The sequence below is a fragment of the Rousettus aegyptiacus genome, unplaced genomic scaffold, assembly GCF_014176215.1.
Source record: "Rousettus aegyptiacus isolate mRouAeg1 unplaced genomic scaffold, mRouAeg1.p scaffold_m13_p_7, whole genome shotgun sequence".
Classification (NCBI taxonomy): domain Eukaryota; kingdom Metazoa; phylum Chordata; class Mammalia; order Chiroptera; family Pteropodidae; genus Rousettus; species Rousettus aegyptiacus.
In genome coordinates this window covers 67,401,613-67,540,831 of record NW_023416310.1, presented here as the reverse complement: position 1 = coordinate 67,540,831, position 139,219 = coordinate 67,401,613, and the positions used below count along the sequence as shown (strand labels likewise).

Here is a 139,219-nt window from a genome sequence, read left to right as displayed (position 1 = left end):
TCCAACTCACTGTTCTTGATTGTCTGAAAAGCCAGATCAGATTCCTTAGTCTTACCTACCACTCAGGTGAAGCCATATTAACTTCAGACAAACTAGAATTTGAGGAAAAAGGGGTTATAGGGGATAAAGAGGGAATTCATATCTATGAGAGCAATAATCGGCTAAGAAGATACATAGTTTCAAATGTTTATGCATCCAACAAAGTATCTTTCTAAGAAAAAGCAAAAAGTGATGTGAATAAAAGGCAAAATTTGAAAAAGGCACAATAGCAGTGGGATATTCAACGCATCTGAGAAATGGAGAGATGAAAAAGACAAAAAGTAGTAAGATTATGAGTGATTTGAAAAATGCAGTTCATCTAGTAGATGTATACAATATTTCAATCCCAAACCAAAGGACATATATTCTTTTTCAAATATATCAAACATACATAAAAACATTCTATGTATTAGACCATAGATTTAAAAAATAAAAATAAAATCATGAGCTATATTCACTGAACACATAGAATACAGAATTAGAATTAATATATCAACAAAAAAGGGAATACATCAAACAACATAAAGATTTAACAAGAGAATATAATGTGCACCAATGAATTTACACTAATAATTTGAAAACCTAGATAAAATGGAAGATATGCTTGGAAAATATAAATTATCCAAATTGGCTCAAGAAGTAGAAAACTCTAATATTTCAATAACTCTAGAAGATATTACAAAAGTAGTCAATGTATTAAAAGCTTACAAGATTAACATCCAAATATTAATAGGTCGTGGTTAATAATAGTGATAACACGTAGCTCAAAATAGCCAGGAAGATTAAATCAGCAATGCCAATAAGCCTTGTTAAATATTTGGGAATAAATGTAATAAAATATTGAAGTTGCTGTAGAATATATTTTTAAAAGACCAAAAATAAAAGAGCTATATCATGTTCAAGAGTGAAAGTCTCAATATGGTGAAGCTATCACTTCTTTCTAAAACATCATAAATTTATGAATTCAGTGCAGCCTCAATCTTAAGACTCAGCGGGATTTTCCACGGACCTTGGGGAACTTTTTCCAAGATTAATACAGACATTTCGATGTACTCAAATAGCCCAGATGATTTTGAAACAAGAATAAGATGTCATAAAACAATAGTAATTTAAGAAATACTTTGATATTTTTGTGGATTTGTTCAAGAAAGCAAATCAACAGATTAGAATTATGTAGGGGAAAAAAGAGCTATCGATTTAGAATTCTGTGTCCAGAGAAGTGACCAGCCCAGGAATGAAGACACTAAGATCTTCTCACGTGGAGGCAAACTAAGAATCTGTTACCAGCAAACTTAAAAGAATGACTGAAGGAGTTTCTCCCAGCAGAAAAGCCATTGTAATAAAAAGAATCTGGGAACATCAGAAGGGAAAGGAGATGGATGTGATTTAGTCCCATAGGACAATGGTGTGCACAGCAAACGGGGATATGGGCTGTGGCCTGGCCACCATGCCTAGCTGCTCCTTTGGCATGGTGTCCTGGTGCCCATGATGTAGAACTCCTTGGATCCACAACTCATGGGTGTTTGGCAAGATTCACAGCGAGGATAGGTACAGCATTGTCGCTGGGAAGCAGCTGCCCAGCCTGAGACTTCATTCTAAACCTTCTCCGGGGCGATGAGGAGAAAGCATAGTTGCTATTTCTGGGCTGAGGCCCCACCCATTTCCCCTACCATCTACTTTCTGGCTTCAGAGGATCCTGAGATTCCAGGGGATGGTCAAAGCCTAAGCAAGAAGGTGATGCTGACCAGGAGGCAAGACACTGGACAATAATGTGGGTGAGAAATTAATGTCTGTTGTGATGCCACAGAAATGGTGGGTAATTTGTTACTGTAACTTGAGTTTCCTTTGAGTTGCTATCTTTGCATCATTATAGCACATGACTTTTCCATTTAACAACTAATATCTAACAAATAATTTATATGACTTTCTGAGCATTTAAATGTTTAATAGGGGTCTCTTGATCCAATCTATTTTATTTAACTGGATGCATGATTTTTTATGATTATGTTATGTACTTGTGCACAGGCACTGCATTTGATGTGTTCAACATATTTTGCAGTGCATATTGGAGGAACAGTCATATTTCTACAAAAAAAAATAGAGAACAGTATTGAATATTTGACCTCAGTGTAGAGATGGCATTTTAAAACAAGATACAACAACCAAGTGCCATGAAGGGGAGATGGACAAGTTGGATTACATACAAATTTTTTAAAAGCTTTTACATGCCAAAAAAAACATGAACAAAACTAAAAGGCAAGTTAATAGGCAGAAAATAGACTTTTTCAACATGTAGGACAGAGAATGAGTTGATGCCCAAACATAAAATAGTCACTCCTACAATCAATAACAAAAGCACAGATCGCTCCCCAGAAAGGTGGCTAAGATCACATTCAGGAGCATTATCCCACGTGGCCAATATACACCTGAATAGATGGTCTCCTTCACCAGGGTCTAAAAAATGCAAATCAAGGTAGCAATGAGATACCAAAAGAATAGAAATGGATTGAGCAAAAAAAATGGTAGACCTTCTCTATTAAAACGTAAAGTATTCCGACCCCATCGCCCCAGCAGTATCTACTCTGGAAGGTCGCTCGCACAGGTGGGATGGGAGGTTACTGGATTAAAACAAATGGAGGGAGTGTGTAAGTGAGCACGCACGCAAGGATGTTCCTGGCAGCGGTACTTGTCACAGAGGAAACCTTGGGAGCACAACTTATGTTCACTAGTAGGTAAATGGTTATATCAACCAGAGTTATCCATGTATTGAACACTGTGCCTTGGTTACAAAGAATAAGTTAGCGCTACATTTCTGGCATACAGATTGTGATATATAGTAAATCTCGTGTATGTAAAAACATATAAAATTGTGTGTGTGCAAATGCATAGCAAAGGGTGTGGAAGGGTAAGAGAGGTTACCTCGAGGAAAGGAATGAGATGGGGCAGATAGGATTGAGCAGAAATTTAAATTGCTCTTGAACTTTTGTTTTTACACGGACGGTGACTTTCTATATTGGTTAAAACAAAAACAGTCGCTTTGGAAGACAGTCTGGGTGTTCCTCAAAAATTTATACATAGAGTCACCACATGACCCAGCAATTCCACTGCTAGGTATGTACCCGAGACTTGAGAACATATGTCTACGTAAAAATTTGTACACGAATGTTCATAGCAGAATTATTTATAATAGCCCCCAAATGGGAAGCAACCCTATTGCCTATCGGCTGAAGAATGGGTGAACAAAATGTGGTCTGTCCACACAATGGGATATTATTCAATCATAAAAAAGGAATGAAGTACCAATTTATGCTACGATTTGTGTGAACCTTGAAACAGGCTGAAAGAAGCCAGTCACAAAGGGCCACATACTGTGTGATTCTATCCATATGACAGGCCCAGAATAGGCAAATCCATAAAGACAGACAGTAGGTGCATGGGTGCCAAGGTCTGGGCAGAGGGAGGAATGGGGAGTGACAGCTGAGGGGTATGGGGTTTCTTTTTTGGGGGGAGGGAATTATTCTAAAACCGAATGTTCTGAAAGAGAGTTGCACAACTTTGTGAATGTACTTAAAAACCACAGAACTGCATGCTTTAAAGGGATGGATACTGTGGCATGTAAATTATACCTTAATTTTAAGTTATGCAAAAAAAATGCCCCCAAATAGATGAATAAAGACGTGCTAGTGAGAGAAAAAGAGGAAGGCGGTATTAGCCATGGGGGCAGGAAGAGTGAAGAGGAAGTAAAATTAAACTGGTCTTACAGGGTGCAGGGCTATTTTGGGAGAGGAGGGAAACCAGGTACCCTGCACAGTGGGTGCAGCACATGCTACGAGGGATCCTGCAGGTCATGTTGGAATGATGAGGTCCCTGTGCCCAGCAGAAGGAGCAGGAGTTTACAGAGGAGGCCAGAGGGAAGGTGTCTGGGGCTGGCCCTGGCTCGGTATGGTTGCGGTTGCCGGTTGCCGGAGGGCTAATCTGTCAGGAGGCCGTAGGTCAATTGTCCTGTGCCTTCAGCTAGATGTTCTCTGCCTATAGGGCACCTCGGGACAATAGGCCCAGCTGGGTTTCAATTTCCTAGAAGTCCAAGGTTTACAGTCTGTGGAGATAAGAAGTCACTAGACCAAAGTAAAGGGAGAGAGTGTGTAATTAATTACTCATTATTGGGAGAAAGGAAAGTAAAAGTGTCACTGAGGACCAGCTGTGTTCGCTGAAGCAGGAAGCTGGCCTGGGCCGTGGGGCTTTCCTGGAGACTGCAGAAAAATCCCCTTGTCCAGGTGACTTTCAGATATGGCTTCCTGTTAGCCAGCTGCTTGTGGAGAATAACAAGTTCTCTTTTCAGGGTACCAGGTCCACCATGTACCCTGTCCACTCCCCACCCCCAGCCTGTGGTTCTAGATGCTGTCTCCAGAGGAACTCTACCAACATTATCTCCTATTAACCCATCCTCACCTCCCCAGCTCTGCACGCAGCAACTTCCCACTGGCTGATAAGTTGTGAAGGAAGTTACACTTAGAAGAAGTTCACAGCCAAGGCAGGGAGAATTGGGAAGGGCACAGTGGGGTGAAGAGAGTGAGGTGCTGTCCACGCTCCTCTGACCTGCATACCAGATCCTGGCCCATTTGCCAGCTGGCTTGCTCTCCCATCCCTTTCTTTGAAGGAGGAGGTGGGGTCCCCTCGTGAGCCTAGAGGTGATGACTCTGAGCCTCTGTACAGCAGCCTGTCCCTCTCCCACAGCTGTGCACGGAGTGGGTGGGCCAAGCAAGCAATGATAGTCCCATTTTACAGCCCAAAAAACTGAGGCCCAGGTTGTGTTTAACTCGCTCAAGGCCACTCAGCAGTCCATGGTGTTGCGAGGACTAGACCCCGACTGCCTGCATCCCAGCCTCAGGCTCTGCTGCCTTGGGCTGTGCTACTTACAGTTTGAGGCCACCTTTCCCCATCTCCCCCAGGTTCCCAGCAGAAAAGGGGTCAATTTGGACACACATAGTGATTGCGAGGGAAGGGCTAACAGCGAGAGCCCTTCCAAGCCTCCCTCTCTGGCCCTAGCCTTCTTTCTGGCTTCCTCCCAGTACTCCTCTGACCCCCCTCTGCTCCTCTTGGATCCTGCTGGCTAAAGAGAGGATCAAACATGTTTCACATTTGGGTTCCTCACACATCTCCTCAAAGTGAGTGTGGTCCTAGGGTTGACTTCCGGAAGAGCCCCAAGCTTCCTGAAAGGAAGAACCCACACATCTCATTGGAGAAAATAGATAGCTCCTATCCTTTCCACCAGTGCTAAGGGCTGGGATCAGACGGGCTCTGCCACCAGAGCTTTACAGAACAGAGCTAACGCTCAAACCTCAAAATTCTGCCTTTCCACCCCAAAAAGCATTCTACTCCAGGCATGGCGAAAGTGCTCCACTTAACACCTCCCCCCTTGAGTGGAGTCCTTTGTCATAAGCACACATGGAAGTTCTGACACAACTCTCAATGCACACTCTCAGTAAAATTTTTTGATAAAAACACTTTATTTTGTTTAAATTATAAAATGGTGCATAATTATTATAAACAAACAAACAAACAAAAAACTAAGACAATATGAGGGCATACAGTGAAAAGTAACGTCCCCTGCCCAACCTCTTCATTCACCTGTCAAGAAGTAAACGCTGTGAAACCTGCCCCTGCCGTAAGCAGTCAAAAAATTGGACAAAATGTATGAAACAACGGTTTGCAGACACTGGGCAACACGCGTTGTAGGGCAGAAAAGAAGCAAATCTACAATGTCCCAATTTTCTGTCTGGAGGCAATTTCCAGAATGTATTGTAGGTAGGGGCATCTTTCTGTCTCCTCACGTGGCCATCCCTCTGTGTGTGTCTGTGTCCTAATCTCCTCATGTATAAGGACCCAGTCATATTGGACAAGGGCCCACCCAAGTGACCTCATTTTACCTTACTACTGCTTTCGAGGCTCTAGCCTCAAATATAGTCACGCTCTGAAGTATGGGAGTGAGGAATTCAACATACAAATTTCGAGGAGACAGAATTTATCCTAGAACAGAAGGCAAGCAGGCAGCTGACCCTGTCAGGATACCTCAAACATCTCTCGTGCTGCACCGGGGCGGGGGCTTTGCGTGAGTGCTCAGAACAGGTACTCAGACCCACAGTACTTAGCAGCCAGGTGTGGGCCCAGGGCCGCATGATGAACCAGGTTCAGTTGGCTCCCTCCGGCTGGGCCTGGCAAGAGGTCAGTCCCTGTGGATGCAATCCGCCGAGGTCCAGCAGTGTGGTGGGGGCTGCTTCTAGGGGCTTCTGAGAAGGGTTCATGCTTATCTCTGGGCCTTCTGCATGCCGAGGCCTTTGCTCAGTGTTCCGATGTCACTGGCCGAGGCATGGGAAACAGAGAGAGGCAGAGTGGGGCAGAAAGGGATGGTACAGGGGCCATTCGAGACAATATGGTTGGACCTTGAGGGCATCATGCTAAGTGATATATGTCAGACAGAGAAAGACAAATACAGAATGATCTCACTTACATGTGGAATCTAAGAATGCCGAACTCACAGGAACAGAGAGTAGTGTGGTGGTTTCCCAAGGCTGGCAAGCGGGGACACGAGGAGCTGCCGGTCACAGGCTGTAAACTGTCAGATATAAGATGAGTAAGCTCCGAAATATCATGTACAGCATGGTGACAACAGCTAACGATACTGTACTGTGTGCTTGAAAGTTGCTTGGAGAGTAGAGCTTTAATATTGTTGTCATAACAACAACAAACAGTAATGATGTAAGGATGTGCTAACCACTCTTGGTCAACATCTCATAATACATACAGAATCAAATCATCACATTGTGTATCTTAACTTTACACAATGTAATTATATCTCAGTAAAGCTAGGGTGGTGGGGAGGTAGTGCATGCGTGTGAGAGAGATTATGTGAGTGTAAATGTGTGAGTGTATGTGTTCACTGTGTAAATGTGAGTGTGTGAGCACATGTGAGTGTGTGAGTGTGTATGAGGGCAGTGAGCAGGGGTGTATGCATGTGAGCGTGCGTGGGTTTTATTCCCGAGTGGCAGTCTAGTTTGCACACTTTGTTGACAGGGAGGAGGGTCTAGAAGTCAAGCCATGAGACTTGCAGGGCCTCCGAGGTCCCTCCGACAAGAGGTAGACTCAGAATGGAGGGCCAGCATCCAGCCCCTCCACCTGCTTTTCCTAGAATGGTGCTCCTTGAAGCAAGCCCCCTGGAAAGCCTGGCCCTGATGCAGGGAAGGGTCTGCAAGGGTATTTTCTGAAGCCTCCCAGGTAACTCTGATGTATAGCCACCTCCTTGGGGGATCCTCTCCAGGTGTGAGCATCCAGGGCTGTCAGGTGTGATACTGCCACCAGAGTGGATGAGGGACATAGCTTAGGTACACTTGGCTGGGAAGAGGGAGAAGAGTGAGGTCCCAGTGAAAGGGTCTCCCTACTGGGCTTCTGCAGAGATTTTATGTGATAGCATGATGCTCCATAACTGTCTGCTGAAAATTGGAATGAATGAATGCAAGGACGGCTGAATGAATGTATGGATGGCAGGAATAAATGCATGGGTGCCAGGAATTAGTGAATGAGCTCTAATGTCGCATACACCCTGGGTCATGCAGCTCCCCTGTGTTCCCTCGTGCACATGCACTCACCTCCTTTGCAGGCACATGCCTTGGAACCATCCTCCACACACTCCCGACCCACAAATCCATGCCCAGCGTGTGCCTAGCCTGTTAACACCACAGCATGAAGAACCTGTCACCCCTGCACATGAGGGTGGCAGGGTATCGGAAGGGGGCCAGTGAGGGGCCAGATTCCTCAAGGGATGCCAGTCCTTCCCCAGCTGCCCCGAGGCCCAAGCTCACTCCCCAACTCCTGTAGGACACTCCAGGCTTTTTACCCAGGTAGGTAGGTGGCCACATCCATGCTTCTGATCCCCTGAGGATCTCTGAGCCCAGAATGATTCTCCAGGACAAGATGTCAGCTGACCTCTTCTCGGTGTCCTCCCATTCCACACTCACCAAAGCTTGGGAACCTGGATCCCTGAAGGCTGGAAACAGGGCAGCTGTCCTCGGTCCCAGCCAGTCCTAGCACTAGGGGCCAGTCACTGACAGCTGAAGGTGGGCAGTGCCATCAGGTAGGTCCTACCCTGCACTATGAACCTGCACGTTGGAACCTGCCCCAGGTAAACTGGACAGCTAGCCAGGGCCATCAGTGTGAGGAGAGCTGGCAGGCAACAGAGAGCATAGCCTTCTCCTCACAGAGACCCTCCTTTCTGCAGCCACCAGCACTGCCCCATAGGCACCTTCAATGTGCGGTGCTTGTCCCAAGATGAGTGCCTTTCCCACCCAAAGGAATGGGTGGGGAGAGTGGGAAGAGAAACCTATCTCCTCCCAACCTTAGCGGCCTTTTGTGTCCATGCCGACGCTGCAGCTCCTGGGGGAGGTCGAGGCTGGGGCCAGAGGAGATCGGGGTAAGCGGCAGCCAAGTCATCATGTTTTCCTCTCTGAGGCTGTGTTCTCACATGCTGATAAAGGACTTATATCTTGGGGACGTTGGAGGGTCTGCGAGTTAGTCATATGGCTGAAAATTCTAAGAACAGGCATAGGATTGAGCCAAACCAGTGTCAGCTATTGTTAGCTATTACGCGGATCATTTCTAAACCTGCAACACTGATATCACCGAGACCTTAAAATTGAACTTCATGGAGTCAGTGGCTGCAGACTGAGCAAGAGGAGGCCTTCCTGGAGGCACAGGAGGCTCCCATGACCAACAGGACTATTTATTTGCACCTGGAATCACATCCTAGCAAGTCTAGTCAGCTTGGTTAAAATCGACCAATAGAGACTTATATGCTCCCAAGATGAAGTAATAGGGCCTAGACTACCCACCTGGTTGAAACAACTGGGAGAAAAAAAGAGACAAAATATATAAAACAATGTTTTTCAAGATGTTGAACAGCAGACAATGAAAGACAGTAACCCTTGGAAATGGAAAGAAAAGACGTGAGCCCTGTAGTGGTCAGCTTACTGCCTGGAGTTTCCAGGCCATTATGCAGGGAGGAGAATGCACACAGAGCCCAGGGGCCTCCAAAAATTGAGACATCAGAGCAGGAAATCCAGGTGGGCTAGAGTCTGAAAGATGCTCAACAACATCAGCCATTGGAGAATTGCAAGTTAAAACCACAATGAGATGCCACTACACACAGATTAGAATGTCTAAATTAAAAGACTTAATACACCCTGTGTGGGCAAGGATATGGGGAATCTAGAACACACATATGCTGCTGGTGGCAGTGGAAAATGGTGTGTCCACTTTGGAAAACAGTTTGGCAGTTTCTTAAAAAGTTAGACATGCACCTACCATAGGTCCAGCCATTCCAGTCCTAACTGTTTACTCAAGAGGAAGAAAGCAGATACCCACACCAAGACTTGTTCATGGATGTTCAGAGCAGCTCTATTTGTAAACTGAAAATGATTCAGATGCCATGGACAGCTGAACACGTGGACACATGGCGGTTTGTCCACACTCGGAATAGCCCTGGACAATAAATGGGAGTTATAAAAGCAACAACACAGATGAATCTCAAAATGATTATGGTGAGTGAAAGGAGATGGACAGAAATTTCCAGAAAATGCAGACAAGTCTGAGAGGGGCAGGGAGGAGCAGGAGCAGACTTCAGGGTGTAACTGTTGTGCTCCTGATCTTGCAGTGACAGTTTCATGGGCACATGGGTATATCAAAATTTGTCAAATTTTACAGTTTAAATGTGTGCAGTTAATTGTATGCCAATTATACCTCAAAGCTATTTTTAATAATCCAGCAAGGAGTCTTTCTCACCTGAGGGGAAGCTGCAGGCTGGGGGACAATGAGCCTGCCTAGGGCCATTCCAGCCAGGGGCAGAGGTGCACAGCCCGGCCTCCTGTGCTGCAGCCTATAATGCCATCCTCTACATTGCACTGCCACCCACTGGCCAAGCAAGGTCTCTGAGTGCAGGGCGCACTCTTCAAGGATCTTAGGTGCTGCTGCCCCAACCAGGGCCCTGGAGCAGGAGAAAACTCAGATACCATGAGGGCCAATGGGCAATGCAGCCGAGGGAGGGTGGCAGCACCCAGGTGGGTAGCCAGAGCTGATAGGGACTGTGCAGCATCTGGGAACAGCCACCGCCCAGCTCCAAACACTCGCCAGAACCAGGGCCCAATGTTGCCACATCTTTTCTTACTTCTCTTTGGTAGTCGGGAGAGGGAGGAGAGAGGGAGGGCAGGGAGGGAGGGAGGGAGGGAGGAGGAGGGAGGGCGGGAGGGAGGGAGGGAGGGAGGGAGGGAGGGAGGGAGGGAGGGAGGGAGGGAGGGAGGGAGGGGAGGGAGGGAGGGATGTGGAGGCGACGCAGCAGAAGAACTACGAAGAAGACGCACCTAATCAGCATACTAATAACGCTCTCCTCCTCGCTCTTCATTATTCTTACTTCTTCTTCTTATTCTTCTTCTTCTTCTTCTTCTTCTTCTTCTTCTTCTTTTTCTTCTTCTTTCTTCTTCTTCTTCTTCTTCTCTCTCTCTCTCCTTCTTTCAGAGCTTGGAATCTAGGTTTCTATGGGAAACCTAGTTTTTAATGGTAAACTTGGTCAGTGGTTGGGCTATATTAAACCCTGTCTGTGGGCAGGAATCAGAGTGGGGGTAGACAGTTCATAGCCTCTGTGCCAACACCTTGCATTCGCTTCCCAGGGGCCAGCCTAGGAGCACTAGGCCAGGCTTACTCTCCTTGCTAATACGAGGGGAAGAGCCAGGCTGGGAGCAAGATGTCCTGTGTCTGTCTGCAGAGGGAGAATAGCAGACTAAGAGGCCAGGTTTGCTCCTCAAGACTGTGCCATCATCTATTCCTCCAGCATTTGAAGTGAAGGGCCCTGGTGCCTGTCTCTGGGGAGGACTGAGGGAGGGAGTAATGAAGGGAAAGTTCAAGGCCACAGAGTATGTCCCCAGAGAGAACTGATGCCGGCTTCCCCCTTTGCCTTGAAGCCAGCAATGAGCTCACAGTGTCCCTGCCCACTTGTGTGTGTCTGTGGCAGGAACAGAATGCCTCAAACACCAAGACGCTCCCTGGAGAGGGTGCCAGCAAAGGGCCTGTCGCCGCGATGCCCAGTCCAACTCCCAGGGTGGGAAGGAGAGCCAGGGCTTCTGCAGGGTGTCTGTCACCTCACCTGACTCCAGGGCTCTGGGCTTGGCAGCCACGCTGGCAGACTGCAGCCAGAGGTCACCTCCACTGTGGACTGCCGGACTTCTATTTTCCAAAAGCAGATGACGTGTCTGTCTGCCCCCATCTGCCACTGTGAGCTAAGCTTCTCAGTGGCTACGAAGCCACAAGGATGTATTGAAGGGGTCCTCTGACATCTGGAGGCTGGGGGTCAGCAGGTCAATGCCAGCCAACCACGTAGTATGAGGAAGGCCATATGTGCAAGCTTCCAGCTCCTGCCCCCAGCCTGGCCAGACTTCTGAGCAGTGCCAGCCCTATTCCCATTCCTGGGCCACTTGTCCACAGGGGCAAAGAGCAAGAGATGTGAAGGGAGACGCCCTTCACCTGCCCCAGGGAGCCCACCGTCCTACCTGCCTGCCCTTGTTCCTGCAGGCAGACAGTAGGACCAGCCACATGAACACACGGCCCTGGAGGGCTTCTCCCTTCGCTGCTACTCCTCTTCCCTCCAGAAACATGGCTCGCCCCAGCACTCCTGTCTCAGGGCACACAGGAAAAGCCCATCAGGTGCCTGGGAACACCAAAGCAGTGACCTGGACCCAGCAGTCAGCTCTAATCTTCCCTGAGGGACTTGAGGGTCATGAGATGAGGATGTGCTGGGTGTGTGGACGGACATCTGTGGGGCCAGACCAGCACCTCTGAGCCCCCGGCCCCAGCATGCCTGGTCCTGGCAGGCAGAGGCTCAGCCAGTGCTGGGCAGCAGCCTCTGGCAGGACAAGGGGCTGTATGTGGGGATGGTAGGCTAAGGGCAACAGTGGCTGAAGAAACATGACCAGGACAGAGAGGGACACAATATCATGGGGAGAAGGCCTGAGCATGGGTGTGTCTCTAGCTTGAGACCCACTCTGGGGGTCAGATGGCAGACGGGGTACCCTGAGCTGGGGGAGGGCCAGAAGCCATCTTCCTCAGGCGGGGACACCTGGGTCTGTCCAGAGATAAGGAGACATATCATATGTGTTAAAGAGAAACTTATTTGAAAGAATGGTAAGGCAGACTTCATTTGAGGGGCCAGTGACGGGTATCCGGGCCACTGCAATGGGGTCTTGCAGGGGAATCAGGTTAGACTTTTAAATACTCGTGAGGCTGGGAAGTTAAGCAGGATTTCCCAGATCTTCCTGCAGTACCGACAGATTTGGATGAACTTCTCTCTTCTCGAGGTCCGCAAGACATCCTGAGGTTCCTCCTAGACCTGCCAAGAAGTGACCTTCTTTACTCACCTGTAGGCTGGGAACACTGTAAGCCAAGTACCAGAAAGATTTTTCCAAGAAAGCTCCATAAAGTTAACTTAGCTGCTTAGAACTGTCTGGATGTACCTGATTCCATGGGTTGTTCTGAAATTTGACATTCCACTCTAAGCCCTGGTTATTTAACCAATGTTTCCCATTGTGTCCCGTTACAAGAACAGATTCTTGTTGAATACCTGCAAATGATTAATTATATTGCCATGGAAATAAGAATATTTAAAAAGAGTTTCCGAATTCTGAAGGGATTGGGTAGGGAGAAAAGATAAATGTTTTATTTCTGTTTACAAAAGTATAATCTATTAAACTCCTATAAGTTGTAGCTTAAGTGAAAGGGGTTCCTTACATCTGAAAAAGAGAACATCAAAGAACTAGCAGTGTTCCAAAACCAAGACCACAATCATCTAGTATCAGTTTATTCAGTCCCATGTAATCAATTCTTGTTCTGCTTGACCCTGGATTAGCAGTTACATAAACCCATACGCTTCTAAAGATTTGATGAGAGTTCATTTGACAAGAAGATCGGTTATTTCTGTGACACACATAAAGATAATAACCAGAATCCTGACTGAGAGTGTTATACCAAGACATGCCATAGACAGTTTTCTATAAACTTTATACACTGTGAAATATTTATGTTAATAATAATTACCCACACAAATACAACCTAGGAAAGGTTAAAGCCTCTCTTTAACAACGCATTCTCACACAATTTAGCAAATCAAATAACTATGCTTAAGGCAACATCTCTCTTTTTTACAAGGTGAAAGAACAGACTTGGAGACTTTCCGGGGCGCCCTGGGAAATCCCAAAGTTAGTTTAAGGTCAAAAAAAAAAAAAAAAAAACTACATTAAAAAAAAACTGCATTTAGGATTTGATTTTGGGAATTTAAAAAAAAATGTAAAAAACCTTTGCTCTTTTAAAAGTGAGGAGTCTTGTTTCTCTTAAATAAGCAAAGGCATGATACAGGTTAGCAAAAGTCATGGGAAATAGTGCTGTTAAGACACAGGCCTTGGTGTCCTCTGCAGGTGACTTGCAAGGTAACCAAAAATACCTTTAACGGTCTCTTAAGATCAGACCAACAATCCAAAACAACACTGCTGTTCTGACAGATCAAATTTCTAGTTTTGTTTCATTGTACTTTGATATTAAGCCTCATTAAAAAAAAATACTTTATAAAGAAACCCATTTGAATCTGATTGGGCTTGACTACATGAGGAAAGATCTTTTTTTGCAAAACTTTTGCAACTTTCTTACATTCATTCAGGTATTTATTTTCCTATGTTTTCCTCTTCTCATTCTGGAACAACTCATTCATTCTATTTTAGAATAAAATGACTTTGTTTTGACTTAACAAAGAAACATCCTGCGTACTTTATACCTTTCCTTATCAAAAAACACATCCTTACATTTCTCGCATACTTTTCATGCACAGTTGCTTCCTTTCACCCGTATTATTTCTAGTAGTTTAAAAATTTTTTTAAATTATAGTTGACAGACATATATCTAGTAGTTTTAATTAGATATATTGATTATAATTTTTAAACATTTGTAGCCTTTCTTTTGCAGAGAAATCTAGGAAATAGATAAGAGTAAATTCTCACATGCCGGCATTCTCTATGAGCAGACTAGCAAATTGTATGAACATATACCATCTCAGTTTTTAGAAACATGTTTCTTTATAGTACAGTTCATGTTTATTAACAGACTCAAATTTATTTTTCTTTTCTAAACCATAAAAATCAAATTGTGGAGATCTGTTGAGCTAACGCCATTGAAGGTGTCCAGAACATGCCACCTGTAAATATGCCACTTTGGCATAAGGATTATTATGACCTGCAGGCAATTGAAAAACAGCAGACATGGGAGGGGCTCTCTGCCCTAACCCTGTCTGTTGAAAAACAGAACAAATTTCTATTTGTCAAGGTGTTCCCTCTACCATGAGACAAATCTGTAAGACAAATCTCACTAAACAACCCTTATTTACCATACATTTTCAGTCGCTTTCCCACAATTTACAGCCCCTAGGAGCTCAGACTCTTTTCTGTTTCTAGTCAGTTCTCCACAATTTGTTGCCCTCTATTAAAACAGTATATAAACATCAGATTCTAACAGTTTCTTTGGGTTCATCACTTCTTTTACATGAAGCCACCATCATGCACATAAAATAAATGATGTATACTTTTTCTCCTGCTAATTTGTCTTTCATTTAATTTGCAAGACTCAGGTACAGAGGCTAAGAGGGTAGGAGATAAAGTTTATCCTTCCCTATAAAGTGCTAATTCTACCCAAAAGGAACTGTTTTAGTCAAAATTAATAAAGAGCCCCACCTTACCCTTTCATCCACTCAAGTTGCCCATGGTAAGACCTTCCTAACACAACAGTCTTTCCCAGTACTTGATGGCAGGAGAGCAGGCACCCCAACACTGGCACCCTCGTTTGTGTTTTAATTCAGTGCTTTATGCAAAGTCAGCAAACTGGATTTGGCTCTTTCCAGGGCCCCAGGCTCTCGTGGTCACCAGCCAACCTAGAGCTAAGCTGACATTTTTACTAGCATCCACAGCAGCTCCGTTTGCACTCTGTGGGGCCTGGAGGCAGATAGAGCCAAGCTGGGGTCAGGCATACACTCACCCTCACACAGGCTGGCCTGGGAGTGGGGCCTTGCCCGGTTCTGCCCCTTGGACTCACACACCCACACTTGGGAAATAGGGAGAGCAGGGCTCTGAAAGGTGGGGCTGATCTTGAGAGTGAGAGGAGAGGACACAGCAGGGGGGTCAGTGACAGCCCAGCTGGGAGCCCCCAGAGTCTCAGGGCCTGGCAGAAGGATCCAGTCTGGGTCAGCGGAGCAGAGGAATGCATGTGCCCTGGGAAGCAGTCAGGCAGAACCCCGAGGGCAGGGCCCGCTCGGTGGGTGCCAGGCACAAGGTTGGCTATGTAGGGTGGAGAAGCAGGAAAAGGGCCCTCATTCCAGCCTCATGTGTCCTTTCAGATCACCATTTAGTTATAACTTGAAGGACTGGGGGCCATGGGTCCTTTCAGCCACCATTTGGGTGCTGACGTCAGATGTTTGACATCAGCCCCTGGCCCACTCTGGGGGAGCTGGTCCCCACGGTTACTAAGGCTGAATGAGTCTGAGACATGAAAGGCATTCTTGGCTGAAACAATGGGGCCCCTGTTTTCAGTGGGTGGAAACCGTGGTTGCTGGAAGAGGCTCATTCAACCCATGTTTACACATGAGGAGCCCAGGGCCAGAGCGAAAGGAAGTGAGTGACCTGCCCCCATCACAGAATGATCATAGAACGAGCTGGTGGCAGAGCCAGGGCTTGCTGGTGGCTCTCAGCCCACAGATGAAGCCACTCCCTCCACTCTGGGTCAAGATGATTTCCAGTGTGGCTGTCCCAAATGGACATTTGGGCCACCTCCACCTTTTGGAGGCTGTGTTTGATGTTACAGTGGACATGGGGGTACAGATATCTGAGTTCCTGCTTTCAATTCTTGTGGGTGCATACCCCGAAGTGGGGCTGCTGGGTCCCATGGTAGTTCTATTTTTAATTGTTTGAGGAACTTCTGTACTCTTTCCCATGGTGGCTGCAGTTTTATATTCCCACCACAGTGTACAAGGATTCCAGTTTCTCCACATCCTCACCAACACTTTTTTTTTTTTTTTTTTATTCTTACAGCACCTGGTCTTCCTTGGTGGTCTCATCCGAGTGCTAACCAGGCCTGACCCTGCTTAGCTTCCGAGATCAGACGGGACTGAGCTTATTCAGGGTGGCATGGCTGTAGACAACACACACATATATATAGTAGTAGCCCTAATGGGTGTGAGGTGAATCCCTTTTTATAAAGACACCAGTCATATTGGATTAGACCTCATCTTAACTTAATCATCTACGAAGACTCTATTTCCAAATAAGGCTACAGTCACAGGTGCTGGGGGTTAGAACTTCAACAGATTTAGGAACATGATCCAACCCAGAACATATATATTCACACATACACAAATAGTTTGTTTTGGTTCCTTATATGGTATGTGTGTATAGACAGACAGACAGACACACACACACACACACACACACACACACACACACACACAGTGTGTCTTGGAGCTGTTTCCACCCCAGGAGAATCTTCTTAGCTGCTGCATGTTAGTACATGGTCTGGCTCTCTATTTAACAATCTCACTTTTGTAGGTATTTAGCTATTTTGGAGACTTCAAATGATATGGATAAATTCCAGTCATCTTCACTCAGGGAGGACTCTGTATAGAAAAGACCTGTCAGGAAAGGGTGCTATGGGCCTGGACTCAGACACTGAGCACCTGCCCAAAGCCTGTAGACAAGCAGGGACACTGGGACTTGGTTTCCTTCCTGCGAAACAAAACAGGCTTGTTTAGCAGGGTTGCCAAAGCAAGCTTGCCAGCCAACCATTCCCACAGAACAAAGGAAGTTTATCTTCATTGGAATTGCCACCGCCACCGCCCACTGCAGCTCCACACACAGTCTGAATTGTCATCGGGAAGATAGGGTAGGGACACTGTAAGCAAGAGGAATGAGTCTAGAATGAACAGCGTTGAGATATCAACCTACTGAGGGGGCGCCGCAGGCTTGCAGCGGACACAACGCAGTACCGTCCCGTGTATTTGACAAGACTTTCCTTTCTCCTCAATCTGAGGATCTGCTCTTGTGAGCATCTTAGAGGCTTACAAATGAGATCACAACCCTCAATTTCATGGATTTTTATTGAGAAGGGTGAAATGTGATGAATTCAGGTGAAGTTTGGTGATGGAGAGATGGGAAGAGGAGTGCTTTGCCCCTCCTGTCAGGTGGGGGCAGTATAACAGAGCCTCCCACAGACGGTGAGCAAACAGGCTCCTCTCTATGTCTCTGAGAACCAAGACCCGGCCCAGAGGCCAGGACCCTGGAGCCTTTGCTTGCACAGTAGCAAATGACTGCCGACTCCAGCAGGAAGCAATAATCTTCCCATTTGCCTCATAGGGGATGAAGGCTGATGTCATGCCTGGAAACTTACTGGGGATGCTCCTGTGGTGCACCCCACTTTATGCTTGAACTTCAACTTCACCAAACAGCTTCCACACATTAGGCCTGTGAAGTAGGGACAGAAGGCTGACTCTGCCAGACTGGTGAGGACACCAAGGCACAGGAAGACTAGGGGTCTGGTCCCACATTCCACACTAGTTCTTTAGAGCTACGGCCCCCGACACACACATCCGTCCTGTGACCTATGGTTGTTCACTGATTGCCGCATTTTGTTTTCTGTTCTACAAAGGTATCATCTAGTCCAGCAGTTCCCAACCTTTTTGGCACCAGGGACTGGTGCTCCTATGAGAATCTAATGCCTGGTGATCTGAGGTGGAGTGGAGGCGGTGATGCTAGTGCTGGGGAGTGGCTGCAAATACACATGAAGCTTTGCTCACTGTGCGGCCTGATTCCTAACAGGCCATGGACTGGTACCAGTCCATGGCCCAAGGGTTGGGGAACCCTGATTTAGCCACTCATATGTACTTACTGAGCCCCTGCTATGCACTGTCTCAGGAGCTGGGGGGGCAGCTGGGGCAAAGGCACGATCCTTGCCCTATGCAGCTGGGACAGTGAACGACTGAGAGAACCGCAGGCAGCAATAAGGATGCTGTAAACAATGAGAGTGGGAGGTGCTCACAGGACTGGAGGACTACTTCAGGAGCTCAGGAAAGGCCACTCTGAGGAAGTGACATTAAAACTGTCTCAAAAATGCCACTTCTCAGAGCGACCTTGTCTGACCTCCATGAGCAGCGAAATGAAGATGTAGAACACAGCATTCCACAGGAAGAACAGCGAGTGGAAATCAGCTTGGTTTGTTCCAGGGACATAAAAAAATGTCAGTGTGCGTGAGGGGAGATGGTGGATAAGAGGGAGGTCAGGGTGGGAGCAGGTGGGGTCAGCCTGGAGCAGGAGATGGAGGGCAGCAGGTATCTGGATTCTGTACCAAAGGAAATGTGCACAATCACACAGATGAGAAAGGGGGGCGGGGGATGACCTCTGGTAGTGGCAGAGTAGTGAACTAAGCATGTAAACCCAAGATGACAATGGTAAATACCAAACTAAAAAATATTTAAAAACACTGGGAAGCAGAGAGAAACTAGAATTCTAACTAATAACAAAACCAACAGAAACCAGCTGCCCTGGGAGGAGAAACACTGGCCCAGGGTGCTGCCCACCCTCAGCTCTGGCTGTGCAAACAGGCAGGACAAGTCAAAGCTCCTCTGGCTAATGGTGCCGACCTGAGCTGGGGAAGCAGTGGGAATTTCGGGGGGCCCTGCAGCATGAGCCCTTTAGAAAGAACAAGATATCCGCCCCAGAGGACAGGTCAGCTAGGTGTGCAGGGAAAACCTGAAGAAGACACATTTACTCCAGAGCGCAGTGCAGAGTGAGGGTTGTGAGCGATGCATCTCTGCCCTGAGTGCTCCCAACCTCATGCTCCCCAGTGACCAAACTCTGAAGCCTGATGGGCTCAGACAGAGCCAAGGGAAGACAGAGCAGCTGGAAGCTGGCAGAACCCTGTCCTAGAGAGAAGTCACAGAGACAGGGAGCCCCCTGGGGATCCCCCCTCTGCCCATATCCTGGGCCTGGTCCCATAGGCATAGGGTGGACCTGTGTAATTGGCCAAAAAGCTGCAGTGGGCAGCTCTAGGAACAGGCGGCAGTGACAGTAAACCAGAGAGGACAGGTCTGCAATTTGGATGGGGCATGTGAATTGCTCACCAGAACAAAAAGCTGAGCCTCTTCAGAGGGACATGACAGACCCCAAGGTCACCATAACACTATATACACAATATCCAATTTTCAGCCCCAAATTACTAAAATGTAAAGAAACAAATATAAATCTATATCCAGAAAAAAGACCAGTCTATAAAAACTGATGCTAAATGGGCCCAGATGTTGGATTCAGCAGATTTTAAAGTACCTATTTAAATATGTTGAAAAAATTAAGAAATTGAAGGAAATTATACAATCGATGAAGAAATATGGAATCTCAAAAGAGAAATACAAACTACTATATAATGCGAATCCTAGAGCTGAAACTATAACTAAAAGTTTTGCTATAATGGCTCAGGATCAGATTGGAGATGGCAAAGAACCAGTGAACGTGAAGAGAAAGCAGTAATAATGACATGATCTAAACAACAGAGAAAAAAAGACTGAAAAATCAACACACATCATTAGCCTTCAGGAAAATGCAAATCAAAACCATGATAAGATACCACTTCACACCCAGTAGGACATCTGAAATCGAAAAGACGTGACAACAACTGGTGACAAAGACGTGGAGAAAATGGGTTGCTTATTTGGACACTGCTAGTGAAAATGCAAGATGATGCAGTTGCTTTGCAAAATAACCTGGATGTTCCTCAGAGTGTTAACTGAGGTATCATGCGAGCCAGCAGTCCACTCACAGGTACATATTCAAATGCACAAAGACTTGTGCATGTATATTTTAACAGCATTATTCACAACAGCCAAAAAGTGGAAATAACATAAATGCCCATCAACTGATGAATGGATAAACAAAATGTGGCAAAATAAAACAATATATTTTGGCTATAAGAAGGAATGATATACTGACACATACAACATGCATGAACCTTGAAAACCCTGCTCAGTGACAGAAGCTAGCCATAAAAGGCCACATATTGCATGATTCCATTTACATGAAATGTCCAGGGAAGGCAGATCTGTAAAGTCAGAGTAGGTTGATGGTTGCCTTCTCCCCCACACCCCCCAACCCCTCAACCTGCTGCCTCGAATATGGATGTGATGGCTGGCTCCCAGCAGCCACACTGAAACATAAGGACAAGTTAAACCTTGGAGACAGCATAGAGGAGAGCTGGCATGATCCTTGGTCTCCTATGATTTCAGGGAACTGCCACAGTAGACTGCTGATTTAGATTTTCTATTATACACAGCAAATTCTGACATGACGAGCACGTGAATGAGGGGGGAGAAGCAAGAAGGGAAGGGAAAGGAGCTTGCTAGGGAAGCTGGCAGTATCCTTGCCACTCAGCCACGGCCTGGCCCCCAACGTGGAGGGCTGTGTGGGACTGAACGTGGACCCTCATTGTCTAGCTCCAGGACTGAGGACCCCCAGGACAGCAAGACAGGGTGGGGGTCCAACCATCTTAGCAGAGCAGCACTGGAGGGGCAATGGGGTAGGTTAGGAAGGCGTGTTCATTGGGGCAGGGTGGGGCTTTTTATTTTGTGTGGTTTTTGGCTTAGGAGTTCTCTGTTATCAGGACTCATTGCCAATTACAGATGTCACTGCATCTGACCCGACATCCAAAATGAATGGGGACAGGATGCTCTGGCAGGGACCCAGGACCTGCCATGGCCAGAACTCTCTGGACCAGAACTGACAAGCACTGAGAATGCGGTCTCAGCAGCATGTAGCACGGCAGCTACTAGCAGACTCCAGAAGTGGGTGTCCTGGTTCGGGGCCAGCCCCTGACGTGTGCTCCCCACGGTGGTGCCAAGAACCTGAAGTATGCCACACTAGGTTCTTTGGAGCCACTGAATATGCCAGCGGTTTTTACTGCCACCACCCCCCAGCAAAATTCACAGGTCCCAGGGACTTGTGGGTCTTCAGCCAGCGACTCTTCTCCCTTCCGCTCTGCTACGAGACATGTCACCTCAGCGTTTCCTGAAGTGCGACCACAATGACACGTGGTTATTTTGTCTGGATGCCAAGATGTGTCCCCCTTGAGTGCAGGAACCAGGTCTATTATTTACCTAGTGAGCACTCAAGTATTTTGCCAAGCATGTTATTCAGAACGATTTTATTCTTAAGCATTGTATATACATTTATAGGTGCATGTGATGTATTTCATGTACATGGATTAGGTAGCTGTTAGAAGACCGCAAACACCAACTGGAAACTCATTTTCTACACGAGTAAAGTATGGAGAGCAACACATCAGTTAGGAGACCAACACTGTAAACAGACAGAGATGGATGCAGGTTTTCATCATCAGGAACAACCCTCCCCCCTCTCACCTAGGGTGTCACAAAAGGGTAGAAAACTAGTCAAGGGCACAGCTTCTAGGTGCTGGTTTCAGACTATGAGGGGTAGAAGGGAAGAGCGACAAACAGGAACCTGGGAAGCTGGCTACAGCCCTGCCATGAGCCCCGCACCGCAGTGGCCATAGTGACATCCTGGTCACTGGGCAGTGATGAGCCGCTCCTGCTGACTTCTCCTGGCGAACTCAGTCCCCTTGCCTCACGAAGACATCAGAAAGATCCCGGGTTCCTTCCAGCTTTAGATTCTGAAAGAGGATCAAACAAACATGGACCCACCACATCAAGAATGCAAGAATCACAAACAAATTCTACTTGTGGTAGTGAGGCAGTGATGGCAAAGAAAGAGGTCTATCCCATGGTTATAAGTAAAATTATGCCACACCAAACACAATTTGCACAATAGAGCTGGTTCCAAACATCTGCCAGTTGCAGGGAAAAAGCAGAAAGTGAGCTCTCTGCTCTGGTCCCTGCCACCACCTCTTTGTGTGCAGGGCCCAGGGCTCAGCTGTCCGCTCTGAAGGAACAAAGGGAAGATGAGTGGAAAGGCTGCCAGAGGCCAAGCATGTTTCCTCACCTGTCTAGACACCCTCGTCTCTGAGTAGGCTTCTGCCCACCCTCCCGCCCCATGAATTCTCCACCAGTCCCAGGCAACTGTCCCCTTAGGACTGAGCCACTGTCAGAGCCCGTCCTGCCTAACTCACACACCACCCCTTACTTGGCACCAGGGGGAGGTGTGATGTACTACATCCGGAACCATCCTTTCTTGTGCCCCCTCCTGAACTGCTGGTGATGAAAAGCCCAGACAACATCTCCCAAGTGTGACCTCTGCAGTTCAGGGTCGGGAAGTTGCTTAGGTACGGCTGACCAGTCACATGGAGCTGGCACTCAAGGCCATAGAGGCAGGGGGCCTAGCACCCATTGGTGCATGCCAAGCCCCTCACATAGCATATGAAGGGGACTCATGCCTGGGAGGCTCGTGACCTAGGGGGAAGGAAGGAACAGGAGAAGGAGGCCAGAGAAGGGTCGCGTTCTGGTGGTGAGTGGAAGACTCCTCCCACATCTAATGTGTTCCGTGTGGGTCTTCCTCATTAGTTTCACTGATGGACTTTCTCTAAGTTATGTCTCAGTACGTGGCCAGTCCTCTGGGTTGAAGTACTACATAAGTCACTGTATGTAAGGCCCCTATGAGGTCGCCCACAAAAAACTGAACAAAAAGCTCAAACAGGAAGACATAAGCAGAGGACACTGCCATGCTTACCAGAGTTACCTACCTTTTCATTGGCTAAATGCAGGAGACAGGCAAAGGCCAGGGGCACAGACAGGTTCTGAGCCATGAGCGGGGGCAGGCTGTGAAACAAAGGGCAGTATTTAGCTGGGTGACTGCAGCACTAAGGACAAAGGCTCTTTCACTAACATGAGCACACATGTCTAATGAGAAACAAAGAAGTATTTTAGATGCATTTTATAAGCAGGCTTTTCCAGTTTCTTATCTGGAAATAAAATATCTCCTGTTCCATTCCAACTACTGGCACAGAAAAAAAAACCGCCTTTTAAAACTGGTCTATGTTAACTCATCCATCAATGCAGAGAAGACACAGAAGACCTGCTAAGTGTGTGACAAGAGCAGGTCGTGTGCAGCAGGCCCATCACATCAATGGCTCAGGCGGAAGTGCCCTCAGCAGTGCTCGGAGACACCAGCCCCAAGTCTGCTGGCACGCACCTCTTCTGCAGGTCCCTTGTGAGTCCACTGAGCATCTTCTTGTTAGTCACCTCCACCGGGTCCCCTTCCTTTCCAGTCTCGCTGTGGTTTGCCTAACAAAAGAAGGATATTCACAGACATCTTAGGGTCAGTTCAGTTTTGAGAGAGCAACATAAATTCACAAAGTTTTATCTCTAAAAAAAAAAAAAAAGTCCATCTGAATGAAACCAAAATAGTTTCTTAGACACAGTTTCAAGAAAAAGGGTCCATGAAGGAACCAGTGCCTCTGCTCTGGACCATGACACTGATGTTTACCAAGGTTTGATAAACACAGTGTCCATAGTCAGCGTGATCCTGATAAAGGAAAAACTGCAAAATAAGAAAAAATAAAAGATAAAACAATAACAAAAGGCATGATCACTTCTAGCTTCAACTGGACCACACAGTCAGAGTAGCACAGAATCCATATTTAAAAGCAAATTGGAGCTTTCCACTTAAAACACACACACGCACACACCCCACCCCACGGGGCTGCCTCCTTGCTAGAAGGCAAGGAGCTATGAAAGAATATTCTGCCTTAAAATAACTCAGAAGGTACATGATGGGGAGGAGGAACAGGACGGAGCCGGGTGACAGCATAGGTAAAACATTGATCATTACGGGAAGCAGACATTCACTATACTATTCTATTTTTTATTTTTAAATACATTTGAATATTTTCATAATAAAAGTTTGTTTGGTTTTTTTAAAATAAACTTTAACCGGAATCCCTGGAGGACAGGGTATTATAAGTCATTTAAATTCAAAAGTTAAGCAGAAACCCCTTTCTACTCTTTAAAAAGCACATTTTTCTTACATTTGTACCCCATTCCATTTTAGTTGCTAAAACCTTATAATATGACTGAAGCATTATGAGATATCTGAGACTACACAGCGCGGGTCCTCAATCAGACCAAGAATTCTTACTTCCAAGCCAGCAGGAAAAGGCACAGTACAGGCTGAGCCTGGAAGCTCAGAACACTGCCTGAGAAAAGAGGCCAGGAGGGGGTGGGTTCTTGTGAGCAGAACACTCTCACAAGGTTTCACCTTGCTCTGAAGAATAGACAAGATGACGGGAGAGTACTTGTTTTTTTAACTTTGATACTTAGAATACATTTTCCAAATTAGAATTATTAGATCAAAAGGCCTGAACACTATATGGCACCTGAAGTGTCAGAATTTGTTGTATAAAAGGGCTATTAACTTAAATGGCACCAGCCGTGAATCTGTCCTCCCATCTTTCCTCACCTCTGCAGAGAAACACTGCTGAGTTCCAACTTGGAAGCAGCACAAATGCCCTCTCATGGTGTTCCCACCAGCAGCAAAGTGTGTCCCACGTTCACCCTCTACCACCTGGTGTGTGACCTGCTGTTCACACCCTCAGATCACCTCTTTCAGGTGTGATGGCCCCCATTTCTGAGTGCCGCCTTCTGTGTTAGCTCTGGGTCTTGCATCTGTAAGCACTGCTGGCTCCCCTCCCCTCCCCCACATGGAGCACCCAGAGGACAAGTGGAGCCTGTCACCTCTGTATCAGCTTGTGTGGAGAACTCTGTCAGCAGGTGCCACATGCTCTGCTTCAGCTTCTTCATGTCCATCTTTTTGGCAGTTTTGGCATAATGAATTTCCATTTTATTTACCTGAAATAGGTGGCAGAGGAAAACTAAGCAGAAGAAACATTTATCATCAACACACTGTAAAACAAGTCTGGTGTTCAAGTAAAGAAAGAACTGAGCTCAAACTATGGAATTAAAAGAGCTCTTTTTGGACACACTAGAGGCCCTTGTTCTAATTTCTTCTTGGTCAAGTGCTATCTATAGCAAGGCTACCCTAGAACTTCAGGGCGAGAGAGAGAAGTGAGTCAAATACGTATGAGAGCCTGTCACTGCCATGGGGTGGACAGATGCTTAACGAGGACAATTTAATACAAACTGAATTTGGCCGGGATTTCCAGAGCCTGCCAGCCTCACCCAATTGGCAAAAACCCACCCTTTGCTTGCAGCCCCCTTCACATACTTTGTGTGCCCATGTTATCATGCCTTTCAGAGACATGGCTTTTCCACACGAACCTAATGAGCATCAATCAGTTCATCCCCTAAAGTGCTATTTAAGAATCAGCCACTGGGAGAGGAACCGGTTAAAATCGAGAAGAAAAACTCAAGCTCAGACAAGGTGACTCTCACTCATAGGGCAAATGACAGTGAGCTTCAGAGAACACTACAGAATGGAATTCTCGCTCTCTTTTTACCTTCTGAGGCTCAGCTACCAGGTTTGACTCCCCGTAACTGGTGATGTCGGACCCTTGGACATCAGGTGTGTCATCGTCCTCTTGTGTTGTCTTGGGTGGATGGCAAGGATAAGCTGAGAGGTCAGAGGTCCCAATGGCTCCCACAAATAAGTTACCTGACTCTTCATCGTCACTGTCAGCATCCTGGGCATGGAAACAACTCTTCAACTTTGGCAGAAGCTGTGGTGGGGCTTAGAGAGGTCCCTGAAACAGACTCATATTTTGAGTCAGCCCAGGATGGACTTCAAGGTGCCTCTAGCTTTCCTCCTGTCACATATAAACCCTATGAGGGAGGCATCTGTTAACTAAGACTCTAGAGCGAGAGTTAAAAGGAATGTGGTCTTCACAGTTGCCAGCATCCCCTTGACCTCTAACGAGTTTAGCACTTCATTTTCCGGTAGCAGGGGTCCTGCTGGGAACCAGGAGGAGAGTTGTGGCTGGCCCAGCCCAGCAAGAGAGGTCAGCTCTCTGGGGTGGGGCCCAGGGCCCATTCCTTAGTCAGTTCTCCTGGTGACCCCTACGCACACTGAGTTTGAGAAACACTGGTCGAGAGGTCAGTTTGGAGTTTCACTAAAATATAAAAACCCAACTCTCCTTTAAGTAAGACAATAATGTGAATAAACTCTCCTGATTCTCTTCCCTGTTCCCATGTGCAGGGATCCAGACGCGGCCTAGTGTTCTCTCCTTTTTGTTACCACCACTGGGTCTCAGTGGTGGACACATAGGAGAGACAAACATCATCCAGTCAAACCAGGATCTAAAGTCAGCAGTAGCTTGTGAAAGTCCATGTGACAACCAACAATAGAGCTACAGCCTGGTCCCGAGACGCCCCCACCATGAACTTTTTCCTCCAGGACCCACTATCTCCTTATGTCTATGTGCTTTGTCTCCCTGACCAAGATAGCAGCTCCTAAGAGCAAGAAGTGTTCTTTCCCTTTGAACTCCAGAAGAACCGATACAAGTGCTCTGCACGGTCTGACAATGCCCCGCACGCTGGCTGGGTTGCTGTAGTGTGGCCACTCGTCCAGCTCACAGGGCCAACAACATGTCAGGCCAGGCACCTAAACCCCCCTGACTAGAAGCTCCTGCAGCCTTCCTCCACCCAGGGCAGGGGGAGAGAGAAAGGAAAGATGCTTGGAGGGGAGGACAGGCCTGCTCCTCACCTGTAACCCTGGGCAGAAGTTGCAGGTGTCATTGGCGTTGCCATAGTCATAGTCTCCAATGTCTTCGTAATGTTCTGTCTCTGCACTCCGGGCCGTCATTAGTAACTGAAAAGAAAGCAAGAACTGCAGAAACCATCTTCTAGAAAAGCAGCTGCTCAATGAGGTGGGGCCATCACCTCCATGCCTCTGCACAGCCCCTAGACTTCGAGTCGTGGGGGCCCTGGGGCACCACACAGTCCAGCAGCCCTCACCACATGGTTCCTTTCTAGTGTGAGCCCAAGTAGCAGGGTGCAGGCCTCCATCTGTCCCATTAGCCAGAGCAGCTGGTGTGCAGTTAGGTCTGCACACAATTTTACTTGAAAAGGGTTTTCACTCAAATTGAAATTGCCTACAGGTATCTGAAAAGCAACCAACTTGCTGCAGCTTAAAGGCCTGGTAGGAGACTCACTCCTTCCCCTCTGTGTCTGTGGGCAGCCGCTGCTCCCTACGGAGCCACAGAGAAAGATAGAGCTCTCTGTCCCACCATTACAACCAGGGGCCCTTTTCCTCTGCCTCCCAGACCCCATCAGCCTCTCCTTCGGGGAGCCTGCTGAGCACAGACCTTTAAATACACACAGGCCCTTACATCAGTGACTTTAACTAGCGGGTACCTTTAGAGTGAAAAAATGGGGATACAGGTATGTACAGTGTACAGAAAAACACTGAATATTTTAGTGCAACCATATACTCCAGAGCAGCCTCCACTGTGTCTGGAATCTGAAGGCAACGGTAATCAACAGGCATCTGCTAAACTAAGAAATACCCATCTTCTCCTGCTGCGCCTTGGAGGGTATAGCTCCACTTGTTTCAAGTCTACAAGAAATGTTTCAGAAGGGGTGAGTGAGCCCCCATGGGCAGGTTAGCTGCCGTCGGGGTCCCCATTAAAACGTGAACTGGAAGCCTGGTTGATCTGCAATCTGTTGCCCAGGAGAGGGCTAAGTGTCCAACGTTCACGGACCAGCATCGGACACAGTTTCCTAGCATACCTCTGAGAGAGGGTGGTGTCCGGATGCCTGTGCCGCTGCTCTGCTACCCAGGGGACTGGCTCCTGTGCCTCTGTGGGACAGCCCGATGTGAACCAACTCCCTGCAGCCCAGCCCTGCTCGGTGGACTTGGGGCCATTGTCCAGCTAGAGAGATGGCCAGGGCACCTGAGCGACAGTACCCAGCCACAGTAACCACTGCGGCTCTGTTATCTCTTTCTGCCTGTTTTTTCAAATTGAGGTATAATTGACATATAATAGTATATTAGTTCTCTCTGCATTTTTAATAGTTGACCCTTGAACATCACAGTACAGGTCCACTTATATGCAAATTTTATCAGTAACTACTGTAAATGTCTTTTCTCTAGCTTACTTTACAATAAGAATACAATATGTAACACGCATAACATACAAAACACATGTGAATCCACATGTATCGGTAAGGCTTCTGGTCCTTAGTAGCTATGTTTTGGGGTGATGGAAAGCTATAAGTTGATTTTCGACTGTGTGGAGGGGTGGGTGCCCCTAGCTCTGCTTTGTTTGAGGGTCACTGCACTTCTGATAAGCAAGCGGTACCGACGAGAAAGAAAAGTACATCAGGGCTGGTTTATAAACACAGAATGTGAGGTCCCAGTGGATTCAGGAACTGGGTATACCTCGTCGACGAACAGGCAAAACAAGGAGGGAATGATGGACTGTACACTTGACGCCAGACTAAAACAACCAGGAATCAAATGAGCAGAGGGTTCTTATCACATGGAACAAACATGAACCACTGCTGGGTTACCCTGGCGACAGGGACCACAGGTGGTGCAGTCAGGTGTGCGGCACCTCCATTTCCCCATGTCTCACAGTGGGCTCCTGTCTACACCTTGCTCATGAGGCAGACCAGGTGGGCTGGGGAAGCATAGGCTAGTAAATCCCAACTTCAATGAGAAATCGAGACTATCAAGAAACAACTGACATTGTGCACAAACTTCAACATAAGTTTTTATGCATGTCTCTAGCACTGCAGCTTGGAAGCCTGTGTCCCTCATCCAACCCACTGAGGTCTCCGAAGCATGAGTGTGCACCTGCCCTGTGAGCTTCTCCCTCCAGCTCTGCCTCACCCCCACCTCCTGGTAACTCCTCTGGGCCTACACAGCCCTCCTGGAGCTCACTTTTTCCTCAAGACACAGCCTGACTGGCACACTGTCAGCCACTTGGTACCTGATGCTCTAAACAGGCTCAACAACAACAGTGGCCTTGAGGAGCGAGGTGCAGCCCTTACCCTGGTGCCTGGTTTGAGGTGTAGCCGGACAAGATCGTTAGCCTCATAGTGGAAGTCTGCGGGGAGAGTGGTGGCTCTGCAGGTCTGGTTCTCCAGAGTGGACTTGGTCAGAACCGTGGGAGCCTAGTAATTAAAAACAAAAGAGTTTTTAGGCATCTTTAATAAAAATAGTCAACATCTACTCCTTTTGGAAAGAGCTCAGGAAGGCTATGGGCATCACTGGTCCACCATCAGAGTTTCTAGTTCTGTGTAAAACAGCAACTCTGCTAGATATCATTCATATTCTCAACTTGATCCTACCACTGAATCTGAGACTATTTCTTGATTCCTGTACAAACTGAGGGGCAATAAAGCCATCTGTTTACCCTAAGAGGTAAATTTATAATAAATTCTTTAAAATCACATCTAAAAAGAGGAGTGTGAAGAGTAATTTAAGAAAGGACAAACGGCAATAAATACAGCACGAACCTTCGCTTTTCTAAAATACACATCAAAGTCAATGTCGTCATCAAAGTTGATTTCGAACTCTTTCTTTGTGCTCTTCTTTCTGTTTTCTGACTTCAAGGCAGTCTCTTCTGCAGAAAGAGACACTGATGGCACACTATTCCCCCCCGGGGCTGTTACTCCCTCCTCCCACCAGACACACCGATGGCCTCACCAACCGCACTGTGAAAGCACTGGGAAAGGCTGTTCATACACCTGATCTGCATCTTTAACTTATAATTTTGTTTTTGCTAACAAAACACAATAAAGAATACATGCCAGTTAATCCCTTCTTTTCAAAGGGGAAATGCTGGCATAATCCTTTGAAGTCCCATCTCTGGCTGCCTCATATAGGAACTGGCAAGGGCTGAGCCTGAGTCATTCCCACCTCTGGCCATCGTTAGAGGTGACCTGGATACCAGGGGGTGGGACCAAGTCGAGAGCACAGCTCCTCGGCTCTTCCCACTCAGAGGCCTCTCTCTTAACTGAACCTACATGCCAGCTGACCAGCCAGTCTGTGTGCTTTTACAGCTGACCAGGAGGTGCAACAGGACAGCGACTGGCACCTCCTTTCCTCTGCTGACCTGCTGTCTGCTGGTCAGTGCCACCTCTCTCCTGAGGCCCCCCAGGAATACGTACGCTTGTATCGGGGTCTAAAGCGCCAGTGCTCCGGCCCGGCCCACATTGACATGGTGCGGGGGCTGAAATAGGAATATTCTCCTGGCTTCATGGACAGAAGGGGGCACATGGTCCTGATGTCCCCATCACCAAGGGGGATGGCCTCTTCCCTGTAACACACATGCAGCCATGTTTCCACGTGTAGTCATGTCCACGTCGATATGTACGGCCCACGCATGCATTCGTGCCAAGCAGCACGCAATGCAGTTGGAGTTCCACCCACCGCCCACCATTCCGCGGACGAGCATCACTGCGAAGACCAAGTCCTATGCAAATACCTCATCAACCACCCATTTTCAGTTTGTCAACATGCTTCTCTTAATTTTACAAAAATATGGTCATATCTACACAAGTATTTTGGATATTTCAAAGTGCTTTGTAAATGCAAGTTTACCCACTTGAGAGACACCAAAGCAGAAGCACGAAGAAGCTAAGTTTTATGGAGACTACACAAAAGTGGAGCACCAGGGCTGGGAGCTGACACATCCCCTGCACCCCAGCCTCAGGCTCTTCCCCCAAAGGCTCCTGCCACATGCTGGCACTCACACCCTTTCCTCACCACCGTCCATAGAGGGCTCCCAGAACTCTGTGGTATCACCTACTGAAAGTGGAGACATCAATCTAATTGATGTCTCCAAATGCTGCGGCCTCATAACTGGCTAAGCCACCCAGCTCATTCTTTGCCAAGTGTGATGCGTCTCACTCTCCCGTCCAACATGGCAGCTTGGGTTTGTTTCCACCCTTTCTGCGAACTACTGGTATGCCTGAGGCAGCTTTCTCCTTTCTCCTGACAGCCTGACCATCCATCACTTAATCTCTCTGGGCCTATTTTCACATCTATAAAATGGGACAAACAGGACCTAATCATAAGATTATTGTGCAGCTGAAGTAATCATACTTTATACGTTATGTAAATTATGTGAAATGACGCAGGTAAGGTATCCAGCACAGCGTCCGGCACAATATCAGTAATTATCAAGGTGTTGCTATTGTCATCTAGTCCAACTCTTCATCTTATGGATGAGGAAACAAAGAGCCACCTGCCCTGCCTTGCATGACTTCCATGGCAGGGCCAGGTCCACTTCAGTTCAAACAGTGAGCTCTGGACAGGCCAGCACTGCGCCAAAAATAGGGGGCTTCAGGGTGCACAAAGCCCTAGTCTAAAATGTAAGCCTCCCAATGCACTCATTGCCAGGATGGAGTCTGAGGTTTTGTGCTGTCTAGTGCTGGGGTGAGAAATGGAGACACTTGTCCAAAATCTGTTCGAAATAAGCATCTATAGTCCTAACAAAATAATAAAGTGGAAGTGACTGTGCTGCCATCAGGTCTCCAGACGTCACTGCATTACTTAGGGGGAGTGACAGTTCTTCTGACAGTTGAAAATGTCCCCCAAGCTGCCTGCCATTTCTCACTTCTCAGAAGGTACCAAAGGGCCTAGGTAGTAACTTTGCCCTCAGGTGCCAACATTCAGCCCTGGACCTGTACTAGGATTTGAAGGCATTTTATCAGTTAAATCATTTTCCACACAGACAAACTGAGCAGTCTCTTACCCTGGAGACAGTAAAGCCATGCTGTGGAAGGGACTGTTGCCTCAGTGGGAAACTATACTGGACTTCTAATGTTTTCCCCACACTTGACCAGCTCAGCCCCTCAGGCCCAGGCTTGCAAAGCTGCTCTTACAGGCACAGGTGTTACCAGGGGTCTGTTCTACACCCAGGCCCACTCAAGACCTTTAGAGGCCCTTGGCACTATAGAATTGTGGGACCTGTCTCCAAATCATATTCAAAATTTAAATGACAGCAATCCATTAAGTACACATATTAGTAATGGCTACCGGAGCTCCGATTTTCTTAGATGCTTTCAAACATAATTAAAATCACAAATGACTGCAGACCAGTTCTACCACCTTCTCCAGTTCCACATACTCAATATTATCTGCTTACTGAGTTTTCCCTGCTTTGCTTGGTCCCAGCCTGCCTGCCTGAGAACCCAACACTGCCCAGCCCCACTCTGCCGGACCCTTCAGGCAGGACATGTTTATTCTGTAAGCAACATATCAGCCTGTTTCTATCTATAATGCTATGCAGCAATTCGGCCAGGAGCCGGACCATGTGCAGTATGTGGAAAGGGAGCACAAAGCATGACACCACTAGCGCCGTCACTGTAAGAGCCACCACCGAAGTAGCTACTTTCCTGGCGGTTTACTCACTTGAGCTCTATCCTTACAAACTCCTGCAATTTCAGTTTTATAAGCAATAAGTAGATGAGCTGACATTGAAAGGCAGATGTGATTCCACTATGAGGTGCATGATGGCTCCACTTGTGTGGACAATGTGCACAGCAGCACAGGTAATCAGAGATGAAATGAGACTGTCCCAGCAGGAAATCTGGGGAGACTACCACAGGAAATTCTCCGGGGCCCAGAGAGCCTTACTGGCAGCTTTGCCCATGGGAGGGCTCCCTCCAGCTCCTGAACTCTGCGTGATCCCCGGAGGCAGTGTAGCCAGGTTCGTCATTGGCATCAAAGTCGTCCAGGGGTCCGTCAGGGGAATCCCCGCCATCACTGTCCTCTACTGGGATGTTGATGTCAAATACCTGATCATTCTTCTTGAACTTGTCTACCAGGGCTGACAAAGACTGAGGGACAAAGAGAGGTTTCTTGTCATTTCCATGACCACCCCAGTCACGGTTAGATGTGCCTTCTTACCCCTAAATTCCAATTTCCAGCCTCCTCCCCATCCCCGAAGCCAACGTTCTCATGACAGAAAAACACTGGAGTCATTTACATTCTGTGCACAGGATGGAGCTGCACTGTTAGGCACATTTTGTAAAGCACGAGACGGGAATCTGCATCCATTAACCACATGTTTAGAGAAAACAGTTGTCCATGGAGACCATTTATTTTGGAAGCTATAGTAAGTAGGCTAAAGGGACCATGCTAAAAATAAACAAAGGAAAGCTTGACACGTGACAATTTCTCAGGAAACTCTGTGCCAAGGGACTCAACCTCAGAGCAGGAAATTCCTCAAGCTTGACAGCAGCCCAGAGGCCAGCAACTACTGGGATGACCAAGCTCAAGAGAGAATCTGGTCAGTGTGTGCACCCAGGTGCGGCAGGCCACCTCGCCCAAGGGGAGCACCAGGCTGGCTCCTGATGTTATCAAGCTGTTCACTGGTTCTGCTGGTACTCACCCCACTCCTACCCTCCCCCTGCTCCTGCCCCAGGTTTTGGTCCCCACAAAAGAGCCAAAGCAAATATTTTCTGTACTCGTGGCTGAATCAAAATGATGCCACAATGTTGGTTCCCCCTGAAGCTTAGGCATCCACTGGCCCACCGCACCTCATCATGTGCCTCACTGTCCCACGTGGCAAGCTGGAACCCGGCCAGGGAAGGGCAGATCTGGCGCTCCTCGGCACACTGCTGCAGGAGCACTGTGGGGCGTTAGAGCAGTGCGGTTAAGGGCAGTCACGCACAGCAGCACCAGAGGCACAGCCATCTCTGGTCCTGCAGGCGGGCAGAGTGCAGGCACTCCAGCAATCAGTGCAATGCTAGAGCAGGGCCTGAAGTACAGACATGCAATTCTGAAAGGCACTGTGTGCCAGATGCTGTGGCTGGGAAACCCAGAGCCCAATGTGTGGGGCTGCTCATCTCAGGCCTCAAGGGACCTGACAGGTACCACCTAGCAGCACTAGAGGCCCAGCTGAGCACACTTGACCTAGCAAACGAGTTGTCAGTCTGAAATTGTTTGGCTTAGCAAACCTGAGAGGCTAAAGAGGAGCAAGTGCTGTGCCTTCTGCCAGCCTTGAGGGGGCAGGGGGAGGGGCGGCTCACGCAACACACAGCAATGACTACATTCAGGCGGTGCTCTCGCGTCCTCATGCATGGCTTCCCCTACCTGTGCCTGTCTCAGCAGCCTCAGATGAGCCCCTCACTGGGGGCATGAAGGCAAGCTGGGAGGGGAATAAAGTCCTTGCCCCAGGGGTCTGCAAACAGTTCCTCAATGCCTGCTTCTCCGCAGGCCCTAGACTGGTAACAAATTAGAATGAGGCCTTTCTGGCTTGATGAGCCTCTCAGAGACCCTTTCCCAAGTCCAAACTCTGACTTTGCAGGGTCAGCCCACAGCTCCAGGATGTGACTGAGGATGGGCTGCTAAAATGGCACCTGAGGGATGGGCACGTACACCAGGCGCAGGGGGCACTGGTGACTATGGTGTCACCTGTGCTCACGAAGCCAGGAAGCCAGTCTCTCCCAAAAGGACGCCCAGTTTGGCACTCCAGGGGAAACTTCCAGGCAATTTACATAAACAGCACAAAAGTATGATGGGCTTTCTATACTCCACGGTTATGGGAAACGTCTCTGACAGCCGACACACTCTGGTGAAGGGCGCCGTGTGGACTCACCTTTTAAATCTGTCATTTCTACGCAGCCCAGGTCCGGCATCTCGGGAGGCCCCCCAGTGGAGAAGGCCTGGGCGTCAGAAGGGAAAAGCAGCTCACTCCTGTAGTCGTGACAGTGGAGGGTGGAAAGGAAGACCCCTGCTGTACTGCCCTCATCAAATGAGGCTGCCATCTTCTGAAACATGGGATCGATCTGAGCACAAACATGGAACTCAAGGTTACGGTATGGAGCCAAGGAAACATGGACTCTACTCACTGGGCCTGCTCCTCATGGGTGCACACAGCAGAATGAAATATCTCTGCACTTGCTCTCACTGACCAGGTGAAAGCCCATCCTGGCAGATGCCAGTTCAAAAGAGAGCCTGCATGTGATCAGAAGAGACATACACCGTTCAAGTACACAGCCCATGGTCACGAGCTTATAACGCATCCACCTGCTTGCTGAAACCTAGAGAGTGATCTTCCATTGGTCAGTCCATAAGTTACCATTATTAAAAGGCTGTCTCTATAGAAATGCTATCAGAACAAATTCTGCTGACTTAAAAAGCCTGGGTGATGGATCTGTCCACAAGATTTTATTATTTCTCTAACCAGAACCAAAGATTTGAAAGAATACGACCAAGAGATCTGGGCAAAGGACAAGCAGAGTCTGCCAAGCTAGTCAGCCCCAGCCTGAGAGGGAGCAGAGCTTCCCTCCGTCCTGCTTTCTCCTTATAACAATAGGAGAGGACAGTACAAGACTTAGCACCAGTAAGAAAGTGTCTGGGAAACAGAATTTCCAACCATATTGTTGAGTCCAACTTTTCACTGTAGAACCAGAAAAAACAAAATCAAGAATGATAGTGAAATAAATATTCAGATTATGGGAGAAGGAGGAAAAACAAGGAGAACTGGGGAAGGGGGGTGGGAAGGATTTCATGGCTCCCCTTCAGATGCGTCCAGTACGTCACCATGGGTGACGCACTTGGCCATCAATTGACTAACGCAAAACCTGTGTGTGGGGGGTGGGGGGAGCAATGTGACAGCTTGATGGAGTGAGACCCAGAGCCTTCTCCTGGCCATAGCTAAGAACAGGATCTGGACTTCCGCCTCCAAATCTGGTGCCACCCATGGTCAGTGTGGACACACAGAAGAAAACAGATACATGTTCTTCTCAGAGTGCCTGATCTTTCCCCCAGGGCCTCTACATAGTCAGTAATCAGCAAAACTCCCTCCAGCCCCCACTTCTTTCCTGACAGTTCCTGCCACCTCCTTGCTTTGACTCATCCATTCTCAATAAGGCCATAACATGCTCAAGGGGCTGAACACTGGTTCTTGAAGGAGAGTGAACAAAATCTTAGGAAGTATAGTAATTGTTCTCCAAGCCTCAACCTTACGAAATCTTATTCCTTAATAATTAATTTCAAGGAAGAGGGTTAGGAACAGGCTTTGAAGGACAGGTGGCAATGACAGAGGCTGCAGGCACTGCTGTAAGGAGACAGGGTGGCCGCCCAAGGACATCACCCCCCTGCAGTCCTCTTTAGCGAGGCCGTTTCCTTCCCATACCCTCAAACCATGGCCTTCAAGTAGGATTGGCGATTTCCCCGCTCCTCATGGCAGCTCCCAGACTATTTTTCCCAATTCTTAAAACCCTCAGTTGTGAACACTGTCGTACTTCACCACCATCTGTCCATCTGTATTGCTACCACCTCCTTCTCAGAAGATGTTGTTAGCTCTGGGCTCCTTACTCTCCTCCAACTTCTCTGCTGTTGCAGGTTTTGAACCTCAACATCCATATGTTGATCCGTCCTCAATAGCCTCTTCCTCAATGGTCTTGATTTTCATCCCAAGACCCCAGACTCAGAGACCAAGTATGACATCACCCCTCCTCTGCCGTTTGCTCCCTCCCTATTATTCTCTGCATTGCATCATTGCAGTGACTGCTACCTCTCCACAAGCTCAATCCTAAGTGCCTCCAACAATCCCCTCCTTTCTAACATGCAGCCCAGCGTCTCTGACATCAACACGTCTGTCCCCTCCAGGCCTGATGCCTGCTGATTGTGACTTCAACACTGCCCTTCACTCTCCGCTCTGGGCTCAGGTTCCGTAAGCAGTGACTGATCGCTCCCAGGCACTTGATCTTAACTCTAGTGCCTCTTCCTAGCTGCGTCACATTCACCAAGCCAAACATGCCCTTCGTTAGACTCTACTTCCTGCCTGCTCCACAATTCACCCCCAGTTAATTATGGTGCAGAAAGACAGGAAGTCATGCTGACCGACCTCACTTCACATCTATCAAGTGGACTCTAAGTGCTACCTGGCAAGCAAACTATATCTCCTTAGTCCCTTTGCTCGCTCCTACCTCTTTCTCCCCTCGGAGCTCTAACACTTTCTTCCTCCACATAGTCTGCCAGCTGATGAGCAGGCTTCTTGTTTCGTTGGGGGAAATAAAAGGTACAACCAGGAGATAACACCCAGAACATCCCCACACACATGTACTCAATCCCACACCCTGCCGTTCATGGCCTCCTTTTCTCTTGTGCTCCAGGACAGAACTCTGGCGTCTTTTCTTCATCACCAATAATTCCTTCCCCGCTAGGTTGTTGCCACTGACAAATTAACCTGCTGTTAATTCTCCCATTTAAAACAAAAACAAAACCCGAAACATCTCTAGATCTCACTTTCCCCTCCATTTGCTATCCCATTACTGTTCCAATTCACAAACCTCTTCAAAATGACAGCCTATACTCAGTCTCCTCCCATTTGTTATGAAAACTTTCAAGCCTACAAATTGTTAGAATAGTAACCTGACCCTCCATGTAACTTTCACCTAGGATCCCAATTAGTAGCATTTTGCATATCTGCTTCCTCCTACCACCCCAACCAGAACCTTCTTGAAAATAGATCATGACACTTTACCCCCCTGTCAATTACTAAGCTACTGCCCCTATGCTCCAAACTCGCCTTCCATTCTTTCTTGAATGCTGTGTCTGGGGCCACATTTTGGCTTTATTGGCAGCTCGCTGTTGGGCTCCACCACTGGGGCATGAGAGGGAAACTAGGTGTCCTCTTCCAATCAGAAACTAGGTGTCACCCAGCACTGCTTCTTCACCCCAGGTTTGGCAGGGCCTATCTGCAGCAGTAGCTCAATTCAATTTGCACTTTTCCTCACATGCACAGAACCAGCCTCACTGTGTGCCCCTCTGAGCACCAACCGGCACACCCTCCTCAGGTCTGAGTGCCAGGCCTACAAGCTCGTTCTCTGCACTTGGGGATGCCAGCACAGCCAAGCAGCACCCTTTCCTTGGAGGTCTGAGTTTCTGCCCTACAGGGCTCCCTCAAGCTCACCAGTGGCCCAGATTGCCATGGCTATTGAGGCTGATCACTCCCTCCTCCGAGATGTTCACTGGGATACCATGCTCCTGGCTTTCCTCCTGCCGAAGGGGTGTGCATTTTCGCTTCCCTGGGCTTGGTTCTTCTCTCACATATTCCTTCCCTTGGTGGTCAAGTCCAGCCTCGTGACCTTACTTACCATTTACAAATATTGTGTAGGTAGGAGAAAGAAGTAATCTAGTCCATTGTTGGAGGGAGTGTAAACTGGTACAACTCTTTTTGAGGGCCGTGGAAATTCCATTTCAGAATCCTCATAGATACATTCCCAGAAGAGTGCAAAATAATATGTATAAGAATGTTCTTGGAAATACTGATTTTAACAACAAAATTAAAAAAAAAAAATTGTGACACCTGTTAAGTTTCAAATTCACTGTGCTAGTTATAAATGAGGTCCTGGTAGCATTCCTCTAAGCAGATGTCCTTAGGACTGGCCAGGTGGTTGGCTGCCTGGAGTAAGGACCCCGGAGCCAGACCACTTAGCTTCACATCCTGGCCTACTAACCAGTCATCTTGGCCAAGACTTAACAGCCATGCACCTTGATCATCTCTTCATAAAATGTAACAAGGATGCTGTGAGGGTTAAATGAATTGACAAGGGCCACAGGCTTCAGGCAGCACAGGGAGCCCAGCAAGTACACGACGTCAGCTATGCCACTGCTGCTGCACGTACTAGGAAAAGAAATAAATGGTGTAATCAATCAGATTTCTTGGTAACTTGTCACCCTTTTCCTACTCAGTCATTCTGAAACGCTGAGGAAGAGCAGGGACTTGCCCGCTTCGGTCTTCATTGCAAGGCTTGAGGACGACACTGCGGAGAACAGCTGAATATTTACTCCCTTGAGGCGTAACCAAGCACAAACTGGCAAGGCAGGCTCAGCCCAGACCTTAAATGAGTCAGAGACCACACTGAGCACAGCTCCTCACCTCACTTTTCCGGTCTGCCTCAGAGATGTTGAGGTTGTTTATATTCTGCTCGATGGTTTTGTGTGAGTGCTTCTTCTTTGGCTTTGGAGCCTTTTTGGTTGTTCCTGGTTCAGTTGCACTTTTGTCTAAAGAAGGAATAAGACCATGAGGACTGCGCTGGAGTATGCAACTGAATTTGCTGATTCAAGTTCCTCAATACTCTCAAGCGACTGTGACTTAAACATGTACCATTCTCTCCAGCAACAGGCCCATCTGAGCTGCAGCTGATGGAGAAACCAAACTACTTGATTAAGCATTTGGCTTCTAACAGAAGTCAATTTCCAAAGAACTCCAAAGTGAGAGCTCACTAGTTGCTGATGTTTCCTCAGTCTGGCCTAAATAAAATTGAAAAGCTTGTATAAGTTCCTTCTCTTTATCAGAGGAAAACAAATGTAGTGTTTGAGTATCTTCTCATAGACACTGGTGAAAATGTTTACGTCTTCACCAGAATGAGGTAATTCTTTCTTGTCACTCCATTTAGTGTACTATTCAAAGAATAACCAATCACCTATGCCCTTTATAAAGCCCTCACCTTACATCGGATCCCCACCCATGTACCTGTGCATTGGCTCTCTGCCTCTTCTGGAGATGGCACATCTTTTCCCAGCCCCCCGAGGACTCTGTACACGTCGGCGTGGACAGCATCCACCCGCACGGCATAGATCTTGGTGCTGGCATCCAGAGTGCCTGCAGCTACCTGGTCAGACAAGCAGAGCTATACTCATGTGGATGCACAAAAAAGAACTGCTGAGCAGGCAAAACACAGAAACACAAAACACAGAAAATACTTACTCACCTTTAAGAAAAAAATGGCATAGTTCCCTAAGACTGATAGGAAATAGAAGGGACAACAGAAAGACAGCTTGTGTCCATTTTGTCAGTTTAGGAAGGAAGGTAAAATGGCTAATAAAATGTCCTACAAACAGAAGACGCTGATGCATCTATAAAATTCCGTGTCTGTGCTGTGCTGCCTGTCACTCAGCTGCTCAGGATCAGGAGAGGGCAGGCGCCATCTCACCTTAAAGTTGGTCAGTTCGGTGTCCTTTTGTCTAAGAATCTCAGACATGAAATCAATCAAGTGCAAGCCAAAAGCATTCTTGGTAGTGATTTTCTGGAAAGAGAAAATTGCAGAAAGTTTTGTTATTTATAGCCCAGGCTCATATAAATGATGCTACCCTGATAGAGGAAGCCAGCTTTCAAACAGGGATAGCCCACATCTCACCATGGGCATCGCTTCCCACAAACACAGGGGGACACAGCTAAATTCATACATGTCCCTCCTCATTCTCAAGGTCTAGAGAGTGACAGCATAAAATCCCTGGCTGACCGTGTATAGGCCCCGGCCTACGCACCACATCCAGAGGAACTCTGTCAGCCTCAGAACAACTCGATGAGGCAGGCACTATTCTCATTCTCATTTTACAGAGGACTCTGCAGTAGAGTGGCTGGGTGACTCGCCATTCAGCTTCTAAGTGGCAGAGACAGGATTCCAGCTCAAGCTAGCTTTAAAACTTACAATTAGCTTCACACTCTACTATCTGTCCTCTTCAGGACTCACACATGCTGACACACTGCACCTGGAAGACAACCTGTCAGGAGGCACACCAAAGGTCTATAAAAAAATAGTAAAGCTACACTGAAAACGCTAGCATTAGGAAGAGTCGTTGAAGGATACGCGCAGTTATCATCCATCACACAGGCTAGATTTCCTTTGCCGAATCCGCATTGAGAAGCCAGCTGATACTCACATTCTCAGTGGATAGTTTGATGCAGGTGGAGTAATGCTCTGTAATCTGTGTGTTTGTAAACTTAGGAATTGTAGCTGAAAAGTCCCCATTCCTAAATGAAAACAAAAACCAAAAATTCTGGCAAGGATTCATGAAACTCTAACTTTCCAAAATCAAGTCTCAGAATCCATGAGGTAGTATGGCAATGCCAGACTCCATGGGCCCCTCCTTGACCCCACGCAAGGGGCGCACTCACCGGCTGGAGGGGGAGGCCAGCAGGCGGGGTGAGTCTGTGCTGAGCTGCAGGTCGAAGGCCCGAGAGCGCCTGCGCTGCAGACGTTCCCGCTCATCATCATTCTGAGGGAGGTCTTCAAGAACCGGGGTGCCAGGTGTGTTGAGGGGGGCCTTCCGGGGCAGGGGCATGGAGAACACCCGTTTTGACGGTGAGGAGGCACTGTGCAGGTGTCCACGGGTCTCTGAAGAAGAGTTACCCATTGTGATGGAACAAAGCACTTGCTCAAGAACTGTCAAGAGGACGTTTCCCAGATCTAAAGGGGACTTGGGCCACCATGTGGAGAAGTTCACCATACATTTCCCACCACGATCACAGCCAACTCTAATGGTCTATGGCAAGAATCTCTACAGTTTGGGCTTCTTGGAGACTATTGGGTTTCTGGTGGTCCCTTGCCCATCCAGGACAAATGTCCACTGTCATTAACCTAAAGCACCATTAGAATATAAAGGTGGGTGAGAGAAAGTTGCTGCCTCCGACGAGCTCACAAACTACAGAACACACACACAGACCTATGCTCCTGGGCAAGACAGAGAAAAGATTGGGGTGAGACGTGGGCTGTCAAGTCAGGCAGGCTATGTTCTAATTCCAGCAGCGTGCAGAGCAGAAACAACACAGGTTTGTAAAGTCAGTAGAATGTGCCAAAGAATCACTCATAGATTACTTGCTAACTGAAAAGAGAAAAACGGTTTTTGCAACGAAAGATCTAGCAGTTACCACGTTAACCAAGCAATCAAATGTTGCCTCTCTAAAAATGAGACAACTTGAGACTGACTCATCTCCTGATGGGACAAATATGAAATAGCATCACCCATTAAATATTTTTGCCACAGAGGTTTATCCTAAATTTAACTAAGACGTTAGCTCTAACTTCCAGCTTACAAGAAACACAGGGGTTAGAGGGACAAGTTGAATGACGTCTCAAGGACACAAATTCTGGTTTTGGAACATGGAATGCTTTACAAGACAACTGGTTTAGTCTCATAAAAGAGTCAGTGTCAAAAAAAAATGTAGGGAGACTCTTCTTGATTATAAGAAACCAGTCATACAAACTGAAACGACCTCTGAACTTATAGCTTATCCTTGGTCAACCAAAATGAACTGTAAACAACATTTTGGGGATAAATGGGGAAATTTGGATTATAGTCTGGATATTAGATAACATTAGGGAATTGATTTTTATTTTCTTAGGTTTCTACAATATAACGGTATATAGAAGCATATCCCTTTCAGGAGATGATGAGAAACAATTAAGGGGTGTTATGACAGGATGTGTGCAACCTTCAAGTGAATCAGTCAAAAATATGTGTGAGAGCGGCGACAAAGTAAATACAGCCAAATGTTAACAAGTGTTGGATCTAGGTAGTAAGTATAAGCTGTTTATTAAACGTCTTGGCCTTTCACTGTCTCCATGTGTTTGAACATTTCATGATGAGCAGTTATAAAATAGATGGCGTGCTAGATGGAGATAAATGCTCTGGAGGAAGGTGCAGCCTGGAATGGGGATAGGAAGGCTGGGGAGTGGAGGTGGTGGCTGGTGGAAACAGGGTGGTCAGGAGAGGCTTCAGGAAGGGGGCCTCAGAATCAAGATCGCAGAGCTACTTGGGGGAAGCTCACAGAAGCAGAGGGAACGGCAAGCACAGAGGCGGGGACGCACCTGGAGTGTCAGAGAGGCCTCGTGGCTGAAGTAGAGTGAGAGGGCTGGGGCAGGATCTCCAGGGCCTGGTAGAACAGGGACTCCATTGAATCAGGATCAGGGAAGGACATCTGGCTGGGGCACAGAGCCTCACTAACCCGCCATTGCAGAGACTGGCTTTCAGGTGGAGTGAGAAGGAAAGTGATTGGACAGTGGTGAGAAGAGGAATAAAGTGACCTAACTTATGCTTTTAGAAGATCCCGATGGCTGTTGTAAAGAAAACAGACGAGGGGAGAAGTAATGAGTACGAAGACCGATTGAGAGGCAGCTACCGACAGCCAGAGATGCTGCAACCCTCACTTCCTGGTGTAATCAGTGGTTCTTATCAAGGGAGGCAGGAGGGTCAGGACCAGAGAAGGAGACGTGGGGACAGAAGAGGCTGGAGTGATAGGAAGGAGGGATCACAAGGAAAGTAGGTGGCTCTGGGAGCTGAAAAAACAAAGAAATAGATTCCAGGAAGCCTCCAGGATGAACGCAACCCTGCTGACACCTTGATTTTAGACTTGAGTCTAGAACCGCAAGAGAACACACTGATGTAATTTTAAATCACCTCTTCATCCATCCTCCTTTTCACCATGTCCAATCACTTCCCCCCTCACTCCACATAAAAAACATGATGGTGGCTCAAACCAGAGAGATGACAATGGAGGTGGTAAAAAGTGGCCAGACACTAGATGTAGTTTCCTGATCTCCTGACGGATTACATGTGAGCATGAGAGAAAACAGAAGAGTCAAGGATGACTCCAAAGTTACCCGGAACGACCAAGGAACGGAGTGGCCATGACCTGAGAGAGACACTGCGGGTGATGCAGCTGTGGGGAGGGAGCGAGGCTGGCTGTCTGGTTACGCTGGGCTTTGGATGCTGAGTCATCATCCCAACTGGGGTACATGGCAGATATGCAACCCTAGAGTTTGGGGAAAGTCGTAGGCTGGACACATAAGTTCGGATGCCATGAGCATACAGAGGGTATTCAAAGCCATAAGACTAGATGAGAACTGCAAATAAATGAGCACAGATGGTGAAGCACGGAAGGCTGAGTCCTAGAATACTTCGAAAGTTTAAAGAAAAGAATCAGGAACCAGCCACAAGATGGGGAATGTGCAGCTAGCCAAGTAGGGAGGAAACCTACAAGTCCGGTAAGAGACATTTCAGGGAGAAAGGAGTATGACTGTCAAATACAGCTGACAGGTCAAATTAGATTAGGGCTCAGAACTGATCACTGGATTTAGCCACCTATGGGTGACAGAGGATATTGACAGGAGCAGTTTTTCTAGATTAGCAGGGAGAAGACAAGAAGTCAAACGAACTGAAATTCCATAGAAGATGGGAGAAGAGAAACTGGACACAGCAAAGAAAAAGGAATCATCTGTAAATGGAAGAGAGATGAGGGGAGGCAGCTGACAGGGAAATAAAGTCAAGAAAGTAATTTTAAGATAGAAAAGACCCCAGCTTGGTAGAATGAATGAAGCAAAGAGATTGTATTAGTTTCTTATTGATGCTGCAACAAATTATCACGAATTTGGTGGTTTAAAACAACACAAGCTTATTCTCTTGCAGTTATGGAGTCAAGTCTAAAACCAGGTTGTCAGCAGGGTTGCAACCGTCCTAGATGCTTTCAGGAAGAATCTGTTTCTTTGCCTTTTCAGCTTCCAGAAGCAGCCTACTTTCCTTGGGTGTGGTCCCTCCCCACCATCATTCCAGCCTCTTTTTTTCATCCTCAAGTCTCCTCCTCTGGCCCTGACCCTCCTGCCTAAGAACCACTGTGATAACACTGGGCCCATTGAGATAATCCAAGATAATCTCCCCATCTCAAATCCATAATCACCTCCATAAAGTCCCTTTTACCAAGTAAAATAACATTCACAGGTTCCAGACATATTTTTTTTGGGGGGGGGCATTATTCATAGAGATTCTGCAGAAGGATAGAAGCTGCTGAACAATGTATTCATTGTTCCTTTGCTGAAAGCACAGAGCCAATGTACAGCAACGGGAGGGCAGAGAACACAGGCACCGATGCAGGTAGAAAGCAGGTGAGATGGTGGACTGTAGATGTTCTCTTTTTTATGTATTTTTTATTTTTTTTAGGCGAGGCAACCCTTGGTTGACCTCACAGATTGCAAGGACCTTGTCAGTTTACAACCCCTTATTTATTTTATTTATTTATTTTTATGCCTACAGCACCTAGTCTTCCTAGGTGGTCTCCTATCTAAGCACTAACCAGGCCTGACCCTGCTTTTAGCTTCTAAGATCAGACAGGACTGGGCTTCATGGTGACATGGCCATAGACCTGGATGTTCTCTTTTGATTGTTTTTCTTTTCATAGTAAAACAGGAAGCAAGTAAAACCCTGAAACTCCAGAGCTAAGGGTGAGGGCTGGGGAGGAGATTTCAGGGGAGAAAGGAAGTTTAAAATATTCATCCAGGGGGAGAGTGGGTAAGCCAGGGAATACACCCTAACTGCCAGGCAGGCTTCAGTCCCCTTGACCATCAGGTGCGCTGGGCAGAGCAGGCGGAGCTGGAATTTAGCAGGGCTGTGAGTTCGTCAACTGTAAGGAATCAAGAGGACAGGGGTTGCAGGTGTTTGAGGGAGGGGTTACACTGACCGACCATGGCCTGTAAACTGAGCACAGAGGGTGCAAGGTCATGAAATGGAGGGGCAGGAAAGAGTATAGGTCTGCAGGGTGGAAAGATTGTTGGAGCTGGGGAATGAGAAGGAGTGAGTTGGAAAGACAGGAGTGGTACTGAGAGTGGGGCCTTAAAACTGAGATGACAGTGGACCAGCTATTGATAATAACATGGCCTAGGGTATGACTACGGTAGTGTGTGGGGTGGGAGAAACAAGATCATTGGAAGAGACAGATGAGGAAACTGACAGACTTCGGGGGAACATTTCCAGATTTCAGAATTGGATGGTTTAAGCAAGTACATGCCCTAAGTGTTTGCTTCTTCATCCTCCAAATGAGAATAAGAATGTGTATTTCAGCTGGCTCAGAACTGGTGATATGAAAAAAAAAAAATACATATGTACAATATAACACATATTTTATAAGAACATATTAAAAATAGTGATACACACTAAACACTAATATGGTTCCCCATGAGAGGGGAAGGAAAAAGGAGTGGGGAAGGGGGTTAAAGGACTTTGCATGTTCCCCTCATAGCTTCCAATAAGCTGAAGATCATCAACATAACTTTCAGCTGAGCTCAAAAAAAAAAAAAAAACACACACAAAAAAGAAAGTAAAAACAGAAAGGAGAGAGACAAGAGATAGTTTTAGAGACTGAATCAAGAGGACTTGTGACTATTTGGATGTGGGTGCTACAAGGTAAGGAAAGGAGCTGGACCTTGGGAGAAGAGACCTAAACAGAAACAGGAAGCACCAACGGAGGAACTTGTTTAAGAGGGAGGCTCAAGATGGGAATCAAAGAATGCTTCAATTCTGGAAGATGGGACCTCCTTTTATTTTTCTCATTGCCTTGACATCATACATTCGTTCATTCATACATTCAACAGACCAGACAGTTACTGAGCTCGAAAATGCTTGTTGCGTCCACTTCCTCACTTCCTACTCATTTTTATTTAGCTCCCTCTACTCTGGCTTGCATCTCCACCACCTTATGAAAACTGCATTATCACAACCACCCACAACTTCCATGTTGTCAAATCCAGTAGCCACTTCTCAGGACTCATCTCTCTTAATATTCAACAGTATGTGAAAGTTGACAACCTCTTGCTTCTTAAAACACTCTTGGCTCATATACCACTCTCTTCTGAGTTTTTCCGGCTCTTCCTTCCATCAGGTCCTGAAGGTTTTCTCTGCAGGCTCTTCCTAGCGTTCTCACCTGTTCCCATGGTTTTACAATTTACAATGTAATGCCCAAATTTCTCAGGCCAAGAGCCACTTCCCTGAGTGGCAAACTCTTATCTAAGTGTTTATTGACTTCTCCACCTGTCTCTCTGGTAAGTCATTTATCGTGTCCGAAATGTAACTCTGAAGTCCCCAAAAATCTTACAAAGATCTACAAAGGCCCTGCCCACCTAAGTGATATCGCTCACTGTTTAGTCATGATGTCCTGTCCTAGCCCAAGACAGGCTCCCTGCTTGACCTTTTTAGGACACTTTCTCCTCTGCCTGGGACATCCTTCAGTTTCTGCTCAAGTCTTCCCTGAATCCCTAATCTAAAGGGGCCCCACTCCGTTATTCTCAGTCCATCTGTAAATTATATCGTTTGTTTATTGTCTGTCTCCCCAACTGGACTACAAGCTCCAACAGGCCAGGATCTTACCTGTTTTGTTCTTTACTGTATCTCTACATCTGACGGATAGTTTGGCCCAAAGGGAGCACTCAATATTTGTTGAATAAATGTAAAAATAAATGCATGCGTTTTAAGCATAAAACGGTAACCACAACGCTTTCACGGCCCTGGACTAACGTGCCTTCTAGGAAACCAGTTTCAACGAATCACGGGGCACAGTGGAGGAAAAATGGAGTCTCACCTTCCCGGGCGAACAGAGGCGCCGCCCGCTGAGACCGCGTCCCGATTGGCGGGGCGCACCGCCGGCCCTCCCCTCCCCCCGCACAAGGCCGGGCCCGCGGAGAGCAGGGCAACGACAGGCCGAGGACACTGCACTTCTGCTCAGGCCCGCCCGCCAGCCCTGTCCGTGGGACCTCCGCCTCGCCCCAGACCCTCCCCGGCGCGCCTCCGCCCGCCAAGCTCACCTGGGCAAGGAGGTCCCATCTTATCCTCCACGTCTCTGCAGCTGATTTTAAATCGCGCGCCGAGACGCCAGATCGCGTAACGGCCTTGCTTGCGTCACAAGAAGGCGGAGCCGGCGATGCGCCTGCGCAGACCGCCTGGTGTTCCACGCGAAACGGGACGCCAGCGGCAGCGCGAAAGTGAGGCGTCCGGAAACCAAGTCTTGGGGCTCGGGTCCTGTGGTGGATTGAAGGAGGTCCGTGGAACCCTAGGGGTGGTATGAAACGCCCTCCTTTCGAGTGCGAGGCGCGGAGCTGGGGCCTCAGCGTGGAGCAGACCGGGCGAGGGCTCTGCTTTCACGGGATGGGCTTGCTGATGGAAGAGGAAGGTTACCAGGAAACAAGTTAATTTCCGCGTGCTGTGACGGCAGCACGACGCCAAGGAGGTTAGGGGCAGGAGTGGGACGCTGCTGACCGGGAGCCAACCCACCATCAGTGTCCCTTGGTCATTTTGGCAACCAGAAAACTAACTACTCTTCGTGGAAAACCACTTTTTAAGCCTACTTGTTTTATTGTGCGAACTTGTTCTCCCAGTCACCTTCAGATCTTTAGTGTAAGGCAGTATGGGATAGAGGAAAGAATGCCTGGGTTACTACAGTGTTGGGCTCAGTGAGTGCTACCAGCCACCCAGGAACCAAAATGTGCACCCTGGAGCCATTGTGGACTCCTCCCTCACCCTCTCTCTCCACACATAATCCATTGCTGAGCTCTTTTTACTTCTGTGGGAGCTATACAAAATTCTTTCCTCACACCTCCTAAGTTTTTGTAGCTGGGCTAAGACTTTAACAGAGATGGAATAACAGGAGAAAATCAAATTATTAATGCACGCGCTTGGGAATTCATATAAGCATGAAAATTCCAAAGACTGAGGCAACATTGGTAATATTTTTGGACAAAGGAGAAAGGGGGAGGGGCTGGTATTAGATTTCAGAAGCGAGGATGGACTACTTACAGGTAGTTGAGGAAGAGCAGAACATACATGGCAGGAAAATTCTTGCCAGGCAACTCAAACAATGGGGACAATAGGTTTTTAGCTAACTGGTTTAGAGTCTACCTGACATGCTAGGATGAAAATTCCTCAAGGGATTAAGCCAAGGCTCCCTTCCTAAAGCAAGTTTTTCTATCTGAATTTCTTAGGCAAGAAGGGGGAGTAGTGGGCAAAGGTTCTTTGAGTCTTAATAAACAGCTTAAAACTAATAACCAAAAAGCAGCTTCAGGGTGCCAAAATTTTGGTTCCCTCTACTTCTTAAAAATCTCTTCAATCCTGCATCTTCTTTTTATCCATAGCATTTTCTCACTGATTGGCTACAGACCCACACCCACTCTTACCCCATTCCTGTTGGGCCCAGAGTGGTGGTGGCTAGTAAAAATCTGACCTGTCCCTTCTTCCCCAAAGTTTAAAATCATTCCAAAGTTCTATGACTATGGGAACTTCTACTGTGATCTAGAAGGCCCTGCAGGGTCTGTCATCTCACTCATCCACTCTGCTGTGTGCATGTGAGAGAGTGAGCCTTTTGGGTTCTGTGTCTGTACCAACTAAGCAGTGGGTTTAGGAGAGTGGTAGGTGGAACAGAAGAATCAGGAGCCTCTGAGGAACTGGCTTGGAACTCCTGGCAGAAGAAGGCTATGAAGTGACCCATAAGGTGAGGCATGAAGCTGTTCGGTGGGTGTAATAGCGCCTCCTAAGCTGACTGCTTGGGGGTTCTGTGTGCCGGCAAGCAGAGCTCGCTCCACCTCCCACAACAATGTGGGCCAGCCCACCAGGTGCACACAGGCCATTCACTTCCTTCCTTGAATGCCATTTTTTGTTTTGGGGGTTAGTACTATGGAGGAGGGTGCCAAAAGATTGAATGATTTATCAGTGGTGTGCAAAACTCCTATCCCCTGGCTGTACAAAAATAAAGTAGTTGGGCCCCTTCCCTACTCCTTGTCAGCAGAAAAGCCATCCTGGAGCCCATTCTCCTTCCTCATTTCGCTCCTCACTGAGGTTGCTTCCCCAAGGTGAATGCAGACAGCCTTGGTTTAAGTGAAAACAACCATGCTGTCAGCTGGCTACCTAAGCAAGCAAGCCTTTGGCTTCAAATCTGCCCTGACCTTCCAGCCCAGCTGGCTTATATCATAATGTAGTTCATAACATAAACTTCACAGTCGCTGGGGCTCAATGGCACATAGTTGAAATGGCTTTACATTCATTTTGGCCTCTGAGCAAATGCCTTTAATTTTGTATGTGATATGAAATTCCTGACCTCCTAAAGACTGGGCTAAGAACCAACAATTTCTGTCTTCTGGAATTTCCAAACAACATACCACCCTTTATGTTAAAATTAATACAGTGCCTTTTGCTTTTAAAAGCACTTTCAGCCCTGTGTCCCATTTGTGCTGGATGGCTCCTAGGACAGGTGCTGTCCTCCACACTCTGTCGTTTGCTAGCTATGTGACCCTAGGGAAGTTGTGCACCCTTTCTGTGCCTCAGTTTTGTAATAGGTAAAATGGAGAGGACAAAGCACCCACTGCATGGGGTTCTAGTGTGAGGCTTAAATGACTGAGCAGATGTGAAGCATTTTAGAACAATGTTCAATGAATGCTAATATTTCCATTACTTTAACTGCTGTTCTATCCTGGGTGCCAGCTAGGTATTGTTTTAAAATGAAGCTCAGCTTCCGAAATATCTCGAAGTTTCCCCTTTCATTGTAGGAGTACTCCCAGAGCACTACAGCTCTACTCTTCCCATTACCAGTTGTTTTCTCTATACCTTCTTATGCCTGCTGCCCCACTGGAGCTGTGCTGACCATTGCCTGCTTTCTTCCTTGCCTCTTACTAGACCAGAAACCCCCAGTCCTAACACATATCACCTTCTCTCTACCTGACAGACTTATGCCCCCTAGAGCTTATGCGTGTTGTTTGTAGCCACTAAGATCTTTTAATTTGGCTGACGTTTTGGTTTGGGTACCATTAAAATGAGTAACTTAGATGTTTCTTAACATTCTGAATTATCCTTTCCTGGCTACTGGCCAGGCTGCTGGGAGATCACAGGGCAAACAGGTTCAAGGTCCACTGAGTAACACCAGGACATGCTAGATGAAGCCATCAGGGTAACATGAACTTCTGGGGAACAGGCACGTGAGCATGCTGATCAGATGTTACTGCACAGATTCCAACTGATACAGAAATTGCTTCCTTTATTGATTTAGAACGAAACACCAGCAAATTATTTTCTAAACAAAAAGCATATGGATGTTTATAAAACACCAAAATCCCACCAGCATAGAACCAACCATCACCGCATCTTAACTTGAAAGCAGTACCGGCAGATATCAGCAGACAACATGGGGGCACAGCAGTTATAGTGCAGTAGGAGTCTCAAATATCAACTGGCATCAGCATCTCGGACACTTGTAATTTATATTTGCTGAGGGGAGGGTGTGGATTCTACAACCAAAGCCCACAAGGCCAGCAACTAGACCACCATGAGGTCAAGCTAAATGAAGGGCCAGCTTCTTCTCCCCAGCAGATCTTGGCATGCAAAATAGAGACAGCATTGGATTCTAAAACAACCACACCCACAACCATCGTCATATTTCCTAACACTCCTCAGGATGCCCAGGGTTTTAAAGAATGGAAAAATACACCAATCACATTTCCAGAATCACAACTTTGTTTGAACTGACTGCTTCGCAGTCCCTTCCTGTCTAGCCCTGCCAGTGGTCCTCGACTGTGATGACTTTGCCTTGCAAAACTGCAAACATAGTTCAGATAATCCCTTGGTCATCTTTGAAGAAAATACAAAGGCATTGCCAGACTCAGAAAAAGCACAGCTACACATGATAGCTGAATCTTTCCATTTAACAAACAAGTGGCTCCTCCCAGAAACACCAGAAATAATTGTTCATCTCAGAGCCCCCTTCCCAATTGTCCTCATTAAGGGTTTTATAATGTTGCTTCTAGGCACAAAGAAGGTCATTAGATGCTGGCTAGTTAATTTTAGCAAATACATTATCTCAGTTATCAGGTCACTACTGACTTAAAATCTCTCTGAATCAATGCTAAGAAATTATTTGGATAGTTTCAGATGCATAAAAACAGCTATATTGTCATAAAAATTGGGCTGAATTAAGAAAACAAACACCTCTGTTATATCTCTCAATAGTGAAGGTTGGAAAAATTACATCCTAAAATACGAGAAGGAATGAGTTGGATGGAGGTATCATCTGGTTCTCTTGTTTCCAGTGTGACACAAAACACAATTTCACAGGCCCCTTGTTCGGGTTCTTAACTTGGTAGCAGCAAGATCCTCCCATAACACCCATTTCCCTGGGCTCTCTGTGAGTCAGGACAGTGAAAGTTAGGTCAAGAGAAGGAAAGCCTCTGAAGACCCACCCTAGACTAGGCCCCAGGGGGGGCGTCTTCGTGATAGCTTCATGTGCTCCTTTGAGTGTCATAGTCTCCCACAGCCCTTACTCGCAAGGTGAGGGTCACATACACCACTGATGTATCTAAAAAAATAAACTCTTGCAGCTTGAGGAATCAGCAATACCTTCTCCCCCTCTTTAATGGCCTTTACATTAATGTGCCCCGGCCAATGGGGTGCAGGGCAGACCTTTCACCCGGGTCAGAAGGCTGTGGAACTCTTCCACTGCCTGTGAATGTGCCATGGGGTTAAGCACCAGGTGTCGGAAGAGGTTGACAGGCTCAGCATTCCGAAATGTCTTGGGGATGGGGATGGTCAGGGGCAGGAAGCTATTACCAATGAGGAAGTGATGGAGGGACCTCTGCTGGAGACCCCGACCCAGGAACCAAAGGATGTCCTGGAGCCGCTGGGAGAGCATGCTGTGCTGCCAGTCCGTGAGAGGCAGCCGCAGCAACAGGTGCATGAGGGCTGTTTTGAAGTGGTAAGAGGTGAGGATGGGACGGGATGCTCCCTGGGGCAGGCTCTGAAGGTCCCGGAGACTTAAGATGATCTGGAGGCATTTGAGGTGACAGGTGTTCTCAGGAGCAAAACGCCCTACAAGCTTCAGAAACAAGTGCTCACAGGCTGCAAAGGACTCAGGCCAGTCCACACTGGTGAGCTGTTCCTGCTCAGAAGCCTGGCTCACCAGGTAGACCAAGGTGTCTTCCCGCTGCACCCCCAGGACCAAGTGGATTGAGAGAAAGCGGCCTGAGCGATAGTCTAGCCTAAGCTTGCAGGACGTAGTGGATGGTGGGAGGCTTAGCTGAAAGTCATACTTGTGGGCCACTAGGGCCCAGGCATTGCCCACCATGTTCCGGAACCACTGTACGGTCTTGCATGCATCCAGGTGGGAGCCGGTACAGAGTGCTGCCTTGATGGAGCTGCTACACTTGCCCAGAAGGGCCGAATGGTCCTGGTGGTGGTGCACCAGGCAAAGCACGTCCCCCAGAAGCTTCTCGCGCTTACACATGCATTCCGACTCCACCAGCACACTGCCACAGCGGTGGCCCAGGGCCAGATCTCTCATCTCCAGCACAAACATAGTGCCCTGCGGGGGGATGATGGGCACGAGGATATCAAATTTCTGTGTCTCGTGGAGAGTACCCCATTTCTCAAAGGCAGCCCCAATGCCCAGGCAGTCCTCCAGCTGCGGATGAGCCTCCCGGCGGCTGAGCACCCGGCAGGCCTCAATGAGGTCATCCACAAAGCTCTCCACAAACTCGCATGTGCAGGGAAGGTCACGGACGACGTTCTGGACGTAGTGTCTGTAAAATGATTCCAGGGCCTCCTGCGAAGGGAAGTCGGCAAGCCAGTTGTAGGAGGTGATGGGGACCCGCCGGACTTCTTCCTCTGCCTCCTCGTCACTGCTGGAATCAAAGCCTGGCTCAAGCTGCATGTTCTGTCGCAGGAGCTCAAAGATGAGAAAGAGGCAAAAGAGGCCGGCGTTCCACAGGTTTCCCAGCATCCAGCTCAGCGGCCCCCCCTGGCCCTCGGCCTGGAATGGCCACCCCATGTCCTTCTTCCCCAGCACTAACTGGTCGCTGGATGTATCTCCTCTCCAGAAGTTCTCTGCCTTCTGTTTCTGCTCAGCTGCTCGCTTTCTCTCTTCAAATTCTATCTCTAACTGGCGCATCTCCTCACTCATCCGCTTCTCCAGCTGCCGACTTCTGGCCAGTGTGTCCAGGTCCATCCGGTCACTGACCATCAGGGGGTGGTGGACAACATACATCACTGCCAAGAACAGAAGGCTTATCACAGCCATGGAGGCCTCTGCATCTGGAGAAGTAGGGGTGGGAGTCAGAAGTGGATCTTCGGGGTTCATCTGCTCTCCAGTGCATATTCCCCAGAGCTCTGGAACCCCCAAATCCTGGGGGTCAACTATTCAGGATGAACAGAGAGCTCACAGAGCTGGGGCTGGACAGAGCCAGGTTGGTCTGCCCGGGAGGGTTTAGGAGAAAGGGGGGCAGCAGGATATGCCACTCAGTCTCTCTACTGCTTTCCTTCCACATGGCCTGGGTAGTATTTAGGTTTCCAGAGTGTGGACATGGGACTGTTTTCATTCTTGTGTAGGATGGGGAGGGGAACCCCAGTGGTAAGGTGGCCTCACCCGACTCATCACTCCACCCCGGGCACCAGGCTTGCCCTGCTGACCCCAGAGACTCCCTTCCACGGGCAGGAAGCACAGTCTGCCTGGGCAACACCTTTCCTCTTGCCAGACAGTCGGCTCCAGGCCCCACCTGTAGCATCCCTCTTATTCTGTGACTTCACAATTCTCATTCTGCTCACCCAGTGTCATCAGACTGCTCAGCCTCTCCTCCTCCCTCGTGCCAACCCTCAGTGGGCACCAGGGAGGCACAGTGCTCCAGTCACTTCTCCACTGCTTGCTGCTACCCACAGGCAGGCACAGCGGCACCTCTTAGCCCAGGAACCAGTTACCCAAGGCCACCCGAAGGCGGGCAGTAATTGGTTCCTCTGCCTCCCCACCCACCACAGAGGTTGAAGCTGCTGGGCTTACCGAGGTCATGAAGGACCCAGTTGTGTGGGCACTGAAGCCTGGCGGGGGCCTCTCCTCCCTTTGGAACTTGGCCTTGCTCAGGCTCACCCAATTCCTGTCAAAATTTACAAGGTACCTGGGGCTTTGGATGAAACAGAGTGCCTCCCATTCATAACTTCCCCAAATTCAAGGCCCAGAGAACTGGACTCTCGCCCCCCTACCCTCCCGGGGGTTTTCCCGGGGCCAAGTTCCTCACCGTAGGTGTCAGCAGGAACAAGGTCTTAAAGAGATAGAGCAGCCTGACGGTCCTCGCCTGCTTCCCGGCGGCGTGGAGGCTCCCTGTTCCTCGCCAGGTCCTCCCGCGGGAGTGGCCCCGCTCCCCTCTCTTGGGGAGCACACCATGTCTGTCCTAGTGTCGGGTCGTCTGTGCGCGGCCCACCACTGAGAACACACTGAACTGCGCGCGGATCCGAGGGCGCCAACCTAGTCGGTACTACTAGGACTACCGCTGTCCAGGCCGCGCCCAGCGCTACCAGGCCCCGCCCCGAATCACGAGGCCCCGCCCCACCGTCCAGGCCTCGCCCAGAACTACCAGCCCTCTCCCACCTCGCCCAACCACACCCTGCTCATAGCGTGCGGTGGGAGCGGGTTTGGGGGATTCAGTGATCTCATCACACACACGCCCCCTCCGTCCCGGCCCCAGGGTTTGTGTGCAGAGCGCAGGGCCTGCGGCCCCAGACTTACAGCTGAAGGGCGCTCATGCTGCAGCTGCTCAGCCCCTCTGGGGTGGCGCCAAGGAGCACTACGCTGGCGGTATCACCTTCACTCTCGGTTCAGCGGGGAATATGCGTAGTGGGAACTTAGGTGTGAGAGTGACGGTGGCATAACTAGGAACTGACCAGGGAAACGGTATTCCCATTTTGGGCTGTCCCTGAGCAAAATAGTGCAGATGAGATGTGTTGTCGGCATCCTTAATGGTCGGCAATCCCAGCACGCCCCCAAACTCAGGCATCTTGCGGTAACCCCTACTTCCATCGCAGTGGCCCTCACTGAAGGATCACATGGCTCCAAAGACCTGGCTTGAGGCCTTGCTTTCCATTCACTAGCCACATGGGAATAAGAACCCTAAATCTACAAAGCTCTGCTGACACGGGGCCGTATAAGAGAGAACTTTATAAAGTGTGGAGGCAGGACAAGGCTTGGGATATACTAAGAAATACCAGCAGAATGGGGTTCTTGAGAAGTATCTGTTGAGTATCAGGATGAGCCCCTAGCCTTTCCAGGGCCACCCATTCCAAGAGAAAAGAAAGGGGTGACCTCTTGATACTTGCTAAAAGTCCTGCTGGAAGACACGTTTCAGTTCTCCTTATCCAGTGGCAATGCAGAGGGGACCTCAAACAACTTGGGCCACACTTCCAAAAATATTGTCTTAATCATGGAGGGGGAAAGACTATTCTGGATGAGGGTAACTGAAGTTTCAAAGTTCGTCTTTATAAACTTGCACAACAAAGAATAGCCCACAGGCTGCCATTAGTACATTCAAGCAGTTGTAATGAAATTCTCTTTTTAAATTTATGATATGACAATGTCAAGATGAAAAAAAAAAACCCCACACATTTTAGAGTGTGGAAGCCAATGGTGTTTAAAACTATGTGTTTAAAGATGTATGTTTATGGTCAAGTAAGGATTTGTTTCAAAGGTGATTGTCAGATTGGAAGGCATTTGTTAATTCATAGTCTGCAGAGAAATGAACTTGTTAACATGAATTAGAGACCCTACGCTACAGAACTATTAACCCATTTAAAGATCATACTTTGATCACAAAAGCCATCACAGTGGTGAGAAGAGTTGCTCAAAGACTTGAGAACGTTGGGAAAAACACCAATAATCAATTTTTTTTAAAGGCAAGCGATTTGGGGTGGTTTTCCTTGGCTCTTGATGAAATTGACAGATATTACTGATACAGCCCAGTTGTTGCTGTTTATTCCAGAAGCCAAAGCAGGCTTTGCAGTTATTGAAAAATTAGACTATGAATAATCTGTATAAAACAACCACAGGCAAGAATATTTCAAAGAAGTTGAGAAAACACTAATTCAGTACAACCAGAAATGGAACCTGCTATATACCTGCCAACGTATCGCAACAGATGGTGGTAAAAATGGATATGGAGCTGGAGTTATTCGACTTAGCTTCACTCCAACTTTATATATAAGCTATATGTTCAGCTCTAGGTCAGGAGGCATTTACCATCCAATACACAAGTTACCAAGGGGCCTTGGGTGACTGAACACTCCTCTTTCCCAACTCCAAGAGTTCAGGCATCCTGAGGGCTTCCTAGACACATTTGAGTTCTCGAGTTTTGCTCTCATTGCTCATGTTCCTTAACCCCTGCTCATGGCTCCTCCAGCAGGCATACCTCTCCTCTTGCTCCACTTCCTGCCATCACCTCTCAGCAGTACTCCTTGTTTCTGGTTCCCCCGCCCCCATTCTCCCACTATTCATCTTACCTTCCCAGCTCTGTGAGGAAGCTCCTGTACAGAGGGTCTGAATTAATATGGCCTGCCTTTGAGGCTGGTGAGGCCAGGCAAATCAGTTATCTTCTCTGGGCCTCGATTTCTTCATCGGTAAAGTGGAGGACATTAGTAGATTTCATAGGGCTTATGGGGATTAAATGAGATAATGTATGCTAAAGTGGTACTTTGCAAATGCTTGCCATATGATATATACTTTTTGCTTAATCTAAATTTGGTCCCCCTAATCAAACAGCTGCTATAAAGCTGCAACAAACCAACCTCCCAAACCAGAAACCTGCTACGGTTTCCTTTTGCCTCCTAGATTAAAGTAAAACCTCTTTACAATGACATTATTTTTTCAAGAGACGGTAAATTATATCAACCCAAATTGTATCCCACGGTTCCAGTCTTTACATTTGCCCTGCACTCAGCTGAACTGAGCTCTTAACGGTCCCTGAGGCATGCCTTTGTTCTTCACCTTCATGCTTTTGCTTTTTCTGTATCCCCCAGACATCTCCCCTAGCCCCCACCTCAACTGAAATCACAGCCAGCATTTTACATTAGAGGGTCTTATGTGGGAAGTGACTTCTCTGATAGCCTCAGATGCCCCCTTGTGGCACTGACTGCATTCTGCTTTTTAAATTGCAGTTATTTGTATTTTTATTTCTCCTACAGACTGAAATTTCTCAAGGGTTCTAATTGCATCTTGCTTTTCTGAGTCCCCAAAAGTGCTCATGGAGTTTTGCGTACGTGTGAATATTTGAGAAGTGACTAAATGAAGTGACAGGTCTTCAGGTACAGAAATAATAGGTCCAGGAGCCTGGGCAACCCTATTCCAAGTCTGGGGCCAGGGAGTATTGAATTCTGAAGGCTATCCTTGAGCATACTGGGGCAAGCTAGGCTCACTTTGGCCACTAATGTCCCTCAAGGGCCTGTGCCTGTTAGAGTACTCCCAGGTCCCTCAGCTTCCTGGGCATAATGATGTTAAAAATTTATTTCGAAAAAATAACTTTATTGAGATCTGATTTATATACTATACAATTCTTCCACTTAAAATGTATAGTTCAGTGATTTCTTAATATGTATTCAGAGTTGTGCACCAATCACTACAGTCTAACTTTAGAACATTTTCATTACCCCAGCAAGAAAACTTGTTCCCATTAATATCATCCTTCATTCTTCCTCTCTAAGATCCCTGCCTCCAACTGTTAGATACTTTCACTTTTCTATAGATTTGCCTATTTTTCACACTTCATTTCATATAAATGGAATCATACATTGTGTGGTCTTTGGTGATTGGTTTCTTTCATTTGTTAAACTAATTAAATAAAGAAGCCATTACACCGAGGTGGTTCTAATACCTTGGCAGCCTATGTAAGCAAACCAAACCTGAGCCTGGAAGTGCCTCAAGGACTTTAAGAAATCAAAACATAAGGACAGTGAACCACAGAGAGCCAGCTAGTTAGTCTTTTCCAAGTAAGGTAAAAGCCTAAGCTATAGCCCCAAAACTAATTTTCTTGCTTTGTTTCTGTATCATCTCTATAAATCTTTCTCTTAGCTCCTGTTGGTGGAGCACTCCTAACCGTTTCTGGCTTGGTGCTGCCCAATTTGAATAGATTTTTGCTCAAGTAAATTCTTAAAAATTCGATATGCCTCGGTTTACCTTCCGGTATCCTCAACATGTTGAGATTCATCTATGTTACAGTATGCATTGGTACTTCATTGTTTTGGAGGGCTGAATAAATAGTCCATTATATAAACCTACAGTACCACAATTTGTGTATTAATTCCTCGGTTGGTGGATATTTGGGTTGTTTACACTTTTTGGCTATTATGAACAGTGCTTCTATCGACATTTGTGTACAAGTTTTTGTGTAGACATGTATTCAGTTCTCTGAGTAGATTCTTAGGAGTGGATTGGCTCAAGCTTCATTCTACATGTTATGAGAACAGCATCTCTGCACTGCCAGGTGTCTGAGAATTCTCAGGATCATATTTTCCCCCCCAAAATTGTGCCAATTTCTTGTTTTCACTGAATTCTCTCTCAGCTTGGTGGCTTGTCTTCTATAACCTAGTCCTTCCTACTCCATTTCAACTTTCCATGGCACAACCTTCATTCCTTAATCCCCTAGAGTAATGAACACAACAATGTGTGGCAAACTCCTTTTCAGGATTTGAGCAAATCTCATGTGGGCAGCAACTTAAACATCACTCCCTAAAAGTGCATCAGCCAGTTTCTTTGCTTGTGGTTCCCTTAGGTCCTGTCATCTTCCTGGGTTCTCTTGCCTCTTGAATACCTTTCTCTTCCCTTCTCTACATGCCAGCCTCCAATCCCCATTCCTCTACCTTTTCTTATGCAGGGCACTTTAGTCCCCTCTTGACTTGCCTTCCCCAAGACCCTCCAGCCTCACCCTTTTCAACAGGAAGGCCTGAAGTTTCCCTGAACTGGCTCCCCCAACAGAACTCCCATCTCTGGTGTAAACATGGCCCTTACCCTACAGTGAGGAAGCATGGCTGTCGTTTTCTAAATCACGATTTTTTCCTTCTGTACGTACATTTCAGTGTGACAACCCTCTCTGCTATAGCCTCCTCAAATGGGAAGCACTACTTTATCTCTCACAGTCCTTCCAGTTCTGATGTCCTATGGAAATTTTCAAATCTATCTAAATTACTAAATGGAGGATTATATTTGGAAGAACCTGCTGAGAAACAAAGGGAAGTTGGGGGAATTTTCCTTTGTTTCCTGCTTCACAGATTTGCCCACAGCCCCAGCTCAACTGTGAATATGAGTATCTCTCTATAGAAATGCAGATCAGAATCCCCTACATACTTTTCAGACTCATTTGTATTAGGTGGGTGAGCCATAGCATGGCAATGGAATAAAAGTCCGTCTTTTTTTTTTTTTTTTCAGTCAGTCTTGAGAATTCAGATTTCAATCGCCTTCATTGAGTGTCCACCTGAGTCAGGCACTTCACCAGTGCTTTAAACATAACCTCATTTAATCGCAAGTCCTATGAGGAAAGTTTTATTGCTTCAATTTTAAGGATGACAAAATGACACTCACCCAGAGAGACCAGGTAGCTACCCCAAGGTCACACAGCCACTGAGGAGCAGAGCTGCCACAAGGAAGACTGTCCCTTGGAAGGCTTGGTTAGATATACAACAGCCAGCCAGGGCTGCAAACTCTAAGCCTATAGAGGCCAGGCAGGTAACACCAAGGAGCAAAGGGACCAAGTAGGAGAAAACAGGAGCAAAGGGAGGAGCATGTGTATCCTCGAAGGGTGAGGATGAATTCCTTTTGCTTAACACCCATCCTCTTTTTCATTCATCTTTGAAAAGCGAGTAGGCTCTAAGTGAGAACTGGTAGACTGGGGGTGGGAAGGGCCCAAGGACTTTGCCATTGGGTAAGAAATGAAGTCATTGTTTCAAGGAGTCCATCTCTGTCAGGAGGGCAGCTGCCTTCACTAATGTTCCTTGAGCCATGCAGAGGGCCCTGCCATGGAAGGCGACAAATATTTGGGAGAAAACAGGGGGCCCCAGGCTGGCCCGATGGCTTTAGGCGGGACAGACTTTTTATTCAAGTATTAAACCTAGGAGAAAGACCCAAAGGAGGATACCAGTCATTCACACACGCACACACACCTTAAATCACTCGCTGGGCACTTCGGCTTCCTCGGCCGGAAATAGGGCTAATTAGCTCTCTCGCCTGCAGAATTCACAGGACTGTTGTCAGAGTCAGAAGCTAGCAGAATGCGTTAGGGTTAGGACAGGGGGGTAAGCAGGTGTATGTTTGCTCACGAAGTGAAGAGTCTTCAGGGCCGCAGACCAGAGCCTGACATGGGCGGAAAGTATAGGATGTGGGTCCGAAGTGGCAAAAAAAAGTCAGAACCAAATCTGAAGATCCCCGGATTCCGGGACTGGGAACCCGCCCGCCCTACCCAGAAGGCCACGGGGCACCAGCGCGCGCCTGCCAGAGACATGCCCCACATTCACTTCCGGCGCGCGACCCGGAAGCGGAAGTGGTCTCGTTTCTCTCTGATCCACTCTTGTGCGTCTCACCTGCGTAGTTCTTGCCTGGTGGGAACGCGCAGCGGGGGCAGTTTGTCTTGTGTGGGGAAGGGGAGCTGAAAGCTGAGACCTCGGAGCGGCGGCAGACATGGCGGATGTGACCGCCCGTAGCCTGCAGTACGAGTACAAGGCGGTGCGTGTGGGCCCGGGGAGGACTCCGGTCCGAGAGTTTAGTAGGGAGCGGGAGACGGAGGAAGGGAGCTTGTTCGTAGGCCTACAAAAGAACTACGAAAGCGGAGGGGAGGTTGGATCGGAGTGTTGTCCCCTCAGCGCTTCACTCGCCCCGCTCCAGATATCACCCTCATCATGCCCAGCAGTTATTACGGGCAGTGTTAGGATTGGGCAGCTGATTGAGTTGCTCTTTGCTCATGTGCAGTTATACGACGCTGTTTCTTTTTGAGGAAAATATCTTTTTATTCCGACTAGTGGTTACCAGCACTTAGTTTCTTCGATTCTTACTTCCTCTGTTATCGTCCGCTGATATTCCTGTGGTATAGGAATTGGCTCTGCTCGTGTCCGAGCTTCCATTGTTCTGTGATCTTTTCAGAACTCGAATCTTGTCCTCCAAGCTGACCGCTCTCTCATTGACCGTACCCGCCGGGATGAGCCCACGGGAGAGGTGCTGTCCCTGGTTGGGAAGCTGGAGGGCACCCGGATGGGAGATAAGGCTCAACGGACCAAACCGCAGATGCAGGAGGAAAGAAGAGCCAAGTGAGTAGCAGGAGGAGAATAATTTTTCTTCATCAACAGTCCATCTTTTTCCCCCCTGCGCCCCACAGTTCATCTTGCCTGGAGCATTTGAGCTTTGTTTTTCTGAAATGCTGGGTGCAAGATGAGACATCAGTGGCAGTAAAAAACTTTAATGAAAGTAAAAACAACATGAGAATTAAAAGATTCTCAAGTAAAAAACACCTCTCTTTCTGTTATTGCGTATTTCCTGCTGTTATATATACAAACATCCAAGCATCCGCCATACGAATGATGGGATTTTTTTTGTTATTTCTTTTTTTACTTTTTGGGGGATATATTTCAAAATTTAAAAATTCAACTTTACCTTTGGCACTGATCTTCTCTGTTTTTCTCAAAAATTGTAGGCCCAGTTTTGGTTTAAAGTAGTTATATTCGAAATGAGTTAATGCATTATTGGCCTTCTACTTTGCAAAATATGATATCTTTTCCATTTTTATTATTATTTGTGGGAATCAATGGCAGTAGATTCCTTTAGAGCTTCAGTTTCTCTGGCTAGAAAAAGAAAATGTAGCTGAGGAGTGAGGAGTGAGGCACTAGTCAAAACCCAGTTGTATAATATTGTACAAAATAAAAAGGGTTCTCTTTTAAATGAATGCGGAGGATGTCTCCTTGCAACGTTCAGTGTACCTCGTGACAACGACAGGATTCCCTGTCTGTTACTGTGTTCCCACAAAGAAATACTCCTGCAAGTGACTAAGACCAAACGGGAATCATTTACTAAGGTATAGCTTTGTGTTTTAAACATTGCCTGTGTGCCATGAAGCTGAGAAGGAGGAGGGTGGCTTGATTTAGTCTTGCCTTGAGGAGGGAGGTTTCTCCTGGATCACCATTGCACTGTGTGTGTTAGGCGAAGGAAGCGTGACGAGGACCGGCACGACATCAATAAGATGAAGGGGTACACATTGCTCTCAGAGGGTATTGACGAGATGGTGGGCATCATTTACAAGCCTAAAACCAAAGAGACCCGGGAGACCTACGAGGTGCTGCTTAGCTTCATCCAGGCTGCCCTTGGGGACCAGGTAAGGCGGCCAGAAGGTGAGGCCAAGGTTTTGGAGGGGAAGAGTCCACCTGGGAAGTGCCGGAAGAACCTCGTCCTGTGGATGTTCTTCTGTTGGCCATACCAGTTTTCAGCAGTGGCTAATACTTCCTGAGTACTTACTTAATGTGGGGTAGTGCTTTGCATGTCTTCTTTCTTCCAGCCCTCACGTTAGCTCTATGATTAGGTGCTGTTAATGTTCGTTTTCCATCTTACAGAGAAGAGATGTGAGGCAAAGGGTAGTTAGGTAGTTTTCCCAGGTCACAGAGGTAGTATTTGACAGTCGAGTTAAGAACCCAGGTATCTATATCCCAGGTTTGTGCTCTTACCCTTTTTACATGTGTGGTTAGATTTAGGACCTTTGTGAGTCTGAGACTGGTGAGGAGGGTGCTGTAGGAATTGGGGATAGAGGATCATCACAAGTCTTGGCAGGTGGGAGGAAGACTGCAATGCCCTTGCCACCTGGAGAAATGTGTTAGATGTGGTGGAAGTTGTGTCTTTCTTCCTAAGACCACCTGCTTAATCTTTTTTAAAATGGGTCTTTAATTGTGTGACTCTGGTGGCATTTTTTAACATTAATGAAAACGGTCAGAACCTGGTATGCAGGTTTTAAAGAGGTATGGCTCGCCATAGGCTGTCGTCACAGATCAGTGATGTTCTGCCTCTTGTTGTTTTAAATGTTTGTTGTCATTGGCTTTTTTTTTTTTTTTTTTTTTTTCCACCAGCCACGTGATATTCTGTGTGGGGCAGCCGACGAAGTTCTAGCTGTCCTAAAGAATGAAAAGCTTCGTGACAAGGAAAGGAGAAAGGAGATTGACCTGCTGTTGGGTCAGACAGATGACACCAGATACCATGTTCTAGTGAACTTGGGCAAAAAGATCACAGACTACGGTGGAGACAAGGAAATCCAGAACATGGGTAACAGCTCTTTGTGTCCTGGTCACGTTACCTGGTTGCTTATTGACCCCTAGAGGTGATCTTCTAACCTCATTCATTAAAACAGCTAAATATGTCAGTTCCTGTAACTCGTTTGTATTTCTCGAGGAGTTAAAGTTGATGGACACAAGAATCCCTAGATTATGGCAGCCCTTTCTTACTCTGTACCTTTTCTCACATAAAGCATGGGAGAAAACTCCGGGCAGAGCTTGGGGGGCTCAAGTGGTTGAGCAGGCAGTGTAGGGCCGTACCCAGGGTTGGCAGGTTGGAGAAGGCCTTGGTGGCTCACTCTGGCCATTGTTAAGTGTCTTTGTGAATCCTTAGACCTGAGGTCTGTCCTGAGGGGAGGCATGTCAGGCCAGTGGGGAGGAGGTTAGCTCCATGGTGTCACATCCCACTTATTGTTCACTGTCCTCAAATCCCTCATTTCAGATGACAACATTGATGAGACATATGGCGTGAATGTACAGTTTGAGTCTGATGAGGAGGTGAGTGATAAAGCCAAATGACCCAGTTTATTTTTGTTTTTTGAAATTGGATAAGGGGATCAGTTCTAGTGTTAAGGAATTTCTATAAATTTTATGGTATTGTATGAGTGTCGGACTTGGCCATGAATATCATTTTGCTAAAAAATTATTTTAGTCATTGTTAGGTTTTATAAAGCAAATTAAACTTATAAGTAAAAATTAATATAACTTAGAGTAAGCCACTGCATCAGCAAAAAGAAGACATAGATGAGTGCGGTGTGTACTTCACTGAGAGCATATGCTACCACGCATCACTGCATTTTAACCTTACCATGATCATTTCCTACTGGTCAGGGCTGCATGTCTTCGCTCTTTTTAAAAGTGCACATTTGCCTAAGAGCTTGGGCACATTTTGTATGTGATTGGTTAAGTAACAGCTGCAGCAGCCACTGAGGTTCACTGTCTGGACTGATTTCTTGAGTACAACCGAATAAGAGTAAGTAGGACTCTTGGAAGTCTGTGCAATTGCCTCGGTTACTGCAGGTGAGCCCGGCTCCTGAAAGATAAAGTGTCACCTTGGCACCTCATGCTAGGAGAGGAGGCAGGGGCAGTGTAGGTTCAGCAGGGAGCCACCAAATCGGGAGCCAGGCAGTCTGACGAATTTTGGTCTTAGATCTTGGGCCTATCATTTTGCTTCAGTTTCTCCATCTGTCAGCTGAGATGAGTGAAATAGTGATTTTGAATTCCCTTCCTGTGATACAGTGAATAGGATTGTATGAATTTAAGTAGCAATAAACTGAAAGAATGCTTTGCTCGTTGCATTTATTTATTTAACAAATGCTTATGACTTAAGTGCCTGCTTTTAATGTGACACCATGTGGAATCCACAGTACCGCGTGAGCCGGTGTGTGAGTCAGGATGGTAGTGTGGCTGCATTTCTACCCAGGCGTGCTTTTGCACAGCTCCTCTTCATTTCACTTATGGATTGTGTGTATGAGGGAGATTGATCCAATGGGTTGCCTTTCTGGCTGCTTCAGGTGAGCAGCAGAAAGAAGCATCTAATGAAGTCGGGCCACATGGACCGAGAGTAGTGAGGTCATCGCGTTAAATTACTCTGAATAAGCTGACCCTGGTCCCAGTAAGGTCTGGGTTTCGCCCCAAAACTGTTGCTCTAACCATGGAGCTAATTTTCAGTGATGCAGGGGACAGGTTTTGGTGTGAGCCAGCTCTGTATTACAAGTGGGGGTTGGGGCTCTTTCCACAGGAAGGTGATGAAGATGTGTACGGGGAGGTTCGAGAAGAGGCCTCTGATGATGACATGGAAGGGGATGAGGCAGTGGTGCGCTGCACCCTCTCGGCTAATGTGAGTGCAGTCTGTTCTTGCTCACTGCTTCTGGGCTAGGGGCTTTGTGGGTAGCACTTCTCTCCTGTGTGAGGTCCTGTTATGTCACCAACGGAATTCCCTTTTCGTAGAGTGAGCACGAAGAACTTTTAGTGTCTTGGTTTCCTTTGATTTCAGTCAGTCACCCTCCTTCCCAAAGGCATGCACTGCTGAAATCTTAGTTTTGGTATGCTTCTGAATTCAGTATAGCCAAGTTTTCTGTCCTCTGGGAAGTTCTCAAAAGAAAGTGGGCTACGGGTGGATTTTTGAGCGCTATTGTGGGTTGGTGAGATGTGATTGGGGCAGAGTTGGCGAGATCAGTGCTGGGTCACTTTGCAGCTCGTTGCTTCTGGGGAACTGATGAGTTCCAAGAAGAAAGATTTGCACCCTCGGGACATTGATGCATTCTGGCTGCAGCGGCAGCTCAGTCGCTTCTATGATGATGCCATCGTGTCGCAGAAGAAGGCAGACGAAGTGTTGGAGATCTTGAAGGTATGTCCAAGGTCATAGTTTTGCATCCAGTGTATAGGACAGTGCATGAAGTAGACAGTTGCGCTCTTAATCCTGATGTCACCTTCTCTGCAGACAGCGAGCGATGACCGCGAGTGTGAGAACCAGTTGGTGCTGCTGCTCGGCTTCAACACTTTTGATTTTATTAAAGTGCTACGGCAGCACAGGATGATGAGTGAGTGCACGGTGGCCCCTTCTATAGCATGTGTGCGTGTGTGCATGCATGCGTGTAGTGGAAGCTGTGTTGCCCTTGTAGCTCCAGTTTGTGTTTCATTCATTTTTCTTTGCATCTCAAAGTTGAAGGTTGGTTTTGTCTCACCCCCTCCTCTCACCTTTGCTCTCTTTTTGCCCTTGGCAGTTTTGTACTGTACCTTGCTGGCTAGTGCTCAGAGTGAAGCTGAAAAGGAAAGGATCATGGGAAAGATGGAGGCCGACCCAGAGCTCTCAAAGTTCCTCTACCAACTCCATGAGACGGAGAAAGAGGATCTGATCCGGGTGAGGCAAGCTGGTTTATCTGTCTGATTCCTGAGCTGAGTGTTTGCTTTGGAAAGAGACTTTAGATAGAAGATTGTAGCATACAGCTAAATGTATTATATTAAGAGGAAATTGTAAAAGTATTTCTTTAAATTCTTTAAGGTTTGTCAGGGGCACAGCTTAGAATCAACACATTCATGTTGGTGTGGTCAGGAGACCACTGACCAGCTGTCTCCCCAGCACCATGGGCCTGTTTCTGTTTGTGTACTCAGTAAATCATGGCATCTCCTGAAAACAGGAAAAAACGTGTGTTTGCTGAACTCTGAACTCCCATTTCTACCCCTTGGGGAGAGCCATTGGTGCTGAATGGTTGAACGTCTGCTTCTGAAATCCACTCACTGTGCATTGTCCCTTTAAAGCCGTTTCCGGCTCTTGTCATCTGGTGGTCTCCATCGCATGTGTGGATGTAAAGGACTTTTTCTGTTTCAGGACTTGCTGGTCAGCACCTGCGCATCCAGCTCAGCAAAGAGCCTAGGATGACTCGCTGCTACCCTTTTTGCCTTTTCCCTCTCAGGAGGAGCGGTCCCGGAGGGAGCGAGTGCGGCAGTCCCGAATGGACACTGACCTGGAAACCATGGACCTAGACCAGGGTGGGGAGGTCAGTATTGGGGCCGCCTCCATCACTGTGAGGGCTGGAAGCTCATTTGCTCAGCTGGTCACTTCCTTTGTGTTTGTTTTTCCTGGTCCCAGGCACTGGCCCCACGGCAGGTTCTCGACTTGGAGGACCTGGTCTTTACCCAGGGGAGTCACTTCATGGCTAATAAACGCTGTCAGCTTCCGGATGGATCCTTCCGTCGCCAGCGCAAGGGCTACGAAGAGGTGCATGTGCCTGCTCTGAAGCCCAAGCCCTTTGGCTCAGAGGAGGTGAGAGCATTGCTCCTCAGTTTTCACCTCGGCTCCCCTCCTTTCCAGCTTGGATTTCAACCCACTGACCACGATGTGGCCTTGTCTCAGATTATTCTGGAAGTGTAAGCTGCTTCAGAGCATTTTTGTTTTCATCTTGAGCCCAAGGGACAATACTGATCCTTCTGGTCTGGCCTGGTCTGGCCTACAGTGGAGAGTGATGCATAGAAGTGCCAGGAAATGCAGTCCTGGCGATCCCTCAAGGTCAGTCTGCTCAGGGTGCCGCCCATGCTATACAAATGCCTCTCCCTTCCAGCAACTGCTTCCAGTGGAGAAGCTGCCCAAGTATGCCCAGGCTGGCTTCGAGGGCTTCAAAACACTGAACCGGATCCAGAGCAAGCTGTACCGGGCCGCCCTGGAGACAGACGAGAACCTGCTGCTGTGTGCCCCCACCGTAAGCGCTGCCCAGGCTTCTGCTTTCCTGGGATGTACTATCTGTTTTTGGTGGCAGGCTGGTTCATCTCCACCCGTGTCCCCCAATTTTCCATTCTTTGATGGAAGACATGCTAAATGGTCAGAAAAAATTCCCAAGACATGCTCTATTCTCTGTCTCTGTGATAAGCTCAAGGGAATTAGGACATTGAGCACACCCAGGTGCATAGGACTCATCTTTGACCTCTGTCTCAGGGCGCTGGCAAGACCAATGTGGCCTTGATGTGCATGCTCCGAGAGATAGGGAAGCACATCAATATGGACGGTACGATCAATGTGGACGACTTCAAGATCATCTACATTGCTCCCATGCGGTCTTTGGTACAGGAGATGGTGGGCAGCTTTGGAAAGGTAAGGGGTAGAATGCTCAGAAGATGTTGGCCACAGCTGTCCCAGTATTGGGAGCACGCCTGGTGCTTCACTGCTTTTGTATGAGAGCATCTCTGCAGTGTCTGAGGAGGTGTTTTTTTCACTTCAAAGACAGAACTTGACCCTGGGCAGGGTGTTTCTGTAGCAAGAATGTCCCAGACCTGTCTTGGCTTTGCAAGGGTTTACCAAAGTCTTTCTTCCTTTTTTTCTTAAATTAATTTTTATGGTGACATTTTTTAACGAAATCCAGTAAGTTTCAGCTATACATTTTAACAGTAAGGCACATATATATATTTACATTGTATATTCACCTCCCATAGTTAGATTTCTTTCTGTCACCACATATTTAACCCCTTTTACCTCCTTCTTCTCTACCCTCTGGTAACCACTAGTCTGTTGTCCATGTGTCTCTTTGTTTGTTTGTCGTGTTTGTTTGTTGCTTTTAGGTTTATATCCCACATATAAGTGATATCATGTGATTTTCAACTTTTTCTGTCCGGCTTATTCTGCTTAGCATGATTATCTCGAGGTCCATCCATGTTGTCGCAAGTGGCAGTATTTCATCTTTTCTTATGGCTGAATAATATTCCATTGTATATATGTACCACAGCTGCTTTATCCAGTCATCTGTTGTAGCTTCCATGTCCTGGCTACCATGAATAATGCTGTTGTGAACATCAGTGTATAAATATCTTTTCAGATTTGAGTTTTCAAGTCTTTGGGGTAAATGCCCAGTAGAGGGATTGCTGGATCATATGGTAGATCAATTCTTAGTTTTTTGAGGAACCTCCAAACTGTTTTCCATAGTAGCTGTACCAATTTGCAGTCTCACCAGCAGTGTATGAGGGTTCCTTTTTCTTCACATCCTTTCCAACATTTGTTATTACTTATCCTGTTGATAACAGCTATTCTAACAGGTGTGAGATGGTATCTCATTGTGTTTTTGATGTGCATTTCCCTAATAGCTAGTGATGTTGAGCATCTTTTCACATGCTTATTGGCCATTTGTATGTCTTCATGGGATAAGTGTCTCTTTGGGTCCTCTGCCCATTTTTTTGATTGGAGCAGTTTTTTTTGTTGTTGTTCATGAGTTGTATGAGCTCTTTGTATATTTTGGATATTAGGCCCTTATTGGAGGTGTTGCTTACAAATATATTTTCCTCTTTGGATGGTTGTCTCTTTACCTTGTTGACGATTTCTTTGCTGTTCAGAAGCTTTTTAGTTTGATGTAGTCCCATTCATTTATTTTGCTTTTAGTTCCCGTGCCTTTGAGTCAAATTCATAAAATCCTCTTTAAGTCCAAAGTCCTTGAGTTTTGTTCCTGTGTTTTTTTCTATGCATTTTATTGTTTCAGGTCTTATATTCAGGTCCTTAATCCATTTTGAGTTATTTTGGTGTGTGGTGGTAGACAACAGTCTAGTTTCATTCTTTTGTAGATGGCTTTTCAGTTTTCCCAGCACCTTGTATTGAAGAGGCTTTCCTTTCTTCACTGTATGTTTTTGGCTTTTTTGTCAAAAATTATTTCCCTTCATAAACGTAAGTCTACTTCTGGACTCTCAATTCTATTCCACTGGTCCGTGTGTCTGTTTTTCTGCCTATGCCATGCTGTTTTGATTATTGTCACTTTGTAATATAATTTGAAGTTGGGCAGAGTGGTGCCTCCAGCCTTGTTATTTTTTTCTCAAGATGGCTGGCATTTTGGGGTGGGCCTTTTGTGCTTCCATACAAACCTAATGATTTATTGTTCTATAAAAAATGCCGATGGGATTTTGATGGGGATTGCATTAAATCTGTATAATGCTTTAGGTAATAAGGTCATTTTAACTATCTTGATTTTTCCAATCCAAGAACATGGAATATCTTTCCATTTCTTTGTATCTTCTTTGATTTCTTTTAAGAGTCTTACAGTTTTCATTATATAGGTCCTTCACATGTTTTGGTAGATTTATTTCTAAGTACTTTATTCTTTTTGTTGCAATTGGAAAAGGAATTATTTTTTCCACTTCTTTTTCTGACACTTTGTTATTAGAGTATAGGAAGGAACACTATGGCTTTTTGAAAATTGATTTTGTATTCAGAAACTTTGCTGTATTTACTTGTTTATTGTTTCTAGTAGTGTTCTTTAGGGTTTTCTATATAAAGAATCATGTTATCCGCAAATAGTGACAGTTTGACTTCTTCATTTCCTATTGGGATGTCTTTTATATCTTTCTCTTCCCTGATAGCACTCGCTAAGACCTCCAATGCTATATTGAATAACAGTGGCAATAGTGGACAGCCTTGCCTTGTTCCTGATCTTAGAGGAAAAGTTTTTAGTTTTTCACGATTAAGTATAATGTTGGCTGAGGGTTTGTCATTTATGGCCTTTATTATGTTAAGGTATTTTCCTTCTATGCTGATTTTGTTAAGTATTTTGATCATAAATGGATGCTGTGTCTTGTTGAAGGCTTTTTCTGCATCTGTTGATATGACCATATTTGTTTATGTGGTGTATGACATTAAATCAATTTGCGTATGTTGAACCATCCCTGTGCCCCTGGGGTGAAGCCCACTTGATCGTGGTGTATAAGCTTTTTAATATATTGCTATATTTGGTTCACTAGTATCTTATTTAGGATTTTTGCATCTATGTTCATGAGAGATATTGGTCTGCAGTTTTCTTTTTTTGTTGTTGTCTTAACCAGTTTTTGGTAGTAGGGTAATATTGGCCTCATAAAATGAGTTAGGAAATATTATCTCCTCTTCAAGTTTTTGGAAGTGTTTGAGAACAGGTATTAAATCTTTATTTTTATAATTTTTTTAAATGCCTACAGCACCTGATATTCCAAGGTTAAATCTTTGAATGTTTGGTAGAATTGACTGGTGAAACCATCTGGTCATGGACTTTTACTATTTGGTAGGTTTTTGATAATTGTTTCAATTTTCATACTGCTGATCAGACTATTTAGATTTTCCAGTTCTTCTTGATTCAGTCTAGGAAGGTTGTATCTAAGTGCTGGTCCATTTCTTCTAGGTCATTAAATTTAGTGTTATATACTTTTTCATAGTATTTTTGTATGATCCTTTGTATTTCTGTGGTGTTTGTTGTAATTTCTCCTCTTTCATTCCTGATTTTGTTTATTTGTGTCCTTTTTTCTTTAGTGAGTCTAGTCTAGCCAGGGGTTTATGAATTTTATTAACCTCAAAGAACCAGCTCTTTGTTGCATTTATTTTTTCTAGTGCGTGTGTATGTTTTTTTAAATTTCATTTTTTTCTGCTCTAATTTGGATTATTTCCTTCTGCTGATTTTAGGCTTCATTTATTCTTCCTTTTCTAGTTTTTTAAGGTGAAATGTTATTGTGTATTTGGGATTGTTCTTATTTTTGGAGATAGGCCTGTAATGTAATGATATGAACTTTTATGACCGCTTTTGCTGTGTTCCAAAGGTTTTGATATGTTGTACTGTCATTATTATTCATTTCTATATATTTCTTTGACCCAGTTATTCTTCAGTACCATGTTGTTTAATCTACATGTATTTGTGGTTCTTCCAGTTTTTATTTTTACAATTGATCTTTAGCTTCAAAGCATTATGATCTGAGCATATGTTTGGTACAATTTCAACCCTCTTATATTGAGGCTATCTCTGTGTCCTTGTATGTGGTCAGTCCTTGAGAGTATTCCATATGCACTAGAGAAGAATGTATAAGCAGCTGTTTTGGGATGAAAGGCTCTGTAAATGTCAATTATGTCCGTTTGGTCTAATGTGTCATTTAAGGATGTTATTTTCTTATTGATTTTCAGTTTGGATCATCTGTCCATATCTGATAATCGGGTATTTAGGTCCCCTACTATGATAGTGTTTTGGTCTGTTTCTTTCTTTAGTTCTTTTAGTAATTGTTTTATATATTCTGAGGCTCCCTCATTGGGAACATAGATATTAATAAGTGTTATGTCTTCTTGGTACATGATTCACTTTTTCATTATGAAGTGTCCCTCAGTACCTTTCTTTATCTTTTTTTAATTTTGAAGTCTATTTCGTCTGATGTTAGTACCGGTACTCCCGCTTTTCTCTGAATGCCATTTGCTGGAAATATCATTTTCCACCCTTTCACTTTGAGTCTGTATTTGTCTTTGGACCTGAGATGTATCTTTGGAGGCAGCATGTGGTTGGGTTTTGTTTTTTGATCCATTCTGCAACTCCGTGCCCTTTTATTGGTGAGTTCAGTCCATTTACATTTAGGGCAATTATTGAAAATGAGGTCTTATAGCCATTTTATCTTTGTAGCTCGGTGTTTCCATTGCTTCCTTGTCCTTTGTTTCTGTTTTCTTTATTTTAGTTGGCTTTGATGGCTTTTCCCTGTGGTTCTTCTTGTTTTGTGTTATATACTTCAGTTCTGAATCTTTGGTGTCTGGTTACCATTACAGTCTTCTATCTTTCTTCATGTGCCTTATCTCTATTCCCCTTTGTAAATTTGGATCTTTGAATCCTCCCCTTTTTAGTCATTGTTATTTCAATTTGTCCCTATGTATGCCGAATGTTCATTACTATCTTGCTATAGCAATTCTCTTATTATTACTTAAGCCTAGAATACCCTGTTCTTAGTAAGAGTTTCACTCTTCTGCTTCTATTTGTCTGGTAATCAGTTTACTCCTAATTATGTTTTTTTGTTTTGTTATTTTGTTACAAGTGAGCTGACCCCTTTCAGTATTTTTTGTAGAGTAGAACTTGCAGTGGAGAATTCTCTCAATTTTGTATGTCGGAAAATGTATTAATTTCTGCTTCATATCTAATGGAGACCCTAGCTGGATACATTCCTCGCCTTCAATAATGCCCATTTATACTTGTTTCCTCTCCTGATGGTATCAGCTAGTTCTTGTATTTCTCTTTCACTGTTTTTTATTCTTTGGTTTCTGTCTTCTTCCTTAGATTTATTTCTAGATTTCTTTCTTCAATATCACTGATCCTTTCCTCCATTTGGTTGACTTTATTTCCCAAGCTTGCGATTTCATTTTTCAACTCTTGAAGTGTGTTTTTTATCTCCAGAAGATCTATTCCATTCTTCTTGAGGATTTCAGTCTCCTTGCTCTGCTCATCTAGTTGTTTTTTCAGTTCCTGAAATTGTTGATAAGACTCGTTTTGGAACTCACTGAGTTTTTTCAGAAGTACCATCCGGAATTCTCTGTCATTTAAGTCACATATTTCTATGTCTGTAAGATTATTTTCTGGTGATTTTTCTCTTTCTTTCTCAGCTTTCTTGTAGCCTTGGTAGCTCATGATGTTTAATGGACTATTTCTCCGCCTGGGCATTAATGGAAGTGTATTTTGCCCCCCCCCTTCAAAAAGAAGGTTTATTATATAAAGGTCTCTCTAGTTTATTGCAAAGAAAGTGTTTTTCTTTTGGTTTCCAGTAGGTGGCGTCTAATCCTCTTGGATCCCTGTTATATAAATTCTTAATAATGTTTTTTTTTTATCTTATAAATATTCAGTCACAGTCACTACCATCAGTCTCAGTCCCTGTCAGTGTTAGTGACAGTTTTGGTAAAGTTTGCTCAAATTCCTCTGGGGCTCTGTGTTTGATATCGGAGGATATGTGGGGAGAGGCCCTCTGGGTTGGAGTATGGGGGCTGCAGCTCAACTTTGTGTTTTGCATCCACAGCTAGTAATAATCAACTGTTGTTTCTCTGCCATCCTCGCTTTTCTGCTTTCTGCCCCGATGCCTGGGCACTGCCATCGGCCATGTGGAGCTCACAGCTCTCCCAGGCAGGGCTGTTCAGGGAACCTGCTGCACCTTTTCCCCTCTCCCTCTTTCTGCAGGGAGCTTGGATTGCAAAAGTCAGCTTCTTTGTTTCTCCTAGTCCACGGCTCAATATCCAGGATTCTGACCTGTGGTAGCTCTCATGTGCAGATCCCACGTTCAGACGTACTGTGCAGTTTGGGTGTTTTTTGTTGAATTTTAGACGTTCAACTTATTGTTGTTTCAGGGGGAGAGATCTGGGGATGTCTCTCACTCCACTATATTTCTGACTGGTTTACCGTCTTTGTGTCATCCTGTCCATAGCCGTTTTCTCCAGTTTTCATCTGTGTTGTTGGCATATTTATGAAGCCCTTGCATGGCTGGATTGACAGTAGACCAGCATGTTGGTCCAGGTCCTGGGGTCTGCACAGGTCCATTTCCCCCTTGCTGCCCAAAATTCCCAGAGAGCATTTGTCTGCTTCCCCTGCCCAAGTGTGAACTCGAGTTTGTTCACTTGATAATCTAATTCACATGGTATCCCTTCATGGGTTCATGCCTGCTTTCAGTACCTGTGCTCAGACTTGCAGATAAAAACTATGGTGCCAAGGCCCCCACCAGCACTTGCCTGACATGCTTTCCCTCCTTCCAGCGCCTGGCTACCTACGGCATCACTGTTGCCGAGCTGACAGGTGACCACCAGCTATGCAAGGAGGAGATCAGTGCTACTCAGATCATCGTCTGTACCCCCGAGAAGTGGGACATCATCACCCGCAAGGGCGGCGAGCGCACATACACCCAGCTCGTGCGGCTCATCATCCTGGTAAGCAGGGCTCTTACAGGTGGGGACCTACCCACCCCGTAGCTACTGAAATGCAGTTTGCATCTTAATGAGATTCCCTGCCTCTAAGCCTGCCTTAGGCCCTATGAACTCATCATTCCAGAGATGTCCTTTGTTTTTTGTGAGGATACCTGCCTAGAGGTAAAGCCTGGGTTGTTGTAAGTGTGGTCTGATCCGAAGCATCATTTTCAGTAAAGTTTACTTGAGTGGAGTTATGATCTCATTTACTTGCAATGTCAAGTCCTCTTGCCATAAAGCATTGCATTTCCCTGGGCCATAGCAAAGCAGCGGGGGCAGAGCCTATTATTTCTTGGATGCTGCATGGTGAGTTTTATCTCCTCTTCCGGTTTCTCTGCTTGGGACCCCTTGTCTGGTCTTTGCTTGGCACATTAGGCCTATGCCTACACAACACAAGCACTTTAGGTGAGGGGCTGCATCTCTCCAGTCCTAGAGGCCATCTGTTGCCCTCCCACTCCTTAGGATGAGATCCATCTCCTTCACGATGACAGAGGTCCTGTCTTAGAGGCGTTGGTGGCCAGGGCTATCCGAAACATTGAGATGACCCAAGAGGATGTTAGGCTCATTGGGCTTAGCGCCACCCTCCCCAACTATGAGGACGTGGCTACCTTTCTGCGTGTTGACCCTGCCAAGGGCCTTTTCTACTTCGACAACAGGTAGGAGAAGAGATGGTCAAAGTTTGACTGGGTGATCTTGCTTTCTCCGTTTCAAAGGGGCTCTTTTGGCTTGGGTTTTTGAAAGGCCTTAAAGGTTTTGACATGGGATGCATCCAGAAAAGATCTCCCTCCTAGGCCAGGAAGAGGACCATTTGTTTCCTCAGTGTTTTGTGCTCAGGCCTCATTTATTTGTCTGACTGTTGAACTCCAGTTTCCGCCCAGTGCCTCTGGAACAGACCTACGTGGGTATCACAGAGAAAAAAGCCATCAAGCGTTTCCAGATCATGAATGAGATAGTCTATGAGAAGATCATGGAACATGCTGGAAAAAATCAGGTCTGTCTGTGGCTTATCATTTGTGAACTCTGTTCTTTTGAATTTTTGATTTGCTGAATATTAGGCAAGATTGACAAACAGGAGACATAAATCACTGATATCAGGAATGAAATGGAATATTATACAGAACCTGTAGCCATTGAAAGAATAGTAAAGGAATATTCTAAACAACGTTTTATACATAAATTTGAGAACCTAGAAGAAATAGGCCATTTCCTCAAAAACCAATTACCGAAACTCAGTTTAGATGAAATAGATTGTCTGAACAGTGCTGTAAACCATTAAAGAGGTTGTGTTTATCATTTAAAAACTCAAATCCCTAGACATAGATAATTAGCTTATCTACATTCTCAAGGGTCCTTCCATAAAAGATTTGGGTGGCTTATACCGAAAGGATAACAGTAGAAGTAAAGATGAAAGTTAGCTAGTGAATGAGGGTGTTTTCCTAGAAGTATGTTGTAATTTTTACATTGGAAACTGACTTTAGCCATGTTAACCAAGACAAAAACTGAGGAAGAGAAGTTACTTGTTTTTGTCTGAAAAAAAAGTATTGCATTTAGAAGAAGGCGCCAGTCTTTTCTTGGCACTAAATACTTGGAGGACTTTATTTTCTACAAAATTGTGGTCATTTCATACTGAGACTTAAGTCCTTTTCTAAAGGTCAGTGCCCCTTATTTCATAAGTATTTGAGCTGTTTATTTGTAGACACATTCTTTAGGTAACGTAGAATCTTATCAGGTACCTCAACAAAATTCTTAATTGAGATTCCTGAATTTGCATCCACATAGTATGTAAACTTGTGTTAAAGATGGGGTGCCAGGAGTTAGTTTAGCTTCCTATTCTGGACTCTGGCGCTACACCGGGTGGTACACTCCCCTCAGGTTTTGCCAGCTGTGGTTAGGGTTTTGAGCCAGTTTGCACTCCTGCTGTGGTTTCCTCTTCAAGACCGTGGCTTCTTAATGCTGGTGCCCTGCGTCGTGGAAGGAGCTGCAGGATCCATGTCTCTGACTGTGTCTCTTGACTGGTTTCTCCATAGGTACTGGTGTTTGTCCATTCCCGGAAGGAGACGGGGAAGACGGCCAGGGCCATCCGGGACATGTGCCTTGAGAAGGACACCCTGGGCCTGTTTCTCCGAGAGGGCTCTGCCTCCACTGAGGTCCTGCGGACGGAAGCCGAGCAGTGCAAGGTGAGGAGAGGAAGGCCAGTCTCATCCCCCGGGACTGTCCACACAGCCAGGACTGCATCATGATGCTGCTCTGTCATGCGGGTCAAGGTCGATCGTATGGATGTGGTAGGGGCAGGATCTCCTGTGAAAAGATTTACATTTTAAAAACTTTCAGGAAAGAAAGCCCCCGGCAGAGAGAATCTGTCTGTGTTATGTGGGCGAGTTCCTGCAGGGCCCGCCTCATCACGTTGGTCTTTATCCCTTGTACAGAACCTGGAGCTGAAGGACCTTCTGCCCTATGGTTTTGCCATTCACCATGCGGGCATGACCAGGGTGGACAGGACACTTGTGGAGGATCTCTTTGCTGACAGGCACATTCAGGTAAGGAGTTGTGAAGAGTAGACTTCACAAGGTCTGCATGTCTGTTTTTGGCTGTGTGTCTGTCTTGGCTCCTGGTCGTCTCTGGCTCAGGTGATCTGGGTCAGGGATGCCTCTCCCTGCTTTTCACATCATGCCTGGGGGAAGGTGAGTGGATTTAGGAAAGTGTCTGAGAAGCATAGCAAGGCAAGCACATTGGTGACTCCAGGTCTTGCCAGACCTGGTCAAGGCCAGGGTTTTAATTGTCTGATAACCGTAGGTGGCTTCATGCAGGTCTGCAGTTCCACCCCTCAGGTGTCTAGAACCTCGAGAGGTCAATCTTTGGATAGGTCAGGAACCCGAGGACTCCTTTCCTTTCTACTTTGGTGTTCTGCCGACAAGGATGGCACCTCCTCAGGCCTGCTAGAAACTCTGGGGTTGGTCCCTTGGAGAAGTTGGGGATATGGACCTTCTGGTCCTAATGTCTATTTTCCTTATTACCTTGCTTTGCTTCTTTAGGTTTTAGTCTCCACAGCAACTCTGGCTTGGGGCGTGAACCTCCCTGCACACACAGTTATCATCAAAGGCACCCAAGTGTACAGTCCAGAGAAGGGGCGCTGGACAGAACTGGGGGCTCTGGACATTCTGCAGGTACTGTGCCTTTCATGTGTTTTCAGAAGGAAGGGTGTCCTGTGTACAGAATGCAAGGCTGCCGAGAAGATGGCAGAGGGAAGGCAGGGCCTGCCTGGGAGAAGCCTAAAACCCGCCTGGCAGCGCTGTGGTCACAGCCCTCCTGCTTTGCTGTCTTTGCCCCAGATGCTGGGACGTGCTGGAAGACCCCAGTATGACACCAAGGGCGAAGGCATACTCATCACGTCTCACGGGGAGCTCCAGTACTACCTGTCCCTCCTCAACCAGCAGCTTCCTATTGAAAGCCAGATGGTGTCAAAGCTGCCCGACATGCTCAATGCGGAAGTGGTACTGGGCAATGTCCAAAACGCGAAGGTAGGCAGGTGCCACTTTGGCACCTCCAGCTGCTTCAGAGACACGGCCCGGGTACCGGGAGTGGGGTGGCCTTGTGCTGCGGGCCACTGGCCCTGTGGCCATTCCACCAGTGCGAGTGGTCTCAAGTGGCTTGAGCCTGCAACTGGCAGCTCCCCTTACCAAGATCTTCGGAAGGATTGTGTTCTTTTCTCAGTGAGATGTTAATAGACGTTCAGAAGACCTGTAATCCCTGTTCTTATGCTTGTGAATTAATTTCTAATGGTCCATGAGAGCTTCTCATCTGGACACCAGTTTCGCACACTGAGAGTCACATGCTGTCTATTGCAGGATGCAGTGAACTGGCTGGGCTATGCCTACTTGTACATACGCATGCTGCGGTCCCCAACCCTCTATGGCATCTCTCACGACGACCTCAAGGGAGACCCCTTGCTGGACCAGCGCCGACTGGACCTGGTTCACACTGCTGCCTTGATGCTGGATAAGAACAACTTGGTCAAGTATGATAAGAAGACGGGAAACTTCCAGGTGAGGGAGCCAAGGGCAGGAGGCAGAGGTTGCAGCAAGTCGTAGCCTCCTGAGACACTTTGAGGTCTTGGCACCCCTGAAACAGCACAGTGCTGCATGATGGTGCCTTCTCTCTGTGACCTGGGTTGGGGCAGCGGATGCAGCTGTCTTCTCTGTAAGGCAGTAGCTCACTATAGGTTGGATTATATCGTGCCACCTGTCTTCATGTGCTTGGGCTAGGGACTCGGATTGTGACGCATTTACCCAGTGGGTGCCTGCTGTCCACAGTGACAGGCTGCGGCCAGCTAATGCTTGGCATTGGCTTGGGTTTTCCTTCTTGATAGGTGACCGAACTGGGTCGTATAGCCAGCCACTACTACATCACCAATGACACAGTGCAGACCTACAATCAGCTGCTGAAGCCCACCCTGAGTGAGATCGAGCTTTTCAGGGTCTTCTCGCTGTCCTCGGAGTTCAAGAACATCACCGTGAGAGAGGTAGTTCACAGCAGGTTGGGACGGGCACTGGTATTCAACGCCAGGGCATTGCCCGGGTTCTCTCCTTGGTCCCTTGGCTTCTGTGACTGGTCTCCTTCCTGTGGCAGGAGGAGAAGCTGGAGCTGCAGAAGCTGCTGGAGCGGGTGCCCATCCCTGTGAAGGAGAGCATTGAGGAACCCAGTGCAAAGGTGAGCCAGTTATTTTGCTTGGGTGAAGGCCCAGTTCAGAATTTTCTAAAGGTGGACCTTGGACTGGATTCGTGCTTGGTAACCTGCTCATTCTCCCAGATCTCCTCACATAGTCTTCCATGTACAGTCATGGTTACTTAACGGCTATAGATTAAAAGCAGTAGAAGGTTTTATCTGGCATGGATGCCCGGGGCAGAAGTGTGGTTCATTTCCTTGGTTTGTTCAGTGACTGCCATCCTTCTTCCTGGCCTTGCTTTTTCCAGATCAATGTGCTTCTCCAAGCCTTCATCTCACAGCTGAAATTGGAGGGCTTTGCACTGATGGCTGACATGGTATATGTGACACAGGTGAGGGCAGACTTGTGCCACTGGGAGACAGGTTCTGAACAGTTCATTCGCTCTGCTGTGTGTCTTGGATCAAGTGGGTGGGGCACTAGTGAGGGAGAGGGAATGTTGAGCTTTGCCTTAATTTGGCTAGTTTTTGATGTGTGTGTGGTACAGCCATTGTTTTACTGCTTTTGAGTATGTGGGAAAGGTGGGGCATAAGAGAGTGCAGGGGCTCCTTAGGCAGAGACCGTAAGACAACATCTGCTTGCCCAGGTAGTAGCTCCCCACAGTGCTGCTGGCTTTATAAGTAAGTCCGGAATTGACAAAAGGCTTTATGTAGTATCTGTTTTTTTGTCTTTATGTCCAAGGGGAAGGCACTAGCACCCTTATTGTTGCAAGAGCTCATAATGCTAAACAAGGCAAAACTTTAAAGTCGCACAGCATAGTCTACGGCCGTGCTACCCTGAACACTCTGATCTCAGAAGCTAAGCAGAGTCCGGCCTGCTACAGCACCTAGGAAGACCAGGTGCTGTAGGCATAAAAAAATATGCAGCGAGCAGCCTGTTCTAACTGGTTTGTGTCCAGCAAGCACCTGCTGTATGGAGAGGGAAAAGAGGAATTACAGAGGGCCTTTTAGAGTTAACGAGGCTGATTGTGTCCTAGTGAGGTCTGGGACAGGAGTACTTAGCAGAATTGCCTCGTCTTTCTCCAGTCGGCAGGCCGGTTGATGCGGGCGATCTTTGAAATTGTCCTGAACCGGGGTTGGGCGCAGTTGACAGACAAGACCCTGAACCTCTGCAAGATGATTGACAAACGCATGTAAGGCCTGGGAATTGGCTCTGGCCACTATGATCCGGGTCCTCAGGCTGAGGGTGCTAGGGAAGATGGAGTGTGCACCTGACCTCTGGTCCAGATGCAGGAAAGGGCATACGTACCTCGGGAGGGTTGAAGGCCTCGAAGGGTGGGGCTGTGGAGTGGGTGCAGGGTAGGGGTGACAGCTGGCTCTCAGGTCCCATTGCTGGCACAGTGTCAAATGTTTGTCTTTAGCGGCTGTTTTTTGTGGTCACGGCTAACTTTTTGGAAGCCATGATGAGGGGACGTTGCTATAGGTCCTGTATAGGGACTGAGGGTTTTGTTCCCTTCCTGGGTAGGTGGCAGTCCATGTGTCCTTTGCGTCAGTTCCGGAAACTGCCTGAGGAGGTAGTAAAGAAGATTGAGAAAAAGAACTTCCCCTTTGAGCGTCTCTACGACCTGAACCACAATGAGATAGGTGTGTGGGGCGCTGTCATCCTTGCCCTTACCGCCCAGTCGTCTTTCTAAGACCTCGCACTTTCTACTTCCTGGGCTTTGTGCCCCAAGGTCCTGGCCACCTCTCACCACCCTCTGAAGTACTGGGCCAGCCTCAGCCTTGGCCTTCTACTCCTCTGGGCTCCACTGAGAGAGAAGGGAAGAGCTTTCCCCCTGGGGTAGAATCAGCTGGCTCCTCCAGTGGCCCAGTGTGCAGGTAGTGTGTAGGTGGCTGGCTACAGACCCATGCCATCCTGTTCTATCCTCCCAGGGGAGCTCATCCGCATGCCCAAGATGGGCAAGACCATCCACAAGTATGTCCACCTGTTCCCCAAGTTGGAGCTGTCCGTGCACCTGCAGCCCATCACGCGCTCCACCTTGAAGGTGGAGCTGACCATCACACCAGACTTCCAATGGGATGAAAAGGCATGGGTTTGCTTGGCGAAGACTGGCTTCGGTGTCATGCGGTGGAGAGTGGGTGGTTGGTGCTGTATGCCCCGTTGGCTCACTCTCCCTGTCTGGACCACATTGGCAGGTCCATGGTTCATCAGAGGCCTTTTGGATTCTGGTGGAGGATGTGGACAGCGAGGTGATACTGCACCATGAGTACTTTCTGCTCAAGGCCAAGTACGCCCAGGACGAGCACCTTATCACGTTCTTCGTGCCTGTTTTTGAACCGCTGCCCCCTCAGTACTTCATCCGCGTGGTATCTGACCGCTGGCTCTGTGAGTGTGTTGTCTGCACACCCCTGGGGACAGGTTCTCCCAGAGTGGGTGTGAGAATGACCTTGTGGGGTGCGTTCCGACGTGCACAGAGGGGCTGTGGGGGCCGTTGGGTGAGGAGGGCCGCTTGCTCACCACCCGCCTGCTCCTTGGGCAGCTTGTGAGACCCAGCTGCCCGTCTCCTTCCGACACCTGATCCTGCCAGAGAAGTACCCTCCTCCCACCGAGCTGCTGGACCTGCAGCCCTTGCCTGTGTCCGCCTTGAGAAACAGCGCCTTTGAGAGCCTTTACCAAGACAAATTCCCCTTTTTCAATCCCATCCAGACACAAGGTCAGTGTCGTAGGGGCCTTATAAAGCCAACACGGGGTAGTGGGCCCTCTGCAGTGTGAAGGGGAGCAGGGCGCTCAGATCTCCAAGGACCTGGCAGACCCCTGGTGCTGACCAGTGGAGCACACCAGGCATTTCCTGTCTCACATACCTGTGGTTACAGTTAGACCTGCTTTGTTCTTTTGCACGTCTCACCAAGGAGGTCAGTGCCTTGTTGGTTCTCAGGCTTGGGGGGCTTACTGTCCCCGACACTCAGGTGGTGGGCGGAGTGAGCAGCATTGACCGAGGCCTTCATGCATCGCTGAGTGACCGCTGTGTCCCCAGAGCACATCTGGGTTTTGAGTGTTGTAGGCCGAGGATATCACGGTGCTTTCTCTTTTGTTCTCCCCGCCCACCTTATGAGGGATTTACCATGTGAGATATTATTGTTGCTGTCCTATTTGACTGATGGGGAAATGTAGGCAGAGGCACCTTGTTGCACTGGCTAATAAATAGGACTGAGACTTTCCCCTAGTCTTGATGCTGGAATTGGGCTTGTCCCTTTTTCCACATTAGCCAGTTTCCATCCAGGAAATATGGATCATCGGAGACAGAGAAGGGCAGTCAGGGCCCTTTTGCTCTGCGTCCTGGTCCCTGAGAGGGCTGGCAGGGAATGAGACTCAAGCTCCTCCATATCTGTTGTCACCCCACAAGTTTGCATGGGGCCTGAACTCTTGATCTTTGCTTGTGTTTGGGAGGGAGACTATGAGGGCACAGATGGACAGTCCGTTGCCCCTCATACTAGCACCCGTGCTGATGGCTGGCTTGCTGCTGCCAGCTCCGGGCTGAGCTCGGAGTCCACTTCGGATTCACATGACCACCACCGGTTTTCAGTGTTCAACACCGTGTATAACAGCGACGACAACGTTTTCGTGGGGGCCCCCACTGGCAGTGGGAAGACCATCTGTGCGGAGTTTGCCATCCTGCGGATGTTGCTGCAAAACTCGGAAGGGCGCTGTGTCTACATCACCCCTATGGAGGCACTGGCTGAGCAGGTATGTGACGTACTCCTGTGTCACCTATAAGTTTTCCAGAGGCTGTTTTCATCTGTGAGTACAGGTTAAGGTTCTCTAGGCCCTTAAATTTACAGGGTGCGTCAGGGCACGACTGTTCGCAATTTCTGGGTTGTTCTCTCAGCTCATGAACTAAAAAGAGGCCCTGTCACTGAATGGAGCTTGAGGCCTATGGGTCACCAGGCTTCCTGGCTGCTCAATTCTTTTCATGACGGAAGTGCCACCCAGTGCAGCCTGATGCTCTATGCACCATGCCTCTGCCTGTAGGTGTACATGGACTGGCACGAGAAGTTCCAGGACAGGCTCAGCAAGAAGGTGGTGCTCCTGACGGGCGAGACCAGCACGGACCTGAAGCTGCTGGGCAAGGGCAGCATCGTCATCGGCACCCCCGAGAGGTGGGACATCCTATCTCGGCGCTGGAAGCAGCGCAAGAATGTCCAGAACATCAGCCTGTTCGTGGTGGACGAGGCCCACCTCATCGGGGGCGAGAACGGGGTATGGCCTGGCCTGTTGCTGTTCTTGTGATGGGGTCTGAGGCCAGAAGCAAAGCCTTCTGCCAGCAGAACTCTGCTTCACCCTTTATTCAGAGGCACAACGTGAGACTTGAGCTCTCAGTGGACATTGGCTCCTCTGGGGGGTGGAATCCAGGAGCATTTTGAGGGTGCTTGCTGGGTGTGCACGTGGGTAACCCATGGCCGAGGGTAGGTGTCTGGGTGCTTGATGACGCTCGTTCCCTCTCCTAGCCTGTCTTGGAAGTGATCTGCTCCCGGATGCGCTACATCTCCTCCCAGATTGAGCGGCCCATTCGTGTTGTGGCGCTTAGCTCCTCGCTCTCAAATGCTAAGGACGTGGCCCACTGGCTGGGCTGCAGTGCCACCTCCACGTTCAACTTCCACCCGAACGTGCGCCCCGTGCCTTTGGAACTGCACATCCAGGTAGGACCCACTTTTCCTGCCGCTCATGGCCTCTTGTTCAGAGTACTGGCTCTTGTAACCCCTTTTCCTTTGGTGCTTAGGGCTTCAACATCAGTCACACGCAGACTCGCCTATTGTCCATGGCCAAACCTGTGTACCATGCCATCACCAAGCACTCTCCCAAGAAGCCTGTCATCGTTTTTGTACCCTCTCGTAAGCAGACCCGCCTTACAGCAATTGACATCCTCACCACGTGTGCGGCGGACATCCAGCGACAGAGGTGGGGGCCTGGCTATGTCCACTTTCTCTTACCCGGCTTAGCCCTGGAGGTTGGGCTGACAGGGAGTTAGGTCATGTGAAGTTGGCCCACTCTGAAGGGTGTCCCATTTCTGAGGGTGGGCTTAGCCCCCTGGCTAGGGGCTGGGTGACCGCACCTTTGGCAGGTGTTTGCCAGGGGCCAGAACCCTCTGGCTCACTCAGCCTTGTGCCGCCCAGGTTCTTACACTGCACCGAGAAGGATCTGATCCCATACCTAGAGAAGCTGAGTGACAGCACGCTCAAGGAGACGCTGCTAAACGGCGTGGGCTACCTGCATGAGGGTCTCAGCCCCCTGGAGCGGCGTCTGGTGGGACAGCTCTTCAGCTCAGGTAAAGAGCCTTTGGCACTGGTCGTGACTATTATCTAGCGTGTCATAAGTGGTACATGTGAACTGCAGCGTTTAGTGTTATTTTTCTGTGTCATTTTTGAAGTGCTTCTCTGGTTATGGAATCTGCTGTCTCTTTGGATCCTGCCAGTAATCTTGTGGTGTGATGGGGTAAACAGTAACTGTCCTTGCTAACGAGGAAGCAGGGGGCACACAGAGTGAACCTTTCTAGAACCTGTTTTTCTAGACCAGCACCTTCAGCCCCTATACTGGTTTTCCAGGGACATCAGATCTGCCAGGGTCAGTAGACCTCGGAAATGTGTAAATAGTAGAACTCCGATCTCTCTTGGGGGGGTCTTTGTGTCACTGTTCTTTGTTGCCCTGCGGCATTTCACACAGAGTTACTATTTTGACACTGGTGGAGCCTCAGTGCAGATGGTCCTGCCAGAATCACTTCCTGTTGGTCTTACTCTTGGCATCTGTCTGGGGCACACTTGGCTCCATTTGGCTGCTGTGGGAGCCAGCCCAAGGCTGAGTTGGCACTTTCCAGACAGCAGGGCTAGTCTTTCAAACTTGAGCCCAGCTTTCCCTGGGAGAGGTGCTGCTCCAGGACTGCCTTGGGTAGCCCCCGAGCAGGGCAACAGCAGCATGGTGTCATCTCTTCCAGTATTGCTCCGTTCTCAGTCATGACAGATCTCACTCCTAGCAAGCTTTGCTCTAGCTGTGAAATCAGATTGGTCCCTGCTCAGGAGGCAGTACACCCTTCCTCAGCTGCCTTCTCCTCTCTGCCACAGGGGCTATCCAGGTGGTCGTTGCTTCTCGGAGTCTCTGCTGGGGCCTGAGTGTGGCCGCCCACCTGGTGATCATCATGGACACCCAGTACTACAATGGCAAGATCCACGCGTGAGTCCAGCTGTGCTCTGTGCTCCCAGAGCCCCTCTTAGTGGACATGCCACCTGCAAACCCAGGAAGTAGCTGCTAGGAGGGCAGGGTATTGGCACAGCCAGCAGCCTGCTGGGGTTCCAGCACTGCTAGTGTTGGAGAATGTTTGGTCTCGGGACCTGGGCTCACATTGGAATCAGTCATCCTTCTGTGATTCAGCAAGTGGGCAGCCAGGGAGTTCCAGCTAGAAGGAACTTGGGGATTATATAGTTGACCTATTTGTGTTGTAGATTGGGTATGTGATTTGGTCCAGGTCACATAACTTGTGGTCATAAGAAGTAAAAGATTTGGTTTTCTCAGAAAAAGTTCGAGTAATTTAACTCAATAATTTTTTCCCCAAAAATGCAGATTATTTTGAAATGAGTCATATCTTTATGGTTTATTTTTAATGTCTGAACCTGCTTGTAGATTCGGTTTTAAGTTAGATGACTTGATAACTCATTAAGTACACAGCTATTAAGTGGGGGCAGCTTGACTCACGTGTGCGCTCCTTATATTAGGAATTACTTCATTTTGGGTGTCAGGTAGGTTGTGGCTTTGGGTCAAGGACTGTGAGCAACAAGTCACAACTCGTGAAAATTGCAGTGATGCGTAGATAAGCAGTGACACCAGTGCCATGGCACAAGACTCATGAACACAAGGTCTGCTGTCACCGTGCCCTGGCTCCCCGTGTAAGCATTGCATTCCGATGCCAGGGAGTCAGAGCACCCTGAGTGCAACGTTGTGTTGATGCACTCTGCCTCTTTTCCCATGTCACCAGGTATGTGGACTACCCCATCTACGACGTGCTTCAGATGGTGGGGCACGCCAACCGCCCTCTGCAGGATGACGAGGGACGTTGTGTCATCATGTGCCAGGGCTCCAAAAAGGTTGGTCTGGCCTTAGGACACAGGCTGTCTTCTTCAGTGGGGGTTTTTGTGTCTCTTTCAACTCTGCTGCTGTTTCTCACATTGTGTTGTAGTTTGCTTCAGCCACGGGGAATTCCGTAGCCTTTTGTTTTTGTTGCTGCTATTGACTCCGTGTGCCAGGCCTTCGTCCTTTGGCTGGTTCCATCTTCCTTTTGCACCACTCATCCTGTGTGACTGGTGCCTTCCTTTTGCCATTGTGGCTGTAACAGTGAGCTGGTGGCATGGCATACACAGCTGACACTGTAGTCCAGACTCAGCCACCTCATCTGCAGTGCTTTCCTCCGTCTTTGTATTAGCTGTGTCTGTCGCACACGGCCTCTTCACTGGTTTGTCCTTGGCCCTTTGATACCATGTTGTCATTGACTATTACTGTCTCCTCCCACTTCACAGGATTTCTTTAAGAAGTTCTTATATGAACCGTTGCCAGTGGAGTCTCACCTGGACCACTGTATGCATGACCACTTCAATGCCGAGATTGTCACCAAGACCATTGAGAACAAGCAGGATGCTGTAGACTACCTTACCTGGACCTTTCTGTACCGCCGCATGACTCAGAACCCCAACTACTATAACCTGCAGGGTCCGTGGGCCATGGTGTGCAGTCTCCTTTCGTGCTTTTCACAGCCCTCGCTGGCTATTGCCCTGTGACTCACCACTTCTCTCTCACCTTCACAGGCATTTCTCATCGTCACCTGTCTGACCACTTGTCAGAGTTGGTGGAGCAGACACTGAGTGACCTGGAGCAGTCCAAGTGCATCAGCATAGAAGATGAGATGGACGTTGCACCTCTAAACCTGGGCATGATCGCCGCCTACTACTACATCAACTATACCACGATCGGTGAGGCTGGCTGGGGCAGCTTCTGGCTGTGGTGCAGCCACTGGGTGGCGGTGATAGGCGGGGTGGCCTGGGCAAGTTAACCGCTCCCACATCTTCTCTCTCGGACAGAGCTCTTCAGCATGTCCTTGAATGCCAAGACCAAGGTGCGTGGGCTAATCGAGATTATCTCCAATGCGGCCGAGTACGAAAACATCCCAATTCGCCACCATGAGGACAACCTGCTGCGGCAGGTGAGGTACCTTGGCCCCAGGGGACGCCTGCCTATGTGCCAAAGCACACGGACCCTTCTCTGCCCAGGAAGACTGCACACATGCATTTCCTCCGCCCGCCCCTCCCCCCCCCCCGCCCCCGCCCATGGAATTTTGAAGGGTTGTGATCTAGGATAGAGTTTTAGGGCTTGAGAGGTGGCCTCAAGCTGGGTTACCTGTTTGTCACCAGTTTTTCTTCCCCTTTCCAGCTGGCTCAGAAGGTTCCCCACAAGCTGAACAACCCCAAGTTCAATGACCCACATGTCAAGACCAATCTGCTTCTTCAGGCTCACCTGTCCCGCATGCAGCTGAGTGCTGAGTTGCAGTCAGATACAGAGGAGATCCTTAGCAAGGTAGGGTACAGGGTGGTGTGGGGCAGACATGGGACAGGCCCCAGGGCCCAGGAAGCAACCTCTCTAGCCTCCTGGTCTCACACCCCCACCCTATGCAGGCCATCCGGCTCATCCAGGCCTGCGTGGATGTCCTCTCTAGTAATGGGTGGCTCAGCCCCGCTCTGGCAGCCATGGAGCTGGCCCAGATGGTCACCCAAGCCATGTGGTCTAAGGACTCATACCTGAAACAGCTGCCTCATTTCACCTCGGAGCACATCAAACGTTGCACGGACAAGGTGAACTGGTCTGGACCTGGCTGAGCTGAGTGACTGGGCTGTAGTGGGGGTGGCGGTAGGAGTGGCATGGGAGGTAGACCTCCAGCTTTTGTTCCCCTGAAGAGGATGGCAGGCCATGTTGTCTTCAGATGATGGGTAGTGTAGGATGGAAATTAGCAACCGTGTGGAGCCCGTTTGTTTGCTGTCAGTGTGGATTCTTTCCCCTTGATCTCTGAATGCCTGCTGCAGGGAGTGGAGAGTGTTTTCGACATCATGGAGATGGAGGATGAAGAACGGAATGCATTGCTTCAGCTGTCTGACAGCCAGATGGCAGACGTGGCACGTTTCTGTAACCGCTACCCTAACATTGAGCTGTCTTATGAAGTTGTGGATAAGGATGGTATCCGCAGGTGAGCCAGAGGGCCAGGTGCCCTGCCCTAGGGGCCCTGCCACCCAGTGCTAATGTGTTGCACTGCTTCTCCCCACAGTGGCGGGCCTGTTGTGGTGCTGGTGCAGTTGGAGCGAGAGGAGGAAGTCACAGGCCCCGTGATTGCGCCTCTCTTCCCACAGGTGTGTCCTGGCAGCTGCCTTTTCCAGGTGTCCACTGGAGGCCTTGTCCATGGGTGGTCGGAGGACAAGAGTGCATTGTCACTAGGGAGGGAAACTTAGGGTAATGACAAATCGTAGGCTGAGAATATCAGGACTGTGGATGCTTTTGTTTTTGTTTTTGCTTTAAAACAATTTAGATGACTGGTTATCGTTAAAATACCAGCTGAGCAGTCAATCTCTGCGACTGTGAAAACTCATTTTTCTTTAACTCTAAACAGCTGCAGGACAGTTGGGCTTTTCTAGGTGTTTCTTCCCCCTCCTTTCTTACTGCCACTTACTGTGCTTCCAGCTGCTTGATTTTTTACGAGAAAGAAAATCTAGCAAGAACCAGATACACTGTATGTGATAGTTAATTTTACAAACTAGTTGAATACACTCCAAGGAAGGGGCACTTTATAATGGAGTTTCTAGGCTTTCTGATGGCAGAGTGGGCAGCAGTGGTGCCTTGATCGAGGCAAGGCCCACTTCCCCTCTGTGGGCGGGCTGGTGTCCATGTTCACATGTCATAATTACCTGGCACATGTGCCTGAGAAGAGCCTCAGAGGGACTCAACGTTGCCAGGCCCCAGAGACAAGGTCTCTAGTGGTGGAATCCTGGATGCAATAGCAAGTGCTAAGTGGAACTAGGAAGTGAGCTAGAAGCAACAAATGAGTCCCTCTACTACTTAACATTTGAGTTCATTTGAGTTGCCTTGTGATGGTTTCAATCTTAGTTACATCAAATTGTGTTTCAGGGGGAAACTCTCTATTCTGTCTGCTTTTCGTTTTTCTACTTTTGTAACCACTCTCATGGTCTTAAATCACTGTCAAGTTTTATGTACTGAGATTCTTGGCTTTTGGTCACTGCAGAAACGTGAGGAGGGCTGGTGGGTAGTGATCGGAGACGCCAAGTCCAACAGCCTTATTTCCATTAAGAGGCTGACCCTGCAGCAGAAGGCCAAGGTGAGTGCCACTGGCCCAGCCTGAGACTGAGATAGGGCAGGACGGGAGTGCTCTCCCATGTCTGTGCCTTTCTCTGACCCCTGCCTGCTCTCTCTAGGTGAAGCTTGACTTCGTGGCCCCAGCCACTGGCGCCCACAACTACACTCTGTATTTCATGAGCGATGCTTACATGGGATGTGACCAAGAATACAAGTTCAGCGTAGACGTTAAAGAAGCCGAGACGGACAGCGACTCGGATTGAGTGTGGAGGCCTGTGCTCTTGCCTGGAGGGCTTTGCCCTGAACAGATAGCATTTCTGGGTCACAGTTGTGGACAGCAGGTCTGCTGGCATGAGGGTGGGCTGCCAGGCAGTGCAGGTGCACCCCAGCCCCCCTCCACATTTCCTCTTGCCACCTTGGCAAACAGTCTTTGGATCCGGCGTCTGTAGGTGTCGTGTAGCTGTCATGTTAACTGGATAGCATTTTTAGGCATGTTCTTTGTTGTTTTATTAGGTATTCTAATAAAATCAGTTGGAGAAATCATTCATCTTTGCAGTGATTCTATATTTTTGTTTCTTTGCTCTAGCCTAAGGCCCTTCTCCAAAAAGATTTTTTTCTCTTTAGCTACTGAACTTGCTTAAGATACTTGTCAAGAATAAGGCTGCTCTTTAATTGGGCTGTCACCTGCAGCATGTCAGCTGAGGGGTTAAGCAGCTTCTTTTTAGTCGGTATAGCCTAGTCCCCATCTTGCTACCCATTGTCAGCACCACTGCTGGAACTAACAGAGCTACAGGGACAGATGACAGGGGGTAGGTTTTTCAAGATCTGCAGTGACACCCCCCACCCCAAGGAGACTCAGGAGGGGTTAAAACATACCAGCTGGGTGTGTAACCCAATCTACACTGATACTGTGATCCAGGTCTGTACATCTTTGTCTTCAAATTTTTGTCTTGCCATTTTTAGGAATAACTTTGCATAAAGTTGGAAGATGATTCTGAGGGGTAATTTTCCTAGGTCAGCAGTTTTCAAATGGCTTGGTCTTAGGACCCCTTCACACTACAAAAATGAGGAACCCCAAAGAGCTTTTATTACCTAGGTTTTATCTATTGATGTCAACAATATGAAAAATTAGAACAGTGCATTTAAAAATAATAAATGGTTAGTTTTTTATGAAAAATTACTTGTAAAACATCCAGGGATAAGAGTGGCCTTTGATGTTTTTACAGACCTTGGTTCTGTCTGGTTTAATGAAGACTGGGACTCTAGTGTCTGCTTCTAAACCTCATGTTTAAGTGAAGTAAAATGGAAGTGAAACTGGCTTTACATGTACATGCAGTTAGAAAGGGGAGGACGTTTTCGATATCCTTTTCAGGAGACTGGCTATTTGATACTACGGCGAGACTCCAAGAGTGGTTATTTCAGTTTCAGGTTGCACGTTGCCTTTACCAGTGCGCTGTTAAGACCCGTGGGTCTCTCTTATACCCCGAATGGGCCTCTTACGCATGAATAAGTTCCTAATGTCATGCATTAATAATTTGGAAAACATGGGTTGACTGACTCGTGTCGATCTTCCAGATGTTGATCCACTTCATGACACGTCACATTTGTTAATGTCACCACTGACATCAGAAGCCTAAGTATTGGGAAGATGTCCAGCTCATGGTGGCAATACAGTTTTTTCCACAATTTAATTTTTGCTTGAAAGCTTTATCATTGGCAATAGTTTCTTTTGATATGGAAGGTTCATCAGTTTCCCAGAAAACATTGCCAAGTAGCCAGTAACTTGCTGCTACTCTCAAGTAAAAATAAGCCAAGAACACAACTGATGTACCTGGTGATGTAGCTGCACAACTGCTTTTCCTCAAGAGCGGCACATCACGGCACTTTCTGCATGCTGTGTCACATGGTGTTCCGGGGGGCTCAAGATTGAATGCGATTTATTTGTATTGGTCCTACGAGAGACAGTCCTAAGTGAAGTTGGCAACACCTCTGCTATGACAGCAATACAGTGAAGACAAAGATTAGTTGGTGCCACTGCCACAGTTCCTGCCAAGGTGCCAATGTAAGAGTGGAAAATTTTCCAGTAAGCTAGTTACAGGGAAGTGATAGGGAGTAACATTTTCAGGTGCCAGCCTCCAGGAAAAGAACAGCCGCCAAGATGCAGATAATCTAAGGTTTAGGAGTAGGAGTCCCCCTGAAACAGCATATATTTGTACCAGACGCTAACAGCCAACTTCTGCTTTTGTAACCTGCTTGCTTGCTTGATCAAAACTCACCAGGATGTGATTTTAGGCTACATAAGCTGCCTTCTCTGGAAGCTCGGGGCTGATTCTCTGACCCTGTGTGGTGGATAGTTAAGTCGCTGGCCGGCTAATAAAGGCTCATAATTCATCTCAATTGGCTCCGTGGGTCTTAGATTTGAATGCACCGTAACAGCCAACAGCTGACCTCAGGCCCCCGAGAGGCTCAAGCCCCAGGGATGTGAGAACACATTTTGTGCATTATCCCAGGTGCTACCCAGCTGTCTCTCCACAACCTATAGTCATGATTGCTGTGGTGTGAGAAATTAAGGCTGGAGCTTTGGGGACAAGTCTTCATGTGGAAACCCACATGGAGTGGTTGACAAAACCTGAGTGGGATCGAAGAACTGCTTGCCTCTGACAGGGATTCTCTCTGCCTTGTCTCATTACCTCCCAAAAGAGCCCTATCAGACATCTTTATCTCACTGGCTCTCACCACAGAAACTCGGAACCAGATGGACTGTATCATGTACCGTGGCCCCTTAGAGGGCCACAGATGATCGTCTCTAAGATTTTTGTTTTGTCTCCTACCCAAGAACCAGTTTTCAGCCCCACTGGGACTGTACAGCCTATGGGCAACAGCAACTCCCTTTTAGGGTGCACATACTCCCTGTTTATTTTCAGCATTTCCTGCAGGTACAGGAGATACTATGAGGGTTTCACAGGGAAGCCGAGGTGTGTTCACTGCAAACCGGCCAACATTAAATAATCTTCCACACTGACTAAATGTCTTAAATGCAATGATTTATCCAGAAATGGGGAAGGCAGGACCAAATTCCAAAAAGGACTCACCATGAAATTGTTTTAAATATGAATGTCCTGATGATATAAGCTAGGATGGGTTATTGCTATAAAGCTTACAATTTCAGGAAGGTCTGAGATACACCCCCCAACATACAGATCCGGTGATTACAAATGGTGTATTTACCCCCAAACTTTAACACTGAGCCCTAAAGTAAATCTGTGGCACAACCACAAGGTGCTGCTGTTCCATGGCTCTGAGCAGAGCTGTCAGGTGGCTCAGAGTGGCTCTGTGGCCTTGCATGTCTTCCAGGGCTAGAGGGACAAGCCAAGTTCATCGAAGGCCAGGGTACTCCTCCAGGTCCCCCTGGGCAGGAAAAATCTTAGGACATTTTCTGGAGACCCATGGTTCTGTCCAAAGTTAAGGTGGTTCAAAGGCCTTCTGGCCGCTGATACTTCCAGAAGGCCACCTCCCCATCATCGCTGCAAGAGGCCAGAAGCCCCTGCTCTTTGGGGTTCCAAGCCACACAGTTGACATCCTGGGGATGGGCCTGAGGCAGGTGGGCCGTCAGAGAGAAGGTAGGCTGTTGAGGGTCACAGCCGGGGTCCTCCTCAAACACTCGGATGGCATCATCCCCACAGGCTGTAGCCAAAGCCCCTGTCAACTGACACCTGGGAAGAACATGCCGTTATTGCATGTGCTGGTGGCTCCACTCCCTCCAACAGGAAGTCAGGTAGAAGGGGCTGATTTGACAGACCCTGGCCTGCTCTCTTCCCAAACTTCAGGCCTCAGCTGACCTCTTACTGAAGAGCCCCCTAACTAATATAGAGCCATCAACATCCCCCCAAGTCTTCAAGAACCACCATCCAGGTTTACCCCACTATAATTAACCTAAGAAATGATATGGTCCTGAAGTGCACTTCTGTCACTTAGCATAAGCAGTCTGCCTTGTCATGAAGTTTGCATAGCAACATAATAAGTCATTGACTTTACCATACTTTACTGGTCTGTTTTTGTTATTCCCAAATCTTTGCTAATACAAAGAAAGCTTAGATGCATATCAACTTTTTTCATTATTTAGGGTTATTTCCTACGGCTAAATTCTTAGGGCCAGTCTGCCCTCTGACCTAAACATGTGGCTTCTTTAGGCTCTGTAAAGGTAGAGCCCATGCCATCAAACCATAAAAGCCCTAGTCATGAATCCAGTTTCAGTAACGACTATTTCTGGATGGTACAATGCTGTGTGACCCAAAAGGCCGGTGCTGCCCTCACAGCTTGGGAGCTTAATGCAGATGCAGGCCTCGTTCTGAGTCTGTTCTGGGTTACTGTGACATAGGCCACCAGCTGGCTCTAAGCAAGCATGGTGGACAGTCTGGCCTGTTCTGAAGTGTGGGTGCTACTCCCTATTCCATGCACCCCCAAAGGGGAAAAGAGCAGCAGAGGGTCTGACCTCCCTAAAACCTGAGTTGGGGGTTGGGTGGGGATAGGGGCACAGATCTTACCAAGCAACATCATAAATGGTCCTGGAGTGGAAGCCCGACAAAGTGCAGACACATTTCCAGCTGGGGTCATTTCCACTGCATGCCACCCCTGCATGACAGAATTATCTTGAATCCGAGACATGTCTTGTGTCCTGGGCACCTTAGGGGGCGACTGTCCTGACTTGCTCTCCCTTGCCCCACCCTCAGCCATGAGTCATCTCATGGCCAGATTGGCATTTTTAAAGCGGAATTCTGAGAAGGAAATGTCCTGATCATTAAAAACCCTTTGGGTGCAAACTACGTTCGACTAGTTGGCCTGCCTTTAAGGCCACCCGCTAGCCAGTGCAACTCACCTTTTCCCAAACCCTCACGCCATACACTCCAAGTCTAGGTTTTCCCACCTTTAAGGCCTTTGTTCATGCTGTTCCATTTTAACGTGAAGAGAACTCTCTCTTCACATTAAAATCCTACCCATCCTTCTACGTGGCCTTCCCTGACCCCTCCAGCACTCTGGCGCCCCCTTGTGGTACACACCCCTCTCCCCACAATTTCCTGGGCTTCATCTATATGTCTCAGCCCAAGGAGACCCTCAGCCTCATGGAAATGTCTTCTTTAGCTCACCTTGCTCATTGCCTGGTAGGTACTGGTGCCAGATGCGCACAGTACGGTCATCACTGCAAGATGCCAGACGCTGGCCACTGGGGTCAAACGCCAAGCTCCATACAGTGGATTCATGGCCCTCAAGAGTGGCACAACATATCCAGTCATCCTCTTCTTCCCGGTAGAGCTTCACTGTGTCGTCATAGCTGGCAGAGGCTAACAGCTTGGGGACATAGGGAAAACACAACACTTATGGCTCAGAAGTGCCCTGCTAGGACATGACAGTCACAGGTGACTGTCTTTATAAAGGGATTAACGTCTTTTGGTAACGGACAGTGATCCCTATTAAAGCCAGACTGAGGCAGAAAAGCAGAGTACTGGGCAGAGTACAGCCCTCCACTAGGAATTCCTTCCCACCAAGATACTTGGCCTGACTTTTACCTCCTGGCTCGGGTGCCAGACCACGTGCTTGACATCCTGCGTGTGAGAATTGAGGACACTAACACATTCGTATTCATCTTCTTCATCGACTGTGGGAGGGAAAGAGAAAGGAGCCCTTGAGCTGACCCTGCCAAGATCACAAAGTGGATGTCTGACTGCTAGTTCCCAGCTGTACCTGGAGGGGCCAGGACTCACCTTCCCAGACCCACACACTCTTATCTCGGCTGCAGGTGGCAATGAGGTTGCCAGATGGGGCCCAGGCCACCGACTTGACCTCATTTTCATGGCCCTCCAGCGTGGTCACACACTGTGAAAAGAGGGACAAGATTCAACCACACCCAAGATCGTGAGCTCAAGTTCCTGAGCTGGCCTTGGGGAACAAAGAGGCAACAATCCTGGTTTCACCAGCCCAGTTACCTCAAAATCATCCTGGTTCTTCTTCCAAATGCAAGTGGTAGCATCAAAGCTGGCAGAGGCCAGGTAATTGCCGCAGGGAGACCAGGCCACCTTCCGCACAGTGCGCTGGTGGCCTTCAGAAAGGACAGATTTGCAGATCCAGCTGTCACCTAAAAGCAGAGGGCAACCAGGTGCTGGAGCTGGTGCACAGGAAGGCTATTTAGCACTGTCAACGCCATCTCATGGGGGTCAGCACTGGAACCAAGCTGTGGACAAAGCTCAGCAGGCATATTTACAACATGCTTTCAGAAAGAAGTAACGATCCTACCTCCTCTGGAGGCACCAGCCTTTTGAAACAAACCTGAGGAGTCACCCTCGCGATTTAATACGGTCAGTGGCTCCCGAATGCCCTTGTGATAAAATCTAATTTCACGACGTCGCAAGTTACTCTGCAGTCTACTCTCCACCGTCCTGCTCTCTTCATTTTCCTGCCTCAGCAACTACCCAAAGTCCCTCCACAGTTCCAGCCTTTCGCTGACGTTTTTGCTTCTAGTACTTGCTGGTAAAGTCCTCGGAGCAGCTAACATTCACCTCGAGATGGCCTCTCCCCGCTCTCCCTGAGTGGTACCCCGGCCGGGATGGGCCTGCCGCGCACCCCCGAGCCCAGGTCTTACCCTCCCTGCCCCAGATGCGAACTCTACGATCGCCCCCGCATGAGGCGAGCAGGGTTCCCGCGGGGTTCCAGGCCAGGAACCAGCACCGCGAGTCTGGGTGAGCCGAGACACGGCCCAGCAGCACCAGCGAGTCCTTCATGGCGGCCCGGCGCGGGACCAGGAGGTGGATCCGACAGTGGGTCCCACCGCGCAGGAACACGCGAGGCCCCACCCGGCCTTCCACAGTCGTCCCTCCAGCCGCTTCCGCTCGGGGGCCCGGGGCGTTCTGGGAACTGAAGTGCCCACTGTCGTGGCCGCGCTGCCCTCTGGGAATTGTAGTGGGCGCCCCGACCCCAGCGGAAAGCCTCGCGGGACTTCCCCGAACTACCAATCCCGTGAGGCCCCGCGCAGGGAGCCGGCGGTGGGCGGGGCTGTGACGCGCGCGGAGACTGGGCGGGTAGCTGGAGAAGGCGGAGACAGGCAAAGAGGAAGCCGGAAGTGGGTTGGACCCGGGTCGGTCCGGGCGTTGCGGGTTTGGGGCCTGGGATCGCTCGGGCCCGGGCAGCTGAGGAGCCCGTGACTGGACGGAGCGGCGCCATCCTGCCCTTGAGGCCTGCTGACTGGTGAGGAATAGCGGTCAGTGTCGGAAGGGTTCTTTCTGGGCTGAGGTCGCATCCTAGAGCGCCGTTCTCAGATTTTGGGTCCCGGATACCCTCGGCCCAGCCTGGTCCTCCGACCCTCGACATCTTCTGGCCGAGACTCCCGGTCCAGGTCTCTCTCCCAGCCCGTATTTCTTCCCCCACCCCCACCGCCGTCTGTCCAGTTCCCAATCAGGTTCTCGTCCCGCACTTCCAGGGACCCCGTTCCCGCCCCCTGAACCTTTGCAGCCTTCCAGTATCCGCTGGGGCCCAGGTCCCACCCCCTAACCTCCGATGTCGGTCCCGGCAGCCCTGCGCCTTCTTGAACTGCCTCCTTCCTCGAACAGGCAGGCTCTGCGCTCCCCGCGGAGGTCGGCGGCGACCAACAGCGACCGCGGAGCAACGGCGGGCGGCCCCGGGCATGTACGCCCCCGGAGGCGCAGGGCTGCCCGGCGGGCGCCGGCGGAGGAGCCCGGGCAGCAGCGCTCTGCCCAAGCAGCCGGAGCGTAGCCTGGCCTCAGCCCTGCCTGGCGCCCTTTCCATCACGGCGCTGTGCACTGCCCTCGCGGAGCCTGCTTGGCTGCACATCCACGGTGGCACCTGTACCCGCCAGGAGCTGGGGGTCTCCGACGTGCTGGGCTACGTGCACCCGGACCTGCTGAAAGGTAAAGGCGCCTCGAGCCAGCCGTTGTCTTCCTCGGCGATCAGGGCTCCTCGGCAGTGAGCTGAAGGTGGTGCCGGCTGGAGCTGAGATAGCCAGGGGCGGGACTTGGTGGGAGGAAACAGCCCCATTCCTGACTGGTGTTCCTGCCCACCAGGTGGCTCTGTTTAGGGCCCGGACCCTCATTAATTAAGATGTTATTCAGCCAAGTACCTACTTTTGACGCCATACTAATCTGGACTGCTGCTATTTTCGGATTCTGCGGAAGGATACTGCTGTATTTGGAAAAGGGATAAAGCGCTAGGCATTACAATTAGCTGACTCTTTCTAAGGAGCCTGTGGGTTGTAGGAAGGTTTCTGTGGGGCAAGTGATTGATGGCGAAAATGGAACTTTTAACATGGCTAGATTTTAAAAGATATCTTCGAGTTCTACAGTAATTGTATTTTTATTATGGAAGAGGGGAGTCTGTGTTATTTGGGATGACCACGAGGTAGGTCCAGCCTCAGTAAAGCAGTTGGAATTTGGCTCTTGGAATTGCATGTGGGTGCCCAACTGAGGCAAAATTGCTTTGTGCATACTGCTTCTGAGCCCTGCGGTCAGAAGAAAGGGGAAAGGGACTGGTCTTCTTACTGGATACAGGGGATGCCATGATCTACCTAGGTGTAGGGGAGGAGGAGAGGGGTTGCACCTGCCCAGCCCTGTCTTCAGCAATGAGGGTATGGGCTATGTGGTGTGAGGGCAGGATGCACTGCCTGGCTTTCACCTGAAAAATGGTCAGTGGACCCCACACAGCCCTTAACAGCACAGTTCATCACACCCCCCCACCTCCTTTTGAACTATTCTTGAAGGTCTTTGTAATTTCTCCCTTTGCCACTCCATGGTTGTGATGCTTTCCAGATGTTTGCTGCCCCATGTCTCAGAAACCCTTCCTGTTAGATTCTTATTGCTTTTTTAAAGACTCAGGTATTGGGATTTGGGGAAAAGGTCAAGATTTCTTCTGTGCCTTGGATCATATGCCGCTTCTGCAGGTCGAGGCTGAAAAGCTCTGTCCTTGTGGCCTAATGTTGTCTTTCTCTGAGAGTTCTCTGACTGTTCTGCATCTCTCTTGAGTTTTTGAGGCTTTAGGATGGTTTTGTAGAAAACAGGATGGGGGCTTCTGGTTTCCAGGTTTCTCCTTGTTGATGGCCTTCTCTGGGTCGCTCATTAAGACAGAAGTTATACACATAATGGAGGCCTTGTGACATGCAGGTTTTTCTTTGGTGTGTAGCTGATGGCAGAAATGTTATGAAGCTCAAGGTGAGTGTGGTTGGTTTTTCCTTATTTGAAGCACAGCCGCTACCATTCCACCACTTCGTCCAAACCTTTCCACTGATCCCCTGGTGTTCCAGTGTTTTAAGAGCTTGGTGTCACCTGCTAACTGGGAGAGTTCCCGATGCCCCTCCCTTTTAGATCGTTCTGGGGAGGCTCATGTGATGGAGGGAGAGACAGTCTGATCCCAGGTCTTTATTTCAGAATTCCAGGAAGCTGTGTCTTTGAGAAATGAAGTGGTCTCTCCAGAACCACACACCTGGAGAGACCAGGTGTGTCTGCTTCACATACCTGTGTCTGCTTCACATCTCTTGACTCAATACAAAATGATTTATGTTTTGTATCCTTTGTTTTACTTCATCTGTCATAGGATGATCTCAGGATTGTTCCATTTGGTGTGCATCCTTGTCAAAGGCATGTAAAAAATCAATTTTTGGTGCAGGTGAATAAATCAGGTATATATCCTTTCTAAGAAACTGTTCCATCCAGATTTTATCATTTATAAAGCATGTTTCCTTAACCTTTACATTAATTTTGCTTACGTGTTTAGGGGTCTTAACCCATGGACAGTCCTCACATGCTATCCTATGGCCATGTCTTTTGTCATTGCAAGCTAGGAACTTCACGTCCATTCATAAAAGAGTTGACAGTGGTGCCTCATGAGCTATCATAAAAGGTGGCGAGGAATTAGGAGGTTCCTGATTGCTTCTCTTCTTCCTTTTCTCTGTATTCGTTGGTTTTTTGGTACCCAGTGGGCCTTCAGACATGCTATCCTTTGTGATTATGCTGATGCTCAGGGCCTAACAGATGTCCTAGTATGGAAGCCTAGTATAGGTGCTTCCAGGGGGACAACAGACCCTACTGGGTCTTTGTAGGTGACAGGAGAGTCCTCTCTCTTGGCCCACTACCTGGGTGCCAGGCACTGCGCTTAGCATACTCCATGCCTAATTTTAGTTTCTCTTAAATAGCCCTTTGATTTGGTAGCTACAGTCATCACTACTACTCTACAGAGATCCCAGACTTAGGAGGTCAGGTGACTTCCTCAGGATCACACAGCTGGTCTGTGTGGCATGGCCTCCACTCTTAGTGCTACACCTTAGTGCACTCCGGGTTGTCCTTCTGTCAGAGCTGTCCAAGGCTTACTGCCTCCCCATGCCAGTGTTTGATCACGAGCCCCACCAAATCTGTGCTCCTTAGCCTACATCACCTCAGCATTGTGGCTCAAGTTGGGAATCCTAAGGCAGAGCCACTCACCCTCCTCTTGTCACTCGCCTGCCTGAGGTGCAACAGATTCCACCCTGAATCCCCTCTCTCCCTGGGCTGTCTGCATGTCACACAGCTCTTCAACTTAGGCCCAGGTCCACAGATACGCTCAGACCTCTAGTAGCCCCAAGTAGAGGGCCCCAGATCATCATTCCTCCTGCACCCCAGTTCCTACTTGCCTCTCAAGTGTGGCCAGCGAAGGCAGCACCCACAGCAGCCTCCAGAAGCACCCTTGGAAAATGAGGAAGTCTAGGATTTGAAGTCGGGTGAATCATGATTGACAACAAGCATGGGAAGGTCAAGGACCAACCAAGGAGGGCAGGTGCGCCTGAGGGGTAGTGACTGATGTCGCAGGCACTTCCAGTCCTCAGAGGCAGCTCGGCTAGCACCTCTGGTATCTGTGATCCCTAGGGGACCCTATTGGCGACTTGTGTCAGAGCCTGTCTGGAAGTTAAAGTCACAAGTGGGAGATGAATGCTAAGAAGTGCCTCTAACTCACAGGGACTCCAGTGAGGGGGATGGGAGGGGAGATGGGACAGAAAAAGGGAACTGGCCAGAGGCCACTTTAATCTTCCTGCCTGCAGCCTGTTTGGGTCAGCAGTGGGCCCAGTAGACCGGAAGAGCCAAACAGGTGACTCACCAGTGACCTTGGGCAAAGTCATTGCCTTGGGATTCTATTACACAGCAGCTGCCTTCTTCTCTGGTGCCTGGAGGAGATAGTCAAGGAAAAGTTACCAAATAAACAGGCCACAACTGGAGTATAGGATGTGTCTCTTTCTTACCAGTGTGTAGTGGACTGCATTACTGGTTTGAATATGAAATGGGCACCCTGCTACTTATGCCATTTCTCCCCACAAATAAAATAATGCCTACACAACATTTGGGGGTTCTGTTTCTGTTTAGCAGCCCTCTCAAAGGAGCAGATATTTGTGGCCCTCCTTCTATACTGATGTCTGGCAGGGGAGGAGAAAAAGAGACCCTGAGGTCCTGACCCAGGAGAGCCTGAGCTGGGTTCTGAGCGGGTCCAGGACACTGCCTGTCTACTCCGTGTGCCGACACCCTCCGAAGAAAGACTGCCTAGGCTGTGGGGTGTCTGTGAGCATCATTCCAAGGGAAGTGCACCTTTGGTTTCTCCATGAAGCCTGAGGGTTTACTCACAGTTTTGGAGTGGAGAAAGGCAGTCCTGTTGAAACAAACCTGTTTGAATTTTGAGCCAGAAGCCCACATCACCACCCTGGTGGGGCAGATTCTCAGTCTGGCTTTTGTGGGCTCTTTCTCTGTCCCACCCCGACTGACGTGTGTGTGAATGAGGAAGTCTCAGTGTCAGGAGGAAGGGTACTCAAGGGCTTCCCCTGCTGTGGCCCAGCTGGAGAGAGCGGGCCGTAACAGCACAGGCTGCTTTGCACATGGGGCAGGAGTTGCCGCCTTCACTTGATGGGTGAGAACACAGAGGCCAAGGGCAGTTAAGTGACTTGCTCAAGGTAACACATAGTCTGTGGTGAGTCTAGGATTTGATGCCAAGTCCATTGCCCTCCTGATGTCCCCACTGCTTCCAGGAGCCTGACTGATGGCTGCAGAAGCTTAGACTGCACCAAGCAGGTCTTGCCCAATAATTGCCAGTATGAGCTCTTTTCATTGCTTAATGGCTCAAACCTGTTTTGCCTAGAAGGGATTTTGTGCTTCCGGCTGTTCTCTTAGCTCAGCTGCTGCTGGCTGTGAGGGTGGCTCTGACAGCATTCTTTTAACATCTGACTCTTCATTCAAATGCTTTTCTTTAACATTGGATGGATTATTCCATCAGGGAAAGATAAAACTCTGGCGCTTGGTGATTCCAAGGATCACATGTAAGGAAGCCTATTCCAGGCTTCCCAGCTCTGCACTGTGGGACCCAGAAGAAGCCACTTAACCTCCTGAAGCCTCCAGTCCCTCATCTAAGCTGCATGATTGATCCCCAGAGTGAGCAAGGCTTAACTAAGGAAAATATTTGACCTGTCGGTGTACACAGGCTGTTCCTGGATGGAACATGAGAAACTGCCAACAATGTTTGTCCCTTGGGAGGAACAGTTGGTCATCTGGAGGGGAGGGACATTCTCCCTGAAGCTTTTTATTATGTGCGAGTCTTATTAAAAAAAGTGTCCTGTGAAACATGAGATACATGGGGGTGTATGTAATAGACATATGTTTTAAAGGAGAATAATAAAATGAACATTTTTACTTACTGTGCAGCCTAAGAACTATCTTTGAAGCCACCAAGTATGACTTTTTCCAGTTAAGACTGGTCATTAAATCAAAACTTAGTTGATTTGGAAGAACCATATTGAAAGCCCCACTCTGAATACCTAGCCACATTTAGGAATCGGAACACAGTCCACTGTGGAGCACAGTACAATGTAAGCCCTTATACCTTACCTTCGGCAGGTGATTCCTGGAAGCACTGGAACATTTTTGTCCTGCTCTGTCCCTGCCTCATGCCATGTGGACCCCAAAAAGCACAATAGCAGAGCTTGTAGCAATACTAAGCCAGAGACAGCCCAGATCCCAGGAGCCTTCCCTTGAGTGAGGCCACCTCTAGGCCCACCACCAGGGCTTGGGCTGGGTAGGGCTGTTTGCAGACAGAGCCAGCACCCAGGCAAAGCCTCCTGGCAGTAGGTGATCACCAGGCTAGATGATTGGGCCCAAAACAGATGGTCTGCTGACAAGAGAGAGACAGATAGCTCCAAGGGCAGCTCAGAGGATGACCTGAAGTCGGCTTGCACCATGGGTCTGGTGTAGGCTTAGCCACCATCTGGCAAATTCTGAGCCTGAGGCAGGGAATGCAAGCTGTCACCAAGGCCAGGGTCTCCTCATGTCTACTCTGGTCCTGCAGTGTGGAGGCCGGCCCTCACAAGACCCCAGAATATGTGTAAGTTTGAGTCTGCTTTGTTGGGTTCAGGCCCACTCCCTGGGTTCTTAGACTTTTTTTCTCATCCCTGTTTCCTGCAGTCCCAGGATCAGTGGCCGCCTGCATGGGGTACTTGAGCCACTCGTTAAATCCAGAGTTCTAGGTCCTGCTCCAGACCAACAGCTTATTCTCTGGGGCTTGGAATGTGCTTTTGGCCAGTGCCCCAGGGGCAGTCAGTAATGTGCCCTAGGGAATGATGGCGCCAACCCTCAGCCTGAGGGCAGGACTTAGGAAGGGAGCCTGCAGGCTAGGTCCTGCTAGCCCTTCCCAGATTCTCCTCACTTGGTGACCAATGACCTGAGTGAAAGAAGAGCCTGCCAGAGGTCGGAGGGGAAGTTGGAGAGGAAGTAAAGGCCCATTTTTCACTTTTGTTAAACTTACAGTGGTTTCTTTTTGGATCAGCCTTTCTTCTGTCTTATGTTTCTGGGAGCTTAGGCAGGCAGCTCAAATAGCTAACGAAGGGTCTGACAGTGTTGCCTGGATGAAATTTAGAAGAAGCAAGAATGGTGTTGCAGTCCTAGCAGGACACTTTAAGGTGCTGTCTGGTGACAGTCCTCATCCTGGGCTCTCCCTCCACCATGACCCTGGGGACCCTGAACGTCAGCATCCTTTCCCCTGATTCACTCCATCATTTGGGTGGAGTGAACCCTTTAGTGGCTTTGCCTCATTTTAGAAGGTATTTGGTGCTGTCAGTTTCTGACCTCACCACCCCTGTGTGGAGTAAATCTAGTAGCTTCTTCCCACTTCTGGCTTCTGCTTCAGCTTATCTAGTCTTTGAAGTTGGTTCCAAGTAGCTCCAAGTTCCTTTCCAGTTTCCAGAATTTTGTGTCCCTCTCCTCTTTGTGTAGGTTTAAGCCTTTAAAATTTTTTTGTTTTGTTTTGGTCGGGTTCAGGGAGTGAATAAAAATCAATGTGAAGGTCCCATCTACCTTTTTTCCTGATTGATTTAGTACTCTTGTGGAGGGTGTGTTTCTCTGGCTTCAACATCTTATCGAACAAAAAGGGGACAAATGAGTGGCCAGGTAGAGGATGGATACTGGGCAGCCTCTGCCATGCCTCCCTAGCCATCTCAGCTCAGAAGTCAGTGGGCGCTTCCTGCAGTGCAGTTTCACGGAACCTGTTAACACATTGAATTAATTGTTAGGGTCTTTAAAAATGCTTAGAAGAGCATGGCAAGTATGTCAGAGAGGCATGCACTTAGGTTTTGTTGGAAGGGAAGGAGCTAAGCACCTGGGAGCAGCGACCTGGGTTTCTATCTGCTAGTTTGGAGGCTGTCTGTCTACCTCCTCTGTGGGTCAGCCAGGAGCAGGAGTTGTGACTGCTCTGTCCAGGACTCTCTGGCCCCCCAGAACTTTGGCAGAAGGGGACAAACTCCCCCCCCCCCCCGCAAGTGGGGACTTCTTGCTTGGAGCCCTGAAGATTTGATTCTCCCTACAGATTTCTGCATGAATCCGCAGACGGTGCTGCTCCTGCGGGTCATTGCTGCCTTCTGCTTCCTGGGAACGCTGTGTAGTCTCTCTGCATTCCTGCTGGATGTCTTTGGGCCCAAGCATCCAGCCCTAAAGATCACCCGTCGCTATGCCTTTGCCCACATTCTCACAGGTAAGCTCTGGCCTGCTCCCGATGGGGGAGGGACTAGGTGATGGGCACTGTCTGGAGCTGCAGGAGGGGACGGTGCAGTTTTTCCATGCAGACAGTGGTCCAGATGCTCATTTCAGCTCCAGCCTATTTTGGATCACTGGGACGGGATGGCGGCTTGCTACTGTCGTTTGCATGTACACCTGGTAGGACCACCACCCACTCAGCCCAGCTGTCAAGAAGGGAATGTTAGGATTCCACGAGAAGTCACATGGCTTTCCAGGAACTAGGTTTAAGGCTCAGCAGGGCTCCTGGGACCTGGACAGAGCAAGGAGGGTGCAGGGTATCTCACTGTGCCTACCCAAAGGGCATGGTTGTCAGATTCATTCTTCCCCTCCCTTGGGCTGGCTGTGTGGTGATCTGATTTGTAGGGGTGCCGACTCCAGTTCCCAAACTACATGGTCTTGTCTGCTCCTTTCAAGCACTCAGTGACTCTAGCAGCCTTCGTGTCCTGATTCCAGATTCTTAAGACGGAGAGACTCTGACTGGCCCAGAGCAGGGTCAGACATCTGTCCCTAGCCCTGGCCTGAGAACTGTGGCCTAGAGAGCCCACCCTGCAGGGTTGAGGGCTGGGCAGGTCTCCTGCCAATGTGGTTTTGGTAGAGAGGCTGCAGCGAGCCTGCTAACCTCCTTTCCATGCTGTCCCTCTGTCCCCCAGTGCTGCAGTGTGCCACTGTCATTGGCTTTTCCTACTGGGCTTCTGAACTCATCTTGGCCCAGCAGCAGCAACATAAGAAGTACCATGGTTCCCAGGTCTATGTCACCTTTGCTGTTAGCTTCTACCTGGTGGCAGGAGCTGGTGGAGCCTCGATCCTGGCAACAGCGGCCAACCTCCTGCGCCACTACCCCACAGAGGAGGAGGAGCAGGCGCTGGAGCTGCTGTCTGAGATGGAGGATACTGAGCCCTACCCAGCTGAGTATGAGGTCATCAACCAGTTCCAGCCACCCCCAGCCTACACCCCCTGATGCCAGGCCTGCGCCCCCTGATGCCAGGCCTGCACCCCCTGATGCCAGCCCCCTGATGCCAGTGGCTCTCCTCCGCAGTCCCGCCCCTCCCCAGGAGCGCCTTCCCTGGCAGGCCTCACTGGTAGGATCCTGACCATTATTACCAAACCTTCCCCAGGAGGGTCTCTGTCTTTGGATTGTTCATGTGTCCCTGCTCTCGAAACCTGGGCTTTGCGGATTTTATATCATACACTTTTTCCCCTCCTGCCACATCCTCTCCCTTTGGTCACTAGTCATTACTAATCAGGGGTGGTCATAGAAGTTTTCTTCTTTCATGGGCCATAGCTTTGAGCGCGGAACTTTCCTTGGGAGCTGCTGACAGTGGACAGTCCCAGACAGAATTATCAGCAGGGCCCAAGGGAAAGGGGACTGTGCCCTGCAGGCTCCCTCCCTAAGGGTTAGCACTGGTTCCACAGCTACAGCACTGGGCTGATGCTGCCCAGTTCCTTCTCAGAGTACCCAGTACCAGGCCTCCCGCTCTGCGAAGTTCTCTGCATTTCAGCCATCCCACCTGCATTCCAGTTTGACGGGAGAAGGAATTGCTGTTGGAAAGCAGAGCAGGCGTTCTTCCCGCCCTGGCCTGGCTAGGGTGGCTGGCTCTGCTGAGGGGAGTGACCCTGGGCATGGGCCTGAGGCCTCCAAGTGAGGGGGCTGAATCCTCCAGCCCCTTCCCCTTTTAAAACGAGTGGTTTTAAAAAGAGAAAACAAAACCAAGCCACAGCAGCAATCAATCTCTCTTTAAACTTGCGGCAAGACTGTTGTCATTTCTCTTGTATTTATCCTGTTCTTTTGGGCGCTGCAAAGTTTTGGGCCACAGTTCCTTCCAGCCCATGGTAGTTCCTCCTAGAATGTCTCAGAGGAATGCAGCCCTCTCCCTGTGCTCCCTCCTTCCTGGAGACCTCTCTGTGGAACCCGGAGCCCCATCAGCGGAGGTGCTGAGGACTGTGGCCTGGCTGGCCGGCCAGCGTGGTGCTCCTCAGGACTGTGGCACTGAGATGTAACCTGGCCTCCATGCAGGATCAGGGGCCCCAGCATGGCAGGGAACCCTCCGCTCTCCACATGGGACCATAACCGGTGAGCTCTGTTGTGTGAGGTGTCAGACTAGTGGGCCTGACTCCATCCTTCGGGCTCAGGGTGTCTCCTAGACTGTGACTTGGGGCAACAACTTGCTGCATGCCCCCTCCCCTCCTTGAATGTACTCTGGCCTTGCAGTGTGCCACTGGCTCTTTCTTGTCCAGCCATTGTTCTGGCTGTCTTGTTTGCCACACTTGGCCTTGGATCTGGCTGAGTTTTCTGCCTGATATCTGGGACATCAAGCAGGAGAAACTCAAGAGACCTTCAGGGTGGACCCAGGTGGCCAAGCCCTTTTGGAATCAGTGTCCAGTGCTGAGCTGAAAAGATGATCCCAGTTTCCTACACACGTTAGAGGAAGACTGGAGAATGGACACCACTGTCGAACTGTGGCAAAGAAGGGACTGTCATGTGCCTCGTCCTTTGGCCAGGCTGCCTGGGGATATCTGAACAGACGCCTGTGTGGGTGGTGAAGACCAAATCTGCACATGAGTGAGCGGCTGCCTGGAGTTTGCGGTGATGCCCAGGTGTGTCCTTGTGGCAGCTCTCACTTACAGACTCTTAGGCAAGAAAGACTGCCGTGTGATACCTGTACACAAAGCTGAGGAGCCACATAGTCTCATCTCTCTGTCAAGTATGAGTTTGTCTTTGGCACATTTCCAGGGTGTGGCCAGCTCTCATGGACCATGGGTGTCTGAAGGACAGACCAGGAGATCAGGCACTGGACACACATGCCAAAGTGACCGGTTATCTCAAGAGGACCCAGACATGACCCTGGGGACTGTTCCACATGATTTGGAACCCACTTTTTATTAGCTTCCCATGCCTCCGGCCTTCCTCTTTTCCCTTCCCATCCTGACACTAATAGTTCGTCATAAAAATTCCCTTTTTTTTTTTTTTTCTAGGTAAAAAAATAAAAAGCAAAAGAAACAGAAACCACAAATAAGAATGTAAATGCCAGTGGCTCCCTGTTGTTTGTTGTTGCAGTTGCCCGGAAGTGGTTTGTTTCCTTCCTCTTTCTCCATTAGGAGAAATTGATGAAGTGCATAATTTTTAAAAAAGTCAAAAGGAAGTACGTTTTCACCTGGATGTGCCTTTAGCCCCAAAACATCACACAGAGAGGCCTCCCGCCCAAGTGCAGACAAGTGCAGAGCTTAGAATCTGTCCCCTCAGAGGATCTGCAGAAGAGCACTTTGGTCCTTGGTGTGAGGAGAAACAGATCCCAGGGCTGAGATTTGCCAGAGAAACTGCACTTCTGAAGCCCTGGGAAGTGATGTCTTCCTTATGGGGAGAGCATGTGCATGCCAGTGGTTGGGATGTAGCTTGTGGTAGAGCCTTTAGTGTCGGTGTCTCGCTTAGCTACCCACACTCCGTTCATTTGTTCGTTCATGGGAAAAGAGCTGAGGGTTCCCTTCGAGGGTAGCCCATTCGGGTGATTTTTTTTTTTTTTTTTTTAATTCCTGGAAAGAGCACATGTCTTTCTTGGGAGCTAGGAGTGTGTTTTCTTTCATTCCAGATGTTTCTAAAAGGTGCCTCGTGTACAGAGTGTGTGAGGCATCACAGAGAAATGTGGTGACATCAGGGCCCTATCTCCAAGGGTTCTGTCATCTCAGTTCAGGGGATGGCTCCTCCACGGAAAGGTAGAGTGAAGTGGTCTGCTGGACAGCTGGGGAAGGGCTGTGCCTACAGGGAAGTGGGTTCTGCCCTGGTCACTACAGAAGGTGGAAGGGTAAGTATTTGGAGGTAGAGTGGGGGCCATTCCCGCTGACAAGAGGAGCCAGAGCAGAAGCACAACAGTGGCCAGGAGGGGCCATGAAGTCACCAGGCGCCGTGGGGAGCCTGGAAGGGTCCTGAGAAGAAGGAGGGATCAGGTTTTTCTTAATGACTGGTGACTGTGAGGGAGGGTTGGCCTGGTGTGAGTGGACAAGTCTGAGGGCATAAGGACTGGGGGCCGGATGGGGATGGTGTGGAGGTTTAGTACCAGCCGAAGGGGAAGAGGACGGTGAGCCCCAGGCCCTGGTGTCTTAGCAGTTGTCAGTGGAGGCCCAGCAGCTCCAGTCCCTGTTGACTCACAAGATAGAAGGCAGAGCTGGTGATACAGGCTAAGGGGCTCTTCTGCACAGAGTGCAGGAGGGAAGCTTGGGAGACAGGGAGGACCAGTTGGGAGAGAGCACTTCTCTTAAGAAACTAGAGTATCTTCTCAGCTGACATCTTCCCACAGATGGCCACACTCTCAGCCACTAAATTAGTGGGTCACAAGGTTCTGTGGGAAGATACAAAGGAACTAATGAACTTTATGGCCCTTGTTTTCAACTAGCCTAGAACCTTTCCTCTTCCCTGTTTTTGTGGGAGTGGCATGTTAATGGAGGCTAGGAGGTACATGGGAGAAAGTGTCGCCTCTCTGAATGGGATCCCAAAGTGAAGGCACTGTGTTAGGGACATGGCTTGAGAATTAGGCTGCCAGTTCCTATAAATTTGGGGGGAAACGCTGGCCCTTGTTGCTGGGGGCAGTTTCCTCAGGAGTGATTTCACTGGTGTCTTAGGGCCGAGGGGTTCATGCTGTCCTGGCCCCCCTCTCACCTTGCTCAGCTTGGAGAAGCAGCACAGTGGTAAGGGGCTTCATGAGATGTTCAGGGAGAGAGGAGGCCCCTCAGCCCGTGTATCTCCAGAGGGTGGTAATGAGAGGACTTTCATAGAGACAAGAGACGTCAGGTTTCATCTTATTTAAGGGAATGGGGCTAGAAGGGGTGGTGACTGCAGGCAGCCCTGTTTGGACGCTTCCTGTCCTCTGTCTCTGTAGCAAACATGGCAGCTAGCCCCTTCAGGACCTTCTCTTCATGGTGAGGCCTAGCTAAACCCTGAGGCCCAGGTTCCCCCTTGGTTTTAACTTCCTCTTGGGGTTCTCTCTCCTAGATTTCTAGTGCCACTGCTATTGGTGGAGTGTTTTGTTCTGGAATAAACTTGGGGTGGTGGGTAGGGTTTTTTTTAATAAGAGGAGGGTGTCCCTTATCCTTTCCCACCTGTGCCTCCCTGTACTCAAGTTTGTGCCTGTGCGCACACATGTACACACACATACACACAATTCCTATTGTGTCAACAGGCTTTATGTCTTTTTTGTGTTTTACATTGTAGTTCATTAGGGCCAGAGAGGCATGCTTTCTTATGCAGTGTTCACTTATCAAATACACTGAACACGATTGGTTTGTAAAGGATTCAGATACTAACATGGTCTTTAGCCTCAAGGGCCTTCTAGTCCAGCTGTCAGGAGCGAGGCAACCTGACATGGGGCAGCTGATGCCCCTGGAGACTGTCATGCTACAGGAGGGCTTCATGAAGGAGAGACTTACTCTGGGCCTGGAAGAGTGGGTAGGCTTTCAAGAGAGAATGATGTAGTCAGTGTGAAAGCAGGAAAGAAAGGGACAGGGTTTGGGGAACACTGAGTTGTACTGTCAGGTGGTGATACCCACAGGCTGGGCATAATTAGATGGATGGGCCCAGCCAATAGGGGCCTGGGATTCTGAGGGTGTCATCGGAACACTACAGTGGCAAGGTAAAGAACTATGAACACCGAAATAGCTTCGTTAAGTTATTCCCGTGACTGCAAAGGGACTTGGCTGGATCCAGGGACTCAAAACGATGATGTGAAGATGTGATTTCTCTCCTTGTCTGCTCTGCTCATGGGCTCAGGCAGGGGTCAGCATGAGCCTGCAACTGCTGGGTACCACCTTCACCACCTATGGAGAAGGTGGTACCCAGCAGTTGCAGGCTCATGCTGACCCCTTGCCCAAGGACCGGGCAAGTCTCTTTTGCCTAACTTGGATCAGGGCCCTCTCCATACACTGTGGCCAAGGACTTGGGGCTTCATCTACGGCTTAGGGTGAGGATGGTTATATGTGCCCTCTTTGATTCAGAGATGGCACCATGAATGGTGGTTGGGATATGTGAGTCCAAGGGCAAGGCCTACACCAACCAGAGGTCCTTGCTGGCATGAGCCTATAAAACAGAGCCAAGACACCTGCAGTCATTCCCTCAGTCCTCTTCACTGAGACAGGACAAGCAGCCACTGGCCAGCTCTGCTTTCTGCAGAAGTTCTGTGTGTCCTGTTGTGCTGTCTTTGACCAAGGCTGGGCCTGACTCAGCCTTGCTCACTTTCAAGCAGGCAACCTAGGCCTTGATTACACTGGATCTGGCCTCCAGAACTGTGCCTTGTCCTCTACTCCGCTGATCCCTTTCTTCCCGCCCCATCCCAGCACCCATCCAGCTCTGACTTGCCTGGCTCTGCCCACTCTGAGCTAGCTCAGTGCCGTGCTTGAATAGCAATTACTCTCCTGAAGAAAGCTTGCACACATCCTGGCTGTTTTGGGGAACTGCCCGCTTAACCCCAGTCCCACCCCCATATCTCCATCGTGAAGTCAGTCCATTCGGATGGGAGGCGGGGAGCTGGCAGCAGCAGGCCAGCAGAAGGCAGCGGGCTGATGCCACGTACCACCACTGAAGCACAGTTTTGCGTTAATTCCTTAGAACTCAAAATTTTTTCTGATCTTGAAACGATGCCTTTCACACATTTCACTATCTAACATGTATTGCTGGGGTGGGTTTTCTTCCTCCAACCTTGGACCTCTGTATTTCAGAGGGATGTTAAGAAACTGGAGAGGGTCCATCCAGGTGGGCATTCTGAGAGGATGCAAGGTTAGAAGTAAACAGCTCGAGGGGAAAGAAAAGAATAGCTACCTGAATTGTGCGAGGCGAGTTACCAGGTGGTTATCCACTGGGTGCCTGGCCTCTGAAAGCCACTGCTGTTTGGGACTCAGTTCCTCTTCTGCAAACTAGGGGCTGAAATAGATGACTTTAAATTTCCTGTCATCCCTACCTGTGATTTCCGGAAAGGGGGATGCCACCATCAACATCTGCTCTGGTGGATCAAGAAGGAAGAACTCTGAATTTATTTAAGCGTTTAAAACACAACTGTGTTTTGAAAAAAGTTTGTACTTGATGAAAGGCTGTAAGAAAAAGACAAGTCCCATATACCTTTCAGCTTGTTTACCAATTGTTACATTTTTGCCACATTTATTTTTATTAAGATATAATTCACATAACATAAAATGCACCCCTGTAAAGTATAATTCAGTGGTTTTTAGTATATTCACAAGGTTGCGCAGCCATCACCACTAATTCCAGAACATTCTCATCACCCCCAAAAGAAACCCATACCCATCAGCAGTCACTTGTGCTGTGCACTCTTCTCGATTGCTTTTCCAGAACTTGGAGGGATCTGAGATTTGACTTTCTGCCTGCCACAGTCCCATGAATGCTCATATCCCCGACAAGCTGCTGAGTCAGCGAGAAAGGAGAATTCATTACAGCACAGTAGCAGAGTATCACCACTTTTGTACAAGTTCTCCGAGCCCTGGTTCCCAAGGGGTGATGTGCAGGCCAGATGACATCTGCATACACATCACATGGCATCACAGAAAACAGTGAGCTTATTAGGAAACCCACATCTTCAATAGTGGGCAGTTGGAACTCTGGGCAGGATGTTTCTCACACAGACAGGACAAGACAACATATAACTTTCATTTTCACAAAACCATGCTATGAACAGGCATTTCTCTCCAATATCAAGTTTCTTCCTTAAAAGTCAACTAAAAGATGCAGACCCCAGTTTCATCAGGCTGTCATTTCTTGTTATGGAGCAATATTACCACCACACATTCATGGCTCTTTCACAGCTTCTGCAGTCGTGGAGATCGGGCGTGGGAAGTACTCCCTCCAATGTGGGTCTCATAAGACTGTGGCCAGGGTTTTGGCTGAGGTTGTGGTCCCATCTGAGGGTCTGCACGGGAAGATGCTTCCACTCTCACTCCGAGGTGGGCAGGAGTCAGTTTCTTGCAATTGGGGGACTGAGGGGTTTACTTTCTTGCTGGCTGTGGCTGGAGGCCGCCCTCAGCTCTGAGAGGCCACAGGTAGCTCTGTGTCATGTGGGGCTCCTCAGCATGGCCACCTGCTACTTCACATGTCACGAAAGAGAGGGCCTGCAACTGCACAACTGTGCATATGATTGACTCATATGACACCAGCCCACAGGTGTCATGATATTAGAGACCATGTCCTAGGGACATCATTGAGCGTAGGTGTGACCTCACCGACGCTCAATGATGTCCCTAGGACATGGTCTCTAACATCATCCCTACTGTGCAGTGGGGAGGCTGGGGAGGCCCTCAGAGGCACAAGGACAGAGAACTGGTCAGAAAAAAGAGGTCTGAACTCCACTCTCCGCTCCAAGCTGGGAACATGGTACGTGCCCCAGGAGCCATGGGGAGGGCTATGCTGGATATCGGTGTGTAGGTGACCTGGGCGAGGAGGTGGAGCAGTCAATAGCCCAGAGGGGGCTTTGGGTAGCTCTGATTGGAGGAAGGGGCCCAGATAATGGAACTTTGAAGAGGTGGCCTCACTTCCTTCATGATAGACCCCAAGAGAAGTTGGAAATCTGGCAACCAGGCACACACATTCTAGAGGCGGCCCCCGTCTGGAGAAAGTCAAGAGAGCAGGATGTTTCTGTGCTGTTTCCTGACTTTCTGAGGCTCTGGCTGGGGACAGCCCAAGCGAGAGATGTTTCTGTTGCCATAGATGTTGGCACAGCCCTCACCTCCGACACTCCTGGCCCTTTGGCACAAGGCTCTCTCAGGTAACCCAGGGTAGCCCAGGGCAGGCCAGGCCCCAACTGTGAACCCACCTGGGCAGTCCCACACCACTTACCCTGCATCGTGAGTATGTTCATACATGCATGTGTGTGCATGTGTGTATGTGTGTATGTTTATGCCTGAGTGTTGGGGGTGGTGAGGGAAAGCTTGGGACAAGGGGTGCCCACCCTGGGCAGGACCAGCTTGTTTAGGGGTCAGAAGCCAGGAAGGTCTATCAGGTTCACATCCCAGGTCATGGCTGGCAGGATGGGAAGGTGAGTGCTGGGGACCAAGCTCCTCTACCCACCTGTTAATCCTGAGGTCTCATGTGTCATTTCATCCTGTCCCTGGCTGGACATCTTGCAGATGCTCCTTTGCCTGATCTGAGGAGCAGAATATGTGGTGAACATCTCCCCCAGGGGCAGTGCCGGGCAGGCCCTGATGCCTCTTGGCCCAGGACTGTGCTCTCTGCAGAGCCACCCCCCTGCCCAAGATGGTGGAGGATCTGGCTGACAGGTCCACCCACCCCAACTCCAGTTCCAGGTGCAGATGTGCCAGGCCAACAACACTGTCCAGTGCTGGACTGAGTTGAGAGCTGGCCCAGAGGGGTCTCCACAGCCAGGACCCTGAGATGACTGGGGTGGCCCTGAACCCAGACTCAAATCTGGGGACTCCCCTGGGTCCTCCCAGGGCTTGAACACGTGGTGTTTTACAGGCATACTCCCAAAGGAATCTGGACCCCATTCTCCCACCAGCGGCATGAGAGGGTAGAAAGACACCCCTCACACATCTGTGGGAATATCAGAGAAACACATGTTGCTTCACGTGGCAGTAGACCATGAGCACAATGCATCCTGTCATTTTGTGGTTTTAACTCTCTGCCCCAGGAATCCTGGGCAATAGCCAGCTCAGCTGTTATTTCTTCTTCTATTTTTTTTTTTTTTTTTGAAGGTGGGGTAGAAAGCTTATATTTAATTCTTCTTTAAATATTTTGTAGAATTCACTCTCAAAGCCATCTGGTCTTACCTTGTCTTTGTTGCAGGGTTTTCTTGTTAGTTTGTTTAAGAATTCGACCTCTGTACTTTTTGTGTCTATTCAGAGTTTCTATTTCTTCTTAGTAAGCTTTGTTAGTTTCTGTACTTGTAGGAATTTCTTCACTTAATCTGGGTTGTCAAATTCATTGAAGTGCAAATATTCACAGTACGCTCATAATCATTTTTATTCCTGTAGAGCTGGTAGTAATGTCCAACTTTCATTTCTGGTTATAACATGGACCATTCTCTTTTTGCTAGTTAATCTAGCTAAAAGTTTGCCAATTTTGCTGATCTTTTCACAGAAAACATTTTTTGTTGATTTTCCCTATCGCTTTTTTATTTTACCTGTGTTCTCATATTTATTATTACTTTTTTTTTTTTTTTTTTAGCTTTGGGTTTACTCTTCATTTTCTACTCCTGAAGGTGTAAATTTTGGCCATAATTTGAGATCTTTCTTCTTTTTAATGGAGGTATTTTATTATACATTTCTGTCAGTGTTTCTGCATCTGCATGCTGTAGGTCCTGGTGTGTTATACTTCCATTTTTGTTTTATTCAAGGCATTTTCTAGAATCCCTTGTATTTTCAGCTTGCATCTGTTTGGTATTATAGTATGTTGTTCGATTTCACATTTTTGTGATTTTTTTTCCAGTTTAGCTCCTGTTCTTGATTTCTAGTGTCATTCCATATAGTTAGAAATTATACTTTTTTATGATTTCTTTTTTAAAAAATAAACCTTGTTTAGGGGCCTAAAGCATGGTCTGTCCTGGGAAAGTTTTCATAGGCACTTGAGAAGAATGCATATTCTACCCTGTGGAGATTAGGCCTAATTGCTGATGGTGCTGTTCAAGTTGTTTCCTTATCAATGCTCTGTCTGGACCTTGCATCCATTATCAAAGATGGAGCAGAGAGACCACCTCTTCTGTCCGTGACTGTCTGTTTCTTTAATTCTGTTCTGGGGGCTCTGCTGCTGGACATGGACATGTATGACTGCTGCTGCTTCTTGGTGGGCTGTATTTTTATCAGCACATCATGTCATTAGGGTGAGAGAGAACTTGAGGAGCCCACGAGCCATTCCAGGACCAGACTGGGAGACAATCACAACAAGAACTGCGAGACAGGCCTGTGCCACATGTCACAGGTAGGACCTCATCTTGTTAGGTGTCCTGTGTTCCTGACAAGGTGACTGCCTGTAGTGGGTGCTCAGTGAGCACTGGCCGGGTACAAGTGAGGAGCACCAGCAGCACTAGCTCTCATTTAGGGAAACTGAGACTCTTGCTGGTGGCAGAGTGGGGACCAGAATCCAGAGGTCCTGACCTTCTGTCTAGCTCCCACTTGTCTATGATGCTGGAGTTGATTTTGGTATTAAATTCATGGCTGAAAGATTCATTCATCATAGCCTCATTCTTTTATTCATTGCAAGGCATTACTATGTCACAGGCATGAACTTGGTCATTATGAGTAGAACTTGGGCATAGTGAGAGGGGACGATGTTAATCATCACCACAAAGTGGCATATTACATAAAACAATAACTGGTATTTAGTGAGAGTTCAGAATATGTCAGGGATGGGATTAAGAGAGCTTGGATATATTAATCCATTTTATTCACAAAATAATTTTGAAGTTGTAGGTATTACACCTTGTTTATATATAAGGTAAGAGAAGCACAGAGACAAAGTGATGTGGCTGAGGTCACATGGCTTTGTGTGTGACTTTTAATGTGTCAGGCTTTGAACATGTCCCAGGCCATCAGACCTTCTGCTGGAATATGAAGGATGCTGGGCCTCCCTGGAGTGGTCTAGCTTGTCTCCAACCCTCTGAACCCCATCCTCCTCAGAGAGCCTGAGGCTTTCCTGCTTGCACACCTTTGCTCATCGCCCCCATTTCTGTCACCTCAGACAGGTAGATTTCCCAGGTGACCTCATCCTGTCAGAGAGAAGCTGTGTCCCCACCTCTTAGAACTGAAGTGAGGACACACCCATGTTTCAGCATGTTGCCCAGCACTATAGGCGGGAGCTGATGTCCCCACCTCCCAGCACTGAGCTGTCTGCGGCTCCACTTCCCAGCCGAGCTCTCTTCTAGTGACAGTAAGAGAGCCGCTTAGCCTCCAGCTTGCCTCAGAGCACCAAATTCAACAGAAAACAAAGCTCTTCTCTTTCAGGTTATAAACGTTCCAGGATTCACTCTGATTTGAGCAACTTGGGATGGACCTTGTGCCCAAATGAGTCCCTGTGGCCAGGGAGATTCAATGTCTTGACTGGCCAGGCTTAGGGTCACTTGTCTACCCACATAGATGAATGGGTGAGAGGAGGGAGGGGTGGTTCCAAGTAGAGGAAACTGAAGAATTTTCACTAAATTTGGGGGGATGGGGTGCTGAGTGGTAGAGTCACTAGTCTCCCAGAAAGGGAGAGGATATTGGGCCCTAATGCTCACCTGTCCCCTGCAGGGCTGGGCTCCTGACAGAGGTGTGTCCTTAGTCCCAGGAGTGCACTCGCCACAGGATGCTGCCACTGTTTGTTCCTGTGTCTCTTCCAAGTCCTTTAGTCATCTCTGTTTACCCAGCTGATTTCAGAGTATTCTCTCTAGATCTCAGCCAGCATGGGAAGGACATAAAGTAGTTGCCCAAATAATAAAACATTATACTAGAGACACACCAAAATGCAATGGGAACTCAAAGAAGAGCAAGGTTGAAGGGGTCAGGAAGGGCTCTGACAAATAAAGGAGTGACTACCAGGAGCCAAAAATATGTTATTGATAGAGAGGCAGGGCTGAGTACACAGAGTTAGTTTGTTAGAGTGGGTGCTAATTATCAGTCCTGTAAGGCAGGTAACCTCCACCACATCCCATAGGCGTAGAGCCCACCTCAGCAGGAACAGGAGGATTCTGTACCCTGCAGACAGCTCACACCTAGAGAAGCTGGCCTGTGCATGACCAATTCCCCACCCATCACCAGAGTGGCAGCCTTTGACTTTCTCTGAGGCCAAGTAAATAAAGGGTGGCAAGAGGACAGTTTTACCCCTGGTGGAGCTCCTTGCACGCTGAAGGTAACAGGTTGGGTTTCGAAAGGTTTCTAAATTTAAGATGGGTCTTCCCAGGTCCTGAGCAGGAGGGACTGAGAGGCTTCAGGCCAACTCTTAGATGCAGCTTCTCATCACACCACTGTGGCCTTACCTTGGTCTCATGGCTCCAATGGCCACCCTCCTGCTTGACCCCCACTTGGGTGGCTCTGACTTCTGTACTCTGTTATTTTGGTCCTGACTTGCCCACATGTGGTAGTGCATCTCTGTGCCCTAAGATCCTCCCCTGCTCCTGCTAAATGGTTCCTCGGCATCTGCCTCCCTGCAGTGAGCTGGTCCATCTCCAGGTGCAGCAGCCCTCACCGCTGGGCATCTCCCCATTGCGTACTAGGTCAGGCCAGAGACATGATGGCACCCTAAGCTGAGCTAGAAAGCACTGACTGCAGGGAAGGAAGGAAGCAGGAGGAGGGACATGTGCCAGCACTTCATTCCCTGGGCTCCAGGGCCGCCTCTGTCCACTTGAGAAAAAGGGGTAAGTCTTGCCTATGGGGACGGGGCAAGAAAATCTTACTCCCAGGGTGGGGTGTTGACAGAGGCTGCTGGAACATGGTTCTGATCTGCGTCTGAGAAAGGCTGACCTATGTACCCCCACCTTTGATAATAGACAGAGACATAGTAGGCAGGGAAATTGCCTACTATGAAGAGATTCACATAGTGAGTGGTAAGGGGATGAATATTGTAAACACTCTCCATTCTGAATAATAGATGAATAGAGCTTTGGGTTATCAACCATTTTGAAGAAAAGTGAAGGCGATTACTGCTGGCTTTGGCCTGACAGTTGGAGCCCAGAGAATGTATCAGACTCACACGACTTCTTTTCCAAGTACTTAGGGAAAAGGGACCAAGGTGTAGGCACCAGAGCTGAGCCTGGTTAAATTAACCCCCTAGGGAGTGCTGGAGGCATGTCTATGAGTGCTGCTGTTAAGCCAATGAATTGGAGCCTCCTCACCCTCAGCCAGGTTCCCAAACCGGGAGAGATGACGTCCAGTCTGGGGCCAGGAACCTGCAGGCCATGGAAGATGCAGGACAGAGGTGCAAGGGCATCTGCTGAGGGCCACCAGTGTCTCTTTCATGTAGTTGCTCTCTGGTGGGCATCCGCAAACACCCTGTTTATTCACACAGCCTGTCCACATGCCTCTATCCCAGACCTCCTTGTCCTTGATCTTCCAGTCTCTCACCTCTCAGGCTCCGAGCAACCAGCTAAGTCAACTGTGAGTGCCATGAGTCCGTGTGTTTTCTACCTTTGGCTCCATTTCTGTCCACACCATGTAAATGACCAGGGGCACCACTGAGAGGGCTTATCCAATGAGTGGGGCTATAGTGCAGCTACCATTCATTTTTGGCTCGTACCTACACACCAGTCTGACCTATTGACAAATCAAGCTTTGCTTTTATCCCTCCTTTGTCAGCTGGCCATAAAGGGACCCTATCTCCTATGCAGCCATAGGCGTGAGCTCAGGGAGAGGCATCAATGCAAAATGGTAAGTGACATGGATTTCTAGGCCATCTGTTTGTGTAGCTTACCTGTGCCCCTGGCCCTGCTCATGCCCAGTTCTGGATGTACCACTTATGTTCTTACTGTGGATTGTTGCTGGGCCTGCTCAACTTTATGTTTTGATAATCTGATAGGCAGAAGCCTACTTATACAAGATAAGCTCAAGGTAAAGAATTTTGAATCAAAAATATAAAAAGAGAATTACATTTTTCAATTGTTCTGGGATATACAAGCAAAAAATTTGTTGATGATGGTTTGGAAGAGAGGACAGGCTAGAGTACAGTTAGAGCCTGAACAAAAATGTCACGGAGAGAATGGTATAGAAGAAATTGATTTTTAACATTCTAAAGGGGAAGAATTTATAGGTGTAAAAATGGAGACAGTGAACACATTTATGCTTTCCTTTTAAAAATAAAATCATAGCTGTGAAAGGAAGAAGGGGGTGGTATTTGGAAAGAGGAAGAGTTAAAGGCTTTATTTTCCCCCTAAAGCCTTTTGAAGATGGACTTGACTGTGTTTATGCACCGAGGGGGAAAGAGGCGGTAGAGATGGAGCAAAATGGGAAGATTACACGGGCCTTGGCTGCAGTTCCTGAGAACTCAGTTTGATAAAAACAAACAACAACAACAACAACAGAGAATCAAAACAGGAAAATCAAGCAGAAGTGCTAAGCTCCTTTTAATCAAGAAAAATAAGCCACTAGGAAAGTTCAACCTCCCCGCCCACTGGCCCCTCCTGGTGATCTCACCATCACTGAGAAAAGTCTGGTTAAAAAGCGTCAAATACCATTTTGTTATATACCCATTTCTCTTTACCTCCATTCAAGGGAAAGTAAACATGAACAGCAATCCCCAGAGTAAAATCACAATCTGGATAGGATATATCTAAACTTCAGCTTCCAGTAAAGCATGATTTTCTTTTTCTTTTTGTAGAAACATCTTTTAAGAACACCTGAACTTGCTCGAGTAGCTACAGCAAAATTTCTAACGCACTGCTGTGGCATAAGCACAGCCCCTTTCCTATCAAGACGTCCTAATACAGTATCTTTTTTTCTTATTTGTCAATAAGGTACGTAACATAAGTGTAAAAATTTTAGTGTAAGGTATTCCCATTAGACATCCAGCAGGTTCATTTTCTTGAGGCTGGGGGCAGAATAGTCACTGGATGCCCTTCGAGATCACTTAGCCAGGCTATTCACGGGTGCTGCAAAGTAGGTTTTAGGAAACCTGTCTACCTATTCACGCTGGTACCTCAGGGTCACAGAGAGAGGGGCGGCTACTCCCGACCTGGGGCATGTGCCCCACGTAAGTACAAAATGCTACCACATTTTCAGACTGCAACGGGCTACCTGCCCACGTGGCTCTCCAGAGTGTCCCCTTAGGTGCGCTCTCGTGTCGCAGGGTTCGTGGAGGTAAGACAAGTGCGCAGACTAACCCTGGGGGCCGTGTCAGCGCCCCAGGTATTTATTAATTTATTAATATTAAAGGCGCTTCCGGGACAGCCAGCCGAGGTAGAGGAAGGTGTGGTGGCAGCTGTCGCTGGGCCTCGGAATCAAAGAAGTCTACAGCGTCGTCCCCCCACCTGGATACCCCCAGTGACCCGCAGAGGCAGTGGCGATGCCCCATCCCACCTTATGCTCAAAGTACGAATGAGGCGACAGTCTCCCGCCCATCAGAACCGAGCACCGCGCGGGACTCCTAAGGCACCCCGCCACGCCCGTTCCTCCGCAGGGCGAGAGCAGGCGGCCCGAAAATGGCGGCGGGGTCGGTGGGGCCCGACGGTCACTCCCAGGGCGCCCTTGACTACCTCTCTCCGCCGCGCTACCTACCTTGCTAGCTAGGGGCCCGGCGCGTGCGCGAAGGGGCGGTGATGAGCACTTGGCGGGGCCAATTAACAGTGAGGAGTCGGGGCAAAGCCCAATCAGGGCCCCGGCGGCGGCGACCGAAGTAGGCTGCGGGCGGGCAGCGTGTGTGGCGGACGCCCAGCACCTAGGACCGAACAGCCCGCCTCGCTGCTTCCTGCGTGCTTCGCTCCACGCCGCGGTCCACAGGCAAGAGGCTGGTGCCCGCCGCCCTCCAGGCTCACGGCCCAGGCCCGGGAGCGCCTCTTGCAGCAGGCCCAGGCCACCTCCTCAAAGGGGACACTTCCCAGGCGGTCGCAGCGGAGAGACATGGCGAGGTCGGCGCCGGCCAACTAGGAGAGTCGGTGGAGGCCGCGGCGCCTTCCCAGGGTCGTTCCTGCGCCCCGGGCACGCGGCGGGCGACATGTTCCCGCGGAGGCTGGCGGGCGCGGTGGCGGCGGCGGCGGCGCGCGCGGGGCTGCGGGGCGGGGGCCTGCTGGCCCTGCTGGCCAATCAGTGCCGCTTCGTCACGGGCCTGCGCGTGCGGCGAGCGCAGCAGATCGCTCAGCTCTACGGTCGCCTCTACTCGGACAGCGCGCGCCGCGTCCTCCTCGGCCGCCTGTGGCGCCGGCTGCGTAGCCGCGCGGGCCATGCCTCGGCCGTGATGGCAGCGCTCGCCGGCGTCTTCGTGTGGGACGAGGAGCGGATCCAGGAGGAGGAGCTCCAGAGGTGGGTGTGGGGTGGGTGGGATCTGGGGTCGCACTGGGTGGTCCTGGGAGCGGCGGTGCGGTAGCTGGATCCTGTTTCAGCAACACGCGTATTTTATTTTTTATCCTCTGTATGTGCTTTGTCGGGGCTTGAAACAGCTGGACGTGTAGGTTAGTGCAAGGGGGAGGCTTCGAATAGGGAGTAGGACCCTAAAGAAACACTGTTAAAAAGTAAAAGCTACTGAAGGCGAGTCCTCATCTTTAACAGACCCAGAAAGGTGCAAATTCAAGACGTGTTTTGAACTTGACCTAAGGGGATAGTGGCGCAATTTACTTCATTCCAAGTGGGACTTGGTTGGAAATGCCAGGAGAGGAGCGCGCTCTCGTTCTTGTGACTTTGGTGGGAGAATGATGAGGCTGGAAGGGATGTTGCCCTCCTGATGAACCTATAGCCCAGATACTTTAAACTGTAAGAATTAGGTCAGTGTTTTGCTACTATGGGACTTTGAGAGTACTGTTGCATTACTCTCTGAAATTTTGCTGTCATCATCAACCCTTGTGCATGAAAAGTGCAGTACCATTGATTGAATTTATTTGTGGTTCGAAATTTGAGCCGTTACGGTTTTCAAGTAATCTCACGAGGGAAGCTTTGCTTCAGTTCTTGAATTTTCTCTGTATTTCTTTTTACTAGATGTTCTTAAACTGCGCTCTCCGCCCCCCCTCCCCCAAAAAAAACTCTGAAACTGATTTTAGAAACCTAAGATTGTTCTCTCCCTGGATAAATCCCACACAAGTCTATTTATTCCAGATATTTATCCTGTTGTTTCACATTTTTGGTTCGGTTAAAAATGGAAACACTTAAGTAAAGTTAACACTGTGATTGGAGGTGTAGCAAGCACCCAGATGCCAGGCAGCTACTTGTGCAACACTGAGTTGTGGGTAAATGCAAGCTTATCTGAAGAACTAGTAATACTTTTCCTAACAGGACAGATGACTGTTTTACAAATGCATTTTGATATAATAACCATAGACAACCTTATTCACAAAAAAGTTAAGCTAGCACAGCCTAGTTTCTGATATTCTTTTGCTGCTTGTCCATTTGTTCTTATGAAATAGTCTCAGACATAAAAGTATTCAGGGGAAGGAAACTTTTAAGTTGAAAAATTCATCAATTAACTGTTTTTGAATTTTCATTGTTTTTGATGATGAAACATCCACGTTCCACAGATACTTCCACAGATGCGAGGTCTGAGAGGAATTCCCAGTTGGACCTGTTTGGGGAAGAGGAGAAAGATCAGATAAGGGCTGCTGGGCCCCAAATGGTGGTAGGAGCTGAATGGTATTGTGGCAGATGACTCTTTGGCCAACTTTATGCATTTTTATGGACAAGTGTCCTGAAGCCTCTGTTTAGTAGGTCTCCCATTTGCAGGAGCTGGAGGGGAAAACAAGTTAGGAAGTGAAAGCAGTAAACATCTGAGTAACATCTGAGTCGACTATAGGCGCCATCCACTGAGGCAGGGAGGTCATACCTGTTGCTGACCGGGCCCAGGATTCTTTTGCTTCCCTCTCTTTACCTGTCTTTCACAACCTGGAGACATTTGAAACACTTGATTCTAATCCAACCCCTAAAGAGATAGAGTTAAACCCCTTGGGACTTTCAGAAGCTTAGATAAAGGCCATCAGAACACTTAAGGTGGCTTTTTTGACCCTCTCCAGGGTTATAGTAAAGGCTGTCATTTAACATTTCACTGTCCTGTTCAAGCTTGAATTCAGTCATAGACTTAAAATTTGGTCAACTTGTTCATTTCGAGGATTTTAAAATGTTATCTCAATAGGGAGGCAAATAATATGCTATTCAATGACCTTGGTTGTGCAGTAGGTCCATAGGTCTTTGTTCTGATAGTTCGTCATGTTTATATTTTATTGAATAAAATGTTCTTGGTCCAGATAAACTTTTTCGCTTAAGTGTGTGTAAGTATTCTGTTAACTTTAACGGAGTCACTGCTGAGGTTGTCATAGCTAGCTTAGAGTGTCTTGGATTTTGTTTGTTCTGGTGAGATGGTTTTGGGTAGCTTCCATAATGGAGCACAGTTCACTGTGCCTGGGGACAAGTGCATTTCTTTCATCGTTAATGAAAGAAGAGCATAATTGTTCCACGGACCCTAAATCACAGCCTTTGGCTCTTCTGTGCTGTTGCTGTACCAACTTGTCCTGGTACAAGCTAATTTTGCTATTGCTGTCTCTGCTAAGCAGCGATGGGGTGTGTAAAGGATGTCTCTTTGCATGTGTGCTTTAAAAGTGGTGTGTGTTTTTTCTTATGTTATTCATAATGAAATATTTGTCTATTCAGAAAATATTATGTCTGTTCAGAATGAAAAAGAACTCTGCTTTTTATTTTTGTGCTTCAGAACATCGTAATAAATAGGATCTCATTAATCTAGCAACAGGAAGAACATTTGAGAAAAGAGGGGAGCCAGGTGTAGAAATTAGGTCTTTTAATGCTTGGTCAGGTATTCTTACCCAATTGGCTTAATTTAAACAAAAAAGATAAACTTTCAGCTGGCATCCTGTGAGTGTGGGGCAAATCTTAGGGAGAGATGCAGTAGTAATATTTGATTGCTTTGGAACATAAGGAAAAATTACAGGAACAGAAAGAGGAAGGAAGTTAAATATGAAAGGCTAGGAGAAAATGTTCCATTAACCTCCTTGTTTTTTAAAAGTTATAGTTCATTGCTCTAGAAATTTGAGTAAATAAGTGCCAAGCAAGTCTCATTGGCTGTTCTCCCATTTCTGTCTCTCAGGGCATCCAGAATACTTTTAACCTTTCAGTATGCTGTTAACTTGATAACCTGGTCAATAAAAAGCCCTTTGGCTTAAAAGAACTTTTTTTTTTTAACCACTGTCACTTGTGGGTATTTTACTGATATACCCTTCTTAGATCCTCAGAACTATATAGCAGCTGACTTGCATTTTTTGAGATCGTCTTCACTATTTTCCATTAACCAGCTGGCCCAGAATTGCAGTGAGCTAGTTGACATCTTTAATCTCTAGTTGTGTCCCATAACAGTTGTCCCTGAAAGTCTCTAACTTTGACAGTAGTTTGGAATTTGAGGAGGAATTTGTGAAATGAGTCGGTTGTCTTGCTGAAATTGCTAATTATGGGGATGGCTTTCTTTGAATCATTTTGGAGCCTTATGTCAGGCTCTGCACTGAGGCAGCACCCTGTAGAGGAGCCAACGTGGTTATACTTACTCTGTCTTAATATGTCTTCAGTTTCCATAGCTCAGTCCCTCTTTTCTTAAATATTGAAATGACTCATTTTGGAGGAAGAGGAGCATTGGCTGTCGTTTCCTGATCCTCTTACCAATCTGCTGGTTCTGTTACTATTTTGAGAATAATCTCTTCTGTCCTTCTTTTCTCCCCTACTGCTTGTTTAAGTCTCTTGGATAAGAAGGTTTGGACACCCATCCGGCCCAAAAAGATTTGGCACAAATCTTGTGAGAGACACAGTGAGAGGTTTCCCATTCCTCCACTGTAGCAGAATGAGTAGCTTTGTGCACCTGCATGCTCATTATGTCTGTAATGCCAGCATTTCTCAGTTGAGGCCTGTCTGAGATTTTTGAACCTGGGCACAGCAGTCATTTATGTTTTCATGATGCGATCTTGCTCCAGCATTCATGTCGTTTCTTCACAAGACATTTCTTGCCCCTTTAGGAAGCTGGTTTCATAATTTAACCAAGGCCACCTACTGTCCTTTAATTGTGCATGAGAGGCAGATTAAACAATAGGTCAGAGGCTCTGTACCACCAGGAGTCTTAGGCCATTAAAAATACTGCTTATAGTTGTATACTTTAATTTTCTTAAAACCTTATTCCTGTGTAATTTAATGAGCCTCTGATGTGTTTTCACATATTCCTGCCTTTCTTCATTACGTCATAAGAATGATATTTGAAATTGATGCCTATTTTTAATTAAAGAATGTTTTACTAGTCCTGAAAGGTGCCATAATGGGTGCTGTGTGATGCCTGACTTGTTCTACTAGCAAATACAGCTGTGGTTTTACTTTGCTTTCTGGAAGATCTCATTGCCTAAATTTCCTTCCCTGTTTCTACGTGTGTTTGTAGTGGTAGTGGTCAATCCTATTTTGCAACTTTTAATTCAAATTAAAACTGTTTTTTAATGGTTAAACCTTTCTCATCAGAACATCAGTATAACTTGTACTGGCTAGAGTTCTGGTTGCGAACAAACCGATATTGGTTAATTAAGCCAAAAAGGAATTAATCAGAAAGGTGTTAGGTCACTTAGAGCAAGGACTAGAAGGCCAGAGTACAGGCTAGCCAAGAGAGCAGCCGAGACCAGCCCAGGGGTGGTAATCTTAGGGCCATGCTGATGTTGGTTTGTTTCCTCTGGATCGTTTGCACTGCCCACTCTCAGCTCCGTCAGGATAACTGAGAGGTCTCTGGAAGGCCCTGTGCCTCCTGTTGTTTCATCAGGATTCAAAGCCTCAACTGGAAGGCTCTGATTAACCTTGCTTAAATAAATGAGCAGTTGTGCTCTGGCTGAAAAGGGGGCTGCATCCCACTTGTTTTGGTATTCTCTCCAGAAGGGAAAAGATTTCAGGCAGTCAGAACAACAAATGTCTCCCTATGGAAATATTTTCATCTAAGCCTAAAGTTTAAAATTCAGACAGTAGAATTTGAAAACTAATAGAAACCTTCAAGAAATAATGTCCTCACTCTACAAGTGAGAACAGGGAGGGCTTTCAGGTAGAATGACTTGCATGAGATCACACAGCTAGTTGGTGGATCTAGGACTAAAACATGATCTCTCTACTGACCGTCAACTTTGTATTGCTCTAACCATTTAATCTTGGGTTGCCAGTATACTTTGAATTTTTTGTTTTTAAAGTAATGTAATAATTAATATTTTAATAAGAATTTGAACTCTTGAGGCCTACTTCCATATTTATTTATTTAATTTATTCAGTAAACATTTGTTGAGTGGCTGATGATTACCAGACACTTGTTGGGAGCTTGGAATAAAATATGGAAAAGACTGATTTTGGGGGCATTAGGGAGGCAGATATAAAGATAGGTTAATTATAATATGATACATTGCTATAGAGGAATAAAAGTAAAGGTGTATGGTTAACTCTGTCTTACAGACACAGTGTATCAGTGATTGGTGCCTTCCTTGGTCTTGAATCATGGAAGAGTTGTATATGACATAGATACCAACAGTCTTTCCTACCTGTTAGTTAAAGATTAAGGGTAAAGTAAAAGCTATGTTTAGAAACAATAATTATAAAATGTTTCAGATACATAAAAAGGTTTAAAGAATAACATGAGTGTTACAAATATTTTTAAGAATAAAATATTATAAATAAAGCCTTCTTTATACCCTTTCCAATTGAAATCTCTCCCCCCCAGAATATCCCAGTTTGTTGTATTTTATTCCTATCTGTGTTTTTACACATATACATGCATCACTAAATGATATATAATGACACATAGTATAATATGGTATTATTTTGAATGTTTTAAACCTTTATGCAGTCCAGGACTAACTGAATCCAGCAACATATAAAAACAATTATGTAACATGAACAAGGGGGATTTATCCCAGAAAAGCAAGTTTTAGTTTATCACATAAAAATCAATTTAATGTACCACATTAATAGAATAAAGGACAAAAACCACATGACCATCACAATAGATGCAGAAAAAGCATTTGACAAAATCCAGCCTCATTCCATGTTTAAAAAACAAACAAACAAAAATCCTTCAACAAACTAGGAATGGAAGGAAATGTCCTCAGCCCAATAAAGGGCATCTGAAAAACACAGCTCACAGCACAGTGCTGGTGAGAGGCTGAGAGCCCCCTGGATAAGGAACAAGACGTGTGTCTGCTCTCACTGCTTCTGTTCAGCATTGTACCACATGTTCTTGCCAAGGAAACCAGGCAAGACAAAGAAGTGAGAGGCGCCCAGCGACAGTAGATTAGTGGTTGCCAGGGACTGGGGGGCAGTCAGACAGTGGACATTTCTCCAAAGATACACAAATGGCCAATAAGCACATGAACATAGTTCAACTTCGTTAGTCTTTAGGGAAATACAAGTTGAAGACCACATGAGATACCACTTCATACCCACTAGGAGTGCTATAATCTAAAAGATGGACAATAACAAGTGTTGACAAGGGTGTGAAGCAGTTGGAACCCTCATACGTTGTTGTGACTATAAAATGGTGCAGCTGCTTTGGAAAATAATTTGGCACATCCTCAAAAAGTTAGAGTGATCATGACCCAGCAAATCTGCTCATAGGAGTCTACCCAAAATGGGAAACCTACGTCCACACAAAAACGAGTACGCAAATATGCATAGCAGCATTGCTCATAACAACCAAAAAGTGGCAGTAGCCTAAATGCCTATTACCCAATGAGTGGATACACAAAATGTGATGTATCCACACAATGGAATATTATTCAGCCATAAAAAGGAATAAAGTACAATGTGAATGAACCTTGGAAATAAGTGAAAAAAGCCAGACACAAGATTATATATTGTATAATTCCATTTTTATGAAGTGTCCCGAATAGGCCAGTTGTAGAGACTGCATTAATGGTTGCCAGCAGCTGTGGTGAGGTGGGAATGGGGGGACTATTGATGGGCACATGTTTCTTTTGGGGATGACAAACGTTCTGGAATTAGCGCAACCTTGTAACTATACTAAAAAGCACTGAATTGTCTGCTGTAAAAGGATGATTCTTACAGTATATAAATTATATCTCTTTAAAGTAGAGGAGGGAAAATATAATTACTTTCTAATGTAATAGGAAGACAACTCAATAAAAAAATGGACAGAAGTTTTCAAATGACCTTTCATAGTTAACATCCAAGGGCCAGTTTTGTGCCAGGTACTAAGCACGTTACATATAAGTTTAATTTTCAGTCAACCCTTGAGGTAGGTCCTATTATTCTCATATTATGGGTTAAGAAATAGGGAATGGTTACATAATTTCATAGTCTAGTTAATAAATGTTGGAGTGGGACCCACACGCGGAACTCAAGTTTTCATTCACTCCACTTTATGCTGTTTTAAACCCATGCTGTTCTTGCATGAGTCTTTGTGTGGACATTTCATTTCCCAGTGCTGCCTCTAGCCAGCTGCACCAGGCCTGTTGTTTTCCTCCCTTTCAGATCCATTGATGAGATGAAACGGTTGGAGGAAATGTCAGCTGTGTTTCAGAGCTCTGGAGTTGAACGCCACCCTCCAGAACCAAAATCACAAACGGAAGGGAGTAAAGATTCAGGGGGCAAAGAGCAGCCGTGGGAAATGGTGATGGATAAGAAACACTTTAAGCTGTGGCGGCGCCCCATTGCAGGCACCCACCTTTACCAGTATAGAGGTGAGTCCAGCCTGGCTGCTGCTAAGCGTGCACTGTGCTCTGGACTTGTCTTCCTCATACTCTCTAAATGGTTTCTTTGGTGGTTTCTCAGGAAGCTGCCATGGTTTACTGTTGGTTCTTGTTTCTCTGCCAGATGACAAGAGTCCCGGGTGTCTTTGTTATACTTTGCTATAGGTCGTCTTTGACTCTGCTGCCCCAGTGTGACTTCTAGCTCCTGAATCTGCCCTTATGCTCTGTCGGTACTATAATCAAAATGCAGTTACATGATAGGAATAAGGCGAGTGATGACAGTGTAGCAGACATCTCTCATTCTTTCTTGTCATTCTAGTCTTTGGAACCTACACAGACGTGACACCCCGGCAGTTCTTCAATGTTCAGGTGAGAAATTTTTTCTTCCCACATTTGGAGCCTCTGAGCCTAGAAATTCACTTCCCATTGCCCATATGCATAATTTCTGGGATTCAGGCAGTGCTTTAGTACACCCATCCGTCTTTGTACCCTTCATCTCGCGTTGAATACGTTTGGGTAAACATTTGATTTTTAATTTCTTTGTCCAGTGGAGACAAGACCAATTCTGCCCTTTATCTCACAGGGCTGTTTAAAGATTAGCTAGAGGTATGGATTTGGATACTTTAATGTGTTTTATAAGGCTTTATGGTTTTTTCTCCCCCTAAACAATTGGAGGATAAGTTAAATACCTGGCCCTTTATTCCAAAATTCTTCAGTATGTATTTCCTAAAACTAGACATACTCTCTTAACTAACTATGGTATCATTATCAAAGTAAGTAAACTTAACGCCAGTTCAACACTTACATAACCTTCTGTTTGTATCCTGTTTTATATGTGGATCCAGCAGTGTCCTTTGTAGCATTTTCCCCTCTGCAGGTGGTTGGGATTTAGTATCCTGGAGTATTTCCATGGTGAGGGTGTCACAAACCAGGATGAAGAGTCTGTTCAAAGACCACTTTCTCCTTGGGGCAACAAGAGTCTCCCCTGGGGAAGCAGGTCACCTGGAGTTCTAGTTTTAGGAAAGATTGTTTCCTTCCTGAACTTTTCATTCTTTTTGTTGGATTTTCAGTAACTAATTGATTATAACACTCACTATAATATGCTAGTGCACACTTTTCTCTCTCTAAGCACTGAATTTTGTCTAAAAATTTACATGGAATTTTTGTTGGTTTGGATGTGTGTGATATGTCTTATTTTGAAATTCCTTAGTCACTGGCGATGTTAGGAATTTAAATATGTTGCTTGCATTTCTTCATGTGAGGCATCAGCTCATACTTTTGGACTTTTTGTCTGGTTAAAACTTTTTAGACTTGTTTTATCTTTATAGATTTATATCACTTTCTATTGTGTCTTCCCCAGACATAATCATTACAGTATTTTTCCTTACACTGTTCTTTGCTTTGTCTTTTTTATTTAAAAATTTTTATAATTTTTTTCTTCTTCTTTGAAAAAAATTTTTCTTATGTCTTTTTCTGGTGTTAAGGTTCACTTTCAGAGTAAAGGTGTTGGCCTGTAAGAAGGGGTTTTAAGAGCCTCATCCGTGGTAAACACAGCCATGTCTTTCCTAAATACTCTTTGGCACTATCCTTTAGGTTCGATCACTGTTTTGGAACAAGGTCTTTGGTGATGTCAGAGGCCAAGCGCCTGGAGAAGCTTTGACAGCTTTGTTTTGAATCTCTTAGGTCTTCACGGTCTTTTCTGTCTCCACAGCTGGACACGGAGTATAGAAAAAAGTGGGATGCCCTTGTCATCAAGCTGGAAGTGATCGAGAGGGACGTGGTCAGTGGTTCTGAGGTCCTTCACTGGGTAACCCATTTTCCTGTGAGTGTTTTTACTCCTGTTTTTCCTTCTATCACATTCACGTGAAACTGAGCAATAACATTGGCCTTCCTTTTCCTCAGTATCCGATGTACTCACGGGATTATGTTTATGTCCGGCGGTATAGCGTGGATCAGGAGAACAACGTGATGGTGTTGGTGTCGCGGTATGTGCTGTTACCTGGGGCTCCTGCTCATCCCATCAGCTGGGTCCTTCATGCATGCTGTCTGCGTGCAGGGTTGCGTGTTCTCGGGGCCCTTATGGGGAAGCCCGGGCCCCACTCGTCCCAGGCAGAATGTGAGATGGAAGGGATACAAGCTTTTCTTTAAACCATTTTTTCAGTTTCTTAGTGTTGATAATTTTAAAAAGAAGTGCTCTGTCTTCAGCACACCCCAGTGAGCGGGGTGCTACTAAGGAGCACACCTTGGTTTTAGAACTTGGCTTGTATTCATTTGTCTCAGTGACTCCTGTGTTGCATTTTAAATATTAGAGCTAGCCAGTTAGCTTTTCCTGTTAGTCTTAGTGCCTGTGCTGCTATGTGCAGACATCATGCAGCTGCCTTACCTCTTCCCCTCACTAGAGCTGTGGAGCACCCCAGTGTGCCGGAGTCCCCAGAGTTCGTGCGGGTCCGGTCCTATGAGTCGCAAATGGTTATCCGTCCTCACAAGTCATTCGATGAAGTAAGTTTCACATCATTGAAGAGGTGACATGGATTCCCAGGGACGCCTTTCTTTTCTCTGCATTGGGGAGCCTGTGGGTTGGTTCAGGGCAGTGGGTCTCAGGACCCACTGGAGCGTCTAGAAGCACCATACTAGGCTGTGGGCTGAGCGCTTGCGTTTTTAGGAGTCCCCAGTGAGACAGAGGCTGGGGATCTGGGAGCCACACTTTGGGGGCCTGTACTGTGGGGGGTGTACCTGAGGGACCCCCAGGAAAAAGTCCCATGTAGCTGAGGGACAGTCAAAGAAGGTGATGGCTTGGTGTGGCAGCATTCTTTAGGGTTTAGAGCGAGTCCTTTTTCCATCAGAATTGTCACCACAGTGACTCAGCTTTTCTGGACTTCTGTTTCCTTATCTGTAAGATGAAAGCCTTAGACCAGAATTCTCTGCCTTCTTTAAAATTCTGCAACCTTTCTTTGAAAGTATTTTCTTCAACTTAGGTGTTTGTTTTTGCTTTTTTGGCCAGATCGCTGTTAAGTATACATATTGATTCCAGTGCTTGCTGTTTTTAGTTCTATTTCACTTTATAATGGTATTTTTTTTCTCCCTGTCACTATTGTTATGTTTTATAGCTATATGAACTGTGTCCTTTAGATGTTCTGTTTTTTCATCTAGTTGTATTTATACTGCCTGAGTGGGACATGAAATATGACAGAAAAGTGGTGGTTCACCTCAGTGTGATGTTTGGCTCTCTTTTACTGGGAAATCTGTGTATTTACTTCTGTACCATTTTTAGAGCAGTATTTTTCAAACTATGGATTGCTACCCATTAATGGAAGACAAAATTAATTTGGCGCATTATGATCAGCTTTAAAAAAAGGAAAACAGTAAGAGAGAGAAGCTATCAGAATATAAGTGTATTTCCTGAGATTTTTATTTGGTTACATAAGTATGTAAGAATGAATGTGTCTAAGAGAAAACAGTTGCAATGTAAAAAAGATTATTTACAGTGTGTTATAGTTAAAAATGTTTGTAAGTCCTTGCTTTAGAGGACAGGAAAGAAGTAAGGCTGCTGTCGTGGCTAAAAGGGGAGCCCGGGTCAGGCTGGGGACAGTGTGGGAGGCAGACGTATACCTCACTCTCCTCTTTTATGGTGCTTTTCAAATTTTAACCTCTCCTCCATGTATTTCCTATTTGAAAAAAAGTGACTTGGGTTCCAGCATTGAGTTCCTGCCTTCAGAAACCATGAGCATGAGTCAGGCAGGCGTAGTTTAGCTCCTAGCAGTATGTGGTGTATCTGGTAGGCACCTGCTAAGTAACTTCTCTAGCTTGGGGTGGGGGCATACTGGGAATTCTCTGTATCATTCTTTCAGTATATTTGTGGCAAGCTCTTAGGAAAAAGATAGGGCTAGTAAAAAGGCAGGCAAACTGCAGATGGAGGAAAACAGAAGGGCCCTGGAGAGGGAAGACATGACTCAGCAAAGACAAAGAGTGAGTCCCAGCTCTCTGAGACTCTGCTTGGGGAGGAGTGACCAGTGACATTGACCCACACTGACGATACTGAGACAGGCAGCCCAAGTTTAGACTTGGCTGATGGGAAGTAGATCATTGAGCCAAGGTGTGGTGTTTTGTTTGTCTTACTTTTTATTATGGAAAATTTGAAATGTATGCCAAAGATAAAGAACTAGTGAGAACCGGTGTATCCATCGCAGTTGCAACAGTGATCAACTCATGGCCAAACTTTGTACCTGTTCCTGTTCCCTTCCCCAAATCCTAGCTTTACTATAGAGGAACCCATGGAAGAATTCTTCTGTAGGTAGTTGAGTGTTTATCTCAAAAAGAGGTTTTTGAAAACATAATGTCAATATCATAATGACCCTTACTATCAAATATCTAGTCAGTGTTTAGATTTTCCTGATTGTCCGTAATTTTTTTGTAGTTGGTTTATTTGGGTCAGGATCCAAATGAGACCCAGACACTGCAGTTTGTTCACCCTCTATCTTGAGTCTTGAAATCAGTCCCTCCGTTTTTCCCTGGTATATTTGTTGAGGAGCAAGGTTCTTTGTCTTGGTGACTGTCCCTGTAGTGTCATTTCACATACTCCTCTGTCCCGTGTTTCCTGGATATTTATTGGTAGGTAGATACAGAGGCTCGAACAGATTCAGATTGTTTGTTTAGGGCCAAGACTACTTTATTAGAAGGCAATTGGCATATGATTGTCCCTTTCGTTGTGAATTTAGAAATGATTGAGGATCATTGCTCTGATTCATCGTTTCATTAGGGTTACAAAATGCTGATTTTGTAATTCCTTCATTCATTTATTTTCATTTATTAATGGAAATACTTTAGCTATTTGGTTTTGTCAGCTATTTGGTGTCCTGTAGTTTACACAGGAAAGGGAAATAAGAGAAATGCTTAATTTGTTTCCTTTATATTATAGTTTTCAAAATAAAGAATTGGTTCTTTCAACTGGGGGTTCTCCAGAGGTAAAGTTTTTTCTTTATTTTCTAATGCCATTAAAAACTCACAGATTTACCCACATGTGGTTAGCTTTGTTCCATTATTCATGACAGTTATCCTTATGGATGCTCAGATTGCCCAATGTTTGGCCTTTGGGAGCCTCTCTCACAGGCCTGAATCCTTGGACTTAACCTCAGGAGTGCTCTTGTTTTCTGGTGTTTTAGGATGTCCCAGCTCCACCTTGTATAGTTTCAACTCTAAACCTGGGACATTAGCATTTCTTTAGGGAGCCCTAGGTGCTCTTAAGGAAACTTCATTTAAGTTACCACCATTTGTCCCTGGGATCAGCGCAGAGCCACTGGCCTGCTTATTGTTTTTAGGCCTTTTCAGAATAAATAAATTTTAAGTGCACACTAATACTTAGGATATGTTGATTCAAATTCAGGACAGTAGAGTTTTTATGTATATTTTATATCTTACATCTGTCCTCTTTCCCTGTGATGAAAAATTCAGTTCTCAACTCATTGCCGTCAACATAGTTATTCATTTGCTTTTACCTAGAGCACACACCCACCAGCCTCAGAGCAGTAATACCAACAAGATCAGTAATGTGGTGACAAGAAGTTTGTGTTTCCACCATCACATAAGACATATTCAGAGTAATTTAGCTCATACTCCTATTTCTTCTACCCAGTTCCTTCCTTTTTCACAGAGGTATCCATTGTTTTGGTTTTGGCTTCCTTTTTTTTTAACATAAGCAGTAGTAGATGAGAACCTAGTTCTTTTGACTTCCCAGTCTATGTGTTTTTTGAGAAGAATAGTCTTTTACATGTATTTAACCTATTTAGCCTATTGCCGGCCTTGGTGGTAGGTGCCTTTCCCGTGTCCTGGCCTTAACCTCCCCTTCCTTTTTCCTTCCATAGTATTCTTTCTGTTGCTTGTTTATGGTGCTCATTTATCCCAATTGGAAGCACCTGAGGGCAAGGACTTGTGCCAGACAAATAGCAAACATTCAAACATAATTCAGCAGTTTACTCAGGAAAGGAAAGTAGATTTCAGTGTAAAGGCACAAGAGTTTAAAGTCTAGATCTGCCACCTGGTGCTGTGGCCAGTCTACCTCAAGAAGTGCAGACACACATGTGGTTCGCTTGCCCCTTTGGTTGGCTCAGACGTGTCCTAGGACCAGGACACCTGTGCCTCTCTTTATCCCTGTACTCCACTGTGTCAGCGGTGAGAGAGCTGAACCAGAGAGTGGGTGTGTGGGCTCTGCACCCAGAGTCCTGGGCTTGTCTTGGCTCTCAGGGAGTACAGGGCACGACCTTGGGGACATTACCTAACCCCTCCTTCTGGCCTGAGGTCAGCTTTGTTGTCAGGCTAAAGTGGTTCCTGCCACAGAGTTAAGCGCTATGTAAAACGTTTGCTGCTCATAGCAGTAGAGTTAATACCATTTTCGTACAGATTAAGGTCTTTAAACACCTTAAGGGTATGCGTTGGGGTCCCTAGGACCACCCCTACATTCGGAGATTCATGAGAAGGGCTCATAGGCAGACTCAGCACATAGTTGTCCTCACGGCTAAGATCTAATGCAGTGGTGTAGCAAGGACAGCGGGTCACGAGGGGAAGACAGGTAGAGTCTGGAGGGGCCCACATGTAGGCCTCCTGTGCTCTCCCTGCCGTGAGGGCTGCCAAAAGCACATTCTTCTCCCAGTGACAGTAGTGCCCAGAGAATCCTGTCAGTGCCTCAGGCCTGAGATTTTTCCGGGGTTGGTCATGTAGGCATCCTCTGCCCAGCACATGCCCACACTGCAGAGCTGCCTTGGCAGTCTCTGGGGAACACTCAGAGCCAGGCTCCCAGACCAACCGAGGACCAGCCTCGCAGTAAGCTGCCTGTAGGTGTCAGCTCCCATGCCTGGGACTCGGGTTGTCCTTACCTTGTAGGCTGGATGCGGAGGCTGTGGTGCATGGGCCAGGTGCCCTCATTTCTCTGTTCTTCTTTTCCAGAATGGTTTTGACTACTTGTTGACATACAGTGACAATCCCCAGACCGTGTTCCCTCGCTACTGCGTTAGTTGGATGGTTTCCAGTGGTGAGTGGGTATGCACAGGCCCAGGAGCCTGGGTTGAGGGGCATTTTTTTTCCTGAGCTTCTTAACGGCAGTAAGAAGGTTAGTGCTTGTCCCACCAGAGCCCTCTGGGAATGTTAAACGTCCTTCCTGGCTTGTGCTTGAACACTGCGAAGGTATGGAAACTCCCAGCGGGGGTCGGAGCAATGGGAAGTATGGATCCCAGAAAGGAACTTGTGCACAGAGAGGAGTTTTAAGAAGAACATCTGCTTAATGCCTTAAATATGGATGGTGGATGTTGACGCACTTAAATTTTCACCTTAGATAGTGGCGGCCATAAATCTGCAATAGTAGGCATAAATCTGGGAGTAGGACAGTCCCCTGGAGAAAGGGGCAGTGCCTGTCCTAAGAAAGGCCGCGTGTCACGCTGTATGCACTTTTCCCTTCCAGCCTCTTGCCTCAGCAAGCACCCTGATGTGATTTTCTTCTAGCAGCTTCTTGTACTTAAGGGGGAGAATGGAGAGGAGATGAGGTGTTTCTGTGTGACATTTGTATAAATGAGATTGACAGATATGTAGGCTGTGCCACTGATCAGTGATGTTTTCATCACCTGAAAGAGCATGTGGGACTCACGTAGCCTGAGCGAGAGCCCTTTTTAAAGGCTTTCAGAGGTCATGGATTGTTTTCACTCTCTAGACACTGAGAGGCAGCTGCCACTGAGGCTGTGATTTCTGTGAGGAGGGACGGGCTCTCCCATGAAGGAAATAGGGCCTTCTGGTTTTGAGTCCAGTGCTGGTTTGTCTGCTACCCTGCTCACATTTCCCTCTCCCACAGGCATGCCAGATTTCCTGGAGAAGCTGCACACAGCCACTCTGAAAGCCAAAAACATGGAGATCAAAGTCAAGGACTACATCTCATCTAAGCCGCTGGAGATGGGCAGTGAAGCCAAGGCCACCAGCCCGTCTCCTGAGCGGAAGGGCGAGACCAGCCGCAGCCCTCCCCGGATCGAGTATGCGTGAAGGCTTTGGGGTGAGAAGGGACAGGCTGCTCTTAGCCCTGCCCCAGTCCCTCACCCTCTGCCACAGAACGGGGACACATATTAGAAGGTGTCTGCTGTAACCACCAGTGCAAGATAATTCAGTAACTGCTGTCTGGTTGCATTCAGAGCCTTTGTTGCTCTTTATCAAAACAGAAGGAGGAGACTTCTGTGGGGCGTTGTCACATTCTCCGGCCAGGCATTTTGCAATTCAGTATTTCACTGAGCTAATCTGGAACAAAGCTGATCTCAGGCCAGAAGGAGATGGCTTGTTTTGCTTCCCTGAGTAATTCCTCTGCCCACATTTCAGTTCCCACCATCGGGTCTGAGCACTGGGACTCCTCCACCTCCAGGTTGGACTGGAAAGGGCAGTCATCTGGTTGATGGCTTGGTGAGAGGTCGTTGGGAGTGCTCTTGGCACAGTCCTAGTGTTGCATGGATATGAAATGCTGTATGGCCGTGTAAGTGCCTTGTCCTTACCTTGCTCCTGCCTATAGGAACATAAAGTCTGCACCAAGAATTTTCTCTCTTCGCCTCCCAAATATCACCTCTTCGACTATCAATGGCCGCTCCTGTGGGTGGGCCGCTCCTGTGTCAGGCTGGGCATCTCTATCCTCGGCTGTTTACCAAGAACCCTGGGAAGCGAATCCTTTTAGAGAGTAGTGTTCTGTGTCATCAGTGTTTTGATAGGGTCAGTGGAGATGCTCAAAACATCACAGCAGTTTTTTTTGTTTTTCTTTTTTTGTCTTTTAATCTTCATGTCAAAAAGTTGGAATTGTGGAGTTGAATAGAATTTCTGCACAATCCTCTGTCCAGAAAACCCTGCTTTGATTCAGGCATTTTCTACACTTCAGGTTTGACTGGATGCTGAGGACCCATCATCCTTCTAGAATGGCTAAAGGCAGAGGAGGTGCATTTCGCTCCCTAACACTGGTCTAATGGGATGTGGTTTACGTGGCCCTCTTGTTCTTCTGGAAGTTCCTTCTCTTCAGATATAAAATAAAAGTAAACTATGTTGTTCAGACAAAGTCACAATCCGACGGTATCGCTTTGGCCTCACTGATTCGGCTTTTGGTCATGCTGCCATCTCACAGGAGACCAAGATCAAGTTTTAAATCCTCTTGCCTTCCATTTTTTTCCTAGAATGACCAGATTTTCCCTTTTTTTTTTTTTTTTCCTACTTGGAGCTAACCCTGAGACTAACGTAAGCCACTTGACCTTTTTATTGCCTGTGAAGTTTTGTGCCAAGGAAATGACCAGTGTTTCTTGTCCTGTATTCTCTGAGTCGTTGGCAGGGCACAGGTGCGTGCAGCAGCCCCAGCTTCTTCCTTTGATCGTTTCTCTTCTCCTGAGGACCTCACAGGCCAGCGGGGAGGCCCTGGGTTACATCTGAGCTGAGGGCCTGTGACTGTTGGGTGTGGGTGACAGGGCATGTGAGTGCACAGGTGCCACCGAGCCTTGTTGCTGCTCATGTTCTGACTTTGGGGAATTGACTGTGCTCTTGGGGTCTGTCTGTATAGTTACTGATATCATTGTAATGATTTCACTTTTAACTATGACATTTTTATCAAATGTGTGAATAAATACCTATTGGTACAAAAGAGTGTTTGTCTTTAGATAGATGGGGGTGGGGAAACCTCACATAGTGCGCTTATCGCTTCTCTCTCATCACAAAGCATGAGAAGAAGGATGTTTCTGCTTGTGGGACCAGTGTGGCAGGAGCTGGCTCTGTCCTTTTTGGTGTGGCTGACATAACCACCCGTCATGTCTAGACAGCCCTTTCTGGGTGACCAGTGGGCAGCTAAAAACAAGCCACCTGTTTCTACTTTCTCGTCTAGATCTCCTAAGCCATGTCCTTTGCTTTTGAAGTAGGATCAACACGGAGAAAATGGTGGCAGAGATTCTCTG

At 47.6% G+C, this 139,219-nt stretch overlaps 7 protein-coding genes across 12 annotated transcripts in view; 4 read left to right on the top strand and 3 right to left on the bottom strand.

The window, feature by feature from the left end:
- Positions 1-2,193, top strand: part of NEURL3 (neuralized E3 ubiquitin protein ligase 3) — a 10,572-nt gene extending 8,379 nt beyond the window's left edge. Inside the window, exon 4 of the mRNA XM_016142940.2 lies at positions 1,730-2,193. Within this exon, the coding sequence (XP_015998426.2) occupies positions 1,730-1,809 (80 nt within the window). The 3' untranslated portion in view covers positions 1,810-2,193. The remainder of the gene's footprint in view (positions 1-1,729) is intronic.
- A 19,135-nt stretch (positions 2,194-21,328) lies between these two features.
- Positions 21,329-48,612, bottom strand: NCAPH (non-SMC condensin I complex subunit H). The gene is made up of 18 exons (XM_016142930.2): positions 47,390-48,612; positions 40,939-41,158; positions 40,704-40,794; positions 39,974-40,066; positions 39,514-39,652; positions 38,917-39,041; positions 34,624-34,813; positions 33,563-33,654; positions 32,658-32,860; positions 30,185-30,333; positions 29,531-29,637; positions 29,063-29,185; positions 26,772-26,876; positions 25,570-25,752; positions 24,848-24,961; positions 23,307-23,398; positions 22,858-22,933; positions 21,329-21,831 (listed from the first exon to the last, which is right to left on the bottom strand). The coding sequence occupies exons 1-18, from the start codon at positions 47,406-47,408 to the stop codon at positions 21,772-21,774; spliced, it is 2,181 nt and encodes a 726-aa protein (XP_015998416.2). The 5' UTR covers positions 47,409-48,612; the 3' UTR covers positions 21,329-21,771.
- A 1,975-nt stretch (positions 48,613-50,587) lies between these two features.
- On the bottom strand, positions 50,588-54,848 carry ITPRIPL1 (ITPRIP like 1). Of its 5 annotated transcripts, none has more exons than XM_016142931.2 (3): positions 54,623-54,848; positions 54,388-54,508; positions 50,588-53,648 (listed from the first exon to the last, which is right to left on the bottom strand). In XM_016142931.2, the coding sequence occupies exon 3, from the start codon at positions 53,632-53,634 to the stop codon at positions 51,988-51,990; it is 1,647 nt and encodes a 548-aa protein (XP_015998417.2). In that variant the 5' UTR covers positions 53,635-53,648; positions 54,388-54,508; positions 54,623-54,848; the 3' UTR covers positions 50,588-51,987. The 5 variants fall into 5 exon arrangements, with proteins under 5 accessions (XP_015998417.2, XP_015998421.2, XP_015998419.2 ...); XM_016142935.2 differs by having other exon boundaries at positions 54,388-54,481; positions 54,623-54,773; XM_016142933.2 differs by having other exon boundaries at positions 50,588-53,603; positions 54,388-54,848.
- Positions 54,849-61,016: 6,168 nt separating this feature from the next.
- SNRNP200 (small nuclear ribonucleoprotein U5 subunit 200) lies at positions 61,017-90,435 on the top strand. Its single transcript, XM_016142925.2, has 45 exons — positions 61,017-61,080; positions 61,495-61,658; positions 62,545-62,716; positions 63,459-63,651; positions 64,102-64,157; positions 65,401-65,499; positions 65,857-66,009; positions 66,103-66,202; positions 66,386-66,522; positions 67,076-67,159; positions 67,252-67,425; positions 67,721-67,858; positions 68,092-68,247; positions 74,632-74,802; positions 75,301-75,494; positions 75,706-75,829; positions 76,866-77,015; positions 77,265-77,375; positions 77,871-78,002; positions 78,168-78,356; positions 78,684-78,881; positions 79,205-79,357; positions 79,465-79,545; positions 79,809-79,892; positions 80,584-80,690; positions 81,023-81,141; positions 81,430-81,584; positions 81,694-81,883; positions 82,038-82,211; positions 83,082-83,242; positions 83,528-83,755; positions 84,004-84,195; positions 84,276-84,454; positions 84,670-84,821; positions 85,612-85,720; positions 86,520-86,628; positions 87,058-87,247; positions 87,343-87,507; positions 87,616-87,737; positions 87,965-88,108; positions 88,207-88,383; positions 88,612-88,772; positions 88,851-88,932; positions 89,820-89,912; positions 90,010-90,435. Exons 1-45 carry the CDS (start codon positions 61,036-61,038, stop codon positions 90,151-90,153), a joined length of 6,411 nt encoding a protein of 2,136 aa, XP_015998411.1. The 5' UTR covers positions 61,017-61,035; the 3' UTR covers positions 90,154-90,435.
- A 2,345-nt stretch (positions 90,436-92,780) lies between these two features.
- CIAO1 (cytosolic iron-sulfur assembly component 1) lies at positions 92,781-96,778 on the bottom strand. Its single transcript, XM_016142926.2, has 7 exons — positions 96,525-96,778; positions 95,872-96,020; positions 95,650-95,761; positions 95,455-95,543; positions 95,035-95,236; positions 94,435-94,522; positions 92,781-93,603 (listed from the first exon to the last, which is right to left on the bottom strand). Exons 1-7 carry the CDS (start codon positions 96,661-96,663, stop codon positions 93,363-93,365), a joined length of 1,020 nt encoding a protein of 339 aa, XP_015998412.1. The 5' UTR covers positions 96,664-96,778; the 3' UTR covers positions 92,781-93,362.
- A 198-nt stretch (positions 96,779-96,976) lies between these two features.
- Positions 96,977-107,984, top strand: TMEM127 (transmembrane protein 127). 2 transcript variants are annotated; one of them, XM_016142928.2, is made up of 4 exons: positions 96,977-97,126; positions 97,489-97,806; positions 104,753-104,917; positions 105,612-107,984. In XM_016142928.2, the coding sequence occupies exons 2-4, from the start codon at positions 97,563-97,565 to the stop codon at positions 105,917-105,919; spliced, it is 717 nt and encodes a 238-aa protein (XP_015998414.1). In that variant the 5' UTR covers positions 96,977-97,126; positions 97,489-97,562; the 3' UTR covers positions 105,920-107,984. The 2 variants fall into 2 exon arrangements, with proteins under 2 accessions (XP_015998414.1, XP_015998413.1); XM_016142927.2 differs by having other exon boundaries at positions 96,983-97,139.
- A 13,282-nt stretch (positions 107,985-121,266) lies between these two features.
- On the top strand, positions 121,267-138,912 carry STARD7 (StAR related lipid transfer domain containing 7). Its single transcript, XM_016142923.2, has 8 exons — positions 121,267-121,884; positions 129,061-129,269; positions 129,598-129,647; positions 130,990-131,100; positions 131,181-131,263; positions 131,678-131,777; positions 136,215-136,299; positions 137,110-138,912. Exons 1-8 carry the CDS (start codon positions 121,580-121,582, stop codon positions 137,292-137,294), a joined length of 1,128 nt encoding a protein of 375 aa, XP_015998409.1. The 5' UTR covers positions 121,267-121,579; the 3' UTR covers positions 137,295-138,912.
- Positions 138,913-139,219: the final 307 nt, after the last annotated feature.

What these genes read in the sequence shown, in the direction of transcription:
- NCAPH (XM_016142930.2), bottom strand. An exon ending in TCCCATGGGCAAAGCTGCCA is followed by an intron (nt 30,334 to 32,657) that starts GTAAGGCTCTCT and finishes TGTGTGTTACAG; the next exon opens with GGAAGAGGCCATCCCCCTTG. An exon ending in TGCATTTAGCCAATGAAAAG is followed by an intron (nt 21,832 to 22,857) that starts GTAGGTAACTCT and finishes ATCCTCTTTCAG; the next exon opens with AATCTAAAGCTGGAAGGAAC.
- ITPRIPL1 (XM_016142931.2), bottom strand. Translation starts at nt 53,634, where the DNA reads ATGGCTGTGATAAGCCTTCTGTTCTTGGCAGTGATGTATGTTGTCCAC.
- SNRNP200 (XM_016142925.2), top strand. Translation starts at nt 61,036, where the DNA reads ATGGCGGATGTGACCGCCCGTAGCCTGCAGTACGAGTACAAGGCG. An exon ending in TTGCTGACAGGCACATTCAG is followed by an intron (nt 77,376 to 77,870) that starts GTAAGGAGTTGT and finishes TTGCTTCTTTAG; the next exon opens with GTTTTAGTCTCCACAGCAAC. An exon ending in TGTGCCAGGGCTCCAAAAAG is followed by an intron (nt 86,629 to 87,057) that starts GTTGGTCTGGCC and finishes CCCACTTCACAG; the next exon opens with GATTTCTTTAAGAAGTTCTT.
- CIAO1 (XM_016142926.2), bottom strand. Translation starts at nt 96,663, where the DNA reads ATGAAGGACTCGCTGGTGCTGCTGGGCCGTGTCTCGGCTCACCCAGAC. An exon ending in TCGCATCTGGGGCAGGGAGG is followed by an intron (nt 96,021 to 96,524) that starts GTAAGACCTGGG and finishes CTCTGCTTTTAG; the next exon opens with GTGACAGCTGGATCTGCAAA. An exon ending in GAGTGTGTGGGTCTGGGAAG is followed by an intron (nt 95,544 to 95,649) that starts GTGAGTCCTGGC and finishes TCCCTCCCACAG; the next exon opens with TCGATGAAGAAGATGAATAC.
- TMEM127 (XM_016142928.2), top strand. Translation starts at nt 97,563, where the DNA reads ATGTACGCCCCCGGAGGCGCAGGGCTGCCCGGCGGGCGCCGGCGGAGG. An exon ending in GCACCCGGACCTGCTGAAAG is followed by an intron (nt 97,807 to 104,752) that starts GTAAAGGCGCCT and finishes TTCTCCCTACAG; the next exon opens with ATTTCTGCATGAATCCGCAG. An exon ending in CTTTGCCCACATTCTCACAG is followed by an intron (nt 104,918 to 105,611) that starts GTAAGCTCTGGC and finishes TCTGTCCCCCAG; the next exon opens with TGCTGCAGTGTGCCACTGTC.
- STARD7 (XM_016142923.2), top strand. Translation starts at nt 121,580, where the DNA reads ATGTTCCCGCGGAGGCTGGCGGGCGCGGTGGCGGCGGCGGCGGCGCGC. An exon ending in CAGGAGGAGGAGCTCCAGAG is followed by an intron (nt 121,885 to 129,060) that starts GTGGGTGTGGGG and finishes CCTCCCTTTCAG; the next exon opens with ATCCATTGATGAGATGAAAC. An exon ending in GGCAGTTCTTCAATGTTCAG is followed by an intron (nt 129,648 to 130,989) that starts GTGAGAAATTTT and finishes CTGTCTCCACAG; the next exon opens with CTGGACACGGAGTATAGAAA.